General features: G+C 36.3%; 1 pseudogene; it reads left to right on the top strand.

Annotated features, from left to right (window-relative positions):
- Positions 1-35516: 35516 nt before the first annotated feature.
- On the top strand, positions 35517-99887 carry LOC115855681 (large ribosomal subunit protein eL18 pseudogene; annotated as a pseudogene).
- The last annotated feature ends 44292 nt before the right edge of the window (positions 99888-144179 follow it).

A 144179-nucleotide genomic window follows, 5' to 3' on the forward strand; every position in this document is an offset into this window, starting at 1 on the left:
AATACAACTAAATCAATAATTTCACTAATTGTATAAATGCTCAAGGTAAAAAACAAAACAAACAAACAAAGACAGAGTTTATCAGATTAGATTACCCTAATACTGAAACCAAACAAAGATATTATAAGGAAAGAAAACTACAGACCAATATCTTTTATAAGCAGAGACATAAAATCCTTAACAAAACAGCAAATTAAATCTAGCAACATATAAAATATCAAGGCCAAATTGGATTTATCACAGAAATGCAAGTTTGAATCAACATTAAAATATTAAACTAAACATTCACCAGGTCAATAGACTGAGAGAAAAAAATTATAGGATGACCTTAAAAAATACAGAAAAAGTATTTGACAAAAGTTAACATCTACGTTTGTTTAAAACTCTCAGCAAACTGAGAATAGAAGATTAAATGTTTTTCCCTTAGTTAACTTGGAACAAAGTGAAGCTATGCATTGTCATTATTCCTATTTATCATTGTATTGGAAATCCTAGCCAGTCCTACAGAAAAGAAAAGGAAATAAGTGGTATAGAGATTGAAAAGGAAGAAATAAACAATGTATGTAAAGATACATGTTTTTCTGCATAGAACATTTCAAAGTCCCTAGAGAAAAAAAAAAAGCTACTAGAATCAAGAAGTGAAATCAATTGTATCCTTAAACTAGCAATGAAAAAACTGAAATTAACATCATTATTACTGTCTGAAATAACACTATATGAAATGCTTAGAACTGTCTATCAAATTATTTGAAATATATGTATGCTGAAAAACATTGATGAGATAAATCAAAGAACTGAAATAAATGAAAAGATATACCATGTTCATGGATATGAAAAGTCAATATTGTTAACAGGCCTTTTGTCCCCAGATAGATCTAGAGAGTAAATATAATCCCAGTAGAAATTTCAGAAGTCTGTTTTGTTTGTGTTCTATTTTGTTTTCTTTAATAAACAAGATGATTCTAAAATTTATATAGAAAATAAATGACCTAACATGGAAAAACACTTTGGAAAACTCAGAATTAACTTGAAGGACTCATATTTCCTAATTTAAAGCATACTATATTTTTGGGGGGAGGGAAAAATTACTTTTATTTTTTAATTAACTTTTATTGGAGTATAGTTGATTTACAATGTTGTGTTACTTTCTGCTGTACAGCAAAGTGAATCAGTTATACATATACATATATCCACTCTTTTTTAGATTCTTTTCCCATATAGGTCATTACAGAGTATTCAGTAGGGTTCCCTGTGCATTACAGTAGGTTCTTATCTATTTATATATAGGAGTGTGCATATGTCAATCTCAATCTCCCAATTTATCCCTCCTTCAATTTCCCCCTTGGTAACCATAAGTTCGTTTTCTACATCTGTGACTCTATTTCTATTTTGTAAATAAGTTCATGTGTACCATTTTTTTAGATTCCACATATAAGTGATATCATGTGATATTTGTCTTTCTCTGCCTGACTTACTTCACTTAGTATAGCAATCTCTAGGTCCATCCATGTCACTGCAAATGACATTATTTCATTCCCTTTTATGGCTGAGTAATATCCCATTGTATGTACCACATCTTCTTTATCCATTAATCCATCAATGGACATTTAGGTTGCTTCCATGTTTTGGCTATTGTAAATAGTACTGCAATGAACACTGAGGTTCATGTATCTTTTTGAATTATGGTTTCCTCTGGATGTATGCCCAGGAGTGGGATTGCTAGATCATATGGTAGCTCTATTTTTAGTTTTTTAAGGAACCTCCATATTGTTCTCCATAGTGGTTTTAACATTCACATTCCCACCAACAAGAATGGGTTCCCTTTTCTCCACACCCTCTCCAGCATTTATTGTTTGTAGATTTTTTGGTGATGGCCATTCTGATTGGTGTGAGGTGATATTGCAATGTAGTTTTGATTTATATTTCTCTAATAGTGATGCTGAGCATCTTTCCATGTGCCTCTTGGCCATCTGTATGTCTTCTTTGGAGAAATGTCAATTTAGCTCTTTCACCCATTTTTTGATTGGCTTGTTTGTTTTTTTGATATTGAGCTGCACAAGATCTTTGTATATTTTGGAGATTAATCCTCTGTCCATTGCTTTGTTTGCAAATGTTTTCTCCCATTCTGTGGGTTGTCTTTTCATTTTGTTTATGGTTTCCTTTGTTGTGCAAAAGCTTTTAAGTTTAATTAGGTCTCATTTGTTTATTTTTGTTTTTATTTTCATTACTCTAGGATGTGGGTCAAAAAAGATCTTGCTGTGATTTATGTCAGAGTTTTCTGCCTATGTTTCCCTCTAAGGGTTTTATGGTATCTGGTCTTACATTTAGGCCTTTAATCCATTTTGAATTTACTTTTTGTGTACGGTGTTAGTGAATATTCTAATTTCATCCTTTTACATGTGCTGTCTAGTTTTTGCAGCACCACTTATTGAAGAGACTGTCTTTTCTTCATTGTATATTCTTTTCTCCTTTTTCATAGTTTAGATGAGCATAGATGCATGGGTTTATCGCCGGATTTTCTAGCCTGTTCCATTGATCTATATTTCTGGTTTTGTCCCAGTAACATACTGTTTTGATTACTGTAGCTTTGTAGTATAGTCTGAAGTCAGGGAGCCTGATTACTCCAGCTCCGTTTTTCTTTCTCAAGATTGTTTTGGCTATTTCTGGTCTTTTGTGTCTCCATACAAACTGGAAAATATTTTGTTCTAATTCTGTGAAAAATGCTGTTGGTAATTTGATAAGGATTGCATCAAATCTTTAGATTACTTGTGTAGTATAGTCATTTTGACAGTGTGATTCTTCCAATCCAAGAACATGAATAAATAAATAAATAAATAAGCATACTATAGAGCTAAAGAAATCAATAAGTGTAGTATTGACAAATGAACATCTATAAAAGTCAATAAAACAGGATAAGGAGTCAAGAAATAGAGGGACATATAAGAGAAAAATTGATTTCCAACAAAGATACAAAGATAATTCAGTGGAGGAAGTTAGTAATTTCAACAATAATGCATGAAATACTGATATCCATATGCTAAATAAACTAACCTTTACTTTCTATCTTGTAAAATATACAAAAATTAACTTGAAATGGATCACTGACCTAAATGTAAAGTTTAAAATTAACAAGCTTCTCCAAAAAAAATAAAAACACAGAAAAAAAACATTTATGATCTTAATGTTAGGCAAAATTTTCTTATGTATGATACCAAAATAAGACCTTTTATGGACTGAATGTTTATGTCCTCCCAAAGTTTATATGTTGAAATCCTATTCCCCAATGTGATAATATCAGGAAATTGGGCTTTTGGAAGGCAGAGCCCCCAAGAATGGAATAAGTACCATTATAAAAGAGGTAGACTTCACTTGTTCTGCCATGGGAGGACACAGTGAGAAGATGGCCATCTATGAACCAGGAAGTAGGCTCTCACCAGACATGGAATCTGCCAGCACTTTGATTTTAGACTTCTCATCCTCTAGAACTGTGAGAAATGAACACTGTTTAAGTTTTCAAGTCTATGGAGGCTAGAAGTCTAAGATCAAGGTTCCAGAGAATTCAGTTTCTGGTAAGAGTCCATTTCCTGGCTTGCAGATGGCTGCCTGCTATCTATGTCCTTATATGCCCTTTCCTCCATGCATATTTATTGTTGGGGTTGGGGGCTGGAGAGCAGTGGAGAAAAAGAGAAAGAGATTAATCTCTTCTTATAAGAACACTAATCCTAATGGACCAGGGCCCCACCCTTATGACCTCCTTTAACCTTAGTCCTTGCTTAAAGGCTTTATCTCCAAATACAACCATACTGAGGGTTAAGGCTTCAACACACAAATTTTAGGGGGAAACAAACATTCAGTTCATAACATCCCACCCTAGGTGTCCCCCAAATTCATGTTCTTCTTGAAAATATATTAATTCCATCATAACATCCCTAATGTCTTAACTCATTTCACCATCAACTCTTAAGATTAAAGTCCATAGTCTCATCTAAATCAGATATGGATGAAAAGAGAGGTACAATTTATCCTGAGTCAAAATTACATTCTAGTTGTAAACCTGTAAATTCAGTCAAGCTATGTGCTTCCAAAATACAGTGTGGTTAGACAGGCATAAGATAGACATTTAAATTCCAGAAGAAAGAAATCAGAAGAAGAAGGGGTAGTGGGTTCCAAGCAAGTTCAAACCTAGCAAGTCAAGTTCCATTGGATCTTAAGGCTTGAGAATAATCCTTTTTGGTTTGATGCTCTGCCCTCCAGGGGCACTGGAGTAACAGTGTCATCCCTACCACTCCCACTCCTTTGGTTCACTAGAGCATCCCCACCCCCATGGCTCTCTATGGTAAACCCACTCATGCAGCCCTCTGTGATAGCTTCCCAGTCAGCTGAAACAGAGGTGGGGCTCCACCTTCTGGAACCAAAGAGGAATCAACCTTACTTCCTGTATCTGTGGTGAGAGTGGCAGCCCTAATGATCTATGAATTAACTTTGGGGTCCTTATTCGCTTGTCTTGAAGGATAAAGTGTATTTGCAGCTGAATAAATACTCCCACTGACCTGTCCTGAAGAATCCAAAAAGTCTGACAGCTGACAGACTATTTTATTTCCTTTTTTCTTTTCCCTTTAGTTCAAACTGACAGTGTCTCTGTTGATATAATCCCATCTCCATTCCTGACCTTGGTTGAGATGGCTGATTAAATCTATGAGTCACACTCATGATTTCCTAATCAATGGCTATTCAGCCACATTCTTAGTCTTCTATTCAGAACATGCAATCTCATTTTTTTTTGTAATGTGGAGAGGCTGAGAATATCCCAAAATTTCAAGTTCTGGTTTGTTTGTTTTTTTAAACAATTCTTTCAAGTTATCTCTCTCTTCTCACATTTCATCACATTTTACAAAAGTATTAAGGAGAAACAAAGCTACTTCTTCAACACATTGCTTAGAAATCTCAGCTAAATATTCAATTTCACTGTATGCAATTTCTAACTTTCCAAAACACTAGAACACAATTCAGCCAAGTTCCTTGACACCTTATAACAAAGAATGCCTTTCCTCCAGTTTTCAATAATATGTTTCCATTTCTCTCTGAGACCTCACCAGAATAGCCTTTTAATATTTCTACCCATATTTCTACCAAAATTCTGTTGCTGATGATACAAGTATTCTCTAAGACGATAAAGGTTTTCTCTGTAGCTCACCTGTTTCCTTTTTAATCTCTCACAGAATCACCTTTAACATCCATATTTCTAACCACATTCCTTTCAAGGCAATCTTGACTATTTCTACCACCTTCAGACTTTTCCAATCTCTACCCATCACCCAGTTCCAAAGCAACTTCCATATTTTTAGATATTTGTCAAAGCAATACTCTTTCAGCAACTTTTTTCACAATCACCAATATCTGGAAAATATCCAAATGTTCTTGTTCTTCAACAGGTGGATGAATGAAAAAATTGTATCCAAGGATGGAATCAAGATAGTAGAGTAGGAAAATCCTGAGCTCACTATTCCCATGGACAAACCCAAAATACAACTGCATATAGAAAAAGGCTCTCTGAGAAAAATCCGAAGACTAGCAGAACAGCTTTTCCACAATTAAGAATATAAGTTAAAAAACAGGGCTTCCCTGGTGGCATAGTGGTTGAGAGTCCGCCTGCCAATGCAGGAGACTCAGGTTTGTGCCCCGGTGCAGGAGGATCCTGCGTGCTACGGAGCGGCTGGGCCCATGAGCCATGGCTGCTGGGCCTGCACGCCTGGAGCCTGTGCTCCGCGGCGGGAGAGGTCACAACAGTAAGAGGCCCGCATACCACAAAAAAACAAAGCAAAACAAAACAAAACACCTTTAGACAGGTAGGAGGGATAGAGATGCAGTCTATTCAGGACCCACACCCCTACCACAGTGACCTATAAGCAGTTTAGGATATCACAAACATAAGGTCTTCCCTAAGGAATAAGGGGTCAGAGCCACATGTTTGGCACCGTAGCCCTGGGGAACAGCTCCAGGAAGATGAGTCACCATACCATCTGGCTTTGAAAACCAGCAGAGCTTATGTGTGGGAGAGCTGGAGGGTTGAAGGAAACTGAGACTCCACACTTAAAGGGTTGAGGTACAAACACACTCTCTCCAAGTACCAGCACAGAAGCAGCAGTTTGAAAAGTACCTGGTGCTCTAGTCGTATTGCCAAGGGCACTCCAGCACACACATGGTCCATACCTACTTCAGCTCCAGCGGCCCCACCAAGACAGCCCCAACCCATCCAGGCAACATTTGACCCTTGCCCACTCCAGCTCTAGCAATCCCAACAAAGTGGCCTGGGCCAACCATGCATGTCCTGGGACTCCTCCACCAGCCTGCACTCACCCCAATACCAGCCAGCCTGAAAAGCTGCCAGGTACACACAGTCTACATAGGAGATGCCTCTACACAAGCCCAAGCCTTTAAGGCTGAGAGACTTGCCTATTTCATAGAAACAAACACAGAAGTCAAATAAAGTGAGGAGAGACGGGAATATGTTCCAAATGAAAGAACAAGATAATCGCCAGGGGTGAACAAAAAGTAATGTAAGGGAGATAGGTAATTTACTGGATGAGGTGTTCAAAGTAATGGGTCATAAAAATGCTTACCAAACTGAAGAGAAGAATGGAGGCACACAGTGAGAACTTCAACAAAGGGTTAAAAAATATAAAAATCAATCAGAGCTGAAGAATATGGTAGCTGAAATGAAAAATACACTAGATGGAATCAATAGCAGATTAGATGATACAGAAAAATGCATAAGAAATCTGAAAGAGAGAATAGTGGTATTCACCCAAACAGAAAAGCAAAAGGAAATTTTAAAAAATGAAGATAGTTTAAAGGACTTCTGAGACAACATCATACTAACATTCGCATTATAGGGATCCTAGAAATGACCAGAGAGATAAAGGGGCGGAAAATTTATTTGAAGAAATATGGCTGAAAACTATCCTAGCCTAGGCAAGGAAATAGATATTAAGGTCCCAGAATCAAAGAGAATCCCAATCAGAATGAACCCAAAGAGATCCACACCCAGACATGTCACAACTGAAATGGCAAAAGTGAAAGATAAAGAGTAAGTTTTAAGGCAGAGAAAGAAAAAAACTAGTCACATACAAGAGAACCCACATAAGGCTATCAGATGATTTTTCAGAAGAATCTTTGCAGGCCAGAAGAGAGTGGAATGATATATTTAAAGTGCTAAAAGGAAAAACTTATAATCAAGAATACTATACCCAGCAAGATTACCATTCAGAATTGAGGAAGTGTGAGAATTTCCAGAGGAGCAAAAACTAAAAAATTTGTTACCACAAAACCATCCTTACAAGAAATATTAAAATGTCTTCTTTAAGCAGAAAAAAAAAGGCCATAACTAGATATAAGAAAATATATGAAAGAAAAAAATCTCACTGGTAAAGACAAATATATAGAAAAGCAGTGGATCACCCATTTGAAAAGCCAGTATGAAGGTTAAGACAAAAGTCATAAAATCAACTTTAACTACAATAAGAACACAAAATTTAAAAATGTAAAATATGTCAAAAACATTAAACATGATGGAGGGGAGTAGATATACAGCATTTTTACAACGCATTGGAACTTGAGTGACTATCAGCTTAAAATAAACTGATATATATATAGGACAATATATATGAACCTCAAGGTAACCAAAAAACCTACAATAGATACACAAAAAATAAAGAGAAATGAACCCAAACATAACATTTAAAAAATATCAAACTACAAGGGAAGAAACCAAGAAGAAAGGAACAGAGAACCAAAAAACAACCAGAAGACAATTGACAAAATGACAATAAGTACATACCTATCAGTAATCACTTTAAATGTAAATGGTCTAAATGTCATAATCAAAAGACATAGGGGGCTTCCCTGGTGGTGCAGTGGTTGAGAGTCCGCCTGCCGATGCAGGGGACACGGGTTCATGCCCAGGTCCGGGGAGATCCCGCGTGCCACAGAGCGGCTGGGCCCATGGGCCATGGCCGCTGAGCCTGCGCATCCGGAGCCTGTGCTCTGCAATGGGAGAGGCCACAACAGTGAGAGGTCCGCGTACCGCAAAAAAAAAGAAAAAAAAAAAAGACATAGGGTGACTGCATGGATAAAAATACAAGACCCACCTATAGGTAACCTACAAGAGATTCACTTCAGCTCTAAAGACAGACAGACTGAAAGTGAAAGGATAGAAAAAGATATTCCATGAAAATGAAAGGAAAGCTGAGGTACTAATACTCATATCAGACAAAGTATATTTAAAAGTATATTTATATTTAAAGTATATAAATATATTTATTTATATTTATAATTTATTTATATTTAAAGTATATAAAAAACTCTATAAAAAACAACAAAGAAGGGCATTAAAAATGGCAAAGGGATCATCCAAGAAAAGGATATAACATTCATAAATATTTATATACCCAACATAGGAGCACCTAGATATATAAAGCAAATATTAGCAGACATAAAGGGAGAAACTGACATTAATACAATAATATCAGGGGACTTTAATATGCCACTTACATCAATGGATGGATCACCCAAACAGAAAATCAATAAGGAAACATTGCCCTCAAATAACACATTACAGCAGATTAAATTAATAGATATGTACAGAACATTCCTTCCAAAAACTACAAACACACATTCTTTTCAAGTGCACAAGGAACATTCTCTAGAATAGAGCACGTGCTAGGCCACAAAACAAATATAAATAAACAAGACTGAAATCATATCAAGCATTTTTGTGGGACCACCGTGATGTGAAACTAGAAATCTTTTACAGGAAGAAAACTGGAAAAACACAAATACATGGAAGTTAAACAACACGGGTCAATGAAGAAATTAAAGAGGAAATCAAAAAATACCTTGAAACAAATGAAATGGAAACACTACTTTCCAAAATCTATGGGACACAGCAAAAGCAGTTCTACACAGGAAGTTCATAGCGATACAGGCCAATTTCAAGAAACAAACAAACAAGAAAAAAACTCTCAAAGAATCTAACTTTACAACTAAAGTAACTAGAAAAATAGGAACAAAGTACAAAGTTAGGAGAAAGAAGGAAATCATAAAGATCAGAGTGGAAATAAATGAAATAGACACTCAAAAAGAAAAATAGAAAAGATCAATGAAACTAAGAGCTGGTTCTTTGAAACGATAAACAAAATTCATAAACCTTTATCCAGACTCATCAAGAAAAAAAGAAAGAGCTCAAAAAAAATAGAATCAGATATGAGAGAGAAGTTACAACCTAAACCACAGAAATATAAATAATCATAAGAGACTATTACAAAAAATTTTATGCCAACAAATTGGACAACCCAGATGAAGTGGATAAATTCATAAAAATATACAGTTTTCCAAGAGTGAATTAGGAAGAAACAGAAAACCTGAACAGACCAATTACTAGTAATGAATATGAATCAGTAATCAAAAAACCTCCCCCCCAAAAAAGTCCGGGACTATACAGATTCACAGGGGAATTCTACCAAACATTTAAAGAAGAGGTAATACCTATCCTTCTCAAAATATTCCAGAAAATTAAAGAGGAAGAAATGCTTCCACCTCATTCTATGAGGCCAGCATTACCCTAATATGAATATCAGACAGACCGTGAAAAAAGAAAGTTACAAGCCAATAATTTCTAATGAAGAGAGATGCAAAAATTCTCCATAAATTATTAACAAACTGAATTCAACAATACTTTAAAGGGATCATACACCATGACAAAGTGAGATTTATTCCAGGGATGCAAGAATTGTTCAGTATCTGCAAATCAATTGATGTGATACACCACATTAACAAAATGAAGGATAAAAATCACCATAAAGCTCCTAGAAGAAAATATAGGCAGTACACTCTTTGACATCAGTCTTAATAATATTTTTTTGGATTTGTCTCCTCAAGCCAGGGCAACAAAGGCAAAAATAAACAAATGGGACTACATCAAACTAAAAAGCCTGTGCACATCAAAGGAAATGATCGACAAAATAAACAGGTAACCTACTAAATGGGAGAATATATTTGTAAATGACATGTCCAATAAGAAGTTAATATCCAAAATATATAAAGAACTCATATAATTCATTGTCAAAAGAAATCCAATTAAAAAATGTGAAGACCTGATAGACATTTTTCCAAAGAAGACATGCCAATGCCCAACAGTCACATGAACAGATGCTCAACATCATTCATCATCAGAGAAATGTAAATCAAAATCACAGTGAGATATCTCCTTGCACCTGTCAGAATGGCTATTATGAAAAAGACAAAAGATAATGCGTGTTGGTGAATCCTTGTGCACTGCTGAAAGATTTACTGGGAATGTAAATTGATAGAGCCACTATGGAAAACAATATGGAGGTTCCTCAAAAAATTAAAAATAGAACTATCATACGATCCAGCAATTCCACTCCTGGGTTATTTACCTAAAGAAAAAGAAAAGACAAATTTGAAAAGATATATGCACTCCAATGTTCACTGCAGCATTATTTACAATAGCTGAGATATGGAAGCAACCTGTCTAATAGATGAATGGATAAAAGAACATGTGCTGTATATATGTATTTGTGATATACATGCATAAATATATATATATATGTACATATATTTGTGATACACACACAGGAATATTACTCAGCCATAAAAAATTAAATCTTGCCATTTGGGACAAGATGAATGGACCTAGAATACATTGTTCTAAGTAAAATAAGTCAGACTGAAAAATATAAATATGGTATGATTTTTTTTTTTTTTTTTTGCGGTATGCGGGCCTCTCACTGCTGTGGCCTCTCCCATTGCGGAGCACAGGCTCCGGACGCACAGGCTCAGTGGCCATGGCTCACGGGCCCAGCCGCTCCGCGGCATGTGGGATCTTCCCGGACCGGGGCACGAACCCGCGTCCCCTGCATCGGCAGGCGGACTCTCAACCACTGCACCACCAGGGAAACACAATATGGTATGATTTTAATTATACATGGAACTAAAAAAACAAATGAACAAACATAACAAAACAGAAGCAAACTCATAGATACAGAGAACAAATTACTGGTTGTCAGAGGGATTGGAGGTGGGGGGACTGGTGAAATAGATGAAGAGGATTAAGAGGTATAAACTTCCAGTTTTAAAATCAGTAAGTCACAGAGATGTAAAGTACAGCATAGAAATATAGTCAATAATATTGTAATACTTCCTATGGTGACAGAGGGCAACTAGACTTATAGTGATGATCATTTTGTAATATATATAAATGTGGAATCACTACGTTGTACCCCTGAAACTGATATAATATTGTAAGTCAACTACACTTCAATAAAAAATTATATCCATATGATTGAATACTACTCAATAATAAATAAGAACAAAATACTGAAACCTGCAACAACAGAGATGAATCTCAAATTATGCCAAATGACATAAGCTAGTCTCAAATAGCTAGATACAGTATGATTCCTTTTCAATGACATTCTGGGGACAGAAAACAGATTCCTCAATTGTCAGGTGCTTGAAGTAGGGAGATGAGTTTGACTACAAAGAGACAGATAGCAATGTTTTGGGTGAGGAAACTATTCAATATCTTGATTGCAGTGGTGATTATATCACTATAAACATTTTTCAAAATTCTGTGTATAAATAATACTAAAGGGGAAAGAAAAGAGGATGAAGAATAGGAAGAGGAAAGGGAAGAGGAGTAAGGGAGGAGGGCTACAGAAATGTGTGAGCCTGGTTCCAAGATTATTTCCAAGTGATCTAGGCCCCTGGTATTTTACCCTGTGCAGATCACTCCAATGAATTGGGGCTTACCATGTATGAACCAACAAAAATATAGTAGAGGATATTACTTAGTTGCAAGATTTTTGAGGCCAAGTCGTAAAAGACCTTGCTTTCTAGGAACAGTCATTCAGAGAGCCCTGAACTGCAATGTAAGAAGTTTAACTACCTTGAAACTACCATTGTGGACAAAATACACAGGGAAATATACTTTAGAAATTCAAACTAGGAAAGGAGAGAGGGCTGCCTGCTCAGCCACATCGTAGGTATTGTAGTCATCCTGGAAATTGTAGACCAGAGACCATTTGTCCTGCTGAAGCCTGAACAAATTGAAGATTTATGAAAAAAAGAAATGGTTGTTGTTTTAAGACACTAAGTTTTGGCATGATTTTTTATGAAATAATAGATAAATGGAAGAGAAAATTGTAAACTAAAATAATAATCATTAAAGGGGTGTAAGCAATCAGGATAAATGCTCATACCTCAGAAGCAAAGAAAATTTTATAGAACAGAATGATCAAGAAGATAATTCCTCCCATTTGGGGAAATTTTCCCCCACCTTTCTTTTTCTAAAACTCCTTGAAACATCTGTTAATGGGGATCACGAGATTAAAAAAAAAAATTGCTTAAATTTAACCTTAATGGAATCAAGCCTTCTTACATTCAAAGGGAGATCAACCAACAGTTTAGATATGGTATTCCTGAATTCTGATATATACATTATGATTCACAATACAAACACTCTTAAACATCATGCCAAATCCAGTCTTGAAGTCTATGAAATATAGTTAAGCATTTGTATTATAAACTGCGGGATAATCTGCAAATTGCCGATATATTTGCCATCATCCTATCTTGCCCAACGAAGTTAAACCCATTTCTTTGCTGGGCCCAACTGTCAGGATTTGGTTATGAAAATACGATAGTCATTGACCAGTTTTAAAAAAATGGCTTTTAAGGAAAATGTAAAAACCTCTTAGAGGGGGTCTGTATATCTTTAGTCTTACTTTTTTTTACATGGTACACATACAAAATTAATTCTATCTGCCAAATAATAGGAATTTTTCTAGATGATAAATAGCAACATACAGAGGAGCACAGATAAAATTTGAGGGACAATAGATGCCAGCATTGAGATTTCTGATAAAAGAGGCCAAGCTGACTTACTGTGGGCACTGCTAGGCCTAACTATTGGGGCCACACCAGAGTATGACCATATACAGCCAAATGACATTCCATAGTAGAATGTCAAGTCAAGATGGCCCCAGGTAGAACAATGAATCAGATATTAATATATTGAAAGTAACATCTTGACAATTTAGAAGACAAAATGACTTTAGTTCAAATAAAGACTGATTCTTCTCCACCTTAAATAAAAGATCACATTCTTCCCTAATTTTCCAATCCATTTTATCTTACCATCTTTCCCCTTTAGCCATCATTTTGTGATAGAATGCACTTTCTCAAATTTCTATATCTTCTTCAGCATAAAACCTTTCACAGTGAGTTAGAATAGAGATTCATAATAAATTTACTGCACTGACATTTACTAACCTCCTGGTAATTGCTGTCCCCTTAAGAAGACAAGAGTCTAACTCAGAATGTAAAAGAATAATTACAATAAGTTGTGGTAAATGCAACAGAAGGCTGTACAAGGCACAGATGTAGCATCAATGCATAACTGATTCTTCCAGGCTACAGCAGGCTTGCTGGACACATCAGATGGACATTTATTAGACATTTATATGAGTTTGCCAAGAGGACAAGTGGTGAGCAGAATGTTCCAAGCAGAGGGGAATAGCAGGTGCGAAGCCAGGAGGCTAAAAACTGCATGATGCTTGGTATTTGATAAATCCTAAGTATGATTAGGGGAGTAGCAGGAGATAAGAAAGGGACCAAATCAAAAAGGGCCTTGTATTTTGTAGCAAGGCAAGAGGGAGAGAGTGAAGTTCTTTAACTGGAAGAAAAATGTGATTAAATAAACATTTTTTAAAGATCACATTAGCAATAAAGTGAAGGATGGCTACAATGGAGGATATTTAAAAACAAAGAGACTATTTAGGTCACAATTTGTCTCATCATAAGATGAAAAAAAGCCTGAAAAGTGGCAATAAAAGTGGCAAAGGCATAGAGGGGAGAGGCTAGTTTTGAGAATATTTAGAAAGAGTACAGTTTGATAACTAATTAGATGTAGACATTGAGGTCAGCTAGGGTTCTGGAATAACTCTTAGATTTTTCCTAAGGTAGTGAATAACTAGTGAGTCATCATCCAATACGGGTATAGAGAAGGAACACATTTGGGTGGAAAGGCGAGTTGAACTTTTGAAATTCTGAGGTTAAAATGACCATAGAAAATACAGGTAGAAATGAAGATAGGCAAAGAATAGTTGGGACTCCCTCTAGCATTTGGGACTCCTACCTAATCAATGACATTTTCAGATTTCATTATCTATTAAGGCATATTTTCTATGAGCAGCTGCATGAAAATATCATAGGTTAAGAGCACAGACTCTGAGGCCAAACTGCCAGGATTCCTATACTTGCTCTGTTACTTTGGGGCTGCATGAACTCCAGCAATTGCTTAAGCTTTCTAGGCCTCAGTTTCTTAATCTGTAAAATGGAGATAATAATGATATTGTTTTCATAGGAATATTATGAGAATTCAATGAGATATTACCACTGCACTAGTGCACTATGTGCCTGGCACACAGTGAGGACACTGTGGTTGCTAAATAAGATAAATAAGGCAAAGAGAAACCATTCATTTCAATATCATATTATTTTGATCTGGTATAGAGACATACCATGACTAAATTTTATATTGATTGCATACCATAAAAGCAAAAAAGGGTTTTTTGTTTCTGCTTTTTTAAGTATTTTCTTAAGAGTTGATAAAGCATTGAATTATATGCTTCTGAAAAATAAGGAAGAGGGCTTAACATTTATTAATTTGTTTTTCTGTTGATTGCAGTGTGGTTTACAGGAGACACAAATCTCATTAAGGCGTTCTGATTTGAAATTTAGCATTTAAACAGCTTACTATTTTTCACAGAGGCCTTCAAATATGGAAAATAATTTTTCATAATTTAAACTTGGTCTAATTTAACATTGAGGCAGAGGAAAAGAATACCCTTGCTTTAGGCCAATAATTTTCTGATGGGAAGAATATAATTTTTAATTCAGTGGAAATGTACCAGGGTTTTTTCCAGAAAAAAGTGAATGTTTCACAGTCTTACTCTATTGTATAACCCAGAAGAATGGTTCATGAACTTTTCTTTCTGTCAAGATGCCTTTTCATCATCTTATTAAAGTTCAGTGATTCCTTTCAGCATCCCTCTGAACTCCCACACTGCTCACTCTTGCCACCTCATTAACTAACTTCTGCACCTTGCCCACCAGTCTGTGGTTTTTGCCTTTTGCTGTTCTGTCTCCCAATGCCTTCAGGAGTTAAACATCTTACTCCTCTACAGACACTGCATAAAGCTGGAAAATTATGAGAAAAATTCCCTTTTAGAACAACGTCACTGTAAATACTACAGTTATAAAGATGACTCTGAACATAGGTCAGAATTACAAAATTGGAACTGATTTTGTCTGAATTAACGGCACTTTGCGGGAAAAGAATCATGGAACTGGTGAACTTTTCACCTCAACTCATTTCTAGAATATTATCTGAGTTTAGCTAGGAGTGATTAGGTTAAAGGAATCATTCTCTTGGTACTGGAGGTAAGGAGAAGCAGAGATCAGCAAATAAGGAGGAAAATTAGTCTTTTGGATACAGTCTCAACTGTTTAGTAGTTTCACCTTTACATAAAATTCATTTTCTTAAATAACTTCATGTTTTCTTATGGAATAAGAAACTTGGCACTACACTCTTGACTAATTCTCAATGCAAGATAAAACAATGGATACAATGAACAAAATGTCAGTTCCAAAACCTTCCTATTTTAAAATAATACAGCAGTGACATCCTTGCTAGATACTGGCTACAAAGAAAGCCCCAATGTTAAAGCATAGACAGGGTGATTAAAACCTCCATTCTCATATCATAACTTTAAAATAGAATTGTTGCTTATATTAAGAAAGAAATTTGTTTCCATTATAAAAATTTAGCAGGCTGTTGGAGAAAAATTTTCTTGGCCCAGGTCTCTTTTAAAAAGCTATCCAAAGGAACATGAAATTATGCCATCATTTTATACATTTCCCCGTAGCAAGCAGAGCATTCAAAATCATTTCATTTGTTCAGACTTTGAGTACTCTAAAGTGACTTAGACCTTTACTGCAATCACAGCACCTGCAGAATTTATTCTGGGGCTCAGCACACACCTGTGAGCCTTCATCCAACCACATCAGAAAGACTGCTTAAAACCAGGGCAGAGGGATTATCAACTCCATCATGGGATTTGCTGCCGTATTTCCACTGCACACACGATTGAGAGATCCGCCCACGCATTCAGGTTCTTATCTTCTAGTCCCAATACATTCGTCACCTTTTCCTTCATAATTGCTTAAGTCCCGAACTCTGTCCTTACACACTGTTGCAGCTTCAGCTCTCCCTCTGTCCTAGACTGCCTGACAAGGACCTCAGCCTTCACACATAACATCATGGATTCTACCTGCGGATGTTTAGTTTGAAAATTTGGCAAGTACATTTATTTTTTTTTTAAATTATTTGCCCTCGGAAATATGCTTGATGATGCTAATTTAAAAAGTTCTTTTATATACGCTGTTTAACTTGAAAATCATAACCATCCAGTGTGATAGAATGTCAGCCTTTGTCACAGCCCTTGCATTTATCTTTCTCTTCCTGGCTTCCAGGGCTGAGTACACTTCTGGTCCCCACTTACAGATCAAGACTGAGTTTAGTTCCTGAGCCAACCAGCAGTGGTGGAAAGCAAAAGTCCATTTTAATGGAGGTTGTAATTAAGTTATGTATATTAGACTCAGTGATTCAGCCAAGATGTCTGGGTTTCCTGGTGTTCCAAGACTCGTTCGTACATTGATGGAGCTTTTAGTTGGAGAAAAACCCAACATACCCTTGTCCTTACAAAGCTGCAGCCAAGAGTTGGCCCTGTTCACAAGTGTGTGCACATGATGGGGTTCTCCTCTATAATTTCTTTCTGTTTACTTGGTGCTCTACTTTATGACCCCAGAGTCAGGGTCCTGCCTTACACCCCAGACGTTGATAGACCGCCTACCTCCTGTCAGATCGCCTCCCAAGAAGCCAGCTTCTTTTCACTGTGTGTCCCCTCATGTGGTCCCCGACTAGATCCCTGAAGAACATAGATTGACTTCTTGAAGCTAACGGATCCCTCCTGAATTCCTAGCTGTAGCTATGACTGAAATTCCTTGCCAACTTTATACCAGCCACCCCCACCAAGTGCACCTAGACTATTGCAATAATGATGATGATGATGTAATAATAATAAAAAATTCTTGAAGTTTTTATGTTTGCCAGCCACTATTTTAAGCTGTTTATATGTAGTAATTATTCAATCTTCAAAATAACTCTATGAGATAGAAAATGTTATTCTCTTCATTTTATAGATGAGGAAATTGAGGCACAGATGAGCTTAATCAAATAGTCGGGAAATTGTGAGCTAGATTTTAACCCCAAAGTTGTTTGGCTTCTAGAATCCATGCTCTTAACCATGATTCAGTAAATTCTGCATGGGCATGGACTTTGGATGTTGCAACTTGAATCGCCGGGTTTCCTTTGCAGGGGAGGTTACTATCATCTCAGCACCATCCTATGTCCAAGTCCCAGCTTTAGCACTCTCCTGCTTTGGTAGACTATTTTCAAATATGATCATAATAATATCTTCCATATTATATACCTTCTGCAACAAGACTTCACCACTCCTCTTATCCAGTGGTGGCGCTGACTTTTTCTCCCCTTGAATGTGGGCTGGCTTTGTGACTTGCTTTGCCTATAAAACATGGTGGAAGGGACCCTGTAGGACTTCCAACATTATCCTTTAGGAGCTTCGTAGCATCTATTCTTGCATTCTTAATATCCTCCCTATTGGAACACTGCTTGAGATCAGGAGGCAGTGAGAAAGCCCAATCTAGCTCCATGGAAAGGCCCTATGGAGGAAAACAGTCTCCCAGGCTAACAGCCCAGCTGAGCCCTGCCCCTAGTCAATCCCAGAGCTAGAGGCAACATGAATGATCTAGGTCAGATCAGCAATAAACTCACTCAGTCAACCCACACAATCATGAAAAATAAATTGTATTGTTAGAGGACAGTAAGTTTTGGGGTGATTTGTTATGCAGAAATAAATAACTGAAACATATTCCCAGTCTTGGGGTGCCTGGATTCCAACATATCTCATACCTGAGTTGCCTGAAATAGCACAGGTATGAATTTTAGAAAAGATGAAACTGAAGCTCAGAGGGATTTAGTGAACTGTTCTAGGTTATATTTGTGAGATACAAAGCCTAGACTTCAACCCTAGCCTTCTAGATTTTAAGTGCCATAGATTCTTAAACCCACTGACCTCCCTATAACAATATACCATCTTTATCACTCCATCCTTAAAAACAACAGGAAACCACATTCTAGTAGCCATGAAACATCTCTAACCAGCTTATGTTTAGGCCTTTGAATTTTACCTGATATGTTTCCCAGACATAGTGCCTCTTGGAATGCCCAGTGAGATGACTGATACCCCTAATCTTATAATACTTCTCTAAGAGCTAAAGTGAATGCTTTTTGATGAAAAACAGGAAAATGCTTCTCCCATGGACAACCACTGGTAAAGTAAGAGATTAATACAACATTTTTCACTTTTACATTCTCCTAAGTCCTCACTTTATTCAAAAGAACAAGTGAAACTATTTAGCACCAATTCATGAAAAGTTAAGACTTACTAATTGATTATTATTGCCTTTGTAGAAATCCTATTTTATCACTTGTTCACAGAACAATGTGTTCTATCCTATTTTATCACTTGTTCACAGAACAATGTCTTTGAGAGGCCAGAGAAAAATAAAAATTTCATCTTTTGCATAGAATTTTAAGTCAACTTCTGAGAAGAATTTTGTGTTCTGGCCATTCAAGAGTTGTTGGTTTGGAATAGTCAAAATCCTGTGAGGAATGGGTTCTAATTAATTAAACATCATAAGATAAATAACACTGGTGAAACTAGAAGACTTACTATGTAACCATGCAAATCTGAAAGGAATAATTAAATTTTATTGAGTGCTTTTGGTGGGAGTTTGGATTCTGTGCTACAAGATTACATTCTAAAATGTTTTGATTTTCTAAGAAAACAATTTGGAAGAAAGTAATATTAGATTGTCCTCATTATTTTTCTAAATTAACTTTCTTCTTGCTGTCACAATTAAAAAACTTTATTACAATCGACAGCAGTCACTTGTCTTATATATTCTTTTTTCATGTGATTCTTTTGTAAATGAGATTCATTAATATAAAGCTAAATGTGATATAGGTTTTCTAACTTTGCAGTAAGTTTCATATTTTTTTTAAATAATAAAAATTTAGTGTAGGCCAGGTCACACAATGACATTTTTTATTAAGAAAATGTTGGAATCATGCATATATCATTCTCTCCTCATGTTCCAACAAAAACAAATTTAGGAAAAATAGATGTACCCTATACTCCTAAGGCTTAAATAGATTAAGATTATTCTTCTGTCCAGGGTTATATTCTTGGAAGCAACACTATAAGGGAAGCATGAAGAATTCTCTGCTATAAAGAAACACCATATGTGTTATTTCCCTATTTGAACAATAATATATTGTCATGCTTCATTCTCCCTTATTGACTTATAATAGAAAAGGCATCTCAGCAAATGACTTTAAATATTATCAGAAATTTTTAAAATTGCATGCTCAACTACAAACATAGTGATGGAATTGCCATAAATGACTCATACATTTTAAGCCATGTAAATTAAAGCTAATAGAGATAAAAATGTACCTTTCACACAGACATCTCTGATGTAACTATGGATAAATTACTTTATCTATTTGTAGCTCAGTTCTCAAACTTAAGTTTTCTTCTCCAGGGTACTTGCTTATAAAGTACCGTACACTCATGCATACTTGCTATGTGCAATATTAATGATTCCTCTGTAGATGATAATGAAAGTAACAGGTGTTCTCCATGTATTCAGGCTAAAAATAAAAATTGTAATTGTGAAAGGGCTGTGTGCACTGTAGAGAGCTCTGAGAACGCTTTAATTATTTAATTTACTTAGGACAAAGTAATAGCAGCATCAGTCAGACATTCAAGCATTTATCAGTAATTTAAATGCAAAGACAGCTGTTGGTCAGTTCTGTGCATCTCATCACCCTTTCTGACTGAAGTACCACAGTTAAAAGTAGAGTCTAATTTTAACAAGTCAGGAAGCAGATGATTTTTCTTTCTGCACCTTCAGCTTTTCAGGACTACTTTGCCCTCCAACTTCCACTTTCTGATACCCATGCCATGTCCTGTTCCTACAGGATTGAACGTCTACTGGCTTTCCACCATGGGATTAACCGATATTGCCTAAGGTTTTCTAAGATAACTTGCAATTTAATAGCTGCACTTTTGAAAACTAAAAACTTTTCACACCAAAGGAGTGAATCTAGAATGGCAAGGACAAGGTGTTGGGACTTATATTAGTACAATGATTTCTACCTGCAACTCCATCAACTCCTAAAACATAGTTCAGCCCCCGTTCTGCTTTGAGGTCAGCTCTGACAAGGCTTCCGTAATGCCTCTTCCCAGTGATCACATTTCTCACAGGAGAAGGATTTCTCCTCTTTTATTACTAAGAGGAGAAGCAATTAAAAATTTGAGCAAGCTCACATACAACTTTTAAAAATAAATATGGATAAATTATACCAACATGCTAAGTAATGAAAAGCTGAGCAACTCTGTCAAAGTTCTATCACCCTGAAAAAGTATGCACTTAACTTGAAGTTTCTTTCCATCAGGTATGGCATTTCTTACCTGCCAGGTGGCAATTAATTTCCTATTAAACAAAACCTGTGTGGGCAGAAGGCAAAATGTGATGACTCTGGGCGAAAGTTAATGATTCAGAAGTCAAATAAGGCTTAACTTCAAAAAGGTCTTTGAGGTTCATATCAGATCATATCCAATATGAACAAGAGCAGATGGCACGTCAGCAGCAGACAGGGCACCAGCACTGTGGGATTATCTTGGCAACTCTGTAAGTATTCAGAAATGGGGATTAAAAACTTCCAGGTTGGCAGATACTTTCCCTGCTCTAACACTTTAAATGTCATACAACTTCATCCCGGCTAAACATAACAGATGATGTTTCAATTCCCCTTGGATTTTGCCTTGCATTATCATTGCAAGAAATGTGGAAACAATCAAGGTATCTTACCTTTCAATATCAGCTTGATCTAGAGCTGAAAGAAATATAAAAATGACTTGGAGCCAAAATATCCATAAAGAGAAATTTGACAGCCCTCTTTGGGCTTACCCTTTGGAAGTTACTCTTTGCATACTCTCTACATGCATCTCTCAGCCGTGAACATAAACCCTGGAATGTGTGCTTAGGAATGAGAAGGAACCTGTGCGGGTCAAATGAAAACCAGACAAAGAACAAAATGAAAACCAGACTATGAGCCTAACTGACAGAGGAACTCTGTCTTTCTAGTCTCTTTTCATTTTACTTTCATGGTCTCTTTGGAAAGTATCAGTGCATCTGCTGCTGCCAGAAGTTTGTTGCATGATAAAAGAAGATGGAAGTAGCCAAGGAGGAGGAAAGTATCTGGGAATAACTGCCGGACAGTCAAATGCAAATGTTGAGAATCAGGTGGAAACTAGTCACTCAGATTACTTTTTAAAATGTTTTGCAAACTAGACCCAAACCTTAATGTGAGAGGAGGAAAAGGAAAGGAAGCAATAAATAAATAAAGATAAATAGAATTAATTAACCAAAAAAGGAAAAATAAAACAAGGATCAATGTGACAACCCCTCGGTCATATTAAAAAGCCCACATAGCTCTGTTACTTTTCAAAACCTGAGCTGCTATTCTACTCCATTGCCCAAGTATAAAACCGCTAGTGTTGTGAGCAGCGACACATTAGATGTAGCCACTTAAAAGAGAGAACTTCACAGCATAGAGGGTCTCTCAGAAGACAGAGACATTCAAAAGGAAAGTTATTGTAGTGATTTTCCTTGAAATAAAACCTGGCATCATTATTTGATGTTCTCATTCATTTCTAGGCTGTGCTCAGCATTTCTGTGGCAAAGAAAAAAACAAAGAAAAAAGACCCATGTTCAGGAAAGAGGGTTGCTTTCAATAATGGAAGCTCGATATTGAGAGGGCAATCCCACCACTGTTTTGTGCATAGGAAACGAAGTATAAGGTTTGATACACTCCTTTAAAACTGCATTCAAAGGTTTCAACTTTGAGCTGCAGGTGGTGAAAGAATCCCCTGAAACAGAATGCTGAATGCACATGTAACTTTTGGGGAGAAAGAGTGTCCACTGCCTTATATCAGAATACAAAGGGATCTATGATCCCAACAAATGTAAGAGCTACTAAACCAGAAAATCTATGAAGTTCTCCCTAATTCTATGATTCTGAATTTTAAACTCTTTATGTCAAAATAAAATAAGTTGATATTTTCTGCAAAGTATGATTATAAATTATAATAGTACAAAAATGAATTTTTTTTTTAGTATTTATAGTAAGCTGGGCAGTTGGCTTTCTAAACACTATCTCATTTAATATGCAAAACAGGCCTATAAAGCAGACATTTTTATTGTCATTTACAATAGGAAATAGGGACTCAGGAAAGATAGATGATTTGCCAAAGATCAGACAACTGGGAAGTAGAAGAACCTGTCATAAAACCTACACAAGTCTGACTCCAAAGATGGTGCTTTCATGACTACACTTTATAACATTTCATAAAGATGTGATCATGTAGCCTCTTTCAAGAAACAAACAGAAATGAGAATTTTCCTTGAAGGTCCAGAGCCATACATGGGACGCAGAATAGGGAAAGGGAAAAAACTCATTTTGCCTGCCAGTGTTTTAATTCATGTATAGTAGGACGAAAATAAGTAACAAATGGTAAAAGAAAGAAAGAAGAAAACACAGAACAGTGTATGTGGATTTGGTGTATGGGCTAGACAGTCAGAGCCAAAACAAGATCATCATGTGTTTGGGGAACCAGCTCACAGATAACATCAACAGTGCATTCTCCAAGCCTCCCAGGATCCCATCTTTCCTCTAAAATGCAATGGAGGTACATGCTTATTCTACCTTAGGGACAACCCTGCTACTGATCTTTGGGAGACTGCAGAGTCAAAGGGGGTGACCTTTGCAGAACCAGCTTTACAGTGTGAGACCTGAGACAATGCTCAGAAGGATTCTGCAATTTTAACACTCTGTTGTGCCATCTTGAAAATTTTAATAATTTTTGGAAAAGGGGCTCTACATTTTTACTTTACAATGTGCACTGAAAATTCTGTAGCCAGTCTTGGGTCTCGGTTTGAAGTTCATGTATTACCTATTTTTTTTTCTTCATTTAAATTGAATTATTAAGTTTTATTTACATTACATATTCCAGCTTAGTGATGGGGGTAGCAATAGAGAGTAAGAAGGGGGACCCTTTGCTGTCCATACGGTACCATTCACTGTCCAGCCATCCATACGGCTTACTACAACCCATTTCATCCCTTTAATCCAATGCATGCTAAAGGTGAGAAAATGCCTTAATCTTCATCAAACTGATACTTCCATTGATTCACTTCAGTGAGGCTGATTCAAGCCATGAAAAAAGAAGATTCAACTAAGCTGTTTCCCTTCTGGTCCTGAAGACTGCCTGTCACACACAGAAACACAATCTGATGAGAGAGGCTTCATGCTTGATAGGTTATCTTCTGCAGGTGGCCAAGGCCTACTAATTGTATCTGAACATCCCAAAGCTGCTTAATCCACCTACTTGTGTTTCACAGTCCCTGAAGTGCTGAAATAAAACACTATATGCCCAATTAAACATCTATTTCCTGGATATTATTAATTTAGGGGGCATTGGAAACTTTATGCTAATTCAGTTTTTCTTAAACTTTCCAATACAAGAACCACTTCAGTAAACGAAACAGAGTCTGCATTTTCTTGCATACACCACCTAAATAGTCATGGAACATTTATTCTCACAACAATTGTAATTTAATTTAACTACAGATTAAAATACATTTAACCCATTTTCTCTGGGTTAAATTAAGGAAATCTATTTTTATTTGTATTTTTGTACATGCCATCTGACGATCTTAAGAATCTTAAGAGAAATTCATAGAACTCTCGTAGAGAACGACTAATTAAACATCTTTCATATATGATATCTGGATGGAAAGAATACATTTTGAATACCTTGAAAGTTGTGGAGAGTAATAAAACATTGATTGCTCTTCTAAGAGTAATTATTTTTATTTCCTTTCCCAGAAAAATGCATTTGTAAGAAATGTCAACTTAGACACTGAACAGCTTATTTAAAGTCATGTAATTATTTTGTATGTTGTAACATAAGCTCTGCATTGAACAATAAAAAGGATGAAGCTGGAGACCTTCAAGATGGCAGAGGAGTAAGACGTGGAGATCAACTTCCTCCCCACAAATACATCAGAAATACATCTACATGTGGAACAACTACAGAACACCTACTGAACGCTGCCAGAAGACCTCAGACCTCCCAAAAGAGCCGTGTGGCTGACAGGGTCTTGGTGCTCTGGCCGGGTGTCAAGCCTGTGCCTCTGAGGTAGGAGAGCCGAGTTCAGGACATTGGTCCACCAGAGACCTCCCAGCTCCACATAATATCAAATGGCAAAAGCTCTTCCAGAGATCTCCATCTCAATGCTAAGACCCAGCTCCACTCAACAACCAGCAATCTACAGTGCTGGACACCCTATGCCAAACAACTAGCAAGACAGGAGCACAACCTCACCCATTAGCAGAGAGGCTGGCTAAAATAATAATAAGGCCACAGAAATCCTAAAACACACCACCAGATGTGGTCCTGCCCACCAGAAAGATAAGATCCAGCCCCACCCACCAGAACACAGGCAACAGTCCCCTACACCAGGAAGCCTACAAAAGCCACTGAACCAACCTTAGCCACTGGGGTCAGACACCAAAAACAACAGGAACTAGAAATATGCATCATGTGAAAAGGATTCCCCAAACACAGTAAGTTAAGCAAAATGAGAGGACAGAGAAACACACAGAAGATGAAGGAGCAAGGTAAAAACCCACCAGACAATAAAAATGAAGAGGAAACAGGCAGTCTACCTGAAAAAGAATTCAGTAAAGCTCATCCAAAATCTTGGGAATAGAATGGAGAAAATACAAGAAGGATTTACCAAAGACCTAGAAGAACTAAAGAGCAAAAACAATGATGAACAATACAATAAATGCAATTAAAAATCCTCTAGAAGGAATCAACAGCAGAATAACTGAGGCAGAAGAATGGATAAGTGACCTGGAAGATAAAATTGTGGAAATAACTACTGTAGAGCAGAATAAAGAAAAAAGAATGAAAAAAATTGAGGACAGTCTCAGAGACCTCTGGGAAACATTAAATGCACCAACATTCAAATTACAGGGGTCCCAGAAGAAGAAGAGAAAAAGAAAGGGACTGAGAGAATATTTGAAGAAATTATAGTTGAAAACTTCCCTAAGATGGTAAACGAAATAGTCAATCAAGTCCAGGAAGGGCAGAGAGTCCCATACAGGATAAATCCAGGGAGAAATGCACCAAAACACATATTAATCAAACTATCAAAAATTAAATACAGGGCTTCCCTGGTGGCACAATGGTTGAGAGTCTGCCTGCTGATGCAGGGGACACGGGTTCGTGCCCCGGTCCGGGAAGATCCCACATGTTGCGGAACGGCTAGGCCCATGAGCCATTGCCACTGAGCCTGTGTGTTCAGAGCCTGTGCTCTGCAATGGGAGAGCTCACAACAGTGAGAGGCTCGCATACCACACACAAAAAAATAAAAATTAAATACAAAAAATATATTAAAAGCAGCAAGGGAAAAACAACAAATAACATACAAGGGAATCCCCATAAGGTTAACAGCTGGTCTTTCAACAGAAACTCTGCAAGCCAGAAGGGAGTAAGTAGCAAGACATATTTAAAGTGATGAAAGGGAAAAACCTACAACCAAGATTACTCTACCCAGCAAGGATCTCATTCAGATCCGACGGAGAAATTAAAACCTTCAAAGACAAGGAAAAGCTAAGAGAATTCAGCAATACCAAACCAGCTTGAAAACAAATGCTAAAGGAATGTCTCTAGGCAGGAAACACAAGAGAAGGAAAAGACCTACAATAACAAACCCAAAATAATTAAGAAAATGGTAATACGAACATATGTATAAAGAATTATCTTAAATGTAAATGGATTAAATGCTCCAACCAAAAGACATAGACTGGCTGAATGGATACAAAAACAAGACCCATATATATGCTGTCTACAAGAGACCCACTTCAAACCTAGGGACACATACAGACTGAAAGTGAGGGGATGGAAAAAGATATTTCATGCAAATGCAAATCAAAAGAAAGATGGAGTAGCAATTCTCTTATCAGACAGAATAAACTTTAAAATAAAGACTATTACAACAGATAAAGAAGGACACTACATAATGATCAAGGGTTCAATCCAAGAAGAAGACATAACAATTGGAAATATTTATGCACCCAACATAGGAGCACCTCAGTATATAAGGCAAATGCTAACAGCCATAAAAGGGGAAATTGACAGTAACACAAGCATAGTAGGGGACTTCAACACCCCGCTTTCACCAATGGACAGATCACCAAAATGAAAATAAATAAGGAAATATAAGCTTTAAATAATACATTAACCAGCATGGACTTAATTGATATTTATAGGACATTCCATCCAAAAACAACAGAATACTCTTTCTTCTCAAGTGTTCATGGAACATTCTCCAGGACAGATCATATCTTGGGTCACAAATCAAGCCTTGGAAAATTTAAGAAAGCTGAAATTGTACCAAGTATCTTTTCTGACCACAGTGCTATGAGACTTGATATCAATTACAGGAAAAATATCTGTAAAAAACACAAACACATGGAGGCTAAACAATATACTACTTAATAACCAAGAGATCAGTGAACAAATCAAAGAGGAAATCAAAAACTACCTAGAAACAAATGACAATGAAAACACGACGACCCAAACCCTACGGGATGCAGCAAAAGCAGGTCTAAAAGGGAAATTTATAGCAATACAGTCCTATCTCAAGAAACAAGAAACATCTCAAAGAAACAACCTAACCTTACACTGAAAGCAATTAGAGAAAGAAAAAAAAAAAAACCTTCAAAATTAGTAGAATGAAAGAAATCATAAATATCAGATCAGAAAGAAATGAAGGAAACGATAGCAAAGATCAGTAAAACTAAAAGCTTGTTCTTTGTGAACATAAAGAAAATTGATAAACCATTAGCCAGACTGTAATTAAGGAAACACTCCCATTTACCATTGCAACAAAAAGCATAAAATACCTAGGAATAAACCTACCTAAGGAGACAAAAGACCTGTATCCAGAAAGCTATGAGACACTGATGAAAGAAATTAAAGATGATACAAGCAGATGGAGAGATATACCATGTTCTTGGATTGGAAGAATCAACATGGTGAAAATGACTATACTACCCAAAGCAATCTAGAGATTAAATGCAATCCCTATCAAGCTACCACTGGAATTCTTCATAGAACTAGAACAAAATTTTTCACAATTTGTATGGAAACACAAAAGACCCCGAATAACCAAAGCAATCTTGAGAAAGAAAAATGGAGCTGGAAGAATCAGTCTCCAGGACTTCAGACTACACTACAAAGTTACAGTAATCAAGACAGTATGGTACTAGCACAAAAACAGAAATATAGATCAGTGGGACAGGATAGAAAGCCCAGAGATAAACCCATGCACATATGGTCACCTTAGTTTTGATAAAGGAGGCAAGAATATACATTGGAGAAAAGACAGCCTCTTCAATAAGTGGTTCTGGGAAAACTGGACAGCTACATGTAAAAGAATGAAATTAGATCACTCCCTAACACCATACACAAAAATAAACTCAAAATGGATTAAAGACCTAAATGTAAGGCCATACACTATAAACTCTTAGAGGAAAACATAGGCAGAACACTTTATGACATAAATCACAGCAAGATCCTTTTTGACCCACCTCTTAGAGAAATGGAAATAAAAACAGAAACTAACAAATGGGACTTAATGGAATTTGAAAGCTTTTGCATAGCAAAGAAACCATCAACAAGACAAAAAGACAACCCTCAGAATGGGAGAAAATATTTGCAAATGAAGCAACTGACAAAGGATTAATCTCCAAAATTCACAAGCAGCTCATGCAGCTCAATATAAAAAAAAAAACAACCCAATCCAAAAATGGGCAGAAGACCTAAATAGACATTACTCCAAAGAAGATACACAGATAGCCAACAAACACATGAAAGGATGCTCAACATCACTAATCATTAGAGAAATGCAAATCAAAATTACAATGAGGTATCACCTCACACTGGTCAGAATGGCCATCATCAAAAAACCTACAAACAATAAATGCTGGAGAAGGTGTGGAGAAAAGGGAACACTCTTGCACTGTTGGTGGGAATGTAAATTGATACAGCCACTATGGAGAACAGTATGGAGGTTCCTTAAAAAACTAAAAATAGAACTACCATATGACCCACCAATCCCACTACCGGGCATATACCCTCAGAAAACCATAACTCAAAAACAGTCATGTACCACAATGTTCATTGCAGGTCTATTTACAATAGCCCGGACATGCAACCTAAGTGTCCATCGACAGATGAATGGATAAAGAAGATGTGGCACATATATAAATGGAATATTACTCAGCCATAAAAAGAAACGAAATTGAGTTATTTGTAGTCAGGTGGATGGACCTAGAGACTGTCATACAGAGTGAAGTAAGTCAGAAAGAGAAAAATAAATACCGTATGCTAACACACATATATGGAATCTAAAAAAAAAAAATGTTTCTGATGAACCTAGGGGCAGGATGGGAATAAAGACACGGATGTAGAGAATGGACTTGAGGACACGAGGAGGGGGCAGGGTAAGCTGGGACGAAGTGAGTGAGTGGCATGGGCTTATATATACTACCAAAAGTAAAATAGATAGCTAGTGGGAAGCAGCCACATAGAACAGGGAGATCATCTCGGTGCTTTGTGTCCACTCAGAGGGGTGGGATAGGGAGGTTGGTAGGGAGACACAAGAGTGAGGAGATATGGGGGTATATGTGTACATATAGCTGATTCACTTTTTTATAAAGCAGAAACTATCACACCATTGTAAAGCAATTATACTCCAATAAAGATGTTAAAAAAAAAAGGATGAAGTTTCCTATTGTTTGAGAGTTGTGGTAAGGTCTCCTTGTGATGAAGATTCTGTCCCACAGGTTATGTACCATATCTAAAACATTATCACAAGGAACACAATTTTTATAGCTCAGAAGTCCCGGAATGACTTACCTGACTCCTCAACACAGATTCTCACAAGGCTGCAATCCAGTGAGACTGAGCTGCATTCTCATCTGAAGGCTCAACTAGGAAAAGATATGTTTCAAAGTTTGCTCAGTCTCTTCTTGCTTGCCTTTATCTGTGTACAAACACTGAATCTATTAGTGTCTACTAGGAGAGGTAACACATTAAGGAATATGTTGAATTAGTTTAAGCTTTTCAATAGCTAGGTAAGTGCAAAGCCCAGGAGTAGGGAGTGGCATAGGGATGAAACAAAGTTTATTGTTAGTTTGATATACTAGACTATTTTTCTAAGGGGAATGGACACAAGGAAAATGTTTAAGAGGGTCCCAGAGTATAAAGAGAATGGCATAATGCCCCTAAATGCTGACGAGAGATATATAGATATATTATCAAGGTGGGTGTTAAGGGAGGAGGTCAGGAGCAGAAAGGAGAAATACTTTGCCATTATTCCCTCTTCATAGTTTTTTAAAAAATTTTTTAGTGAGAGTCACTCCAGACTGAGATATTAACATAAATTCATCATAAGGAACACGTGTAACACCTGTCAAGATAGGTACGGTATATTTGCTGGTTGCTCTGGGTTGAGTCTAGGAGACAAGGCAGGGTCAGAAGATCTGTTACTACCTCAGAAGAACCTTTCTTTACTAGACATGTCAGTAGAACACAGTAATGGTTCCTATATAAGCAGAACATGTATGGACCAAGATCTTCATGTCTATAAACTCTTTTAGTCCTCAGAGAGCTGTGTGGATATTACCATCTGTGACAGACACACTCAAAGGTGACCCCCAATGAGTCATGTACTTGTATAATCCCCTTCCACTAAGTACAGCTGAAATCTATGACTGGCTTCTCACCAATAAAATGCAGCAAAAGTGATGGATGTCACTCTCTTGATTAGGTTACGTTAGATGTCACTTCTATAATTATGTTATATACGATTCTGTTTCAGTAGAATAGACCTAGAGTATCTCCTTGCTTACTCGATGAAGGAAACAACCATGTTGAGGGGGTCCCTGTGGTAAGAACTCATGGGCAGTCCCTAGGAACTACAGGACCTGAGGACAGTTAACAGCCAATAGTCAACAGAAATCCATGGTCTTCATTCAAACAACCTAAAGAAAATCAATTCTGCTACCAACCCCAGTCAGCCTCCAGATGAGAATGCAGCCCAGCCAGCACCTTAATTGCAGACTTGTATGACCCTGAACAAGGGATCCTGCTAAGTTGGGCCCAGACTCCTGATTTACAGAAATTGTGAGATGATAAACGAGTGCTTTTGTAAGTCACTAAGTTATGATTTTTTTAATGCATTAATAAAAAGATAATACAACATACTATTTTGTAATGGGACTTAAATATCAGATAAGTTATGAATCCTCATCCATCTAGAAATAGGGATCAAATCTACATCTGTCCAGTATCCAAGTCTGTGTTTCTTCAATTCTTATCTACACAAACATCGGCAGTAAACACTTGCACTTTTCCCTGAAACCCCGATTTCAGAGTTTCCTACAACTATCTTGCTTTGTCTCCAGCTTCTCAAATTTCAGTTGTACTTTACAAGACATTACCCTCCACCTCTACTCTCCATAACTGTCTGTTGAGCCCAGGCCTGGGATTAAGCTTTGGGTGCTTTTGGTTTGGCTAAAATCTGAAACTATTACAGATGGTTTTTTATGGCTTACCCTTTGTACTTAGAACAATCACAGAATATAAATTTGAAAGATTATTAACTCGTTTTGTTCTAAGATGCAAAATGTACCATAACTATTTATAAAGTTTTTGTCCTGGAAAGGAGCAATTTTCAAAGCTAGAGTTTCTTTCAAGTTTTGGACAGAATTAATGCCTTTTACTGTTACATTTTTTCACTTTTAAGGAAAGAACTGACTTTTTTTTACTTTTTATTTTATATTGGACTATAGTTGATTAACAATGTTGTGTTAGTTTCAGGTGTACAGTAAAGTGATTCAGTTATACATATACATGTGCCTATTATTTTTCAAATTATTTTCCCATTTAGGTTGTTACATAAGATTGAGCAGAGTTCCTTGTGCTATACAGTAGGTCCTTGTTGGTTATCCCTTTTAAATATAGCAGTGTGTACATGTCAATCATTAACTCCCAATCTATCCCTTCCCCCCACCCTTCCCCCTCAGTAACCATAAGTTCAAGGAACTGAATATTTGACAAAATATATTGTACATTGTTATTGACTTAATGTTTGGTTCTCCCCATAAGTCGTATGTTGAAGCCCCAATGCCCAGTGTGGCTGTATTTGTAGATGGTGCTTCTAGTAATTAAGGTTGAATGAGATCATGAATAGGGCTCTGATTTAATAGGATTAGTGTCCATATAAGAGACACCAGGGAATTCACTCACTCTCTCCTTGCATGTGCAAGAAGGAAAGGCCATGTGAGGACATAATGAGAAGGTGGCTGTCTGCAAGCCATAAAGAGAGTCTTCACAAGAAACTGAACCCTACTGCTATCTTGCTCTTGGACTCTCTAGCCTCTAGAACTGTGAGGAAATAAATTTACGTGTTTAAGACACCCAGTTTGTGGTATTTTGTTATGGCAGCCTGAGAAGACTAATACATATACCTTTCATGAAAATAAAAACACTTCAGAATTAGTGTACAAGAAATTATTTCTGCTTCAACATTAAGGCAGATACAGTCAAAACTTATCATGTCAAACTAACTGAAAATCTTCTGTAAAATAAAGTTCCCATTTATTCTGATTTAATAAATCTTGGGTGGGATCCAGGTATCTATATGTTAAGAAATATGAAGACCAAAGTATACTGGGTGATTCAATACTGGGTGACTCATTGCTGAGATGCTTGAATGATACATTAAGAAGTATTACTCTAAGTATTCTGAGAACACTAAGAATATCTAAGTATGTATCTCTAATGGACTGTGATAATAAAATAGGGAAATGCTCCATGTAATTCAAATGCATACTTATTTTTCAGGATGAAAAAAGATATTTATTTAGAGCTAATAACTTTCTGAATATATGTATATATAGGCATCTATGTTCAAATTTAATAACTGAAATTCTTTCTCATACAATAAAACAAAAATGTTGTTTAAATTAATTTTTCTATTCCATTTGCCATGTTTATTTTTATTCCCACATAAAATATACATGAGAATATTATTTTTCATGATTATTTTACAAAGTTAATATACATTTAGCATTACAGAAAAGAATCCCAGATCTAGGAAACTGAATAAGAAACAGATGTTGGGAAATTAGTGAGATATAAAATGCAGCCTACCTTCATTTCTATTATAAAGAGACCCACATCAGGACCCCTGTTGTGGCTATATGCTCTTAACAGAAGTTTCATTTGGATTTTTTTCCAGTAATGAAACCCAAGTCAAGAAGTTTGCAAGCTGCTGATACTCCTACAAAGACTATAGATTCTTTTAGGCAAGTGTTATTTTGAAAATACCTGTCCCATTCGAAAGATTGCTTCAGGGCACCAAATCAATAGAAATTTTTCAAGCCCTGCTGCCCCTATCACACCCCTTCTGGTGCCCAGCATGATATTCTGTAAGCAAATACATGAGCTATTTGCTAAAGAAGTGCTCATTTTAAAAACTTATTATTTACTAAATCTGGGGGTTTCTCAGAACATTACCTACACATGCCCTTCAAATCTTCAGCCTGTGGATTCTTATCTGAGATGACAACTATGGGTATATTAAGAAAGACCTACTTTACTAAGACTCCACTGAGTGGATCCTTGTTCTGAAAGAGGTAGCTACCTGATCAAAATGAAACCACAGGTCATAATTTTTATGCATTAATTTCCAGCTGGGGTTAAGAACCATACTATTCTGGTGTCTTGATTTTCTAAAAGAAATTTCTAGTTTAAGGCAATTAATGATATAATCAGTCAGGAGCCCAAGCAAGGTGAAAGAATACAGCAGACATACCAAACATTAAAGACTTATTTCCCCACATTCCGAAAAAAAATTGTTTTTAAAAATAGTTTTTAAAAATGCAGGCCTAGACAAAATAAAGTTGAGGATTAAAACAGCTAACATTCTCTTACTATTCTGTATACTTTTTTACAACATCAGGAACTAGTTTTTTCTTTTACCCTTTGTTTTTGATGTATTTTTCCTCCTCTCTTTTAATTGTGATTGGTACTTTTCTTAGATTGCAGACTTTTATGATTTAAATGTAGTTCTGGCTTTATTTCTTTCTTTTCTTTTTTTAATCAGTTTGAACTCCCCTTTTTTCCACTGGTCAAATCTCCTATACACAACCACCCCTACACATTTTACTACTGTCCTACTATGCTACATCAATACTCCAATGCCAATTCCATAGATCAGTTAACAAAAGTCACCTACTCACCTTCTGTAAAAATAATGTCCTCTCAAATTTGCATGCTGATTATTTTAAATATAATTTTTATTAACTTACTTGTGAATTTAGGAAATTTCTCCATGCAATAAGAACAACAATAAAGAAGAACAAATAAACTGGGCCCTAACGGTGAGAAACTGATTTAGATGTTCTCTCTATAGTCCATAATGTTGTGGTTAATGCTTCTAAATAACTATATATCATCTCTCTGGAGCTATAGCTCCACATCATTTTTCTCAAAAACTTGTTTGATGAAACAATACTTTCACAATATGCTAATTGGTATTAAGGAAAGAAAGAAACATGAGAAATACTGTTACAGTGAAACAAAATTTATCAGATTTATATATTTTAAAATTTATCTTGGAATAGGTAAGACATATAGAAATATGCAGTGCTTCAATGTTCAGTGCTTCAAAATTATGTGTCATGCCTATACAAGGACTATGCTATTATTCTGTTCCTTTGCACGTTTTAGGTATATGTGCTGAGTAAGCACAACTGATATACTTTTTGTAAGGCATTGTAGATCACTGAATACACTAATATATTTTCTAATTTCCAGTGGGAGGAAGAGAATGCAGCCAAATATATTTGACCACAATTCCCCCTCATTCTCCCATGTGTTGCCCTTACCCCCTAACCCCTAGAAAGCTTTCTTAGAAAAAAACTCTTTTGTACACAGCTAAGAAAATCTACTCTAGACTGAACATTCAGAGTGTGATATGCCAAAGAAAACACCATAAGCACAAGGCAGCACAGTGGAACTTCGGAGTCAAACAGAATTGGTTTTGAATTCATTTCTCAATTATACAACTTACTTGCTGAATTACCTGAGGATGTTTTTTAAATCTCTCAAAGAGATTTAACTTCCAAATCTATGAAATGGAGGAGACAATGAAATGCATCTCGTTGAGTTGACACAATTTTCATAAGGTAACTTGTGTAAAAAAAGTCCTTGTATATAATCATGGCATTCATAGAACACCTACTAAATGCTGTAGTCAGCTTAGAGCATATTAGTAAGTACAACAGTAAGTCAGAAAATTAGATTACAGGTTATTGGTTGTGAAATTTTGCTGGATTTCAGCAAATGCTCACTTCTTTATAGTAAATTTATGATCATTTTTAATCAAGGTTTTTTTTTTTTTCTGAGTTTCAAGCTCCTTTAAAACAGAGGTCACATTTCATTCATCTTTTCATGTACTTGAAAACTAGCAGCTAATCAATTCTGGTAAAATTAATTGAAAAATGTAATATTACCATGTCAAAATGTCATCAAATTTTCAGAAATGAACAATTGTCACAAATGATCACTAACTATAAGTCCCTGAAAGTGTCACCATTTACAAATCAACAAGCATGGATTTCACATGATCGATGATGTTTGTGTATTCAGTGTCTACAAACCATACCTAAGTGAACTACCGACAGGAGGGTAAAATGATGCCCAGGAAGACAGTGAAAAATAGAATTTAAGTGCTTATAGAGAGAAATTTGAATACTACAGTCTATTTTTCAACTCTGAGGTCTAGGCATTCTCAGAGCCTTCAGATTAAGGTTCAAAGATTTCAGTACACTGGGACCTAAGATTACATGGTGATAACATGAATTCCATACGAAGAGATAGAGCTGGCAACAGAACATGTAATTTGTGCAGTCGTTCAAGGGTCCTGCATTTGGTTCAATGTTCTGCTCTTACTGTCTTGAAATTCATAACTTTAACCTTAAACTTGTGTTGTAAGTCAAGTCCAATGGGACCATGGAGCATGCACATGAGCAGAGGAGATACACTAAGTGTAAACACAGGCTCAGGGCAGAGAGTCTGGTGGGCAGCATGCACACCAAGCAGGTGATCTGGCCACATGGTGCTCATGCCTGGGCCAGTCCGTGGCACTACAGAGCTCCAAGGGAGCCACTTGGACTGGGTCCTGGATCCAGATTGGTGGCAACAATAGCAGCAATGGCGGCTGAAGCAGCAACGGTGGCAGCAGTGATGGAACACCAGCTTTTCCATGCACTCCCACAGCCCGTCCCTGCCACATCTGCACAAATCACAAATATTAACTCTCTAGCCTAGGTCCTGAGACAAGAACTGCCAGTGCTCATGCTGTAAACTTTGTCAGTAAATTGTAACAATTTACAACTCTACACACGAACATTGCAATAAAGCATATCAGAAAACTATTAGAATTCTTCAAAGGGTTTAGACTCAGGCTGTGAAAACTGCTATAACATTGCAAAGCAAATATCCATAGGCATAGAAATTGTATTTAAAGATTGTCACATTTGATGAAAAAGAACACTATTTTCATGTGAAGCTTCAAATGAACCAATTATTTACAAGGAAGATAATTCTAAATTAATTTTTCTTGTAATTGAAGACACAGTAATAGAAAGCATAAACAGGCATTTTGAATTATAAACAAAGCATGAAGTTGCTTTTGTTTTTTTGGGTAACTTCCACAAGTTACAGGAAATGTCAAAGATACATTAAACAGCCATTTTACAAATTGCAGTTAAAATTAGACTTACATGAAATCGATTCTCATGAAGAGTTAAATATTTTTAGGAAAATTATTTTTCAGGAATCATCAGCTCTAGATATAGTAAAGTTTTTATTTTAAAATAATTATTTGAAAGTTATTCCAGCTCTAGTAACAGTTGTATCAGCAAAAAGATTCTTCTAAAAAATAAAAATTATCAAAAATTACTTGATGACTATTTATAACTGATATTACTTTCATTTATATAGATTAAAAATGAAGTTGCTAAAAGTACAAATTTGATGACCTAATAAAGTTTAGAAAAGCAGGTCAGAAAAATTAAGCTACAACATTAATAAAATATTATCAATATTTATCACATATAATAAAGTCTCATTATATATATCTCATTATCATAAGCTGTAAGACAACTTATTTTTTCTGTAATTTTTAAGTTTGTTATTACTTATGTATCTCTACTACATTTTAGCTATTACATTTTATAAGCAATAAAAATTTTTTTAAAACAAAAAAGGTTTATATTTTAGCATTCTACTGAACTTTTCCTTTTCTGCTTTTTGAATAAGGGTCTCTGAATTTCATTTTGTATGGGGCCTACAAATTGTGTATTCAGCCCTGTATACAGATATTTTAATTCATTTCCACCTATTCTTGCTATCTCATTTATTTCACTAACTTCTAAATTCTCCTCATCAAAAATTGTGGAGTTTTTAACCTGGCATGGTTACCCCTAAGATAAAATAATGATGGATATTATAAACTAACTTTAAGCAAGGCACATGATATTTTCAAAATCTTAATTTCTTCACCTATAAAGTTGGTTGGTGAATTATACATTGTAACCTTTAGTGTTCCACAAAATACAGGTACCTTGAATGGTAAAATATATTTTGTATCTTTGAAAATACCCTCAGTATATTGTTTTGGAAAGTTGTTATGCACATCAGCACATCTACACCTCTGTGGAGTCCTGTAGAAACTTTAATCCAGGATCTGCACAAGTATCTGTCCATGGCCCTTTTTCATATAACACTGTCAACTCTCTATGGGCTGGTGTTTCCTGAACATTCTCTGAGAAACATGTATAAACACAAGGGTTCCTTCAGTTTTAAATTTAGCTTTAAAAAAAAAGTCAAGGGCTTCCCTGGTGGCGCAGTGGTTGAGAGTCCGCCTGCCGATGCAGGGGACGCGGGTTCATGCCCCAGTCTGGGAAGATCCCACATGCCGCGGAGCGGCTGGGCCTGTGAGCCATGGCCGCTGAGCCTGCACATCCGGAGCCTGTGCTCCGCAACAGGAGAGGCCACAACAGTGAGAGGCCCGCGTACCACAAAAAAAAAAAAAAAAAAAAAAAAGTCAAAATGCTTCAGAATATAGGCTAATTTTTATATTGTTCAGGTAGGATGGGTGTTTGTTTTTGGTAATTTCTAATAAATCAAACTTGAAAGACATTTATGCATATATGAATTTCCAACCACTAAACTATACCAAAAATAATTTTTTTCCTGTCATGAACACTTCAACTTTCAGGGAAGAAACACAAGAAAGAAAACCTTACCAGTCACTGAGTTATTTTTCTTTATAGGATATATACTAAAAACGTAACCTTTTAACCAAAGGTTACAATACATAAATTGTCCATCTACTATAAATAAGGAGCATGTAAATATGTATAAGAATAACTGTATCTTTTTAAAAATTTATAAACATTTTGAGAACTTACATAATTTTTAAAATGATCAGTAAATCATATTTACAGTTCTCTCTGATTATGCACAAGGGTTATTCTTTCATAAATAGTTTTTCTAAAATAATCAATCCTCCAGTACTGATGTGGAAAAGGTAGGGTTAATGTAGCTTAGGAGTGCTAAGGGTGAAGTCATGTTTTAGCTTGGCTAGATAACTTTGCTGCCAAGTTATATGGGGAAATTTATTTTAAGGTAATTTATTTATATATAATGTGAAGATTAAAATAGTTCCTATCTCTTAAAATTGCTTTGAAAATTAAGCTGAAACATAAAAACACAAATGAGATCAAAATGAAAAGAATAAAAGCAGGAAGAAATTGAGATAAAACAAGGAATAGATAAAAACCTAATGTAGTATAAAAACCTAGCAGATTAAAAATCTTTTAACTATGGACAAAGAGGTAAAAGAAAATATAATATCCATGAAACATATATGGAATGCTATGTTTTAAAAATATATGTAATGTACATATTTTATTCTTTTATTGTATATACAAATACAATACATACATGTACAATGAAAGAATAAAATATCTTGTAAGAATTTCAATAATGAAAGCAGAAATAAAAAGAAAATGAATAAAAGAGTTTTAAGATAAACCTGACAACACCACTGAAAAAGTAAAAGAAAAGAGGAAAAAAAAATAGAAAGGATAATTAAAATCAAGAACAATCTGGGAGGTGCAACATATAAATAAGTTGATTTTCAGAAAAAGCAAGTAGAGACAATGGAGTAAAGAAGTAAAGAAAGACATAATTCAAGAAAATTCCCCAGAATTCTCAAGAAGGAGATAATCTTTTAGTTTTAAAGTGCATGTTAGAACAATAAATGAAAAGAGACTCACACCAAGTCACGTTATCAAAATGTTTCAGAAATGGTGGTTGAGTGAAGAACCAAAAACTTTGAAGTAGAAAAGCATATAATCTATACAGGATATGGAATAAATTGCAGCAATATAGCATGAGAGAAGAAAGAAGCATTTTTGTCTATCCAAGTTTTCAAAAAATGTACTTCTACTGCCTGCAGCTACTAGATTCACCCATCTGGAAGTTATAAGATGATTCAAGGAACAAAAAAGTGAAACAAACAAACAAAGTCATCTTGAAAACAGAGGGCCCAAAGAAAGAAGGAGGGGAATAGAATTCCCAGGATGGTGGTGAAATGAAGTCCTCAGAAAATATCTGTTCATCTATCCTAGAGGATAGAAAGTCCAGATCTAGGCAGACAGAAGTCTTCAGGAGGAATCTCTTTAACAGAATATATATGGAACTGATAGAATCCTCATGATATTGGACTATTAAGTTGTGTTTCAGGTTTTTTTCTGGGGAATTTGGGATAAATTAGTAATAGGCATAAAAGAACAACAAGAAACGATGAAAAAAGAGGGGATTACTATCCCCCTAAAAATGATGCACAATAACATAATGTAATTGTTGAAAATTCCATGGATAAGAAAGGAACAATATTCTTATAGTTATAAATGTAAACACTGAATGTTAATTTAACAAAAATTGTGATATGTTTTGGGAGTATGGGGTAAGGGGACAGCAGGAAGTGGTCAGGAGGGTGATACAAGCAAAGTAAAATCTCAGTGTCAATTTAAAGTCAAAATATAATATCAAAGTTTGAAAAAGCAAGATATATATGTACGTGTGTGTGTGTATATATATACACATACATACATACTACAGAACAAAAATGATTTAAAATGGTACCCTCTGAAAAGTAGAATTTGAGAGTTGGAAGAGATAGGGTAAAGGAGTCCTGTTTATCTTTATAGGACTAGTAGGACTATCTGACTTTGTTTAAACTGTGGACATATATTATCTGGATAAAATTAAATTAGAAAAAAGACCCAGCAGTGTCATGCAAAACCTTTAGTACAACTGTGCCCAACTGAGGTTACTTTTTTTTTTTTTAATCTATTTTGAAGATCCCTCTGTAAGAAAATCTTAAACCTAGGGGATTTTTTTCATGCCATTCATAATATGAGACACATTTCTTTTAATCCAGCAGTATTTAATCAAGGAATACAGATCATTTAACTAACACAAAAGAGCATTTTATACACTGCAGAGTCAATAAAATGAATATTATAATATCTTCTCTTTTACATTACCTATATGAATGTTTTTTTAAATTCATTGTGTACATAAATTACCAGGGGATCTTGTTAAAATGCAGATTCTGATTCTGAAGGTCTGAGGTAGAGCCTAAGTTCCTGTACTATAAACAAATGCTCAGATGATATTGATTCTGATGGTCCCAGGACTATACTTAAACTACCAATACCACTGTATACCATTTTGCCTCTCCACACTGAAAATAAAAGTTGAATGTGTTTACTCCATTTCCAAAGGACTTAATAATCAAATTTTAGAAATTTTAGGTTAAACATTAACTTCAGGATTTTCAAAGATGCTAATGGAGATTATGAGTCTCCAAGTTAGGGATAGAGGAGAAGACAGTTTCTATATTTTTTTGGCCACTGTTAAAGAAAAAATTATTCATGACACTAGTTAAAGAATACTAAGGCAGACTTATTCACTGGTACTACTACAGCAGGATTTTACAGTTGGGGAGAGAGATTGAGCTCAATTCCAAATACAATAATAAGAAGTAGGGATTTAGAGCCAAGGAGCAGGGTAAAGGGTCAGTGGGTGGAAAACTTAGTAAGAGGTAGGGTAATTTTCTGCTAAACAACTTAATAGGATTCTTGCTGAAGTCAGGCCAGGGCCACTATACACCGAGGGTGGAGGATTTTCCCTAAACTGGCTCATCAGGATTCTCCAAAAATCTAGAAAAACTGGGCCAGCGACAGAGCTCAAGGTTGAGGCCTAGTCAGAAAGAGGACTCAGAGGAATCTGACTAGAATTAGGTCAAGGAGAGAGTCTTTGTCATAATATAATCCGTTTTTTGTAAAAAATTTCTTGGTTTTTTGGCCGCACCGTGCAGCTTGCGGGATCTTAGTTCCTCGACCAGGGATTGAACCTGGGCACTAGGCAGTAAAAGCATGGAGTGCTAACCACTGGACCACCAGGGAATTCCCATAACCCATTTTTTTTTAAACAATGATGTATTAGCTTTTGATATTACTTATATTCCCAAGAAACTTAAAGAGTGTTAAATATCTTTGTACTTTATTTTACTTGAAGAATATACAGAATAAAAGTAAAAATCTTTCAGATACAATATCTTAGATGAAGAAACAAAAGCATAAAAAATTAACTCTTTCTATAATTTAAGCCTTCAATTAACAAATACTAATTGAATACTTCCTGTTTTTCAAGTGAGTTATACCTAAATATTACACAAAAGAAATTAAACCCAGTCTTAGTAACAAGAATCGTAAACTGTTTTGGAAAAATCTTGGAAACTTGACAGGCCATGATTTTCAGTTTCAGTTTTCACTATAGCAGGAAATATGAAAAGATTTCCTCCCTTCCACAAGCTCTGCCTTTCAGGAAACTATTGTCTCAGGTGGCCTGCTTACAAGCTCTTTGACCCTAAATTGAGCCACTTGTTCCTGTACATACTTATGCATCTGAATCACTTGGAAGAGATTTAATAAAGTATAAATTGCTGGGCCCCAATTTACTTCAGAATCACTAGCTACTACTTACTTTTAGCATGCATACTGGTTACCACTGAAGTAGCCAGCATGGGAGTACTCCTTGGGCCAGCATTTGATTAGCAGTAATTAAACTTACTGAATAGCTAGAGGTATAGTGTCACAGTGCCTGAAACTCACCCTGAAATGGTTTAAAAGTGTGGGTATGTGGAGAGAGTGTGTGAGAGAGACATAGAACACTAGATAGAGAGAAAAATTTAACAATCGGTGACTCTATGTGAAGGATATATATACTTTCCATACAACTATTTTTGAAGTTTTAAAATCCTTTAAAACAAAATGTTGAGAAAAATTCACAACTTCCCTCTCCACCACCACCAGCATCACCAGCAGCCCCCACTACTCTCCATCCCCTTTATCCTACTCTATTTCTTTCTTCCACAGCATTTATCATCTTCTAATAAACTATTTTACTAAGTAATTTACTTATTCATGATTTTTTTGCCTGTTGTCTGTCTTACCCCACTAAGAAATAGACTCCATGAGGGCAAAGATTTTCTTCTCTTTTGTTTACTGATATTTTCCCAAAGCCTTGATCAGAGCCTGGCACATGGTAGCCACTGAGCACAAATTTTCTCATCTCCAATATTAAAAAATATATATTATTGCAAAGGTATAACATGCCTATCAGTATTTACCTTCAAGATTTTTATGTATTGTCATAACTCCTTTACAAGTTACTTAATATTTTAATCAATTTTAGATTAACTCATTTTTATTTGCTTGGCCTCATTATAAGCAAAAATATACGTGAGATTGTGATTTTTATGTTCTAGCTATACTTCTAATAAATATTAAAATTTAAAATATTAAAATAGTAACTACCAGAATAGTTTCTAAAATTACCTCACATTTTACCAGTGGTGCTGGAAACGCAGAGCTTTGTGAGAGCACTGAACACAGTGACTAGTTCATGATAAACTCTCAATAAACATTTAAATCTAACTGAAATCCTTTTTAATAAATACCTTTTCATTACAAATAAATATATAACAGGACAATCACCAGAAAGATTAAAAATGTGCAAAACTCAATGTGAAAAATGGAACAAAGAAAACTTGCTCAATCAAAGAGAGAGAAGGAAAAAAGGAGAAATAATAGAAAATAGAAAATCATTAAAATACAGTAAGCATAAAACAAATGTATTCATCATAATAAAAATATGAGTGAAATATATTTTATATTAAAAGACTCTCAAATTAAGTGTTTGTTTTACTTCTTTTTAAAAAAATCATCAGTATACTGTTCATAGGGGAAAAATATGACACAGAACGGTTTAAAATAAAGAGGTGGTACAAAAGATTTAACAGATCAATGCCAGCCAGGAGAAATTAAGTGCAACACAGCTAATATCAGATGAAGTGGAACAAAAACAGAAAATCTTAAATAGGATAAGAAGTCAAGCAAAATTAAAAATAAAAACTGTCATGGCCCAATATTCATCAAACAATATAACTTGCAGTAATATATACAAGACTGGTAAAACAAATTAAAAATTGACACACAACGTGAGATTTTAATACACATCTCTGAAAATCCAGAGCTCAATGAAACAAACAGGATAAAAATAACTAATACTATAGACAATTTGGGTAACACCATTAAATGTATTTGCACACAGATAACTTTTACAGTCCTATGGAACAGCCAAAATCTCAATAAATTCCACATGGCAGAAAATAATTATGTCACTTTTATTTAACACAATGCAATATCATTAGAATTCTATTTACAAGTAATATTTAGTCAAAAAATCAACTTTCAAATCAGAAATTTATAACATTTCTAGACAACTCTGGAAAAAAAAGTAATTAGTAGAAATGACAGATTATATATAAGTGAAGATCAATTAGTTTTACATAAAAATCCTACAGGATATAGACAAAGAGCTATTCGGAAAAATAATAAAGCTATATATAAACTACACACACATCCATATACCAAGAGGGGGCAGTTTGAATGTAAATTAATAATGCCTTTAAAATTCATTAATCCAGAAAGAAAAAGGTATTTTTAAAAAATGGTTTTGCATCCTTGGCTCTTCTGAAAGGTTTAGCCATAGATATCTTCTCCAAACCTTCCTCTAACCCACCTTTCAGGCTTGCTCCTTTCAAATCCCAAGCCTTCTAGAATATTATTATCCACCACTCATGAATAAGGTGGTTCCTGTGTCCCAGATGAGTGATCACTGAGAAGCCACCAGTAATGAGTGAAGCTTACGCACAGGCTCAGCGGCCATGGCTCACGGGCCCAGCCGCTCCGCGGCATGTGGGATCTCCCTGGACCGGGGCACGAACCCATGTCCCCTGCATCGGCAGGCGGACTCCCAAACACTGTGCCACAAGGGAAGCCCCCAGTTTCCCCTATGAACCTTTTAATAACCAAATCAACAAGGTGAATAAGCCAATTCTTTCCCCTAGCCACACCAGTACGTGCTCAGTTAACTAATGGTGAAAGTAGCCCTGTGGCAGAAAATAAGCCTATGCAAAAACTTAACACAGAGAATCTCCCTCCATAAAGATGACTTGGCTATCACCTCTCCAGAGAACCAAATAGTTCAGCATTAGCAACCAACCTCAAGGTTCTATCTCAGTACCAATTATTAGGCTTTTGGAAGCAGATAGAGTTGATCCGACAGGGTGGCATATTGAACACCTTGAATCTAGGAAAAAGAACGAACTAAACTCATTGAAGTACACAATATTCCGAAATGTCATGGCTGAGGATTTATTCCAGGAATTCAAGAGTGTTTTATTATTAATCTATTAACAATTCATTACATACATAGGTCAAAGGACCCACATACTTCATTTTCCCAATATATGCCCCAAATTTATCAAACAAATTCATCAGATATTTCCACTAAATGTAATAGGTGAAAATATAATCAGAGGAAACTATCTAAAATAAAATATAATTTCCCCAAAATTTCTGTTAGGATTTAAAAAATGGGACAAGAGTCCACAATATCTCCACTCATTTAAAGTATTTCTGTAAATGCTAGCGCCCATGTAATTAAAAATAGTAAAATAAAATAGGATGAGTAAATACTATGTGGGTCATTTAAACAAAAAGAAAATATACATGGAAAACAGGAAAATTAACTGAAAAAATTAGAACAATTCGAGAGGTTAGTATGGAAGCAAGTGAAAAAATTAACATAGAAAAATGTCACAGCTGAACAGATAAATTCAAGAGCAAAGAATAATATTCAAGTTATAAGAATAAATATTTCTAAAATGGTATCAGTCTGTTTGAAATGCACAAAGACATGACAAGGGAATCCTTCATAAACATATACAAACACATAAACATATAGATTCCTGGACAGGAATCAAAGGAGGAGCTTCAGCATAAGCTCCAAGAAAGAGCACTGATTATACTTAACTGTAGAACTTCAACAAAAAGATGAATAAGGGCGATCGAATAGGACATACACTGACTATGTTTTTTTAAACATATAAAAATGTCATTACTAACAAGGAACTGGAAGAAGAAAGGGAAGAAAAAGTGACAAATAAACTAAACTTTCTGACTTCCTGCTAAGTCATAGCCGAGAAAGTAAGGAAAGTTTTTGAAGTTGATAAATTAACTGGCAAGAGTTTAAAAGGAATCACTTTTACCGGAACTGTTTCAAAATTCACTGCAAAATGCACCTCCCATATCCATAAATGAGTTTTGTTAACAGGGTAGTACATTCCTGATATTGACCATTCTGGGTACTAGAGTTGTCAATGTGATTCACAGACTCTTATTGCTGTTGCTGGCAATACCAGAGAGAAAATGTATCTGCAGACTTTATGGAGACAACCGAAAATTCATTATGGATGCACTTTTAATAATTATAATCAAACTCTAAGTCATAAAGTTTTTGTTATTATTATCATTAATTTCTAATTCCTCCTGCGTAGAATTAGTGAAAACCCACTAGAAGATTTGGAGAACTCCCCATGTCTAAGACAGCCTGACTTTCTTAGTCATCTGTGATCTACTGTTTCTCTTGAAAATGCTCCATGAAATTCTTCCTGGAATTATTTAAAGCTTGTATCAAGACTCTCATTACCAATCACAGAAACTTCTGGATCCTTATTCTTGTCAGTAGCATAAAGTTTGTTGTCTTGGAAGGCTCCCTAATAAATGCCGGCCACCTCTTACCAATGACCTTGAGGATGACCTCTCTGTGGGTCAAACTGAAGCCCTGCTAAATCCTTGCAACTGAGTGCATGCTGTTTTCTGGCCTCTGCCTCTTTTCAAAGATCTGTCCTCACCAGCCTGAAGCAATGTGAGGGTATGTGTGTCTACACTGATCATTTTTTTGTTGGGAAGAATAACAAATTTTCCCATTGGGCAGGAATATAGGCATCGGGAGACAGAGTGATGAACATTTATCCCTCTCCTTAACTTACCCTGCAGTGTAAGAGATTAAGAACTTGCTTTTTTAACTATTTTATGTCCTCTTCTGTGTGAGCTTGAGGCTAACTGGTGACATTCACCCAATGTTATATAATTTTAATATAGCTAGGTAACATTAATTCCTTGAGAAAAGAAAGGTTGTTCTCTTTATTGCTTCCTATTATAGCATCACAAACCACTCATTGCTTTTAATAGAAGAAGTATATATCAGAGGAAGAAAAGGAAATTAATTCACACCATCACAGACATTATTAAATCAGTGATTTTCCAATTTTCAAGTGTGTAAGAATCATCTAGGGATCTTGTTAAAATTCAAATTATAATTCAGTGTGTCTGGAGTAGGGTCTAAGATTCTGCATTTCTAACAATTTCCCCAGTGATGCTAACGGTTTCTATCTTTGGCCCATACATTGATTTACAAGGATTGAGTAGCCTTTCAAAAACCTTTCTGCTGACCCACCACCAGTCCCTCCCATCAGGAAACTTGCACAAGCCTGACCTAAGAAAACATTGGTAAGATTTATGTCAGAGAATGTTTTTTCTATGTTCTCTTCTAGGAGTTTTATGGTGTCATGTCTTATATTTAAGTCTCTAAGCCATTTTGAGTTTATTTTTGTGTATGGTGTGAGGAAGTCTTCTAACTTCATTGATTTATATGCGGCTGTCCAACTTTCTCAACACCACTTGCTGAAGAGACTGTCTTTTCTCCATTGTATATTCTTGCTTCCTCTGTCGCAGATTAGTTGATATAGGTGTGTTGGTTTATTTCTGGGCTCTCTAATCTGTTCCACTGATCCATATGTCTGTTGTTTTGCTGGTACCATGCTATTTTTATTTTTTATTTTTTTGCGGTACGCGGGCCTCTCACTGTTGTGGCCTCTCCCGTTGCGAAGCACAGGCTCCAGACGCGCAGGCTCAGTGGCCATGGCTCACGGGCCCAGCCGCTCTGCGGCATGTAGGATCTTCCCGGACCGGGACACGAACCCGTGTCCCCTGCATCGGCAGGCGGGCTCTCAACCACTGCGCCACCAGGGAAGCTCTACCATGCTATTTTGATGGCTGTAGCTTTTTAGTCTGAAATCTGGGAGGGCTATGCCTCCAGTATGCAAAGCACTTTAAATAAATTATTTAATACTTAAAACCTCCCTTTGAGACAAGTATTAGTAGTAGCAGTCCCATCAGTAGTCCTCATCCCTCAGATGAGAATACTGAGTCTCAGAGAAATTATATGTTTTCCAAGGTTATACAGCTAGTAAGTGGTAAAGCCAGGATTCTAACCTAGGTCAGTATGATTCTAAATGATGAACTTTTAAAATATGTTGTACCATTTCCAAAAGTCATTCTGTATTGATTCTCAAAGTTTGTTCCCCATAATAAAAAACATCAGCATTATCTGGGAACTTGTTAAAATGCAAACTCTTGGGCCTGTCTCTGACTTTTTGGAACAGAAAATCTAGGAACAGTCTCCAGCAATCTGTGTTTTAACATCCTCCAGGTAATTCTGATGCATATTATAAAATGACAACCAGTGGTATTAAGGGGTTTCGCACCCAATTTCACTATGGTGGCAGTGGGAGAGAGAGAGTTTCCCCATACCACCAAACAATTCTCCGACAATCCAATTTAATTCTGATACTATTTACCTGGAGATAGAATCAGATTCCACAGGCTAAGCGCTCAGCCCCACAAGACTGCCCCCTCCCCTTCAGATGTCAATCGCAAGTCCAGCTTTGTTACCTGTGCTTCTGATGACTGGCTATAAATCTGAAGTTCTCAGGACTCTTTTCTTTGGTTCAATTAGTTTGCTAAACCAGTTCATAGAACTCAGGAAACCCGTTTACCAACTAGATTACTAATTTATTACAAAGGATATAAATCAACAGATAGATGAAGAGATACAGAGAGCAAGGTATGGGGAAAGGATGTGGAGATTCCACGCCCTCTAGAAGCCACTCTCCCCCAATCTCCATGTGTTCACTTACTTACTTGGAAGCTCTCCACACCCATCCTTTTGGGTTTTTATGGAGGCTTCATTATATAGGCATGGTTGATTTAATCATTGGCAATTGGATATTGAACTCAGTCTCCAGCCCCTTTTCCCTTTGGCGGGGAAGAAGTGGTTGGGGGAGGTAGGGGTGAAAGTTCCAACCCTCCAATCACAGGATTGGTTCCCCTGGCAACTAGCTCTCTTTTTTAGGTGAGTATTCCAAAAGTCACCTAGTTAACATAACAAAAGACACTTGTTGCTCTCCTCACTTAGGAAATGCCAAGTGTTTTAGGAGCTCTCTGCCAGAAATTGGGATGAAAACCAAATATATATTTATTATAAATCACAATACAATAGCACATATTAACATTAAGATCAGATTTAGTAATTTGATTTTCCTTAAATGTGGCATGATTAGAGATATATATTTGGACAAAGCAGAAAAATGCCTAAATGGAATGATATTAAAGATTCTGGGGAGCTGTACCTACACAAAAGAATTTCTTCTGGCTCAAGGTTAAACTTCTTTTAAAAAGAAAAATTTATTTCATACAATTAAAATTAAGGCACAAATTTTACATTCTTACATTGCCTAGAACCCACATTCCATGCTGCTACTTATAATTGATATTTTTTGTACTTTTTGTTTCTTACTTTTTAAGAACTGAAGTCTCCTAAAGTGTCATTTAATTAGATACACTTATTGTAACATTAACTGTCAATGAAAGTGTGCCTTCTGTCAAGAACCATGAAGGGTCTGAGAATATACCCTACTTTTAGACTAACAAATTAGTCTGCAACTCTGTGAGACGAGTTACAAGACAAAGGACCTTACTACTCACAGCAATAACAATAGCCAGAGAATTAGCTTTTTCTTTTGCAGGTTCCTCAAGCCCCAGTTCCCACAGGGTGATGCAGAGAGCCAGGTGATACTTGCACACACAGTGAATTGCATTACCTGAGAGGAGCACTGAGCTTAGAGAAAATGTGAACCTTTCATTATGGGCAGTAAACATGCTTGCTCTTCACTCCAGAAGGAGCCACTATTTCTACCTTTCAAAGGTGTAAGCCAATCTGCCTTTTTTTTTTCTCTCTGGAGGGAGACATTTCTCTACCTTCTAAAATTATTTGTTATACAAGCATCCTTGAAAAGAGAGGCTGGATAAAATGCTTTCAGTGTCTCTGCTTACAAGACATGCAGAAACACCAGAGACCAATAGAGAATTGTCTCCACACACCTTCATTCCATAAATGTTTGGCAGGAATGTCCCTCTCCATGAAAATGCCAACAGGACATAGCTAATAGTTGCACAACAATAAAATATTAGATTTGTTTGTAATGCAATTGCTTATTAAACTTTTAGAAGATGACAGATGCTATGCACTTTAAAGTCTTTTGTAACTTGAAAGAAAACACATCTTGATTAGGAAATTTTCTAGATTGTATGAAACAAGTTCTGCTTCATATAATTTAAAGATATCATGTATACATACATGTCATTTAATATTAAATTAAGATTGAGATTTTTTAAATCCACCACTAAAATCTCAGAATTCAGCTCTTCTCACAGTGTGATGTTGCTTAGCAGCAAGGCCTAGCAGCACATTGCTTCTAGAGAGGAGCCAAAGTATCAAATTGGAGTGTCCCAACAAGAGGCATTAAGAAAAATAGCAATTATTTGCAGTGCAAGATATTAATGTCTGATACAGTTAAGAGCAACACTTATTTCCCACCTTGGAATCAATTCTCTGACTTAAATGTTCACAACTTCTGCCTGAATCAGGGGGGAAAAAAAGGGTAAAAGCTGGCTTCGGAAGTAAACCGGGTGAATTAGTATGGCTCCATTTATATTTCTTCCTTTGTAAACAAGATCTCTTTAATTCAGGCCTATAACCTATGAATAACTACCCTGGATGTGTTTTAGATTTTGATATCAGGTGATAACTATTGTTTCTGCCTTTCGTTTCCTGTTCTAATTTAATTAACATGCTCTCTCAGTTGCTTTCTAAAGAGACATTTATTTACTAATAAGATTAATTGTAATATCCTATCACTCTTCAAATACCTCTCAGAACAAAGAGTAAATAAATTGAAATGGTAGAAGGACAGTGAGAAAGGGAGGTGGGAGAGAAGGAATCAGAAAATAAAGAGAAAATAATTTAAAACAATTTAAAATACATAACTATTTCTTCAATGATTAAGATGAACATTGAAAGAGACATATTAAAAGAAAAGAATTTTTTTCAAGTTAAAAACATTTGTTTGGGATTTTGGCAACACTTTATCGTAGAAACAATAGTTTAAACAACAAAATTTATCTACTGCACAGTAGTGCTTAAAGCTTGCTAACAGAAACTTCAAATAACCTTGTGGCTTCTTAGTCTTCCTGAGAACAAATTCTTATTTTCCTTAATATTACATTAGTACACCAAGCTTTCCTTTCTCCAGGTCCATGTCAAAACTCATCCTTCAGAATTACCTCTCTGATAAATTCTTTTGCTTTTCTTCATCACTTTCTAATGTTGTCTTTGGTGTATATGTCCATGTATGTGTGCAGAGTAAAACATAAATTATTTTATAGATTCTTAAGTACCCTTAATTATAGAACTGGATTACTGTATCAGTGTGTAAGGACAAAAACTCTTCTGATTATTTCCTGTTGTAAAGCCCAAGAAAGTGAGAGGTGTGTATTCACATGCCACCTGCAGATAGTACTCAATACGTATCGCTACTTATTGCACCAGCATGACAGTAATTTTAAGTAAAAATCAAGGTAAGATTGTTGCTCAAGGAACCACATGAAGGAGATTCAGTAAATACTACGAATGTTGTTGAATCATGTATTGTGTAACAAACCACCACAGAATGTGGCTTAAAACAATAACTATTTTATTGGGTCATAATTCTGTTGGGCTAGGTGCTCACCTGGGCAGGTCTTCTGCTGGTCTATTCTACCGTCACTCAAATGGATGAAGTCATCTGGTGGCACAATGAGGGCTGGAAGACATAAGATAGCCTCAGTCACATTTCTGATGGTTGCTGTTAGCTGGTTGGTCTTGAACACGTCTACTGTGATGGCTTATCTCTACTCCACGTGGCCTTTCATCTTACAGTAGGCTAGACACACATGATGGTAGAAACATTCCAAGAGAGAAAGGGTGGAAACTGCAAGGTCTGTTTGGAACCAGACTCAGACATTGCACAATGTCACTTTTGCCATATTCAAAGCAAGTCATAGATGAGCCCAGATTCCAGGGGTGGGGAAAGAGATTCACCTTTCAATAGGAAAAGTGCTTAAGTCACATTGCAAGGGGGCATGCACAGAAAGGTAAGGAGAATTGTTGCAGAAATCATTACAGGTAATCTACCACAGGACTGATTAAAAGTTTATCCTAATATTTATAACATGCTTAAAAATTAGAAACAGACTAATCACACACACACACGCAGAGACACACAATGCGCTTCCAAATTTAGGGAACTAACTATGAGAGTCTCCATTTCTTTTTTATTTCATGCTCTAAGAGAAAGCACAGGCCAATATTATGGAGACATTTTGAATCCATCTTTAACCTCTGACATACATACTTGGTGACATGACACCAAGTGATATGCATAGGATGGATCACCAAATATTTTCAAAGATCAAGTTTTAAATGGAGAATCCAGAATTTTGACTAAATATACATAAGTACACATCTTTGCATTGATGCATGGTCCTCTCTGATGTGAAAAGATTTTTACTTTTTCAAAATCTATGTCTAAGGCAGTTCAATAAATTTGTTCTCTCACCACCAACACAACCCTGCCCTCAGAGTTCCCTGCCCCTATTTCTTTTTTTTTTTTTTTTTTTTTTTGCAGTACGCAGGCCTCTCACTGTTGTGGCCTCTCCTGTTGCGGAGCACAGGCTCCGGACACGCAGGCTCAGCAACCATGGCTCACGGGCCTAGACGCTCTGCGGCATGTGGGATCTTCCCCGACCGGGGCACAAACCCGTGTCCCCTGCATCGGCAGGCGGACTCTCAACCACGGTGCCACCAGAGAAGCCCCCTGCCCCTATTTCTTAAAGTAAATCCCTGAAGACAATGCTTTGATCATAAAATATGATTATACACATTTGTGGAATGAAGTCTTGACCACTGTCCTAACCTACCTATACCACTCAGAGGAACTTACACCATTTACCCAGTCAACCGCTGATGAGTAAAGCCATCAGACAAGACAATTCACCTATTTTTAGTGGATGTACAACACAGACTTCTTCATAAAAACAACAGAAATTAGAAACTCAAGATTTCAGTTCAGGAAGCATCCTGTCAAGGTATCTATTACTATATTTTTACTATATATTTTTTTTGTTTGTGATGACCTCTTAAGAGTCTGAAGTTAAAATGCATATTCTTAAGAACGTTCACTCTGGACAATGCTAGAAATAGTTAAAGCAGAAAATCTAAAACATTTTATTATGAGAGCTCTTCCTTTATTTCTCTATTACTGTAGTAATTTTAAATTGAATGTTGCTTTTTTACTTTCACAATCTGGCATCTCTTTTTTCCTAAATCCAGGAATAAGCATCTTTTTATAAAATGTCTACTAAAATGAGAAGAATCCAAGTTCCAAATTCTGTATTCATTTCCTAAATATTCCTTCTCAAGATAGGAAACACAGAACTTAGAGCTCACCTGGTCTCAGCACAAGATTGAATTTGAAAGTCAAATTTTTAGTGATGACCTTAAAAGGAGGCACATATGAAGGCAAATAGGCCTTGACACCTCCACCCAAATGTAATAACTCCAGTCAAGTGGTAATATTATCTATTAAATATTAGCCTGTTCTTTAATGCCATGCAGGACACAAGAGAGATCAGTCCTTGACCCAGGGCATATGCTTCTAATTATGCAAGTGAATCCATTTGAGTACAAATTTGAGTACAAATTTCTTCCCTATTATGTTGTATTGCAATATTTTCCTCTGTTGATATGTTTGGTAAAATAAACATTTTTTTCCAGGATCTACAGGTTGAAAACATAATATGAAGAAACTAAGAGGTTTTTGTTATTAAAATTTTTTACAGGGGTTTTCCACAACTAAAAATATTGACTTGGAAAAATAAAGTCAGAGGTTTTACATCCATTAATAAAATAAAAGATTGACAAAATTTGAAGGCTTTACTGAAATTCTAGAGTCAATGTAAAAGAATAGAAAATAAGATGTGGAATTATCATGGATTCTAAATGGAAGAATTCACTTTGTTTCGTGGAATTCTCCTACTTTCTCTTTTTGTCAAGACTTCAACCCTACTTCCTTTTAGAAGAGGAACCTAGGCAGGTTTCCACATTTTTTGTTCTGCCGGTAAAGTGTTACCCCTGCTACATACCCAAGAATGAGATGGAGCCAGCAGGTCTCTTAGAGACCAAGAACTTTTTAAAGTCCTTTGTGGTAAATGTTCTGGTAACAGAGGAAGAGCAGTCATATGACAGGAGGTATGAAGACTAGAAAGTAAACTCTTCTGTCCTTTCATGATCTAAAATAATTCACTAAATTAGCCCTAGATATCTTCTAATACCAAGAGGGAAATACCGTCCAAAGGTTGAGGTAGAGGTTGACGTGACAGAGTTATCTGAAGTAGTATGTGCTACTTGCTAACGTCTCATTATATAGAAAAGTCTCCCACATTTTGCACATAATTTGATTTTAAACCACTGGAATACAATTTTTTTTTATTTCAATTTTGAATGGTTTCTCCCGTAGACCCCTGTGAAGGGTAATCTATATGCTAACACTGATGTTTGTTTTGGATCTATATTATCTGGTAAGGTAACCAAGGAGAAGATCCATTCAGGCAATAATTTATAAAAAATGCTGGGCCACACAAGGGGGACTAGAAAAGTCTAGAGAGTCCATCAGTTTCTGTATCTCTCCCTAACAATGATAAACTCTTTTTCTCTTACAGTAAAATAAATATGGCAAAATAATCAGTTTCTTATAATTGCCTCATTATGGTATTATCGACAGGCAATTTACCAAGCAGCAGTTATATCAATAGGTATGTTAAAGCTACATACTATTTTTGGGGTCTTTTAATCATCTAATGCCTACTACTCATTTTTATCTTTGATTTTTTTTCAGTTTGAATATGATATGCTTAGGTGTAGTTTTTTTGTTTTCTTATTTTTTGAGGTGGGGGTTGCATTTCTGCTTCTTGGTGTTCTCTGTGCTTCTTGGATCTGTGGTTTGGTATCTGATGTTTATCTGGGAAAATTCTCAGTCATTATTGTTTCAAGTATTTTTTTCTTTTCCTTCCTTTCTTACTTCTCCTTCTGATATTCCCATTACACATATATTACACTTTTTGTAGTTGTCCCACAGTTCTTGGATATTCTCTTCTATTTTCCTCAGTCTGTTTTCTGGTTCCTTTTTAGTTTTGGAGGTTTCTAATGCGATATTTTCAAGCACAGAGATTCTTCCCTCAGCTGTGTCCAGCTTACTAATAATAAGCCCATCAAAGGCATTCTTCATTTCTGTCACAGTGTTCTTGACCTCTACCATTTCATTTTGGTTCTTTTTTCAGAATTTTCATCTCTCTGCTTACATTGCTCACCTACATGCTGTGTACTTCATCTATTAGATCCCTTAGCATATTAATCATAGTTGTTTTAAATTGCTGGTCTGATAATGTTCACATCTGCCATATTAGCATCTGGTTCCAATACTTGCTTTGTCTCTTAAAACTGTCTTTTTTGCCTTTAAGTATGCCTTGTAATATTTTCTTTATAGCTGGATGTGATGCACTAGATAAAAGGAACTGTGGCGGTGAGGTGTGGGGGAGGGGAAACACTCTACAGACCTATGATTAGGTCTCAGTTCTGTAGTGGGTATATGCCTCTGGACTGTGGACTTCACAAGTGCTTTTTAGTTTTTATTTTTAATTCCCCCCCTCTTGGTGGGACAGGATTACTCAACTGGACTGGAATTGAGCTGTTCTTTTTCCCAGGTCAGTTGGGGCCTGATAAAATCCCAGCGAGTTAGGCTTTGGTTAAATGGTTTCTCCTGAGGGCAGACCTTGTTAAGAGGAACAAAGTGCTCAGGCATGGTTCCTTTTCCCCTCCCCTTGCCAGAAGCATGAGGGTATATATATATATACTCACTTTGAGAACCTGGGTCCTGATAGAACTCCTGGAGATAAGAGTCATGAAAATGGCAGGGGCCATGGGATTTGACTGGGTCTCCTGAACTTTTTTTTTCTTTTGTATTTTGGTGGCATGCAGGATGGTTCCCCAACCAGGGATTGAACCCAGGCCTCTGCAGTGAAATTGCTAAATCCTAACCACTAGGCCACCAGAAACTCCCCCACTGAACTTTTTAATTCTCAGAGTTGTCCACACCGAGCCTCCAGCAATTCATCAATTACAGTTCAGGTTTTCCTCTCCCTGTACTGGTTCCCACTAATGTTTCTACTTGTGGGTTTCTGCTCCAGTAAGTACTGATTTACTATATTTGCCTGCCAGCCTCTCCAATTTTGAAGGCAGTGATTTGTCCTGTGACCTCATTTCCCTTACAGATCTAAGAAGAGTTGTTGATTTTCCAATTTGTTCAGATTTTAACTTGTTAGGACAGAGTGGCAACTTCCAGGCTTCTTACATACCAGAATAGCCTACTACTCTCTATTAAGCAATTCATATATTTTATCTCATAAAACTCTCACAACAATCTGTTAAGAAGTATCATTAGTCCCATATTAAAGATAAGGAGTCGAAGCTTTCAACAGTTAATTATCTTGACCAAGATATCCCAGGTAGTTCCTGACAGAGCTATCATCAAACCCAGGAATGTCTAATACCCAAGCTGCTACACCATATCTCTGCACCCTGTTCTATCCTGCATTATCTTCTGATTTCTTTCTGAAAGTAGTCCATGACTCAAGCTTTAGAGTCAGAAAACCTTAATATAATGTAGAGCAATATACAACTTTAGGACTCATTTAAGTTACTTACTCATTTAAGTTACTTAAGCCCCAATTTTCTTATATATAAAATGAGAAAAATAATCATCATGGAGAGGCATTATAAAGATTAGAGGGAACATGCAGAGATAGAGATAGCAGTATATCCATTAGATGATTCATATATTTATTTATCTATATATCTATATTCATATGTATGTGTATTAGGCACTTAACACATCTGTTAGCCAGTATACCTTAAACACTGCCTACTTACCCTAAATCCATATTGTTTCAAACCAGAAGAGTCACCTCTGTCCTTCAAGCTTTTCATCAACGCGAAGTAGTTCTGCTATCATCCACTTCAGTAAGTCCCTATCTTACTGAGTTCCATAGCTTTAAGTGAAAAAAGTACCTTCTAGACTGAATGCTAACTAGAAGACCATCCTTTATTTAATAAAAATACAGTTGCTGACTGTCTTTAAAAACCAGAACAGTATCTCACTGCCCAACCCATAGCTGTAGAGAATCATTTTATTATTAATAATAATACTATGCTTAGGTAACTGCTGCCACTTACTGTTGACAAATAGAATACTCCACACTGAGCGAATATTATTTTGCATAATTTATCCAGGTTACTTCTTGACTGATGGAGATGTTGCTATATAATCATTTCATGCTCACGTATGCTTGAGTTGTAGTAGAAAATTAAAGATGAGGAATAAAAGTAGATAGTGAACATTTTAACTCTCATTAAAGAATCTTGGATCTGGAGTTTTAAGCAAGGGACTTCTGCATCTACCCACTGGTAAATGAGATTCTCCATAGGGCCCTCCTTTTCCAAAATACCAGATCCCAAGTACATTAGAATAAGCACATGTGGATTTTGGTTCCTGAAAAGACACCTAATTGGGAAACATGAAACTGTTCTCGGACAACCACACACGAGAGCTGTTTACAACTGGTCTTCACGATTGCATCCTGCAATTGGCATTGGGCTTATTTGTTTTCTTTTTGGCTCACTGATATTCGAAAAAGGGACTTGGGTTTTATTTTCCTTACCACCCTGCCACCAGGTCTGGGATTACACTTCACAAGTCTGAAGTGACAAACTTGATTATGTGTCATCATGATGTGTCTCTTGCCGTTTTGGAGGCTGCGTATTTCAAACATTGTCAGAGCTTTTATTAAAGGCATTTGCCAAATCGTAATCTTCTTTTCACAGCACCGTGTGATTGTTGGACTTAGGTCCCTAATATAGCTTTGTTAATTCAAGCTGAACTGTGCTGTTCATACTTGATTACCAAAAAATAACCTATAAATCCTTAAACAGGAAGAGAATTAAAGTCACATTTTTGAATGATAGGATAGCCCCTGGCTTAAACAGAAATAAATCTCCTGAAAGGGTGATACATTAAATAATTAGCTCTTCCCAAGTAGTTTGAATTTGTGAATCAGATTCAACAGAGCCATTGATGGGGGAAAGGAGGGAAAAGGAAGAAAAAGTTACAGAGTATGCCAAGGAAAGATAAAAATAAGGAGTTAAAATGTTGGACCTCTGAATACAGTGGACTGGCAATGTCAAAATAAAGGGAAGCACTAATACAACATCCACAAGAATAATTCTAAATATTTCAAAATTTTGCCTAAGGTTAACGCTGAAAGACAAGAATGTATCTCAGAAAAGCTGTCAACAGTATAGGAGAATTTCTACCTAATGGAAGCAAGTAAAAGGAGGTGTGCTGAGCTGCATTTGAGGTATATTTTCTTCCTCTAGTGTTTGTGAATGTATCAAACACATGCTAAATTTTTTCTAACTTCTTTCTAAATATGTCTAAATACCGCCTGTTTAGGAGTCTTAAAGATTTCAGTCTTTAATTCATGCACGAGCTATCTTGCTCTTATTAAGTTAGTACCTTCAGAAAACTAGAAAAAAAATGGAAAAAGAAAGTGTTCATCCACACCTTAAAGGTGAAGAGGTTGAAATAATTGAAATAATTAAGTTCAACTTTTGACAGTGTTGTAGTATTTGTGGCTGTACATCCTGTTGCTTTCAAATCCAAATACTGGAAGAGTATAGAAGCGAGGTATATTTTAAGATCAGAGGATTGTTAGGGGATCCTTTGGCTCCTCTGTGTTTACACTAACCTCAAATTACATATCTGTACATTCTGTCACATTAATTTAAATCTTCACTCAATTTACTTTGTTAAAAGGAATAGACAACTTGTTCTCAAGGTAAACCAGTGATGAAGAAAACAGAAAAAATCAGAGACCTACTGATTCTCTAGACTGATTCCTTACTGCTTTGGAGACAAACTTCAAATTATAAAAAATTATTTTGAGCCATGTTAGAAATCATAATCACTCTCACGTTTGGTAATCTGAAGCAGTTTTAATTTTTTAAACCAATGGCATTGCTAGAAATTACCTGACCCCTAAATTTTAAAATGTGTTGATTTATTCAAAAATTATCTATTTGTGACTACAATGTATCTGGAACTCTTTTAAGTTCTGGGTGTACAGCAATAAAGAAGAAAGTCTACATGCAAGGAATTTTCTAGTGGGGTGAGGCGTGTGTGTGTGCATGTGTATAGGAGTTACAGAACATGTACCATAAATAAACAAATAGGAAAAACACTAATTTGTGAAAAGTACTGAGAGAATGATTGAATCACCAGTTAAGATTTGACAGACAGGAAACTTGGGTGATATTTAAACCAAGATCTAAACGACAAATGGAGCCAATGAAGCACAGATTAAGAGGAAGAGTTGGCACATGGGTTTTTGGGTGGGAATGAGGAAGGAATATCCAGTTTAGCTCGATTGTAGTGGAAGAGAGAAAAAGTTGTACAAGAAATATCATGAGTTGGCCAGAGGGTAAGTCATATAGGATTTTCTAGCTAAGATAAGAAATTTGGATTCATCCTCATTGTGATGGAAGTCATGAAGGGTTTTAAGGGTTAATATGACTTTAAATTATATATTTTTAAAATATTTATTTATTTATTTCGTTGCACTGGGTCTTAGTTGCAGCAGGCAGGCTCCTTAGTTGTGGCCTGTAAACTGTTAGTTGCAGCATGCATGTGGGATCTAGTTCCCTGACCAGGGATCGAACCCAGGCCCCCTGCATTGGGAGCATGGAATCCTAACCACTGTGTCACCCATTTAAAACAGCCCATTGGTTTCTGTGTGAATTGTTAGTTTAAGGATAAGGAAAAGTGTATTGTTGCTTCTTCAAAGTGGTCATTCTCTTTTGTTCATTTTCAAAATATGAGTGCCAGTTTGGGGACAAACACTGTACTCCTTGCTAGAGATACAATGTGAGCTAATATGGGTCCTTATTCTCATGGGTCTTACTGACTGAGAAGGGACATAGTTATTAATTAAATAATCACACTAAGGATATATAAATACCATCTGCAAAAGTGCTCTGAAGAAACGGAATAGGGTTATATCTGAGCATGCAACAAAGGATACAAATCTGACTGGGAAGTCATAGAAACCTTTCCATGAGCTGTGATCAAAAGAATGAGTAGAAGTAAATTGATTTTTACCTTAAGTAAGATGAAGATTTTAAGCAAGATGATGTGATTCAGTGTGAGTTTTAAAGTGATCATTCACTCTGACTTCTGTTGAAGAATAGATTGGAGGGAGAACAAAATGAATGTAGAGGGACATGTTAAGGAGGATCTCCTGAGAGATAATCATAGCTAAGAACAGAGTGAAGGTAACAAGGAAGAGAAAAACAGATTCCACAGACACTGAGATGACAAGACAATTGGTCTTGGTGACAGATTAGATAGGAGGAGTGAGGGATACAAAAGGGAATGGCCTGAGCTAGTGAATAAATGATGATGCCATTTACTGTGAGAAGGAATAGTGAAAGAGGACAAGGTTTGAAGAGAAAGACCACGAATCTGGTCATGTACATCGTAAATTTGTGATATCTTCAAACTATCCAAGTGATATGTCAAGTCAGTAGTTGGATATACTGATATACCAGAGAAGAGTTCTGGGCTACAGAAATAAATTTGGGCATCCCCACGATAACTAGAACTGTGGATTTGTTGAAATTTCCTGGTGAGACACTATTAAAAAGGACTCTTTCTGACCTTTAAGAAACTCCAGAATTTGATAACCCAGTAGAAAAGGAACTGCTTGCAAAGGAAATCTGAAAGGCATGGCCACAATGGTAACACTTGAAGAAACTCCAATAATGTCAAATGATTATGAAGAGCTATGAAGAGTCTGAGAGTTTTCTCTATGTGCAAGCTAAGAAGCTAGTCTGTTTCTGCTTTATGAATGCTGGCAGAAGACATTTATTATTCACAGCAAAAATAGTAGCATGATGCCCTTGCTGGTTCCCCATGTGTCCTAAGTCCCATGGAGTGATGTGAAGTACCCACAATGGATACCTGCACATGTAGTGGGTTGCATTATAGGAGAGGAACACTGAGCATGGAAGATTAACCATTTTTATATAAGGTGGAAGCAAGCATGCTCTTTATCTGGAAGAAAGTGTTACCTTATTCCTCAGGGTTGCTTGCTGGAAACACAATCCTGAGAAATGGCCCAAGTAAAGAATAGTCAGAAACTTGGTTGCTTAGCACAGCCAGGAAGAACATACAGGCACGTCTAAGGTCTGTTGGAAATTGCAACTTCCAACAATGGCCCTGAAAAGACAAACAAATAGCAGGCAGAAAAAAAATTCTCAAATGGATTTAGCAAAATGGAGATCATCTTCAACCTTATTAGGAGCTATTTCATCAGTATGGTGTAATGTAAAAACATATTGTGGGGTGAATGTGGGGTATGGAAATGAAGATCACAAACAGAATAGTTTTTTTAAAGAGGTTCAAATATAAGAAGAGAAAAATAAAAATTGTAGCTAGAGGTGGTATATTAAAATGTGGAAAGAAGTTGTTTTTTTTTTTTTTAATAGGTCTGGTCTTGAGTATGTTTAAATACTGACAGAAATAAACAAATGAAATGTTCTACAAATATGAGAATATAAGATACCATTAAGTTTACATTAATCCTGTTTAGGACATTGTTATGGGTTTAATTGTGTCCTCCCCTAAAATATATTGAAATCCTAGCCATCAGTATTTCTGAATGTGACCTTATTTGGACATAAGGTTTTTGTAGATGATCAAGTTAAGATGAGATCATTAGGGTGGGCCTAATCCAATACGACTGCATCTTTTTGAAAAGGGGAACTTTGGGCAACATTCATAGAGGGAAGCTGGTGTGAACACATAGGGAGAATATCATCTTCAAGCCAAAGAACCCCTGAGGTTACCAGAAGTTAGGAGAGAGGCATGGAACAAATTCTCCTCACAGCCTGCAGAAGGAACTAATTCCACCTACAGCTTGATTTCAGACTTCTAGCCTCCAGAACTGTGAAAATAAATATCTGTTGGTTAAGCTACCCAGTTTTCAGTACTTTGTTACAGCAGTCCTAGGAAACTAATACAAGCATCATTTTCAGAAAGACTGAATTATGATGATAAGAAACGAAAAGCAAAAATTAAAACCTTATGAACATTTTATTTCACTGAATTTCAACAGAAAAATGGTCATAGCATATGTCTTTTTTCAGGACCATATCATGTTAAGAGCACTACTAAAATGTTCATTCTTGGAAAAATCTCAAAAAAAGGAAGTAAAAGAAGAGGGAACAAAAACTCTTGCGAAAATTTTCCCTTAAAAAAATGAGAATTAAATGAGAATTAAATGTAAGTTAGCTTATTTATTGGATATTCAATTATCAAATTCTTTGTATTTGTTAATATAATTTTTTAAAAGACAATGGGGAATACAATTTCTTTTAAGTATACATTAAAAATAACTGTGATCATTGAGGAAGTGGTTTTCTGAAATGGTCTAAGCCCATCTATAGGAACAGGAAGCTTAAGCAACGACTCCTCCAGACAAAAATAAAATCACTTAACCGCTATGGTTTTATGTTTCCTTGTCTGTACATAAAGAATTATATTAGATCACCCCCCAGAATGATTATGGGAATTACTTCAAAACATATGTTTTTAGTATAAGTGCCTTTTCTTGCACAGATTAAACACATAACTAAGGCTGAAACCATTCCTGATTATCTACTAGTAACCTTTGTTCTTGTATGCAATTCACTTGTTATCTATGTTTTTTTCTTATTCCAGTTTCCCTTAGAATGCCTTTCTGGGGTTTGCTTTGGACTCCATCTGGGGCTTTCTTTAATTCTTTCAGAGAGAATGCTCATCCATTCACATGGGTCCAGCTACACCTAGTTAAAGGAAGCACACATCTGCACCTACAGCTGGACAAGGGCTCTCCAGTGCGCCAACTATGGTCGATCTTCCACAAGTTTAATATAAATCAGTTTCTACAGCCCCAGCTCTAAAAAGATTTTTTTCCTATTTTATAATTATTTCTTTGAAGAAGGTAAAATATCTCATATTTCCTCTAGCTAAACAGTCTTTGAGACATTTCCATTGCCTCCAGATGTCACATGGGTTTCTCTTTACAGCAGAACTGAAATGTAAGTTAATGTCTCTCACCACATGATCAGAGAAATACTCCAACAAAATCAAATGTAAAGATAATGTTCATGGACAACCCAGAGGGACACATATCCATTTGAGCAAACGGAGGAAAAAAATTGGTCCAAGTTGTTGAAGTCATTTCAGATTATTGCCAGCTCCTCAGCATGTACACTTCTGTGATGAAAACAAAACCAAATACCCATAGGAAATTTACAATTAGCTATCTTGTTTCCCTAGCTCTTTAAAAAAACATTCCAGGGTGGGCAAGGAAAGCTACACCCTCATTGTTCAGGTCAGTGCTTATCAAATCAAAAGTGGTTCAATCATCTGAAAAAAATCTTCATACAAAAAGCAAATAGCAGACATACCAGCCTATCCTTGCACACTGGCTATGTGCGCAGCATAACTTCAAAACAGCCTCTGGTCATAATAGTGCCGGAAATACGTTGTGGTGTTTTCAAGACAAATAAAACATGAAAAGTCCGTTTATTTATAAAAATAAACCCATCTTAACTTTTCATTTATACAAGTATGCTTTTGTACAATGGCTTGCTCTTCAAATAAATATAGCTTACATTTAAGAACGCTGTAATATCAAGGTCTAAGTTCCTAAGAGTTAGTTTTATCTTTATTATTATTATCATTATTATTATTTAAAAGCTATTTGGTTTATTAGGCACTAGAGATGTAATTACACACATACACACACTTCAGTATAATTTTAAAGGCCATATTAAATTGTTTTAATTACATGCATTTGGGTGTAACTAAAATCCTAGAAATTAATCTAGTATTTTTCTCCATATAACAGTAGGTAGGCTTTGGGGGAAGAGAGAGAGGAGAGTGATATACTATATAAAAATAATTTAAATATTTTGGGAACAAGTTCTTTCAATTCAGTACCCTAGAGTTCACATTTAATGTTCTTTCTTAAATTTAATTCTCTGTATATTAAATTCAGATAATAAAGTACTATGTCCATTATCAGTTATTTTCCAGTAGCTCAGCACATTCTCAAGAGAAAAACATACTATTAAAATTATACAGGATATTTGTTACATTTATTAAAAGAAATAGTTAATTTTTTTTAAATGCATGGATTTTATTATTTAATTGTAGTTACTTGTACTTGAACATACAATTCTAAGTATACTGAAAGAATATAATATAATTCTGTCTTAAATATTTCAAAATATAACTGAGGAATATCCCAGGGCTTCTTTGGTATAATTAAGAATATTATATCATCCTGGCTATTACTTTTTTTTCTGAATTGTGATCTCACATTGTTCTTATTGACAAATAGATTGAAAATAAGGAATGGGGGCCATTAAAATCAATATGTATTTTCTTAAGCTTCCCATATGAAAAGGAATCAGAGATGACTGCCCTTATACAGCATCATGAACACATTTCCTTTGGAATGATTCAACAATTATCTGAAAATGTAAAACCATTTAAGAGGATAAAGGGGCTGTGACAGATTTGAATGTTATCCAAATAACAGGGAAATTAAAACTGTGGAAAAGGAAGAAGAACTCTAAGAAGACATCATAGAAGAAAATCATTGGGCCAATGTGCAAAGCTTGGGAAATGTCACCTGAGTCATGCATATGTCAGAATATGTATGAAATTTTTGATATTTCAGATAAATTTTCAGGGACCAGGCTTCCATGAGAAGTCACAGTACAATAAGCCTATGAGGAAGATTAAGGAAAATTGTCACTTTTACCTTTTTAAAAAAGTGCAGATGTATCATTGATTCTATTATAGATTTTTACATATAAATGCTACTTTGGGTTTTTTGGACAATGTCTAGTAACCATACAAGAACTGAACTTACTAAAATTATAGTATTGCTCTTTTTAACATGCCAGAAGTGTGGATTCCAGCTCTACAGTTCTCCTTCAATATAATTATATTCATAGACATCACGTACATTCCAGCCACACTGCTAGGACTCAAAATACACTTAAAATGTCTTCCAAGCCTCTAACATAATCTTCTGAATACTTTGAGTAGTGATAAACTTCCTTTTGGAGGTATGCGTTATCTTTTGAGACAATGATGTAAACACAGTTTGTAGTTTAAAACTATATACACAAAATAATTTAAAAATATTAATTAGTAGTTCCTCACCATTTCGTCTTCATTTCCTCTCTCATCTTTGCCTTTCCCCATTCAAATACCTAACCAGATGTTCAAAGCTGACTACACTAAAGTGCTTTTAAAAAATAGTTTTGCCTGCAATATACCTCTGGGGGTGGGGCTCACACACTGGTATTTTTCAAAAGTTCCCAGAGATGATGCTTTTGTGCAGTCTATGTTGAGAAAAACTGATTTGGGTGATTTTATACTTATTATCTCAAGAAGGCGATATGGCAGAACTGAAAAAAAAAATCTTGAGTCTCTTTCTAATCTTTGTATTTCCGTAGTCTACATCCTTAAGGAAAAGTTGGAAGGTTTAAAAAAGGCAACTCCTCCCCTTGCACTGGGAAATGATAAGAGAGATGAAAGGGTTCCTGGAAGAGAAGGTTAAGAAAAAAGAGGACAAGGCACAGCCAAAGGACAATGTAAGGAGTACTGACCCAGCATTAGGGGACTGTACAGTCACTTAAGTCAGACTAGATAAAGGGTCACAGCTCCACATAAGTGAACCCCTTAATCACTCACACCAGGGCTTACATTAGCTGTTTTGTCCTATCACATCCATTGGCAACTTCCTATCTGTAGTACCTCACACTTTTCCTGGATAAAGCCTGTCTAGACCTTGAGAGTTTGGGTCTGCCCTTTCTCTTTCAAACTAAACCTGCAACTTCTACTTGTAAACCCTAGAGAATGAATGTGATAGTCTTTTCCTTCAGAATAACTTATGTCAAATTTTCAGAAGGAGGAGACAGGAAAAAAAAGAAAATTTCAATTTGAGAACATATTGGCTTCCTCTGTTTATTTCCTCTGTCTTTAAAATGTATGGGCAATGAAATGTTTTCTAATTATTTAGTGCTTATATTACAATAGGTTTACCTCATTTTATAGATAAGAAATATAGAGAGAATAATCAGGAATCATCCTTAGTCACAGAATAAAACAAGCCCTGAACCTATACTTTAGCCTATGAAATCTCTCTCATTTGGGAACTGAATTTTATGCCATCTGGCTCCAAAACTAGAGTTTGCAATGTCAGGCAGTACTTGGAGGAAACAGCTGCCTACAGATCACACTGAAACCCTCATAAAAATATATAGTACTATCATTTTTTTCTTTTAAAACATGTTTTATGGGATTCCCCATAGTATCTTTTGCTAGTCTTGCTGTAAAAATAATGTTTATGGTGATTGAATATACTTTCAGTAAATAGCTTCCGTGGCTATCAAATGACTGTTTTTCTTCTGCATTTAATCACCTAGGAGGAAAAAAATGATGGCAAACAGATTTCACTGCCTTAAACAATATTTGTTAAAGAAAGACTTTTGCCCTGGAGCATCTTACTCAGAAAGTAATTTCCTGCTTTGAAGCCATTGCCTTATTATTTAGGATTTTCTTTCTTCAGCATGAATCAGCTCTTTTTTTTTTGTCCTTGTCTGGCCACTATCTACATAGTCCTAAAATGACATCACAGGCTTTAAACATCACAGTGAGCGAATAACATTCCCAATTTGTCTGAGGCTCACCAGACTCAGATATTCCTGTGCTAATGATGCTGTATCTTATTTTGTATTCTTAAGAGTCCAGTGACCTTTGAGTAAACTGTAGATTCACATGGATCTATGTGGAGCAACTTAATTGTGCGGCTTTCAAAATAAGATCCATCCTGAGCAGTCTTAGAAATGTGTCACCCAGAATTAAAACGTGACCTTCCTCTGAAATTAATTTATTAAGTGAATTAACACTAAAAGTTAAATAATCCATTTTTCAGTCATTTTAATATATAAGATTTCATGTAGATTTCAGATCTTCTCACAAGGTCTGGTAATAATATTAACGATGACAGTAATAAAACTACAACAAGTATTTTGTGATTTTATACAAAGTAGATTAGATATCAACACTGAATGGCAAAAACTGAGTTATACCAAAATATTTCCAAGGGGGAACCAAACATTAGCTAAATAAAATATAAAATAAATTATAGTTTTCTGAGAACTAACCCAGCCTCGTAAAGAATGCTGCTAATATGCAATGGTATTTAAATGAAAAAAAGAATATCACTAGTAAATCCAATCCTTACAATGCTAATATTTTGATTATTTTGGATATTACCATCATTCTTCTGTACCAACTGCTCTGTAAATACATTCTCAGGATGAGTTAAAATTCTGCCTTTAAAAAAAGCAAGAAAATTATTTTTATAGTAATTTTTGTGTAACAGCTGGTTGAGGAGAAACTTCGTCATGATTTTAGAGACTGGATGATTCTGATCTTGGCTTCTCCTATCTGCTACCCAGCTACAAAAACTACATCCTTATCTTTGACTAATTTCTTTCTCACCAAAAAATATGGGTTCACTCTTACTCTTTATGAGTTTGTTCAAATTAAGAGTAAAATTCTACCAATTGCTTCAACTTGAGAACATCTATTACTTTTTCTTTTAACATCTTTATTGGAGTATAATTGTTTACAATGGTGTGTTAGTTTCTGCTGTATAACAAAGTGAATCAGCTATATGTATACATATATCTCCATATCCCCTCCCTCTTGCGTCTCCCTCCCACCCTCCCTATCCCACCCCTCTAGGTGGTTACAAAGCACCAACTTGATCTCCCTGTGCTATGCAGCTGCTTCCCACTAGCTTTGAGAACATTTATTACTTTTAAGAACACTTGTAACAATGCAATAATATGTAAGGCAGAGTTGGATCCATGGCTATTATGGCCTCTGAAGAATGCAAAGATTTTACCCAACATCTCACATTTTTGCCATTGCTGCACCATTTCAGTCTGAACATTTTGCCTTCAGGATATAGCAAAGAGCTGGTTCTCTGTAGTGGTGACCCTAGCAGCTCTTGCCAGTCATATGGCTTCTGCACAACAACTAGGCTGTACTAAATAGAGTCTCCTGTCACATATTCACTGGTGTGGTATATTTGCTCCTCTAATCTGTAGCAAGCAAAGAAAGGTGTCAAGGTCACCTCTGCAAGGGAGTAAGGAAAGTCAAGGATTTGCTAATTAAAATATTGATTGGGTCACAAACAGACCTGGAAAGTAAGGAGTTAGAATTAACAGGAAACAGAGTTTAAGGGAAAATAGATCCTTGTTCTTTATATTTTCTGATAAAGATAAAGAAGGTGGTCTGAGAACCAGGTCCATTTCCCAAGTTCCAAAAGCATAATCTTTAATGACACAAAGGGCACAATATTTGTATCTTTGTAGTCTTCTTTCTTTTTTTTTTTTTAACATTTATATCATAGCATTTTACAATAAGTGCCCAGCATATATGGGCACGTGTGTATGTGTATGTATGTCTGCATTTAAAATAGATAGGCTTGATAAACCCACGCATCTATGGCCACCTAATTTATGACAAAGGAGGCAAAAATATACAATGGAGAAAAGAAAGTCTCTTCAATAAGCGGTGCTGGGAAAACTGGACAGCTACATGTAAAAGAATGAAATTAGAACACTCTCTAACACCATACACAAAAATAAACTCAGAATGGATTAAAAACCTAAGGTAATACCAGATACTATAAAACTGTTAGAGTAGAGTAGAGTAGATAGGTAATACCAGATACTATAAAACTGTTAGAGTAGAACATAGGCAGAACACACTTTGACATAAATCACAGCAACATCTTTCTTGACTCACCTCCTAGAGTAATGAAAATTAAAACAAAAATAAGCAAATGGGACCTAATTAAACTTAAAAACTTTTGTATAGCAAAGGAAATCATAAATAAGATGAAAAGACAACCCTCAGAATGGGAGAAAACATTCACAAATGAAGCAACTGACAAAGGATTAACCTGCAAAATATACAAACAGCTCATATAACTCAATATCAAAAAAACAAACAACCCAATCAAAAAATGGGTGGAAGACCTAAATAGATATTTCTCCAAAGAAGACATACAGATAGCCAAGAGGCACATGGAAAGATGCTCAACATCACTAATTATCCAATCAAAACTGCAATAAGGTATCACATCACACTGGTCAGAATGGCCATCATCAAAAAATCTACAAACAGTAAATGCTGGAGAGGGTGTGGAGAAAAGGGAATCCTCATACACTGTTGGTGGGAATGTAAATTGATAGATCCACTATGGAACACAGCATGGAGGTTCCTTAAAAAACTAAAAATAGAACTACCATATGACCCAACAATTCCACTACTGGGCATGTACCCAGAGAAAACCATGATTCAAAGAAACACATGCATCCCAATGTTCATAGCGGCACTATTTACAATAGCCAGGACATGGAAGCAACCTAAATGTCCATCGACAGACAAATGGATAAAGAAGATGTGGTACATATATACAATGGACTATTACTCAGCCATAGAAAGGAATGAAATTGGGTGATTTGTAGCGATGTGGAGGGACACAGAGAGTGTTATACAGAGTGAAGTAAGTCAGAAAGAGAAAAGCAAATATCATATAATAATACACATATGTGGAATCTAGAAAAATGGTATAGATGATCTTATTTGCAAGGCAGAAATAGAGACATAGATGTAGAGAACAAATGTATGGATACAAAGGGGGAGAGGGGTGGGGTGGGAGGAATTGGAAGACTGGCATTGACACATATATACTATTGATACTATGTATAAAATAGACAACTGATGGGAACGTACTGTATAGCACAGGAAACTCTACCTAATGCACTGTGGTAACCTATATGGGAGGGAAGTCCAAAAGGGAGGGGATATCTGTGTGTGTATGGCTGATTCATTTTGTTGTGCAGTGGAGGCTAACACAACATTGTAAAGCAACCATACGCCAATAAAAATTAATTAAAATAAATAAATAAAATAGATATGCTTGACAGATTATTATACTGACCAAGTATTAACCACTTTAAAAACTTTATTTATTAGTCAAGTTACTGACAAACATTTTGATACAAAATAAAAGTAAGACTTTAGGATCCTGCTGTGTTTATACAACACAGTCAACATTATCTTATTTAGTTCCAAAATAATCATTTGTGAGGGCAAAACAATGCCAATTATCAATCTGTTCCCAAGTCAATGTTTCAGTGTCCAAAGTATACTCTGGGGGAGAGTGAGTATTTTCAGAAGAATGTGTTTTCAAGCTGTACTTAATGATGACTGTGTTATGGTTTTTTACACTTCAAGATTAAACAATATCTACTAAAAATAGAGGTGTGAATAAAGCTAGCTGTTGAAAGAACACACAGCTCATGTCGAAAGCAGTCAGCGCTGATACACTGACACTTAACATCACCAATACGGATAATGACAAGCATGCTATGAAACACACAAATGAGCTATGTTTTCCATTTCCACCCCAACATCTAACTTCTCATATAGAATTCTATCCTCTAAGGTTATCAAATAATGATATCCAACCAGTAAAGAATTCATACTAAGGTTAATGCTCGTAAAGCTCAAAATATTTTTCTGTAGTTTAAAAACAGAAAATGTAAACTACTAAAAACAAACTTCAGTTTTGTAATACTTCTGTATATATTAACAGTTAAGGACGACTGGCCCCCAATAAGCATGTCTTTTTCTTTAATATTTTATGTTTGCCAAGATCACAGACAATGGTGTATACAAATTATCATCAGCCAGTGTTGCTAGAGGGCCCACTGGCTGTGTGTTTAGATGGTTTTGAGGTGAATACAGAATGGAGTTTAATAAATTTCTACAGGAAAGGGCAATTTAAATTAAGGATTACGTAATGAAGTATCTTATAGCTCACTTTAATCGTCTCAGAGATGTTATTAAAAGTTATGTATATTTGTAAAGCACTTTCTAGCTTTCTATTGTTGTATTTTATCCTCATAAAATTCTGTAAGGTAGGCAAGGCAGAAAGTGTTATCCCTAATGCACAGGTGAGCAGACTGAGGTTAGAGAGGTCTGATGATTTGCTTCAGGTCTCCAGATTTTTCAGTGTTGTAGTCAGCATTTGAATCCAGGTCATAATAACATAACAGCATGAACTTGCAAAAATCATAACAGGGTAACAGTTATTATCCTTGCCCTGCCTATCATCCCAAGACTACTGGGGATTGCAAATATACATTCTATTAGGTACAATCATTAATAGACTGATCCAGATTTCCTGCCCCAAGAAAATATCTCAGTGTATAAATAAGAGCCTATCATGAGTCAGAAATTCTACCAGGTGCTCTCAAAACACGGATGGTTTAATAAACAATTATAATACAAAAAAGTACATGGGAACCATAAAAAGACAAGGAGAATTATTGAAATAATTTTGCTGTGAGCTTGCATGACTTATTCGCCCCCTTCCCAAACTTATATTTCTACTTTCAAAAACCCACTGGACACTTGAACACCTCACAAAGAGAAACTGCTATGCAGCAAAAATTTGTCTGGAACATCCAGAACAAGCTTCATCAGCCAAAGGAAACAGCCTCTTCTTCCCGGCAAAACTAGAAGTGTCCAATTGCTGGTGTTCTCCAAGATGTAAAAGAAGAATGAGAACAGAGAATAAGAAAGGTTGTGAGGGAGAAGAAAATTATAAAAACTTATAACTAAGTGTCCTCTAGCATCCCCCAGTATTGGCCTCATAATCAAGGCAAAATTGTTTCTATTTTATCTGGGTCAAATCACCTATTTCTGCCTCCATGTCTTTCTCTCTCACCATTATCTCTGATTAAATGTCTTCATGGTCATCTTTAGGGATGAAAATGTGCAACAGATATGCCACCGATCCTTCACCCCACACCTATAGCAGACACAATGGAACTCATTCCTCTTTCTGCATTCTTACCTAGGCTGATAAAATAGCACAAGAAGTGCTGGAAATTTTCCATCTTTATATACACCATCTTGAGAATAAAAGGAAAAATTTGGTTGTTTTTTCCAATCCCCTTGTTTACTCGTTCCCATAGCAGAGGAATAACTTAGTGAGACTGAGGTACAGGGCACTACTCATGCATGGTCAATCATACTGACTCTTGCTATCCCTCCGGAATTCACCTGCCTATAAAGAGAGTATGCTCCTTTCCTATTCTTGCCCTCTAGGTCCACATGAAAGTAGAACATATTCTTTGCCCACTTTTGCTCTCTTTTTATTTCTTTTTTTAATTAATTTATTTTTTTAATTGAAGTATATTTGATTTACAATGTCATGTTAGTTTCAGGTGTACAGCACAGTGATTCAGTTATATGTATATAAAGATATATATATATATATCTTTTTCCGATTCTTTTTACTTATAGGTTATTATTAAATATTGAATATATTTCCCCATGCTATACAGTAGTTCCCTGTTGGTTATCTATTTTATATATAGTAGTGTGTATATGTTATTTATTTATCCCACATCAACTGGTTGTGAAGCATCCTGAGGTTTTCCAAGCAACTGGTTAGAAAAGGATCTGTTCTGTTCACTCACATATCTCCATAGGCAAATCCCAATGCTTAATTTTTTTTTTTTTTTTTTTTTTTTGCGGTACGCGGGCCTCTCACTGTTGTGGCCTCTCCCGTTGCGGAGCACAGGCTCTGGACACGCAAGCTCAGCGGCCATGGCTCACGGGCCCAGCCGCTCCACGGCACAGTGGGATCTTCCCGGACCGGGGCACGAACCCGTGTCCCCTGCATCAGCAGGCGGACTCTCAACCACTGCGCCACCAGGGAAGCCCCCCAAGGCTTAATTTTTAAGAGGAAAGTCATAGGAAATCGAATTTTGGCCTTGAATAAGAGATATACTCTGCAAACCAATTTTCTGATCAATAAAGGTGATATTTTGATACATTGAATTGGTCTCATAATCTTTAACATTGATCTGGGGAGCCATTACCTATTAATTGGAATTCTCACTTAACTAGAAATCACATTCTTTTCCTTTGAAAACCAGCTTATTTCTAAATTTTTAATGAAACTTCCCTCCCGATTACTTCAACTTATTTTAACCTCCCACTACTAAATTCCAGTGTCCTTCACTGACTTTACCACTTATTTAGTACTTAGCACATCCTACCTCATTATGTGAGCTATATTTTCAAATATATCTTCTCATTCGGTAAATGAATCATAAGCCCAACCAAGGGAAGCCCTGCTTCTCATGCTCTTTACACCTCTGGAGTCTGACATTCAATGTTCAATTAATACTCCCTGACATTAATGATGAGATTCTAAGGAAATTACCATGACAGACAATGGTAATAAATGATTTGTATATTAAATTGCCCTTGATTCATTTTATACATATCAGCCTGAACTTCCAACCTTCTAGACAGATTAAGTAAAGCAACATAAGGAACACCTCTTTAGAGAAGTCTCCATTGTAAGGATGGTTAGAAGTTTATTCTGTCTAAAATAGAAGAGGCAAATATAACTTGCTTAAATATTCAGAGGCCACACATTGGTTCCTTTGAAATTAAGGAATTAGAATTTGACTTTCATTCTGGCATCTCTGGAAAATGCTAAGGAATATGTTTTCCTGAGTGTGTGGAGATTAAAATGGAGAAAATATTGTTAAATATCGCTATATAGTTCTAAAATCTCTAGATAATATTTTTCCATGTTTGGGAAAATTATAAAGGAATAAAAGTAAAATTTGGTATGAGCTACACTAAGTATACCTGAATGAACCCTTTTCTCTCAGTGACCTTCTCAAGCAAAATGTCTTTTCAACTCTGGTGGTCACTGACTTTGCCAACCCAATTCACCAATTCTCCCACCAATTCATTATATGTATAACCTTGAGCAAGTCACTCTACCTCAAGTTCATTCCTGTTCTCTAGCTGTAACATGAAAATATTAATGCTTCCCATTTTCTGGATTTCATGGAAATGATATGGAGCTCAGGTGACTTTCAGAAATACTTTGTGTTCTTCAAAAGAAAGATGTTTAAATAGTCACAAATCTTTGCTTTCAACTAAAAGATTTAGAGAATAACACTACCAACGAGATACTAATATGTGAGCTAATTGATCAGTGGATTTAACATGTTTTAGAAATTTTAAAATTTAGTAAATATAAGTTTATCATTGTTATAACTTATTCCTCAGTGGTTGTCTTTGTAAATAGACCTATTGAATTCATTTGAACACCTTTATAAGTTTTCTGTGGAAGAAAGAATTTACTCTGTAATTTGCATTAGAATAGGATAGAAATTTGTGTAATAAAAGCAAAGTGGAGAGCATTTTTACATGTTGACAGAACATGTTTCTGCATCTAGAATCTAGATAATATTTAATATGTAAAGTTAGCAGCAAACATAAGTAAAGATAGTTATCTACCATGTGTCACCCTTGGTATAATTAACTTGTGTATTTACCATCCTCCTAGTGACATAAATTCTTCTTGTGCAAACATTCAATAAATACTGCCCAAGGTTAACTCTAAAGCTCACAAGCCAGCAGAATAAACTCACAGTATCTTAATCCTAAAATAAGCTAAATTTTAATGTGGTATCAGAAGGAAACAATACCAACAGCAACAACAATAAAAACACTGTAAAGCACTGCTGAAAAATTTCAGAAACTTTTCCCTAGGTCCATATAACCTAAATACTTTGGGGACATGAGCATATGTACCCACAAAAACATATAAGCAGAATGGAGAAAAACTCTACCCTTTAAAATTACATTAGAAAGGTCAGAGTAGAGAACCTAGAATCAAATCAAGGAAATTTTATAGAGAGATACAAATAATTTTTTCACTTATTGATTTATGAACTGCTTACATTTGAGACTAGCATTCACTTCCCTCTGAGGTGTTACCTTGTGCCCCTTTGTCTTCTTTTCACTAGCTATTAAATTAATCCCTCACCGTTAATCTTCCTAACTAGACTTCATCCTTCTGAACACGAACAAAAGGATGCTAATTTCATTCAAAATGTCGATAGTTAAAATGTTTTCAACCTGTCCCCTGTCCTTCTTCCTTTTCTTCCCCCACTTTCAATGCAATTATCATTTATAGCTTTAATTTACTTCCATGGAGGACCAACTATGCGTCAAATACTCAGAGAGCTTCACACTTACTTGCATACTGCAATCACATATGCAATTATATATGTACACAATCACATACATGTGAACCACATATGCATAGATATACATACATGTATACATAACCATATGCACACCTTCACATACACAATTACATACAGTCCACAATCACATAAGCAAGCACTTATACATAATCACACACACAATTATGCACATCAAATTACACAATCATATAATAACATTCATATACAACTACACACATGTATACAATTTAATCCTCTTAAAATATGAGTTTGGGTTCTATTATTATCATCCTCATTTTTCAGATGAGGAAGTGAGATACAGAGAGTTGTGCTACATTACACAGCTTGCAAGTGATGCCTGTATTTGAAACATAAGCAATTTGACTCAGAGTCCACATTATTAACCAAAATTCTTTATGGTTTTGTACCAACAAAATGTCTGTAGCTCTTAATTCTAATAACTGATTTCCCTGTCACTACTTTGTGTTTAGTCTGTAATTATTCATTTCCTAACCACATTGTTAGTCCCAAATCATGACCTCTCAGATGGCTGTACCAGTTTTTATATAACTCCTTTTATAAAACACATTTCCCTGCATTGGTAAATATTTAATAAAGTATATTTTGACCATTATTATAAATTTAGGTAAGTGAATCATCATCTCTGAATGTTAAATATTTTCAAAATAATATTTTACTAAATTTGAAATATTTAATGATACCTATGTGTATCCATGTATTGTTTCTTCCATAATATTCCAACTTCACCTATTTTCTTTACTCATGTGTAGTATTCTCCACCCTTTTTTAGTTCTCTCTTTTCTATATTCTCTCCCATTCATTTTATTTAAGCACAGGAACATGGGAAACAAATAACATTGTCTCACCAGGATCATGTCCACCCTGAATCTTTGGACTCTGTGTCTGGACAGTATTAGAAAAGCACTATTAGAAAAACCAGCCAAAGCAGTCACTGGAATATATGATCCATTTATTAAAGTTTTAATTTACTAAATTGATTCTAGTAATTTTGGCTTCTTTTATTTTTTTTTTACAACACTTGAAGATTTTTAATTGTTTCATCTATTGACACAGGTTTTCTTTTGAACAATAAATACCCCCCCCAAAAATCTAGGGATATAATACATTTATCAAGTCATTTTGCAAAAGGAAAACAAAGACAAAAAGAAAATACAAAACTTTTTTAGAACATTTTACCTCTTTAACAATATGGTAAAAGTAGTTCTTAAAAAGATCATGTTTATCAATTAATTTCCTTGTCTAAATCTTACTTATTTATAAATTTACCAATTATTAGAACATTACATAGGCAATGCTTTAAAATTTTGATTTCTAGCAATAACAATCTTAATTATATCAATAAAAAAGCTCTCTGCCTTTCCATTTGGGAAGGAAAATGTATATTTCATGAGAGCAAGAAGCTGTCAGATAACCAATTTGTAAACTTAGAGAACTATGAAAAAAGGATAAATTCATGCTCAGTTTAAACTATCCCTCAGAAATTTATAATCCTGTAAAAATAGACAATAAGCTCAAGTAATATTATTCAGTTCCCTCTCCAGCCCTCCTCCTTGTCAAGCCCCATTTTATAGACCAAGAAATCAATGTGCAGAATATTGTATACCACTTATTAATTTAAAAAAATAGTGCATCTATCCCAAATTTCCATGTCTTTATAGACTAAATTTCTTCCATGTTTCTTACAAAGCAAATTTTGCCTTAAAATAATTCTCAAGACTCCCTTTCTCAAAAAAAGGGTCCCTATATAGCTTATTGCAAAAAAGATACATATATACACATATGTATAATCAATATTATATTCAAACTACAAAATCTGTATGGAAGTCCATATACTCAGAAATATCAGCAATGATCTTAATACAAATTTTAATATAAATTACTAATTCATGACATTAAATTACCAACAATAGGGGCTTCCCTGGTGGTGCAGTGGTTGAGAGTCCACCTGCCGATGCAGGGGACACGGGTTCGTGCCCCGGTCTGGGAAGATCCCACATGCCACGGAGCGGCTGGGCCCATGAGCCATGGCCGCTGAGGCTGCACGTCCGGAGCCTGTGCTCCACAATGGGAGAGGCCACAGAAGTGGGAGGCCCACGTACCACAAAAAAAAAAAAAAAATTACCAACAATAAATGCACCTTACCAAGGACACACTACAATTTTAACTGCTGCATTTATTGATAGACATTTTCTTTTAAAGAATAAATGCACAAAACTCCAGGATTTTAATATATTTTCAAATTATTTTACAAAAAAGTAATAGAAAAAAAATCAAAAATCTTCAGACATTTACCTCTTTAGCTAAGTAGCAGTGTGTTTCATGTAAAAATGTCAGCAATGGGTTGTTTAATGAAAATAAAGATCTTGTTTAGGATCTTCTTGTGTCATGGAAACCACTCAGGTTTCTAAGCTTGATGGAAATTCTGATCTATTCATGTGCAAATGATATTCTCTACCACCTACTCTTATCTGGTATTTTGGGTGTTTTCTCCCAGTCACTCCATCTGACAACTGTTTAGGAAATATTTTCTTCACAAGCATATGTCTAGTTTAGGAAATGTCATTTCCTCTGTAGTTGAGGTCATGAACTTTCATAAAGGAAAAACCATTCTCAGGTCACTTAAGTGTGAGTGCGTAAATGTTAACACTACTGAGCATCAAAACAGTGGTTAATTCAGTGATATAATAACTAAACTGGTATTTTGATACTATTTTTAAAATATTGAATATTGTCTGAAGTTTATGTTTATTGCCCAGATGGGTTTAGCAGAGAATTAAAGAGGTATACATTAATTATTTATTTCCAAGACTTATTTTAAAAATTTAAACGTATAATTTTTGTTAATCAAATTAATACTATTCTAATGGGTTAAAAACATTGAAATTACTGAAGAGGAAAGGTAATAGAATAAAATCATCCATCTTCCCCCACTAAGAAGGTTTGTACTACCCTGTAAGCAGATTTCCTTTGTAATATGCACATGACATGATAAACCTTCTAAAGTAGAAGCAACAATGCAAAAGCTAGGAGATTGAGTAAAAGAGCAAAACAACAACAACAAAAATCTATGCAACTACAGCAAGTTTCCATATATATATCTATTATATATATATAAAATTTGGGTACTTGGAACACAACATCAACAAAATACCTCATTTAATCATTAATTTCAACTGTCAACTGTCTTCTTCATCAAATTTTTGAAGAACTTTCTGAAGAAAAAGTGGTAAGAAATAGAGAAACTTTTGTAAGTCAAGCAAAGGGAAATTAAAGAAAATGACTTTGATGAAGCCAGAATAGTCCACAAACTAAGTAAGCAACCTCTAAATGTTAAAAAAGAGACAATATTTATCTTCTAGTAATGAATATGACTTATTTAAGTTTAAAGAACTCCCTGATATTTAAATCTTACATCCAGTTTTCTCTTAATGGCAATAATTTCTAAAATGTTCATTGCACAGTAGCTAATGGTAAAATCTAGAATAAAATTTCATTATACTGAAATTTCTAAGTGCTACAATTTTGAGGTTACATGAATATATTTCAAATATAGTTCATTGTTGACCTTTCAAGAAGAGGCTCTTACTTTACATTCATTTCTCAATCCCTTCAACTGTTTTAAACCAGAAAGACATTCAATTATTAATTGCACTACAGCTGCATGGCCCTGCAGTAAGCAATAGGACAGGAGATCAGTGAGTAGGTAATATATATATCTCGGTCCTGGTCCAAAGTGACTGGCACTTTGTACATGCTCAGTAAATTTAGTTCTCTTCCTTTCATTCATAAAATAGATTTGCTCTCTGTTGACAAGGCCTGTCTTTCTTGTCTGCTGCTTTTTTCTCTCCACCTAGCCCAATGCTTGGCACAAAGTAAGAAATCAAAATACATAAGTAAACAAATCAATGAAATAAGAGGGTCATCTATGGATTTAGCTTTAGAAAGCTTCGTTATGTAGTCTTTTTCATGGATCTTCAAAATCATGATAATTAGCATTTTGTCACTTAACAAACTGGTAGTTATTTTGAACAGAAAAGTATTTTTAATTTATTGCCATGATACAAATTGACTGTCTAGGTATTCCCAGAATACCACCACACATATCTCAGGGTGCAGATGTTACCCTGAGTTGGAAGATATCTGACAGGCTTTTAATAGAGTTAATGAAAGATTATTACTTGCTAACCTTTAAATAATGCCAAAATAATCCCAATTTTAAAAATCTATCTTTGTTATTTAATAAGAAATGATTATTTAAGGGACATATATTTACCAACCCAAAATGAATATAGGACCTTCAATGATAAAATACAACTTTTATGATATTTTGAAGGCCATGCTTCACTCTGACTGTTGTTTACATGGAGACATTGACAGGGTATCTCCAAAATTCATGATGGGAACCTAAAGTCTACTGTTATAAATTTGAAGAATTACAGCAATTTATTCACAGGCATCTTTAACACCACTGCATTCACCTAATAATTTCACAACAGATAAAAAACAACCTGTTAACACCATATTTCAATGAGTTTTTACTGAAAAACTCCCCTTCCTGCCACAAGCGTCAGTAGATTCTATACGATGATTTGACTCTAAGCCAAACCAGTGTTATCAAGGAATGGAGGTAATGCGTACTTTGGGAAAATCCAACTGCCATAACAGAGTGATCGCCTAAATCTCAGTAGCAGTCATGCCCTATCCTTCTTCGAAAACTTCAGTGACTTCCTTCATCTAACAAATAAGGCGAAGCTTATAGTATATGTTAGGATAGAGTTCAGGAGCATATATTCAGAGACCAAACTACCATGGATTAACCAAACAGACATTTTATTTTTCTAATATACCATGAAGTCTAGAAGTAAGTAAAGGGAAGGTAGAGTGTCTCCAAAATGACAGAACAGATTAAAGGTTCTTTCCATTTACTCACGTGAAACTTTTGTCCTCATAATTCTTGTACCATGATTGCAAGATTGCTACTGTGCCCTCATCACTGCATCCTTAAGCCATGTAGGAAAGAGTGGAAGGGAGCCTTCCTGCTTCCCATCAATCTTTCCTAGTTCACTCATTTCCCCACTGTCCAACAAGGCCTAGTTCATACTTTCTCCTCTACTTAAGCCTCCGTATCTCCATAGCACATCTTCACGTTCAGCTCATGACCTTCCTGCATATTTCCCTGAGAAACCTGAAGCAAGCAATAGAAAATTTCCATAAGCTTCCATCACCACATCTTCTTATCTACCAGCTCCAAGACTAGATATTTTTCCAAAACTTTCTCTTGTATACAGGATCTCCGTTTATTTCATCCACCAGAGAATAGTGCTCTCTGTCACTTATTATTTCCAGTAAGCAAATAAACATGCTTATTTCTCATTTCTCCATCTTAGTTTCAAAACAATCTCAGGTTTACAGCCCCCTTGACTTTTATAGCACAGTTCCTTGAAGAAATGACTTATGCATCACAACTGTTTCCAATACTTCTCTTCTCATTTTCTCTTGCCCTCAATTAAACCAGATCTTAACTTCCACTACTCTACTCAAATGTCTTGCTAAGCTCACCAACAATCTCCACATTGCCAAATTCAATGGCCATTTTCCATTCTCTTCTAGCTTGTACTGTAGCATGCACTTGAAATAATCTCTCTATCCACTCTGAGACTTTCTTGACATACAGAACACCCCACTCTCTTGGTTTTCTTCCTACTTCACTGGCTGCTCCTTCTACATCTCCTTTGCTAATGCCCCTCCCCACTCAAACTCTTTGCAAGGGAATGCCCCAGGACTCAGCTCTTCCCTTCACACTCTCTGTATACATTCAGTCCTTTGATGACCTTTTGTAGACTCAATGCTTTAACACTGCCTTTATGCTGACAGGATCCAAATAAGTATCTCTCAACAAGATTTCTCCCCTGCCTAAATCCAAGTGTCACTTTGACAGCTCTATGCAAATGTTAATAGGCCTTTCAAATTTTGTAAGTCCCAAACCAAATCCCTGATGTCTACACCTTAGAAAAATAAATAACAAAAACAGAACAACAATAACAACAGCAACAAAAACTCTGTTTCTCCCAAATCTTTCCCATCTGGGTTTCTCAATTAATAGTCATAACATCCTACTATTAGTTTAGGATAAACTCTCGCAATTTTCTTCAACTCCTAGGTTATTCTCACACTCATATGCTCTCAGCAAACTCCCTATCTTCAAAATACAAAGTACACAGACTCTGACCACTTCTCTTCGTCTTCCCTACTACCATCCTGGTCTGAGCCACTAATATGTCTCATTGATGATTCTAATAACCTCGTAACTTTCCTCTCTGCCTTTAACCTTGATCTCTTACAGTCTACTATCAACACAAGAGCCAGAGAGATCCTGTTAAAAGCCAAGTCAGAGACTGCCATTTCTCTGCTCAAAGTTTCCAACGGCTTCCAATCTCACGCAGAGTGAAGTGCCTACAGAATTCTAGAGTATCTACCCTCTGAATTCCTCTCTGACCTTCTTTCCTACTATTCTTTATTTTCCTTGAACCCCCTAGGCACATTGCTGACTCAGGGTATCAGTACTTCCTGTTCCTCTGCCTTGAATTTTCTCTCCCCAGAAATCAACAAGGAGTGCTTCCTCACCTCTAAATTTTTGCTTCAATAATGGGGCTCTCTATGACCATCCTATTTGAAAATAAAACACTTTTCTTGTTTTTTTCCCCATAGTATTTGTGTAGCATACTATATTTTACATTTCGGAGGGGGTTGTGTTGAATGTCCTCCCTTTCCCCCATTAGAATTAAGCTCATCCAGATTAGAGATTGTCTGTTTTATTTGTTTATTTTTTTAATTACTGTATTTCCAGTGCCTAGAACAGTGCCTGGCTTAGAGCAGATACCAATAAATAACTGTTCAAATAAATAAAACACATGAAAAATTGTGTAATCTGACCTTGCCCAGAAGCCTTGGAAATGTACATTTTCTTGTGTATATCATTGTTGTGAAAAAACTAGGGTTCCATTTGTAAGGAAAACAGGTTGCAATGAATATTGTGTATGTAGCCAACAGTTTTTCACACAAAGTCTTCTAAGATATGACCCAAGCCAATATTTTTTCGTCTCCTCTACTCGCACTTACACAACAGGACTATTTAGATGCATCAGCCCTTCTTCAAGCACAAGTGATTTTATTTTTCTGAACTTTTGCTCAAGTTCTTTTCTTTCCTGAAATTCACTCTCTATATGTCGATTTAGAGAAATCTTTGAACTTGCATGACATTCTCTACTTCCGCTTCTGAAGTACTCATATTCAAATCTGAAGGCACAGTTCAAGTTCACTTGTCCTCTTCTGGAAAGCCTGTCCATTCTCTATTTGGGCGTTGATGAAACTCCCTTTTGCACGCTTCTATTACCGCATCCACAGTGCTATATCTGTTATTTCTGACTTCTTAACTGACAAATTAGTAAGTTCCATATATACAGGAACTTCTCTCTTATTAATTTCTTAATTTATATTATACTAAAATTTATTCTATATGTGCCCTCATTTTTTTCCCTAAATAAGTGAATGAATGTGAATTTTGAAAGAGTAAATTTTTAAAAAAATATTTCACTTAGGGTAATTCTATCTCTAACACAGAGTTTGAATATAGATTTTTCTTTTCAGGGTGATTTAAGGCTTTAAAGTCAGAGACAATTTTTTTTTTTTCACCTTTGTACCATGTCAAAATTTTAACTTTTCTCTTCTTGGGTCCTCTGCATGTTTTCCTTGTTCTTCCCCCTTGGTTTTCATTATCACACTCACCTCCACTTCTGCACTGCTTAAATCTTCGACTCATAGGCAAGAACTTGAAAAGAATCTGATTTGCTAGACTAAGATAGACTGGACTATGTAGAGTTTTAAAAAGAACCCTGAGTTAATTGGGGATGAAACTCATTGTCCCAATACCATTCAACTAGTACAGTGCCTGGTACATAGTAATAGCTAGTAAGTATTTGTTGCATGAATGACACAATGAATGATTAAATGAAATTAATATAAAACAAGAAACACAGCTAAGTACCTCGGGAAATACAGGATATGGTAACAGTGGCATTTCAAGACAACAGTCACTGAATGGTGTTAGGGCAAATGAGGAAGAATGTTAAAAAGAAATATTGAAGCCAATCTCATAATTTATTTCAAATTTCATTTAACCCATACATGGATTTAAAAATTAAGGTAAACAACAAAATCTTGAAATTAGGAGGAAAAATATAGGTGGATTTATCTTGTTTTGATACTTTCTAGAAGAGGAGAAAGAATAAACAAAAAATTAAATATTTTTATTAGACGGTGGTAAGTACTACAAAGAAAAATGAAAGAAGGAAAGGAAATTGGAATTACTGGATTATCCTTGGAAGAATAGTAAAAAAAAATGTTTAACAATGGCTATCTATCTATATGGTATGGGTGGTTTCTCTTTTATACCTTTATACATTACCAATTTTTATAATGCATTATTCATACAAGAAATTGTTTCATTTCCTTTTTTATAAGGAAAAATACAGATATAGAATATAAAAGCAAATAAAATTTTAAAATTTCAGGGTCACAATTTTCTCGGATTGATGTTATCCTAAAACAAGATAATTTTCTGAGAATGGGAGGAGTTTCACTGACCTGAAGAAAGTTAAGGAAAGAAATCAAGGCAACAGATTAGTGTGAAAGAGTGGCAGAAGAAGCAGATCTTCCCAAACCATCGATTTTGTCATGTTATTTTCTAACTGAAATTACTAGCTTCAGTATTTTTAGTTTCTATTCATTACAATAGTTCCACACTATGATGGTGCTAAGTAGCAGCTTTTAATCTTACAAATATTTCAGCTTCATTTTGCTATCTCTTACTTGAACCTAGAAACAAGCACCACCTTTGAAGCTGAACATCCAATGTAGTGATTTGCTTATAAATGTTTAGTAACTGGTTCTGTGTCGGTGCTTACTGGAAGAGGGAGAGCCCTAATTTGTACCACTTTCCTATTTCTACAGTGTAAATACTCTCATCATAGTTGATTTCCCAAAGGTGGGAAGAGATAGGCTCCCAGCAACCTGTTCAAACCAGTTCTAACGAACATTAAGCCAAGTCTTCCGTCATCCATCCACTTCACACGTTTAACTTCCTCTTCTGCTATTCCACGTAGGAACTCTCTGCTGAAGCTAAATCAGAACATCTATAACATGCTGACCTTGTTCCCTGTGTCCATGCTGCTCCCCTCACTGGGATCACAGGACAACCAGCTCTCTATCTAGATACTCCCCACAGTTCCATATGTTACCGATAGTTCTACACTGTATTCAGATTCACATGATAAAGTTTTCTTTACTCCCCTATTTCTCAGTGATGTTTCCTTCTTCAGAACTCCTCCAATTCATATTTCTTAAGCACTTTTGAGTTAGGCACTAAGATCAGAGTCCACATATAGCACACCAAACATCTACAGACCATGCCCTTATAAAGCATACTTTTGAGACATTAACCAAGTCCTCACAGCAATGAATATGAGAAACTGACACATTGAGTGCTAAGAGAACACTACATAACAGATGATTTGATTTCTTCAGAGGGATCTTATGTTCTGCCACTGTGTGATATGTATCTTATTTCTGAAAGTGTATTGTGTTCCTCACGTTCAAGGTATATGTCTATTACATCTGGCCAGAGCAGTAATTTGGGTTGAAGCAGAGAAGACAGGGTAGAACTGCCCATGGAGCTGACAGCCAGGAAGCAGTTAATCAAGATTGAAGAACACTGACAGCAGCTCACCTAAGATCAGATTAAGAAGGCTCTCCACCTCTCGTATAACCAGCTTTCCAAATTCAAAAGTCTAAGGTAGGGCTTCCCTAGTGGCGCAGTGGTTAAGAATCCACCTGCCAATGCAGGAGACATGGGTTCGCCCTGGTCTGGGAAGATTCCACATGCCGCAGAGCAACTAAACCCGTGCGCCACAACTACTGAGCCTGCATGCCATAACTACTGAAACCCACGCACCTAGAGCTGGTGCTGTGCAACAAGAGGAGGCACCACAATGAGAAGCCTGAGCACCACAATGAAGAGTAGCCTGCGCTCGCCGCAACTAGAGAAAAGCCCATGCATAGCAACGAAGACCCAATGCAGCCAAAAAGTAATTAATTAATTAATTTTTTAAAAAAAAGTCTTAAGTGATGACTTTCATTTCTTCACAAAATCAGCATCCTCGAAAAACTGGATATTAACAAACTTACATCATTCCATTAATGATAATAAATCAAAAGGATTAGGGGCAATAGTCGGGTTTTAAACAATCAATAGGTGACTTCATATTTGTAGGCATCCTTCTCACAAAGATCTATTGATTGGCTAAGGCAAGCCTTCCAACCTCCCCAGCACTCACAGTCTTACTTTTAATATCTTGTATGGCTTTGTTTAGAAGAACATAAAGGTTGAAGTATTTGGAGAAAAACACAAATGGATCTAATTATACATTATAGGTAGAAAAGTCCTGATAGCTTACAAAAGAGAGAAAAAGAAATCAGTTTGAAACTATTAAGCTTCCCTTCTTCCTCCATTTCCACAGAAACACATGATATTAAAGTTTAGCTGATAGGTAATATTTTCCACCTATGTTGGATAGAAATATGAATATTATAGATGAAATAACAGCACAAATCACTAAGACTTATTCTTAAAGACCAATCATATTAGATTAAACATAATCTAAGAATTACGTTCTTTATGGATGTCCTTTTAAATGGATGTTAGGAGAATGTGAGATGGTAAGGAACATAAACAGCTCAATATAAGACATTCAGGTAATTCTGACAAACTCACCACTTTACCCTTGATCACTTCAAAACAACTACTTTGAGAACCACTGGTATACAGCCATAAATGTTCAAACCAAGCCTTGGACACATTTGCCAGTATCATTCTTCTTCCATGTTAGTATCAGAAAAACTGTTCAAACTACCACAACTATAAAAAATAATTGTATCCAGCACTAAATTAGCTTTATTTTATAATTTCTCTTCCCTGAAAGAAAAGTTATCTCCACTATAAAAAAATGTACTTCCAGTATAAAGTATATAAAATTTTAATATCTTTGTAATGAAACAAATCCTTCTAGCTTCTTTAATTTCCTTAATCTCAAAGAACTAAATTAAACCTGAAGACCATCATTATTTTAATACCAAATCAAACTTTTATTTATAAAAACAAATGCTTAACATAAGTAGCACTCTCAGATGACAATACTCTTTTGACACATGATAAATCTTTTAGAGTGCCCCCTTTCTTTGCTTTTATTTGTACACAGAACAAATTATTAGATTCCTGATACCAACATTTCAGCAGCAACCGTATTTTCCTTAATGACCTAATGCTTGGCTATGAAAACTTTAAACTTCTGACTTCTTTCAACATTTTCAGTGATAAACTAAAGTTAGAATAAGAAGTCCAAGTGGGCTTAACACAAAGTCTCTTGTCCCCTTGAGGAAATACCAAAAACTGTACATCCAACACAGCATAAATTCTGCTGTCAAGTCTGAGATGGTTTGACTTTCAAGAGTTTATCTTATTTACTTATTTTTCTTTTAGTTTATACCAGTGGTTCTCAAATTTTAGCATACACCAAAATTATGTGTAGAGCTTATTAAGACACAGACAGCTGGGCCTCAACCCGAGTTTCTGATTGGGTACACCTTGATGTAGGACCCAGGCACTGGCTTTCTAATAAGTTTCCAGGTGATGGTGCTTCAGGTCAAGGACCACAGTTTGAAAGCCACGGACTTAGATAATCACAGAATTCTACTTTAGGGTAACCTTTGCCTTCAGCTAGCTGCAGTTGATCAAATGATTCTTAGGAAAAGTTCACAGCAATAATCAAAATTCCAATTTGAGAAGAAACTTTCATCCATTTTTCAGTCTTCTTTCAACAGTACTGCTGGGAGGATATTAAAAATATTCAGCCCAGTCACGAACACAAACACATCAAGGAACTTAATACTTGAATAAACGAGGAATCAGTGTGTGCACAATATATTGGTTAAAGGTTAACAGCCAGAGGACAGCTATTACCACCTTTCTGCAATAAAGAAATACAAGTACTAATAGCTTAAGGGACCTACCCAAGTCATTTAAAAAATTTCAAGTGGTGTTTAGAAGAGGACCTGATCAGCATTCCTAACTGCTTATTTGTTATAATCACAGGGTAATGCTGCCTGCTCTTGGATGACAACAAAATCTTCCTATTTCTTCATGTTGATACTTAAAAGACACTGTTTTAGAAAAATTGTATTTTTAAATTACAATGTAAAAGAGAAATTAATTAACAGAAAATAAAAATATTTATAAATGTTGGTCATGCACATTATAAACAGATAATAAATGAAATTGTTGAGATAAAGCACTTGCTTGCGTGGGACCTACAAATACACGAGGACTTAAAATAAACAAAAGAATGAGAACAAATTCATCTTTACAGGGTGTTAGCTAAGGAACTGCCCAAGACTACAAAGGCCTCACACCTCACTCCCAACCATGTCTCCAAGGAGCTTTTATGAAAGTCAGACCACCTCTCTGGACATAAGAATCCTCGTCTGTAAAAAGAAGAGTATTGGACTAGATGAGCGCTAAATTCATTCAAGCTCTAAAGTTTATAGTTCACATAGCAGTTTAGCAAAAACTTATTTGTTTTGCTTTTTATTTTTCTCTTTTAATTGAAGATTGCAATTAGTCTCAGATGCAAAGCAAATTTTTAAAAATGTTTTACTCTGACCACATACCTTAAAAACAGAGATTCACTGCTGCAGTGAAATGACTGGTCCCAAATTGAATCTTGCATAAAACCAAGAAACACGTACATCTGTTAAAGTTATTGCAAACTATATGAATGATAAAGAATAAATGTATAATAATTTTTAAAACGCTGCATGAGTTGTTTATTGCTGTTTGTTAACATTAATGGGCAAGTTTACTTTTTTGCCTAGTAAACCATCAAATGCTATTTTAAAATATGGCCTTGCTTTTCCTCTCTCTCTGTCTCTCTCCCACACACATGTGCTCTTTGTTTTCCTCCATTACATCAACTTCAAAATAATTATGCAAAAATAGTTAAACCGAAATTACAGTCAAGGTCTGATTGCAACTCCAGAAAAAAAACTCCAATTGCTAAATTTAGACATCTGGGTAAACTTCAATAAAAGATGCTCACCAGGAGTCAAATAGCTCAAGTGTTTATTAAGGATGTAATATCACCATTATATAAATATAGAGCATTGTCTCAAAACAATAATTTCAAATATGTTTCATGAAAACCATCAAATTGTCCCATCATCTAAATAGACACGTGAACATTTCATTTAACTTTTACTTTCAAAGTAGCTTATCTATTTGTGCACTCTAAGGCCAGAAATAATCACTAATCTTCTCACATAAAAAGACTTTTCAAATCTAAAAATTAGTCACAGACCTTTTTATTATGAGATATTAAAATATGCAAAATAGATGACTTCAAAATAGTCACCAGCCTCCATTGTTTTGTACCATGTCGATGCCTGTTGGCCAACACGATTACACTACTGGAAATAATAAACCCAGCTAGAGAATTCAGCCTACCATTATTACTAGGGAAAAAATAAAACCATCTTACCCATAGTACTTCTTTTTTTAAAAAATAAATTTATTTATTTATTTATTTATTTTTGGCTGTGTTGGGTCTTCGTTGCTGCACATGGGCTTTCTCTAGTTGCGGCGAGCGGTGCTCGGGCTTCTAATTGCAGTGGCTTCTCTTGTTGTGGCGCACCAGCTCTAGGCACGCAGGCTTCAGTAGTTGTGGCATGTGGGCTCAGTAGCTGTGGCCCACAGGCTCTAGAGCGCAGGCTCAGTAGTTGTGGCGCATGGGCTTAGTGGCTCTGCGGCATGTAGGATCTTCCCGGACCAGGGCTCGAACCCATGTGCCCTGTGTTGGCAGGCGGATTCTTAACCACTGCGCCACCAGAGAAGTCCCTACCCATAGTACTTTTTTTTTTTTTTTTTTGCCGTACGCGGGCCTCTCAGCGTTGTGGCCTCTCCCGTTGAGGAGCACAGGCTCCGGACACGCAGGCTCAGCGGCCATGGCTCACGGGCCTAGCCGCTCCACGGCATGTGGGATCTTTCCGGACCAGGGCACGAACCCGTGTTCCCTGCATTGGCAGGTGGACTCTCAACCACCGCACCACCAGGGAAGCCCCCATAGTACTTTTAAATCATGTTTTTTTTAAAAAAAAAAAAAAAGTAGTGAGAAAAAAAAAATACAATCATAAAAGAAATGACCTCTGGAGGGACCAGTAGAAGCAAAGGGCCAAGTCCTTAGTCTCATATTCATGTAGAATTTGTATGCCATGACTTTTAGAGGTCAACAGAAGGTCTGAACAAGCAAGGAATAAGTATGTGTGAGGTGAATTGAGTTTAAGAACTGAGAATCATCAAGATGGACACAGAAATATAAGGCAGAAGTGAAAGGGAAAGCAGAAAAGGTGATATCTTCCAAAACATTCGTGATGTCCTAGATATTAAATTTATATCACCAATTTAAGTATTAATGTAAATAAAATGATGATAGTGGACACAAAGTGAATGATTATAATTATGATTTCATAGGAAGCTATTACTTGAAATAAGAGATATTAAAACCTCTATTTGATAAAGATATTGCTTGTTCACTTTTCGTAGCTCTTCAGTTTATTTTAAAATAATTAAATGGAATTACAAGAGCCACTTACTGATCTCCTTCAGTTTGCCTATTCACTAATGAATTTTACATAAGAATAAAACCTTTTTACCAGACAAATCTTCTATCTAAAATATATCAATTATTAGAAATTCTATTTTTTTTAAAGGTATGAGTTATTCCAAGTTTTCTGAAATGTTCTGATACTCAATCCCCACCCCCACATCCAGTGATTAGAGGCAAGATATCTACATGAAATACAGGATAGCACAACCACTTATGAAGATGACGAAATTATAATGCCCCTATCTCTATGCCCAGAAGTTTTAAAATATATGTTTGATTAAAATGCAACAGAAATTTGTTTGAAATAAACTTAATGGATTTAAATATGTCCTAATCTCTCTTGCAAATGGGGGAGAGTGGTGAATTAACATTAAAAAAATAAATGGTCTAGATTATCACAAACTGTGTTATCAAAGAAATATACCCATGAAGATATGCCAAAGATAGGCATCTATTAAACTTCTAATGGTTATCAGAATTCATAAACCAATTCAGCCAAGATTTATTAAAATCCCATATGCTAACTATTCAAGGTATTTCACAATCTTACCCCACTAGACTATGGCCTTATTTCCTGTCACCCATCATTCTAGGAAGTGGAATAGAAGGTTTCTGACAAATTAAAATCTAAAACAAGTTTGGGATTCTTGTATAAAAATAATATTCCCATAAGTGAAAAAGTAAAACCGTAAGTGTGTGTTTTGGAAATTGAGCTTTTAGAGGTAACTATACAAAGCTTATTCTAGAAGATAGCAGGTTTAGTAACTATGTCGGAGTTAAATTAACTTTAAAGTTTAAACATGTTCACATGATCCTGTTTCCTATGAAAATTTAGACACAAGTACAAAGAGTGTACAGAGAAAACCAGCTTCTGATTTCAACCAATTCTGCTTGGTGATAATAACCACAATGATGAGGGCTTAGGTTTAGCCAAAGTTATAATTCTGATTTCAAATTTGCTACTTGCCTGAACATCTCTGGAGAGGAAGAACTACGTCTGTCTAAATCATCACTCCATCTGTAGCTACAAGCACAGTGCTCAATAAATATTTTCTAAGTTAATTCACTTATTTCAATTCAATTCACACTCACGGAACATTGACTCTGTGATAGAAAATGGTGATACAAAAACAGACAAAACATGGATCTCAGCATTCTTAAAGTTGTTTTGACCTCAGTTTCCATAACTCAATAAAATAATAATGTACTGAATCATTTCTTTTTGTTTTTTTAATTTAATTTTATTTATTTTTTATACAGCACGTTCTTATTAGTTATCTATTTTATACATATTAGTGTATATATGTCAATCCCAATTTCCCAATTCATCCCACCACCCCACCTCACCCCCACTTTCCCCCCTTGGTGTCCATACATTTGTTCTCTGCATCTGTGTCTCTGTTTCTGCCTTGCAAACCGGTTCATCTGTACCATTTTTCTAGATTCCACATATATGCGTTAATATACGATACTTGTTTTTCTCTTTCTGACTTACTTCACTCTGTATGACAGTCTAGGTCCAGCCACGTCTCTACAAATGACCCAATTTCATTCCTTTTTATGGCTGAGTAATATTCCATTGTATATATGTAGCACATCTTCTTTATCCATTCGTCTGTCGATGGGCATTTAGGTTGCTTCCATGATATTGCATCATTTCTAATGTTCTTTCCCACCCTCAAATTCTATGATTCTACTACCTGAAGTATTAATTATTTATCTTTAAAATTATGCCAAGCCACATTATTATCAATTTTAATTTATCCCTGTTAATGGTAAGGAGCAGTGGTAGTACAGGGTAGTGGTCTAAAAGCATGGAAATAGAGATCAGACAGTCTTGAGTTTAATCAGGAGAAACCACACAATAATTTGAAATGGGAAAATTTAATATAGTGAATTATTAGCTATAATGAGGGATTGGAATAAGGAGGTATTCGCTAGTAAACAGTAAAGAGAACTCTAAAAATTATAGGAATAGCAGATATAAGAAGCAGTCACTACCCTTAGAACTGAGAGAGAACACCCTAAAGAATGCCTGCCCCTGCCAAGACTAAGAAATAGACATTAAAGGAGAGGGCACAGCCATGACTGGCTGAATGGCGGAGACTTTGCTGTGGTGCCTAGCTGGCAGAACTTGCTGGAAGTATGTGCTCTAATGTGGTTGTGAAAGCTGTTCACAGGGAGGTGCCTGTCACTGCAAAACCACCCACGTGGAAGCTGCTGATCACTAGATGCTGCTGGGATGCACTGCAGAAGCTGGGACTAATGAAGCAGTTGCCCTCTTCAGGGGCTGCAGAAGCCAAGCAATGAAGAAGGCATCCATGCTATCGGAGGCTGCTGATCAAGCACTCCAAAACCAGAAAACAAAGCCCTTCCTCTGCATTATTTCTCCATCCCTCTGTACTGACAAAGCTTAACATCGTGCCAGTTGTCAAAGGGCCAAGGTCCCTTTTCACAGAGCAGGCAAAAGGTGTTCATTTGGAGCCCATAGGCAATAAATAGATAAGGAGTACAGTCCACTCCTTTGTCTCTCAACTTCCACATGGTCCCTGCTGCTCACATTTTAACTCCCATACAGCAAAACACCTGTATATCACTACATAACAATGTATAGTATGCTTCTTAAAAGAGATTTTATTCCTTCCCCTAAATGAGAAACAGTCCAAAAAGTCACTGTATCCATCACTGGCTATATTAATTTCTCCTCAAATTCAGTAAGAGGCCCACTGAATATTCTGTCACCTAAAGACTAAATTATAAATTTAACTACCAATAGCATGTATGTGACACAAAGAGAAGAAGGCAAGATATGAAGAAAATTGTATGCGCGCACACACACACACACACACACACACACACACACATATGTATATATGGTATATCTCTGAAAGGTAGAATATGTCCAAAATGGGATAGAGTGAGATTTTTTTTTTCATCATACACTTCTGTAGTATTGCAACTTGTTACTACAAGTATGCATGATTTTGTCCTAGTCCTATGTCTGCAAATTTCTAGATTTATTACCCAGAGCACTTAACCTATCTGGAGTTCTTTTCTTATCTGCAAAATAAGGGAATTAGAATAGATGCTCTAAATTTCTTCCAACTCTAGCATATATGATTCTATTTTTACAACTTAAGAGCCCTGTCCAAGTATACTCCACATATGCTGAATAGATGTATCTTTAAGTTATATAAAAAACACAATCTTTGGACTAGAAAAATATCAGCTCAGATGCCACCATTTACTAGATACGTAACTTTGAGTGAGTTGCTTAACTTTTGGACCTAAATTTCCTCATTTGTAAAATAGAAAAAAAAAATAAGACCTCATGTGCGTTAACATACAATAGTTCAACTAATTGTAGTTATGCTCTTTAATCAAATAAAAGTTTACCTTGATTCTAAGATATATCTTCACTATGTTATGAAGAAGGAAGGAATGGAGGTAGGAAGGAAGGAAGAAGAGTCTATAATTAAATCATGGTATGCCATTATTGTAGATGCTTTCCAATAACAGAGATGTTAAAATGTGGGTGGGGGGAGATGGTGAAGTACTTTTTAAATCTGTGAAATAAGACATTACTGGTATTGTTATTCACTGAACATACACCACTGTGGTTGAAAAGGCAACTCAGCGATCATTTTTCATCTCCAATTCCAGTAATTAAAAAATATTAAATCAATATTACACAATGTGGAAAGTAAAAAGCAAGTACTATGTGCCCTTTATGAAAGGGCAGAATGCATGCATTTTATAATGGGTTGATTATTGACTGTCTACTATGTGACAGACAGGATGTTAGATGCTTGAGATAAAACAGTGAGGTAAAAGAGAATCCCTGTTCATATTGGAACAGACAGCCTAGAAGGGAAGAGAAGCACTGATAGAATTTAGTGAAGATAAAGAGTAAAGGAAGTATTTGATAAAACAAAATGGAGAAAAATACTATGTTATTTTTTTCTTAAAATAGAATATTAAACCCTAAAAAATGTGAACACTTTTCAGTACCCATTCTGGAAATTTTTGTATGTATAAAATGAAAACATAGTATCTTAGGTTGAATGAATATGAAGCAAATGATTCAGTGACCGGGGCAAGGTGACACGAGGATTAGAATAAGAGGCATTATAAGAAAAGAAGTAGAAAGTTAAAATATCCATTTCCCAAGCCTTATTGTCTTCAAGAATCTAGGGTTTTGATTCCTGATGTACACAAACAAAAATGTTGGAAAGAAAATAGACTTGCTTGTCCAAAAACAAAAGGGGGTGGAAGGTGAAGCCATAGAACATGTTTCCAATCTGGAAACAAAAATGACATGCTTTAATGTTTTACTGTCATCTCAGTCAGGAACAAGCAGGCATTCTCTAACTAGCTGACAGTGCTTATGGTAATACTGGACTAGCAACAGAGTGAGAAGGCATTTAGTAATCTTTTATTTACTTAAATGCATACCTGAATATATTTGTTTTTTCTTCTACCTGTATGACTCGTTTTGTTTTATTTTAAAGCTATCATAGGATAGATAGGCATTTTACTTAGTGTTTTTCATAACAAAGCAAGTCATTGAAAAATTTAAATGACAAATATATATATATATTTTTGAGGTTTCTGGGGATTTGTTTTCTGTAGTTTTCTAGTATTTCTTTCAGTTCACACTTTAGGGAAACAGTTTATGTGCCAGAGAAGTAGATATCTATCCCTTTAGAAAGTTCTACAGTTTAACCCATCACTATGGCTGCAAGATGTATTTCTATCAAACCAGACTGACTTCATTCTATTTACCACAGTGTATTCTGTTTGTAATCTTTGTTTGTATTCTGTTTGCACCACAGAGAAAGGAAAGTTGAAATGACAAATACATTAAAGAGACTTCCATAGGTAATTTTGTGAACTCTTTTCCCTCCAGAGAACTTCACAAGAATAGGGATGTCAGTATAAAATTGTATAAACGTCTACAGGAAGGAATTCTTCATTACAAGTAATCCATTTGGTATTTCTACATTTGGCAAATGCCCTTACTTGTGTTACATGGACATTAGAAACAGAATATGCAATATACTCTGTCTACTGGTCTCATTTAGATTAACTTCTTAAGGAAGCACTCTGTTAGGTATGAAGTTCTGGATTTCACTGGTGACTTTGTACCAACATATATCATTTAGCAATAATTTTCCCATAGCTTATTTTGAAAGAAAAAAAAGAGTCAGGTTTTATATGGTATACAATAGAATTAAATAAATACAAACCTCCAGTAATTTTACATCAGAGGATAATTTCACTACCCTGTTATTTTTCTTCTGTTTTTCTTTCTGTGTATCTCTATGCCTGATAAATCCTTATTTCCTAATCTTTCCACATTCTTGTTTTCCTTCTATCTTCAATGTTTAATACATGCTAAACACTTACAATTTGTTTTTAGGTAGAAAGGAAAATATGGGGATAGAATGCCTTATGTGCTTATGTGTATAACTAATAAAACACTAGTTACATAAATATTATTAAACACATATTTATAATCTTTTTTTTCTTTTTTTTTTTTTTGCAGTACGTGGGCCTCTCACTGCTGTGGCCTCTCCCATTGTGGAGCACAGGCTCCGGACGCGCAGGCTCAGCGGCCATGGCTCACGGGCCCAGCCACTCCGCGGCACGTGGGATCTTCCCGGACCGGGGCACGAACCCTTGTCCCCCGCATCGGCAGGCCGACTCTCAACCACTGCACCACCAGGGAAGCCCTAACACATATTTATAATCTTAAAATAAATTATATTAGAAAGGAAATAAAATTTCTAAGAGAAAAAAGAGGTATTTTTGAACATAGATATGGTGGTAGAGTAGCTTCAGGAGCACAGATTCAGTAAATGTACTCAGCCAAGTTACAGAGTACAGAACTAGACTTTGGAATGTAAGCAACACAATTTATAACCTTTTGATTATATTGGTCTTGCCCATGGAAAGTGAGTTAAAGGTGAAGTATATAAGATAAAATAATATCAGCACATTTTTAATACTGAGTACAGTAAGAGAGGGAAAGCAGAAAAATATACAATCCTAGAATAAACCAGTTCTAGTAAGTGCCAATCTATGAAGAGCAGATATATGAAAAAGCCCAGGGAGAGTTAATAAAATTCAGAATTTCCATTCCACTATAGGCTTTATTATCCAAACTGTCCATGGAAGGATTGTTTAGCACCTGATTTTTGCTTCTGAAAGAAATGTACCTAGAATCTTCTGGTTAAGCATTGTGAATGTAATACATGCATTTATTTCTATTCCATCTAAAACACTCAAAATGCAGGGAGACAGCAGCACCTGCCTCCTTAGAGCAGTAGGCAGGGCGTCAATCTCACAAAATAGGATAGACTCACAACGCCAAAGAAAAATAGAACAACATAGAGATGTTAACTAAATTTTAGAAACCAGAAGCCAAAAAGGCAGTTATTACTGATTTAGGATACCTGAACGGAAGATGCTTCCATGTGAGGAGAAGGAGGGATTAACAACAAGACTCTAGCGGTTTCACACTGCAGGAGCCTGAGGAACTGGAGGTCTCAGTTACTTCAGTGAAGACTCAAGGCAGAGCAGAAAGCTGGATAAGTAGCTGAGTCTTTAATAAGAGCTGCTATATCCTCTTCTCTCATCCCTAACAGTCCAGTAATTCTCTCTCTCCTACCTGTGCTAAAGATGAAGGGTTTATCCTCTGGAAAGTTGAATAATAGAGCATCTCATCTAAGAATATAAGGCACAGGTGAGGGGAAGAGGTAATTAAGGTACTAAAAATGAAATTTAAGTGATAACTCGATTACTAAACATTGAGTTCACCAGCCTCTTCTCCCTCCTGCTGCCTAGACTACTAACACCCAGGTTTAAATATCCAGGCAGGAAATGAAAGGAAAATAACAGATCAAAAGAAAAAAATCCCAACAATCTGACAATAGGGGATCCCCTGAAACATAATGAAAAAACTGAGTCCTCCCATGGGTAAAACTCACCAATAAAGCAGCCTCACCTGAGAAAACAGAGCTCCTTACTCTTAATGTAAATGGGAGGTCAAGGACCAGCAACCAATTATGGAAAGTCCCTAATACAAATAAAGATGAAAACATACAGGAAAAAAAGCAACCAAGGCAATTTAAGAGGCAAAATTTAATATTTTTAAATATTTTATTGTCCTTAAAGACATAAGTGAACTATTATACCTAAGAATCCAAATCAGAATGCTACCAAAAAAAGACTATTTCAGACCAATGGCAATTTTTGCAGATCTAGAACAAAAAATCTTAAAATCTGTACAGAAACACAAAAAAAAACCCCAAATAGCCAAACAACCTTGAGAAAGAAGAATGCAGCTGGAGGAATTAGACTTCCTGACTTCAGACTACACTATAAAGCTACAGTACAGTATGGTACTGGCACAAAGACAGACCTATAGATCAATGGAACAGTAATAGAAAGCCCAGAAATAAACCTACACTCCTATGGTCAGTTAAACTACAACAAAGGAGGCAAGAATATACAATGGAGAAAAGACAGTCTCTTTGATAAGTGGTGCTGGTAAAACTGGACAGCTACATGTAAAAGAATGAAATTAGAACATTTTCTAACACCATACACAAAAATAAACTCAAAATGGATTAAAGACCTAAATGTAAGACCAGATACTATAAAACTCCAAGAGGAAAACATAGACAGAACAGTCTTTGACATAAATTGAAGCAATTTTTTTGGATATGTCTCCTAAAGCAAAGGAAATACAAGCAAAAATAAACAAATGGGACCTTATTAAACTTAAAAGCTTTTGCACAGCAAAGTAAACCGTCAACAAAATGAAAAACACCTACTGAATGGGAGAATATATTTGCAAATGATACAACCAATAAGGGATTAATATCCAACATATATAAACAGCTCATACAACTCAACATCAAAAAAAATCAGATTAAAAATGGGCAGAAGAACTAAAAAGACATTTTTCCAAAGAGGACATGTAGATGGCCAATAGGCATGTGAAAAGATGCTCAACATCGTTAACCATCAGGGAAATGAAAATCAAAACCACAATGAGATATCACCTCCCACCTATCAGAACGGCTGTCATCAAAAGGAACACAAATAACAAATGTTGACAAGGATGTGGAGAAAAGGGAACCCTCATACACTGTTGGTGGGGATATAAATTGGTGCAGCCACTGTGGAAAACAGTATGGAGGTTTCACAAAAAACTAAAAATAGAACTACCATGTGACCCAGGAACTTCACTCCTGGGTATTTATCAAAAAAAAACAAACAAAAACACTAATTCAAAAAGATACATACACCCCAATGTTGATAGCAGCATTAGTTACAATTGTTAATGTATGAAAACAACCTAAGTGTCCATCAACAGATGAATGGATAAAGAAGGTGTTATATATATATATATATATATATATATATATATATACGGAAAAAATGTATATAAAAAAAATACACACACACACACACACACACACACACACACACTAGAATACTATTGAGCCATAAAAAAGAATGAAAATTTGCCATTTGCAACAACAGATGGACTTGGAGGGTGTTATGCTAAGTGAAATAAGTCAGACAGAGAAAGACAAATACTATATTATATCACTTATATGTGGAACCTAAAAACTACAATAAACTAGTGAATTTAACAAAAAAGCAGACTCATAGATTTAGAGAACAAACTAGTGGTTACCAGTGGGGAGAGGGAAGTGGGGAGGAGCAAGATAGCGGTAGTGGAGTAAGAGATACAAACTATTACATATAAAATAAGCTACAAGGATATACTGTATGACATGGAGAATATAGCCAATATTTTATAATAACTATAATGGAGCACAATCTTTAAAAATTGTGAATCACTATATTGTACACTTGTAATATATAATATTGTATAGCAACTATACTTCAATAAAAAATAATAAAATTAAAATATATGAATATAATATAATAGCAAAAAAGTAAAAATAAGAGAAAGATTGGAAAATAAAGTTGAGAATATCTCCCAGAAAATTAAAAAAGCAAATACAAATAGGGCAGAAAATATAAGAAACAAAGAAACAAGATTGATTCAGGAAGCCCAACATTTATATAATAGAAATTCCAAATAAGGCAGAGAAAATGGGAGGGAAAAAATTATCAAAGAAATAAAACAAGAAAAATTCCCCAAATTCAACTGATAGACATGGATCTCCACAGTGAAAAAAGTGTACAGTACACAACAGAAATATATAAACAAAACAAAACAAAATAAACTCACATCAAAATCCATCAATCCATCGCTGCAAATGTCACCTGAAGAATGAAGGAGGATCCTGAAAATTTACAGAGAGAAAGAGATTAAATTAACATGCTAAGGACCCTGTAAAATAGTACCATCAGCCTTCTCAACAGCAATGATGAAACCATAAAACAAGGTAAACATGCTTTTAAAATTATGAAGCATGATTTGCTACATAAAACTTTAAGTCCAAACTATATCGACTGTGAGAATAGAAAAACATTTTCCAATATACATGCTCTCAAACAATTACTCCCTCCACAGAATCACTTGAAACTGCTGGAGAATGTTCTCCAGCAAAACAAGGGAGTAAATAAGAAAGGAAGACGCAATATGTCTTTGAGCTCTCTATCAATCAGAGTTCCTAGTTTCAAACAACTAAAGAGAATTCTAGGTGATTATGTAGATGCAGAGCATATCTGGAAGATATGGGTCATTTGTAGAATCATTGGAAGGGCTAGAAAAACAAGCCATGCCACTGCACTGTCCCCAAAGAAATGTGACTTTTTACATCTCTCAAGGAGTGGTGGGGATGGGGGTGGGGCAGGGGCCGGTAGGAACCATCATGGGTCGCCACAAGCACTGAAAGGTTCAGCGCAAGAAACCCAAGATCCAGGACATCTACTGAAGGCTGTTGGTCAAACTGTACAGATTTCCGGCCAGAGCACCAACACCACCTTCAACCAAGTTGTGCTGAAGAGATCGTTCAAGAATCATACCAACTGGCCCGCCCACTGTCCCTTTCCCTGATGATCCGTAAAATGAAGCATCCTGGCCTGGAAGCCAAAACAGCTGTGGTTGTAGGGACTAGAGCCGACGACAACGTGCATGTCCAGGAAGTGCCCAAACTGAAGGTATGCGATGCGCATGAGCATCCGCATGTAGAACCGCGTCCTCAAGGCCGCGGGGCAAGATCGTCACCTTCAACCAGCAGACCCTGGACTCCCCCAAGGGCTGTAACACCGTCCTGCTCTCCAGTCCTCGCAAAGGCGGAGAAGTGTATGGGCATTTCCGCCCGGGGAACAGCACAGCCACACTAATCCCTTCGTGGGACCAGAGAGGTTCGAGCATGCCAACAGCCAACGGGCCAGACACAGCTACAAAAACTAACCCAAGATCCTGCCTTGTTATTAAAGATTTTGGATGTAAGTAATTAAGAAAGTAAAATGAAACGAAGTGAAATGAAATGATTTTAAAAAGGGATTATTGAGGCCTTTCTATTTTGTACACAAAACCACTGGGCATCATGCCTGTGGACACCTCGGAGATCGCAACATAGATACACATGGCTCCAGCCATTTGGTGGGCAGTGAGGTGAGAAAAACAATGGTTTGGGTGAATCACGTGATTACAGAGCTAGGGTTCCAGATGGTCATGATTGGCCTCCATAACAGCTCTAAGGAAGTAGTGAGAACAGGGATGGGAGAGGGCAGTTAACTACCAGAGGCCCCTCCAAGTATTGGCTGAGGGCCTTAAGCTGCCTCTGCCTATATGAAGAACTTCACCTTACAAACAGTGTTACTTCTGTGACCACCAGAGGAGAGCACTCCCTGTCCCTTCCTTTATCCATCATGAGCCAAGTTAAAGTCAGCCGTGGACATATTTGACTGAGACATCCTAGCTCGCATGTTTGTGTCCTGGATGAAACAGTATCAGGGAAAATGAGAATCTAGCATTTTCAGCTACTATACCATAAGTCACTCTTTACTTCCCTACAGTGTCCATAAGAGTGAGGATTTTCCCAATCACAAAAAGGTTTCAGATGCTGGGTATACAAAAAAAACAACAAATGTTTGGTTTTGTTTTTGTATTTTTTTTCTTTTTTTATATACTATCCATGAAATAGTGGCTCCAGCACTAGCAAGAGGTGAAGGGCATTTCCTAAAGGACAACATGGAGTGTGAGGATGGTGGTTATTCATTGAGCCTAGAGAACAACCAGACAGGCAGAAGCTGAACACTTAAGAATTAAAGTTCTGGGAGGGATTTCCTAAAATTAAATTAAAAGTATTCCAAGGCTTCCCTGGTGGCGCAGTGGTTGAGAGTCCGCCTGCCGATGCAGGGGACACTGGTTCGTGCCCTGGTCTGGGAAGATCCCACATGCCGTGGAGCGACTAGGCCCGTGAGCCATGGCCGCTGAGCCTGCGCGTCCGGAGCCTGTGCTCCGCAACGGGAGAAGCCACAACGGTGAGAGGCCTGCGTACTGCAAAAAAAAAAAAAAAAAAAAGTATTCCAAGAAATTGACAACTTTGACTTAGTGGAAAAATGGGACTGAGAAGTGTTAAAGAGCATGGAAAATTTAGCCAGAGATTATAAGAAAACTAAATAACAGCAATAATAATAAAGGGCAATTAACTCCACAAATGAAAACAAGTTGTGCAAGAATTTTAATAATAGAGCTCAATTTTGCTCTGAATTAAACAATATACATAAAGCCATAATAACTAAAATCTCTGAACCAAGATTCAATTTAAATGCTAAAAACTGGGTTTGTTAGATGGGAAGAGGAGATATACATATCCGTGAGAGGAACATCAGGGTGTGAGAGGAGTTTAACAGAGCTAAATCTTCAGTTTCCATAGTAGAACTCAATACACAATATCCAAAATTTAGGAAGATATTCAAAATGAGTTATTTTGGAACCTAGCTAGATACCAAAGAAAATGACTAAAAACCTTAAAGGTGGCATCGGCTGGGGAATGGAGAACTGTTGTTGGAAGGGATGGACAGGAGACTGCAGTTTACATCTTATTACATTTTGATTTTTAAACCATTTCCAAGAATTACTTTGAGATAAAGGCACACTTAATCTGTAAATTTAAAATCTGTAACTAGGAAGAATTAAGTACTAATTGATGGTGGCATTAAAGTTGCATTATTAGAAAAAGTGTATGTCAAAATATAGCAAAAACTATAAAAATTTTTATATGTTATGACTCAGTAATTCCAATCATGACAATTTATCATGAAGAAACAATTCAATAAAGCAAAATGCTATTTATTGTAGCATTAGATTTGTGTATCAAAAAAAATTAAAACTGTAATGGATTGATGACAAGCAAGTATGTTAAAATCCACAAGTTCAAAACTATATTTAAAAATATATTAATCGCTTTAGATGATGACAGATAACTAATTCATTATTTAGAAAGTAGTAAATAAAGGGAAACAACCAAGCATTTAACATGTCTCTCCCACATAAAACAAATGCACAAGTTAACAAAATACTTGACTGATAACCTCAAAAGAGAGACAACCAGATATTATGTGACTGCTGATGAAAGATACACCACCACATATAAGGTGTTTTTGCCAGAAGTAACAAGCCTGAATCAGATCAAGCCATACAAATAATCTGTTTTTTAACAGTTAAACTGTAGGAATAAAAATTAGTAGGAAGGGTAACCTATAGGTTAAAAGATACTAAGGAGATACATCAAAATAAATACAGCGTTTTGACCTTATTTGTATACTGATCTAAACAAACCCATTGTAAACAAGCTATTATATAACTGGGAAAATTTGCACATGGACTTGATATCTGATAATATTAATGGGTTACTTCTAATTTTTTTAGATATGATAATATTGTAGCTATGTTTAAAAGGGAATCCTTACCTTTTAGCAATATATATGATATATTTACAGCATATTCTTGGAATATATTTATAATATTCTTGGAATATTTTCAATGTAAAAAAAATTGAAATGAAATGTAGGATTTGTCTTTCATTTATAATATTAAAAATTAATTGTACAATCCAAGGAGAATTTCAGATATTTTACCAAATATCATCCAATTAACGGTTCAGACTAAATGAAATTTTATCTCTCTCATTCTTTCCTCTCTTATTCACTTTTCTCTCTCTCTTTTTTATACTTATTCTCTATGTTCATATTTTATCTTCTACTCTTTTTTCATATTATTTACCTTATTGCTCCCCATTTCTTTCTCAAATAAATTTACTAATAAAGGACCTTTATTGTGGAAGTACATTATGGATGTCCAAGGTGAGTATCAAACTTCAGAAAATTGGACCTGTTAACAAATTTCAACTGTAACAGTAAGTCTGCAGTATAGTTTTTTCCATAGTTATCTACCGGTATATGTATAAAGACTTAATCACAACAGTAACACCAGAGTTCTCACATGGTCCAACTGTTAAATAACTCAGCATAATAAATTTAGCTGTTTTCACATGAACCACTGATGCACGAAAATAATTTCCTGCTAATCAGTAATAATGACTATATACCCAGTGAGTCACCGTTACACTTTAAGAAGAAGACTGTGCTAATGTGTGAATAATTATTGACCTGATTAAGTGTCCAATCTTGCTCTTCGAAAAAAAAAAAGTGCACATCATTTAACAATTCAGCTGTATATTGTCTGTGAGATAAAAGCAAGAGGTAATTTGGATAACTAATGCACCAGCTAAATTCTGTTAGGCAGTTCCTAAAGTAGATGATTTTCATCTCCCTTAAACATTCAGGAACCTACATTTTTCTCTGCTTTGTGTCCTTAATGTGCTGCCAACTATTTTCTAAATTTTTTTCCCTAGAGGCAAGGGGAAAAAAGAATTAGAGAAAATGAAGTAAATGATAGGGTTTTATCTGTCTCTCAGCTAAGAGGGCTTGGAGTTCAGAGAAAAAGCTATTACTAGTTAGTGCCACAGAACATTCCTCTGCAAGGCCACTTTTCAATGCTATTAGAAAGGTAAGCCTTTTTGAGAAAAGAGAAATGCACAGGATTCTAGATATTTAGCAAAGACCAAGTTGGAGTGTGATAAAGGGCTAGGAGCTATTAGCTGTCGTGTTATAGTTGTCTCTGATCAAATTGTTACTTCTGTTTGTTTCCCTAAGATTATCTCCCATTAAGTACAAAGGGAGAGCAGTTTTGCTCTCCAGAAATGTCTTGACATTGTAAATCAGATCAGAGGTATAAAGAGGGAAAGAGGATTGCAATCTGTAAAGGATACAATGCTTCTTCATTTGTGAATGAGTGTGTGAGATCTGAATGCTATGTTATTAACCGCTGAATAAATATACTGTGTTAGAAGAACTGTGAAAAATTACAATTAGAAATAGTTTGGATTCTGCAGCAAATCTGTTGGGGAAGCATCATAACAAGTTTCACTAGTGTACACAACTATTTAAATTTTTCAGTTCTACTGGGAGGAGAGAAATTCATCTAGCAAAGCAATGTCCTTTCCTTCAAAGGAGCCATTTGTTTATTACCCATTATGAAACTGTCTGTTTATCACCCAAACTACACTGGAGCTAAATAACATAGGAAGCATTCCCACAACTAACATTTAACCAAAACAACTTTAATGATCCTGACGAGCAATACAGGGACCTTCCAAGAATAACTGAAAAATAACTGCAACTCTGAGAAGGGCAGAATATTTTCACTGAATGCCACATTTGGACATAATCAAAGATGGAAAATAATAGAAAAGCTAAAGCTATCTTTTGGGGAGGGAATGTTGTTTGTGTAGCAGTTATGCCCACTTCAAACCATTCACTTTCATTTTAAGGGGAAGTGTGAAGCTACCTCAGAGGCACTTTGAATCAACAGAGTAATACTGAGTTTTGGTTTCATAAGGCAAGTATTTTTAAAAGTTGTTTGCGCCTCAATATTAACTCCAGGCTTTAATGATTTAACCTTTCAACTTCTTCCTTACGGAATGGTATTCTCTCACTTCATGCCATGAGAATACTGAGTTCCCCTTTGTACTGTATTAATGAGTCACTGAGAAGATTCTGCTCACTTCAGACTGTAAATAATACTTCTATGTTATAACACCAAATAATAATTATTCTTCATTCTGATGACTCTTGGTCATTAATAAAATGAGTATATAATGATCATTATGCTCTGTTTAGAGAGGCAATCATTATATAATACACTTTAGAATAACTTCCACCCCAAATGTTTAAAATATAAAGCTGCAATGAATAAGAATAATTTGGGTTATCAAGAAAATTTACTGGCTTGAAATCATTTGTATTCCATTATATTGTATAAATTACTGCTGAATCAGCATAATAACGCTTATCATAATGTCCATTCCAATATAGGTTTTTCTATCTCTAAAGAGACTCCATATGGTATTTCTTCTTCTGAAATAGACTCATCCATATTTGACTGGTTTGAATCAGGCAAAAGGGATTCTGAATGGTGCAAACATAATGTTAGATGAAGATACTATAATGTTTCTGCTCCCAGAGGTGAAGTTTGTGTTTCTCCAGGATTGATTCAATACTGCAGAATGGGAGTTACTCATGAGCTGTGAGGATTTCACCAGTCTTCCCCTGTCTCCCCTTCTCTGAACCCCTCTCTTCAAGGTTGCATGTCAAGAGAACGGAAGTACGTATCCTGCTCTCCTGCCCAGTTGAGTCTCTGGATTCAGACAGTTCATAAAATGCATATTTTTTAATCTCATCTCTGAAATAAAACTATATCTCCCTTAATGGCATTGCATTAATGTTTTCATTGCTCCCCTTCAGCTGGAATCACTAACTTGATGAAGTTTGTCCTCATGGTGCTACACAGAAAGAGGAGGTTACTTCCTACCTCCCCTTCTAAAGAGCAGAGTAACTATGGGACTCCAGTACAGTTACACATTCTCAGGGGATAGCAACATTTAGTGCATGGCCTAGAGCAGGAAAGTAGGGAACATATGTTAATTTAAAAAAAATAAAAAACCTTCCAGTGTACTTTTATTTAGAATGGGGTATTTGCTTGTAATGATAGGTCAAGATCTTTAAAAAATTAATACCGTTTGTTTCACCTACTTTGAAAAAAGTTTTATCAAATTTAAAATTAGAGAAATAGTGAAACTAAAAATATGTTTTAAAAAAACTGACCCGAAAAACTGACTTGGGTAAATGAGAAGTGGAGAAATAAAAATATCGTGCCATCAAACCTAAGCTCAGTACAAGTCCTGTGGCAGTTTGAAACTTCCTGTCTACCAAGAGAAAGGATGGAAAATATAGTTCTCATCACCAAAATTTGGTATGCTTATCTGACGAGAGACTACATTTCCCTATACAGGAGAACTGAAAGGAACCAGTAGTTGAATAATTCATTCTCTGGATAAACACAGGGTTTTTCTGAGAATCCAGAACAGGGGCAGAGAGAAGCACAGGAGTGTGGGTTTCTCAGATATACTAAGACAGACCTCTTACGGTCTTTGCTGTAATCCAAATGACCACATTTCTTTAATATGAGCTATTGCCAAATATCTCTTTAGCTTCTGCTGTTGTCTCCTGGGCTGTGTGTATATATTTCTCCATGGAAAGCAAATTTAGCACAATTAGAGATTCAAATTAATGAGAATAATTTCACTGATCTAATATCTAAAATTTTCCCTTCTTCTATTACACACTGTTGTCCTTTGGTCATTCTTATTGACACTTTGATTTTATAAGAAGTAAAAAAATGTTAGTTTTTATAACTTTATTGAAACTCTCCTCAAAGATTTAGTGGGCAAGAAGAAACACAGGCCTAATTGAGCTTTACTATACACTGTAGATTTCTGTTTTCCATTCTCTGCATGGTCTCTTACAAGCCAATTCAATTCAGCAAATATTTATTGAGCACCAACACATGATGGGTTCAGACAGTGCTAGGAGTTACAGGGGTTGAAAAAGATATATATGGAAGAGTTTCTTCCCTAGAGAACTTTTAAATCCTTATTAGAGGAGGAACACATAAAGACTTTCTTTTTTTAAGTGGGAAACTTTTAACATTAAATGATTAAGAGCACAAGCAAAAAATACAAAAGATAAGATTAGAAGAGAATAATTCAGAGAAGACGAAGGACTTGGACCGGACCTTGAAATAAAATTGGTGAATTCAGGCCAGGGAAGTAACGTCAGCCAAGACATGGAGAAAAGAAAGAATAAATATCAGACTTTTATTGGAGATTGAGAACTGTATGCTGGGAGAACTGGAGAGCTGACAGCAGGAGATAAACATGGATAGTTAGGAGGGCAAAGAAGGAAGTACACAAGTTTCCCTAGATTAGTAAGAGTACATAATTTATATATTAAATGTCATCACGTAAATTCTTACACTGTAAACTAAGACATTGTTTTGTTTCCACATCTATGCAGAAATTGCATAGATTTCTGCAGAAATTGCAGAGGTAAATTTTATTTCCTCTCTTCACTAACCGGCAGAGTGAGTCAGAAACACTGGCAAGCTCTGAGGGCAAGACATATTTTACTTTTGCTTGGAAACATTAGCAGCTATTAAAATAATTCTCTTCATTTCATCTGTTATACAATAGACAGGAAACGCATGGGAGAAAAACACATATACCAGGATCCATTAGTCCTTTCACAGCTGAGGAGAAATGAAACCTTGCTTTGTCAAAGTAATTGGGTTATTATATGAGACTAACTTCACTCCAGACCCCTTTTCTCTCTGTGGAGAATATGTAAGCAGTCAGCGTTTTGTATTCCCACCTCACTACAGCCCTTTTAAGAATATTTATTTTATACCTCATTAGATAAAATATATATTTTGCAGCTTAAACTTATAAGTTCATTATTCATTCAATTATTATATGAGTGCCCACTGTATGTCAGGTATTCTTATAAAGTGCAAGAAACACAATGATAAACATGGAGACTAAGGTCCCAGACGTTGCGGAACATATACACTTCAGTAAAGGAAGACAGCAACAAGAAGGAAAAGGTGGACATGATGAGTTCACTCTGTGGTCAGTGCTATAATGGAAATAAACAGGGTCATACGACAGAGGATGATGGGGAGAGAATAAGACCTTCCCTTGAATAGGGCAGTCATGTAGATGATTCCTGAAAAGGTACCCTTGAGTTTAGCTGGAAGAATGTAAGCAAGAACTAGATAGAAAAGTCAGAGGAAGAGCATTCTAGGCAAACAGAACTGTAAATGCAAAAAGTCCTAAAGTCTCTGCAAAGAACCATGTGTTTAGGGAATAGAAAGGATATGACGGATAATAGCTTGGCTGCAGGAAAAGGGAGAATGGGTGGCATGAGCTTGGAAGTTGGGAAGGAACCCCACTGAAGAGTTTGGTTAGATGGGGAATTGGGAAGAAAAGAGTGGATCAGGCAAGTGGTTGAGAACTATAGGGGGAAAAGGAAAATGGTTCTTTCACAAGGTTAAAAAATCTTCTAAAATCTTCTTTTCTTGTCAGACACCATTCTCTTTAGTTTACCAGTTTCTTAAGTAGGGAATTTTATTTATTTACTTACTTACTTATTTATTTATTTATTTATTTATTTATTTATTTTTGTGGTACGCGGGCCTCTCACTGCTGCGGCCTCTCCCGTCGCGGAGCACAGGCTCCGGACGCGCAGGCTCAGTGGCCATGGCTCACGGGCCCAGCCGCTCCACGGCATGTGGGATCCTCCCGGACCAGGGCACGAACCCGCGTCCCCTGCATCGGCAGGCGGACTCCCAACCACTGCGCCACCAGGGAAGCCCGAGAATTTTATTTTTAATTAGCTATTTTAAGCTGTAAAAAGTCAAAGACAAAGTGAATTGCAGTTTTATTTTCCCTTCATCTTGGACTTTTTCCAAGAATGTGTATACAAAGGAAGCTAGATAGAAAACTTCCAAACTGTCAACTAAATTAAGACAAGTGTTTATTAATCACTCACTGTCTGCTTTACTATTTACAGGCACTGTAAAATTACAAAAGAAGGCAGAAGGCATGGTTCCTACCCTCAGGGAACTTATAACCTATTTGAGAAGACCTGTATAAATGCAAAAACTAGAGAGCAATGCTACCACAAATCTCTAAATCAGCAGAAGGAATTGGAGCACAAGTTGTATGTTTTTTTTTTTTTTAAGTTGTGGAATGATATAGGAACAACTGTGGGGTGGATTCCTCCAAAAATGTTGTGTGAAGTAGTTGAGGCAAAGCCCAGTTATAAAAGAAGGGAGCTAGATTTCTAAACAAGGGATAACATTCACAAGGTTGGGGTTGGGTATCGGGTTTTTTAGAAGAAAGGACACTGCAGCTGAGTGTTTACCTGGAGCTGAGGAAAAAGATTAAGAATAATTAGACAAGGAAAGATGATATAATAGCAGGTCTATACAACCAGACTAAAAAATTTGTATCCAATAGTTGGCAGAAAACTACTAGACTTTTAATCAGTCAGTATAAAAGTAGGATTTTTTTTTGGATAGCACACAACAAAACAGCAAACACATGTAATTCTTCTCACATGAGAAATACTTTAAAGAAGTGTCCTTAAAATCCTTATAGAAACTCTCTGAGATAGATCATTAACTTCAGGTGAAAGGTTAAGAAACTGGGGCACATAGGGTTACTTAACTTGATCATCGTCACCATATAATCTCTCATAAAAACAGATTAATAAAACCCACAGGATGTCTCTTGCTGCCCAAACTTTTAACATCATCAAATATTAGATGTGCCTATTCTATGAGCAAATGTGATACAACGAAAAGGGACTAGAGATGAACACCAGGCAGAAGGGTTTGGTACCTGTGAGTTAGAAGCCTACAACTCAGTGCTAACAGTGAGATTGGGGAGGAATAAGTCTAAAAGTTCTTATAAAGGATGATTATCCAGGCTTTGGAAAATATGCATGTAATGAGTGAAAGAAGGAATAACGTCAAAATAGTTGACTTAGGAAATGGGGAGGATAATAGTGTAGTTGGCACAAATGTAGAACTTGGAGAGAAGGGTTAATTAGTGGTGAAAAATGATAGTTGTCTGGACACAGAGTTTAAGAAGATGTAAGAACTTTGCCGGGAAGGTATTCATAGGCAGCTGTAAAGCAGATAGAGAATTAATTTAGAACTTCATGCCAAGTAGACCTTAAGTCAGAGTAACTTTTCTATCCCTGTCTTTGCTTTAAATTTGACTGCAAACATTGAGATCCAGAAGAGATTCTGGTTGAACTTCAGATGAATAACTCTAGCAGCTGTGTCTAAGACGAGTCATTCTCGGAGGTGATGGGGTCAAGCTCCACAGCTAGCTTGACATTTTGTTCAAACTGAGCTGTCCATCTGCTCTTCTGGACTGATAATGTTGCTGCTCACACACACAAAAAGATATCTTGGTCACCTATGACTAGATTTGGGAAGCAGACCTGCAAGAAATGATGGATGGCTTTACTTTAGCCGAGTGTGGAGTAGGAGTAGGGGAGGGCAAAGGTGGGAGAGTGAGGAAAGTTTACCGGAGACTGAGAAAAAGGCCAGATTTCCCTTAATTAATCTTTCGGTCCTTTACTATTTCACCTTCTTGTCTTGTGGCTTAAGCCCACCGAGACCGTCCATCTCACGCTGATTTTAATTCTGATATACCACTGTAATGATGCATAAGGTAACCACATGCTAAATTTTGTTATTCTCTCTCAGAAGACCCATGGCAGTAGTTGCCAATTGGTACTAATATGGTCTACCCCCAAATCACAGGAATGGTCATTCATTTTTCAAGGTAGCTAATTTGCTTATAATCCTCTTCTCACCATCTTTATTCTCCTTCACACAGGGAGAAAAAAATGGGGTATTACAGAAACTTAGTTGGACACTAGCCCTGAAAATAAATCATTTTAAACCTCCTTGATCCGGCAAGATTTCCATAGAAAAGATACTACAAAAGATATTACAAGATTACAAGATTTCCATAGAAAAGATATTACAAGATTTCCATAGAAAAGATATTACAAGATTTCCATAGAAAAGATATTACAAAAGTCAGAGGAAAGTATCCTTCCCTCTCAAGCCACAGAGGCCATATTTTCCACAGTTCATGAAGAAAACCAAGTAGAATAAATCTTGAACACCCATTCTACTTTCATTTAGCAATCATCAATTTACAAACAATCATGTGAATAAAGGTTCACGGTACAAACCTAGAAAGATTTCATTTAATTGATGTAGCCTGCAGTAACGCAGATACTTTGGGGCCTACACTGAATTTGTTAACTGATTTTTTTTCAAGATATGCATTATATGAGAGAAAAAGCGAATCTTGCCCTACCTGGGATATAGGTAACAATTTACTTGTTTGCCTAATAATAATATATCCGTTTGTATAATGCAAATGAAATCTATAAAACTGTGGACTTGTAGGTTGTTTTTTAAACCCTATTGCAAGAAGGAAAATAACTTGCATTAACTACTATCCGCAATTCTCAAATCACTTCATTTTTAAATTTATTTGTGTGTTTATTTGTTTGCTTATTTGTTTGTTTTCAGTCATCCAATAGAAGAATGTTTGAAAACCTGCGGTTTCACAAAGCCTTATTTGATTTTCTATTGGCTCCACAGATAACCAGCCATCAAGATAAAATGTACAAAAACATCAAGCTATTATTTTATACCTGAAAAGACTACTAACTATTCAGTTCTGTGAAACATATTCAAAAGACAAGTGTTTCCTTTTGTACTGACTTGCAATACATTTGGCATTTCCTTTCTGAAAGAGCTTTCAGGTTTTTCAAAATGGTTGTAATTTGAAGTCACAAACGGTTTATTTATGTCTTTAGAAAAGGTTCACAAAGACCCAGTCATATGACTGTGCTATTCATAAAGGCAGAACATAGTATTTCTAAAATATAATATTCTCGAGTGTCAGTCTTTGACAAATTCATGCACTTAGCACCTGGTTTAAGCTAAATAATACTATAAAAACAATACCAGAGTCCTTTCCACTTTAAGGAGGCTGAAAGAAACTTGGTCTTCAGGATGCCTGATAGCTGTACAGTCACCCAGTCAGTATTAAGGATGCTGAGCCACTTTATTATCGTGTCCTTATCTTCTAAGTCCATGTGAAAATAACACATTCAGGTCAGCTGAGTCTCTAAGTCTCGTACAGAAAATTTACTTTCCTGCAATAGAGTGCGTGCATGTGTGTATGTGGAGAGTGTATTAATAATACCCTCTGAGCAATTTCCAGACAATTTTTGTTGTTGTTTTGCTGTCAAATGATGCTAACAGATCCACTCAGATATATTAACTTTCTTAACTAGATTGCTTCACTTGTTGGGAACAGCATAAAAAAAGCTTACTGCAATAAACTTCCCATCAAATATATAAATGATTATTATTTTATCATTTTGTTCTCATATTAACGAGCATTAAAACATGGTCAGGTTTATTTTTTTCTTTCTTTTCACAGAAATATTCATTATCCTGCCTTCTAGTATATACTGGTGCATAAAAGGGTAAAAAGTCTTGTGGTTTTATCCCAGGTCATATATGGATATAAAAACTGGCTGGTGATTTGTGGTGTTGTTTTAAGGATAATATTGAGAAGACTTGAATAAAGTTAGATGTGTTATAAAATGTTTTTTTTTCTTTTTTAATCTTTTAAAATTCAGGTGAAACTGGCCCTGTCCCCAACTCCAGGGATAAATCTTGATTGGACTAAGCCAATCATGAAACCCCCATTCCCCTTTCAATAGCTGGTTTAAGTAAGGGCATTTGACACAATTCTGGCCAATAAAACATGAAGGAAAGTCTGCTGGGGACTTCTGAGGAAAGTTTCTTTACTGATATAAATGAGGACATATATGTTGACCTTGTAATATCTGTATCTAAGGCCTGGAATCACAGCAGTCATCATGTAATCATAAAAGAGACCAGGTGAGGAAAAGCCAAATACAGTCCCCAGCCCTTCCCAAAGGGTCCTCCTACTTTTTATTCAGTAAATATAACTGGATAAAGAAGAATACCCAATTTCCTATGGAAGATTGTTGGATTTTCAAAGATCCAAAGCTCCATCATGACCCATCTGTTAGGGTGAGGGTATATAGGGTTATGTAATAAAAGGAGCCCTGACCCAAGACTATTTTACACAGACTTATAATTGCTTTCTAGTTTCTGACTGGGAAGTCAGAATGGGTATGCCATTAGTTGATGAAACTTACACTGGAATCCAGGATAACTGAGTGCTCCCAAATTGTACAAAGTCATAAATTGGCATAAGCCAAAAAGAAATACATCCTAAAACAGAAATAGTACATCTAGGACTGAGCTTAAGCAGGTCTAAAGAGCTTAAGTTAGTTGCACAAATAAGTGGTCCAGATCTCCATGTCGCCTACTAATTTTACCTCTCTGTCTCTTCCTTAGCTCATACCTATAGCTTCATAGAGAGTTCCCTATGATCACGTCTCAGAGGAAGAAAAAACACAAGCTTCGTTCGTGGACTGAGTCTTCTGGACATACAAGTCCAAGCTGAATGATGACTGCTACTGTACTGTAGCCCCAGTGAGGAGTAACCCTGAAAGACAAATCAAGGCACAGAGCTTCCGTCTGTGTACCTGATCAGCTATTTTTGTAAAAGTAAAACTGTCCCATGGTAAGGACTTGCATAGATTCATGGGCAGTGCCTCATTACTTGACTGGTTGGTCTGGGATCTGAAGGAGAAAGATGGGAATATTGGATATAAGTGGATTAGGGGAAATGGCACATGGAGGGATTACACATCAAATACCATTCCTAAGTGGCTGGCCAGAAAGAGTGATGAAGTGGACTCTTAGAGTTGCAGGTGATATATTAGCTTAGAAATAACACCCTGCAAGGATAGAGAAATATCCTTCAGGATGCATAACCCAATGGTCACCGTATGGTACAGTACCCCGTTAGATAGAATGCATGGGTTCATGAACCAAGATGCGGAATTAGGAGTGACATCACTCATCTTACTCATATTTAGCCTCAACAACCAATTTGGAATTGATGCTTTCCATCCTCTCAAATTTGGTTTTTTTAAAGCTAGAAGCCCTGGTTTCTAGAGGAATAATCTTCCACCAGAGCATACAGTAGGAATCCAGCTTAAAAAAAGCCATGTCTGCTACCAGGCTTAGGACACTTATTCTAGTAGATCAGCAGTCAAAGAAAGAAGTTATCATACCAGAAGCAAGTGACTCTGGTCATAACTAGGAGATAATATTGCTATATAATGAGGTCTGGGAGGAATGTGTTGGCATTAGGGTGTCTACACTAAGTCGAACAGCTTTGTGAGCTGGGAATAGAAAGTAACTACCTGAGCAAGTGGGAGCAGAATTGCTTCCCCAGAATGGACCACACTGGTACAGGCAATGAAGATCACAGTGGCAATCAAAATATATAGAAAACTAGAAGTCTTTTCCCAAATTTTTTGGACTAGGTAAATCTCTCAGAGCTCATGAATAATCCTGGAAAAGGAACAGTACCCACCAACAGACATGACTGAGATTTTATTTCCTATAAAAACTGAAAAAATGGGGAATCTAGTCAGATTATTTTTAATTTAGAAAAGCATCAAGATATAAGATATTTATTCTTTCTACATATTATCATGTTACAGAGTATATTCCTACCAGGTATCTGTCTAAATATGATATATAGTGTTATTTTCCCTGGTACTAATGGTATTAGACTACTAGATCTACTAGAGTCTCACTTGCTAAAATGCATGTAAAATATTAAAATACTTTTACTTCTTTAGATTTCTTTAAGTGATTTGTATTCATACACATTATACACATTTAATATAAAGTGATACGTTATTTCATTTTTCAATCGGGTATTCAAAATTCAATGATTTAGAATTTTGTTAGTATTTTCCTTTAATAATTTCTAACATGTTGAAACTAATTTTGGTTTTTGTGTTTTCACATTTTCAACTATAGTAGATGCTTAGAAAGAATTGGACCTCTGTTTGAAAGCTAGCTTGCTTATGATTTTTCCAGCTATGTGACCTTGGGCAAGTTACTTAAACTCTTTAACCCTCAGTTTTCTTTCTTTTTCTTTTCCTTTTTTTTTTTTGCTGCTCCACGCATCATGCAGGATCTTAGCTCCATGTCCCCTGCAGTGGAAGTGTGGAGTCCCAACCACTGGACCGCCAGTGAAGTTCTAACCCTCAGTTTTCTTTACTAATACTAAGTCCTATCTTATAGGGATTATAAATATTAGATGAAATAGCTTATGCAAAACACCTAGCAGGTGGTAGCACTAGGTTGATTTTATTCTGTTAAAAGAGAAAAGAATTACCAAACACTATCAGTTGAATACTTAAAAGTCTTTGACTAACTGTTCCCAGAATTACATCATATAGAACGCGTACATATTTTATAGTGTTTCTCTGTTCTTTGTCAAGCACAAGCAACTATTGTGAGGCTGCCCAGGTTCCACCCTCATAGGTATAGCATGCAGTCATTCATTGCTGCCTTAGAAAGAATGCAGGTTCCATCTGCTCCCCCTTGAGTTCCTAGCTGTAGAAAATATCTCTGGGGTCTGTGTGAGAAGTGCCTGCTCTCCCTGCTTGTTTCCCATTACCCTCCTCCCCCCACACACCCCTGTATCAGTTAGGAATAGGCTAAGCTGTGGATAACAGAAACCCAAAATGACAGTGGTTAAGTAAAAGTACAAGCTCTCTCATGCAAAAGTCAGAAGTGGGCTGTCCAGGAGTGATAAAGGCGCATCTGCTACACTGAATCTTTCTATCATGTTGTCCCATCGTCCATAGCCACCATCACCATTGCCATAGTCTGAGATGGCTGCACGGGCTTCAGCCTTCAGGGCCACATTCCAAGTGTCAGGAAGAAAGAAGAGACAAGATAAATGAGGCAATACACAGACCTACTGTGAAGGAAAGAGGCCCAAATATGGGGTATGACACTCTAGCTTAGACAAAATTTCTTTGCATGTCCACACCTGGTTTGCAAATAAGGCTAGGAAGTAGTTATTTTGGAGGGCAGAAATATCTAGAACTAAAAGTGGAACTCTTGCTGTGGAAGAAGGAAAAAAGAGATATTGGGGAGAATTAATAGTATCTGATATGACCCAAGACCTAGTCTGAAAAGTATCTAAGTATTCCTCAAGGCTTTGACTTAATGGAACATAAAAATCAGAAAGGTATGTAGACGATTTCTACCTCCTGCCCTTCTTCCTATCTCCTCTGAGGCACTAAACAGGAACAAAGCCTCCTCCACTAATAGATATAGAAGAAAATTCAGGAAGAAATGAAGCTTAAGTTAGCGTCTTATGGAATTATATATGTCAAGTAGCTGACTTAATAAGTACCCAATAATAAGTATTCATTATAAATTATTATACTGATTAGTCTAGGGTATTATACAAAGGGACAGAATATTTTTTGGAATCCATATAATGATATCGCATTACCCTCCTCAGATTCTCCTTGGTATACTGTTACTATTATTCTATATTTAACTTTAGAGGGGAGAAAATAAATGGATGAATATATAACTGAACTTAAAATTCCCTTTTACAGGCATATCTACATATCACCTATGGAACATCAGAACATAACATTATTTTTTGTTCATTGTATTTAGATATCAATACAATCCACACATGTATTAATGTTAATGACAACATGATGCAGTAAAAAGAATCCTAGATTAGGAATCATAAATTAGTGACTAAAAGAAAATAGTCATATTGCTTTTAGTTATTAGTTTTCTGACCTTGGCCAAGTAATTTTTTAAAATTTCCTCTATTTTATAGTAAAAGTAATATGTGGTAAGAAAATTTACAGAAATGTATATTGTTTGTTTGTTTGTTTTGTTTTTTTCGGTACACAGGCCTCTCTCTGTTGTGGCCTCTCCCGTTGCGGAGCATAGGCTCTGGACGCACAGGCTCAGCAGCCATGGATCACGGGTCCAGCCGCTCCGCAGCATGTGGGATCTTCCCAGACCGGAGCACGAACCCATGTCCCCTGCATCGACAGGCGGACTTTCAACCACTGTGCCACCAGGGAAGCCCAAAATGTATATGTTTTTTAAACTTAATAATCTTTCCTCACCTACGCCATTCTCACTGTTCAGAGGCAAATGATATTAATATCTTCATGCATATCTGTCCATGCTTTTCTTCATAGTTATACAAATATGTACTAATATATAAACAACATTGGCAGAAATTGTGTTATTTCTACTTAAAATAAAAGAAAGAATTGATTGTATTTGCTTATCTCACAAATACACTTTAGTCAACCTTCCAGAAATATATACAGTAGATTCTCATTATTCACGGTAGTTACATTCTATAATGTCGCTCTGAATGTTGCTTTAGCTAATACTGAATCATTGTCCTAGGTGCAATACAAGTTAGGTTACTGAAAGCCTCTAATCTCAAAATTTTCATCAACCAATCAATATATAACCCTTCTTTATGTGTGTTTCTGTTTAAAGACCACTTATTTAATATACATATATTAGTGACTCATTAGCACTGAACTCACAGACAACAGCACTATAACTCATGCCTGAAAGAAGCCTATCTAACACAGGTACTTTCTCCATAAGGTACATTTCAAACTTCTTGCACCTGGGAACACTACACAGCACTTCTACACTACACTTGGGGGCCATTTAAAGATCGAAACCAATATACAGCACAAATACACGACTGTCAAAAACATGGCTCTAAATAGAGCACAAAAAAGACACTTGTTTACAGTATGAGCTTAAACAATAAGGCAGAACTATCCTCTTATTCAGTATCCACTAGAAACATGTGCTTTGGGCAATTCAAATTTTTTACTGCTCTTCACATGCATGTGTCCACAAATGACTATGAAAGTGCTGTGAGTATTGATTTGAGTGTTCTAAATACATTTTAACAAGGAGGAGAATTCACAAATACTGAGTTGATTATATATAGTCGATCCTCATTATTCACGGATTTTACATTTTATATACACACAGGCGGAGCTAACTAACTCACATTTTAACAAGAGTTTAATATTCCATAGTATGAATACACCACATTCAAGTGTAGTTGAATACATATTTGCACTATGTCGATACTCCCTTTTAAACATTCAGGTTATTCCAATTATTTTACCACTATAATCAATACTGCAATAAATATTCATGTACATTTATCCTCAAAATATTCATATTTATAGATTCATGGAAAGTGGCATTGCTTGATAAAAGATTTGATGTATTATTTTATTTGAATAGATAGTTCTTTAAAAAGACCTTTCCAAAAAGGCTGTAGCAATTGAGTCTCCAACTGAAAATATAAAAGCATCAATTCAGAGAAAAGTTACTAACTCTAATTTTTCATGTTTCATCTGTAAAAATAAAAGGACATCAATTTTGTGGAATTGTAATAAATATAGAAAATAATATATGTAAAAATATCATATATGTTTAAGACCTGCCTGTTTACTCACTTGAAATTGCACCACGAGTATTCCATTAAAATGATTAACCAGTACTTGACCATTTTTTAATAGGCCATCAGATTATTTACATTTATTAGTATATCCTTCTGGATCTTTTCTATAAGAGGAGATTACTAACTTTTCCTTTATATATTTTAAATTTTATTTTATAAAAGAATAAAGTTTCCCTAGAAACAACTCTAATAGTAAAATAATGATCAAACACATATTTGAACATATCACAATATATTTACATTCCTCTATTATTAGACATTTAATTTTTTCCCAAAGATTATTTTCAGTTAAACTATTGCTGTATAATTTTTATACAATAACCTGAATTCATTTAAAGAGTACCATTCAGTGAATTTTGAAAGTTATATACACTTATAAAACCATTACCACAATCAAAATACAGAACATTTCCTTTTCTTAAAAGCATTTTCTCATTTTCAGTCAACTCCTTCCTTCACCCAGTACTCCAGAATAACAATGATCTGCTTATTGTCACTATAAATCAGTTTATATTTTCCAGAATTTTGTATAAATGAAATTATATAGTACATATATTTATCTGTCTGGGTCTTTACTGAGCATAATATTTTTGAGATTTATACATGTTTGTGTATCGGTAGCCTGGTACTTTTTTATTGCTGATAGTATTCCATTGCTTCAATATAGTACTATCATTTGAGTGTTTTTCATTTGGGGGCTACTTTGAATAAGGCTGCTGCAGACATTGATATACAAGTCTTTGTGTGGTCATATCATATGCTTTCACTATGGAACTGCAGGATGGTATGATATGCATATGTTTAACTTTATAAGGAAACTATAAAATAGTTTTCCAAAGTGCTTGTGCCATTTCCCATTCCCACAAGAAGTATATGAGAGTTCCAGTTCGTCTATATCTTCACCAACCTTACTATTGTTAGGGTTTTTAGTTACAGCTCTGTTAATATGTATATAATAGTATTTCATTATGGCTTTAATTTGTATTTTCCAAATGACTAAAGATGATAAGCATATTTTCATGTGCTTTTTGGCCATTTCTGTATCTTCTTTTGTGAAATGTTCATTTAAATAACTTGCCTACTTTTTATTAGGTTGCTTTCTTAGGTTTGAGCTTTGAGAATTCTTTACATATTCTTTACACAAGTTCTTTGCCAGATAAATATAACAGGAATATTTTCTCTCCTTCTGTGGCTAGTCTTTTCACTTTCATAATTATGTCTTTTGAAATCCAATTTTCTTTTATCTTTTATAAAAAAAAACTTTCGATTCAAAATTTCAATTTTCTTCAATTTACTGAGGCTTGATTTGTGACCCAAGATATGATCTATTGTAGAAAATGTTCCATGAGCACTTGAGAAGAAAGTGTATTCTGTTGTTTTTGGATGCAATGTCCTATAAATATCAAGTCCATCTTGTTTAATGTGTCATTTAAACCTCGTGTTTCCTTGTTTATTTTCACTTTGGATGATCTGTCCATTGATGAAAGTGGGGTGTTCAGGCCCCTACTATGATTGTGTTACTGTTGATTTCCCCTTTTATGACTATTAGCATTTGTCTTATGTATTGAGGTACTCTTATATTGGGAGCATGAATATTTACAAGTGTTATATCTTCTTCTTGGACTGATCCCTTGATCATTATGTAGTGTCCTTCTTGTCTCTTGTAATGGTCCTTACTTTAAAGTCTATTTTGTCTGATATCAGTATTGCTACTCCAGCTTTCTTTTGATTTCCATTTGCATAGAATATCTTTTGCCATCCCCTCACTTTCAGTCTGTATGTGTCCCTAGGTCTGAAGTGGGTCTCTTGTAGACAGCATATACACAGGTCTTGTTTTTGTATCCATTCAGCCAGTCTGTGTCCTTTGGTTGGAGCATTTAGTTCATTTACATTCAAGGTAATTATCAATATGTATGTTTCTATTACCATTTTCTTAATTGTCTTGAGTTCGTTTTTGTAGGTCTTTTCCTTCTCTTGTGTTTCCCACCTAGAGAAGTTCCTTTAGCATTTGTTGTAAAGCTGGTTTGGTGGTGCTGAATTCTCTTAGCTTTTGCTTGTCTGTAAAGGTTTTAATTTCTCCGTCGAATCTGAATGAGATCCTTGCTGGGTGGAGTAATCTTAGTTGAAGATTTTTCCCTTTCATCTCTTTAAATATGTCCTACCAGTCCCTTCTGGCTTGCAGAGGTTCTGCTGAAAAATCAGCTGTTAACCTTATGGGGATTCCCTGGTATGTTATTTGTTGCTTTTCCCTTGCTGCTTTTAATATTTTTTCTTTGTATTTAATTTTTGATAGTTTGATTAATATGTGTCTTGGAGTGTTTCTCCTTTTATTTATCCTGTATGGGACTCTCTGTGCTTCCTGGACTTGAATGGCTATTTCCTTTCCCATGTTAGGGAAGTTTTCAAGTATAATCTCTTCAAATATTTTCTCAGACCCTTTCTTTTTCTGTTCTTCTTCTGGGTCCCTTATAGTTAGAACATTTGTGTGTTTACTGTTGTCCCAGAGTCTCTGAGACTGTCCTCAATTCTTTTCATTCTTTTTTCTTTATTCTGCTCTGTGGCAGTTATTTACACTATTTTATCTTCCAGGTCACTTATCCGTTCTTCTGCCTCAGTTATTCTGCTACTGATTCCTTCTAGACTATTTTTAATTTCAGTTACTGCGTTGTTCATCATTGTTTGTTTGCTCTTTAGTTCTTCTAGGTCCTTGTTAAATGTTTCTTGTATTTTCTCCATTCTGTTTCCTAGATTTTAGATCATCTTTGCTATCATTACTCTGAATTCTTTTTCAGGTAGACTATTTCCTCTTCATTTGTTTGGTCTGGTGGATTTTTACCTTGCTCTTTCATCTACTGCATATTTCTCTGTCTTTTCATTTTGCTTATCTTACTGTGTTTGTGTTCTCCTTTTCACAGGCTGCAGGTTCATAGTTCCCATTGTTTTTGGTGTTTGCCCCCAGTGGGTGAGGTTGGTTCAGTGGCTTATGTAGGCTTCTTGGTGGAGGGGACTGGTGCCTGTGTCCTAGTGGGTGGGGCTGGATCTTGTCCTTCTGTTGGGGAGGGCCATGTCCAGTGGTGCGTTTTGGGGTGTCTGTGAACTTAGTATGATTTTAGGCAGCCTATCTGGTAATGGTGTGGTTTTGTTCCTGTCTTGCTAGTTGTTTGGCATGGGGCATTCAGCACTGGAGCTTGCTGGCCGTTGGGTGGAGCTGGGTCTTGGTGTTGAGATGGAAATCTTCTGGGAGAGCTCTTCTGATTGATATTACGTGGGGCCAGGAGGTCTCTGGTGGTCCAATGTCCTTGATTCAGCTCACCCACCTCAGAGGCTCAGGCTTGACACTCAGCCGGAGCACCAAGACCCTGCCAGCACATGCTCAGAGGTAAAATAAGAAAATAGAGAAAAACAGAAAAAAAACCAAAGATAGAACCCCAAACCAAATGGTAAAAGCAAAACTAAACAGAAAAAAATCACAGAAAGAAACATACACACACACTTATAAAAAGAAAATAAACAACAATAAAATGAACAGTCAGAACCCTAGGACCAATGGTAAAAGCAAACCTAAACAGACAAAACCACACAAAGAAGCATACACATACACACTCACAAAAAGAGAAAAAGGAATAAAAATTTTTTTAATTAAAAAGTAAATAATAAAATAAATAATTTAAAATGTTTTTAATTTTAAAAAAGGAAGAGAGCAACCAAACCAATACAAATCCACCAATGATAACAAGCACTAAAAACTAAACTAAGATAAACATAAAAACCAGAAACAAAACAGATGCAGAAATCAAACCGCAAGTCTACAGTTGCTCCCAAAGTCCACCACCTCAATTTTGGGAACATTTGTTGTGCATTCAGGTATTCCACAGACGTAGGGTTCATCAAGTTGACTGTGGGGATTTAATCCACTTTCCTGAGGCTGCACGGAGAAATTTCCCTTTCTCTTCTTTGTTCACACAGCTCCCAGGGTTCACCATTGGTTTTGGCCCTGCCTCTGCATGTAGGCCACCCTCAGGCATCTGTTCCCTGCCCAGACAGGAGGGAGTTAAAGCAGCAGCTGATTACTGCTCTCTTGCTCACTCAGGCCGGGGAGAGGGAGGAGTACAGTAGTCATAACTGGAATGCAGGTCAAGCCTGTGGAGGCAGAGGCCGGCATGACATCGCAACAGTGTGAGGCACACCGCGTGTTCTCCCAGGGAAATTGTCCCTGGATCATGGGACCCTGGCAGTGGGGGGGCTGCAGAGGCTCCAGGGGGTGGGGGGGTGGGGTAGTGACCTGTGCTTGCACACAGGATTCTTGGTGGCAGCAGTGGCAGTGTTAGTAGTTCATGCCCATCTCTGGGGTCTGGCTGATAGTCATGGTTCATGCCTGTCTCAGGCGCTTGCTTAGGCAGTGCTCTGCCTTCTGTGGGTACACAGAGCAGGAATCCTCTCTCCTCATGCACCCCAAAACAATGGTCTCTTGCCTCTTCGGCAGGTCCACACTTTTTCCCTGACTCCCTCCCAGCTAGCTGTGGTGCACTAGCCCCCTTCAGGCTGTGTTCACGCAGCCAACCCCAGTCCTCTCCCTGGGATCTGACCTCCGAAGCCAGAGCCTCAGCTCCCAGACCCCGCCTGCCCCGGCGGGTGAGCAGACAAGCCTCTCGGGCTGGTGAGTGCCGGTCGGCCCCGATCCTCTCTGCGGGAATCTCTCCACTTTGCCTTCTGCACCCCTGTTGCTGTGCTCTCCTCTGTGGCTCCAAAGCTTCCCCCCTCTGCCACCCGCAGTCTCTGCCCACGAAGGGGCTTCCTAGTGTGTGGAAACCTTTCCTCCTTCACAGCTCCCTCCCACTGGTACAGGTCCCATCCCTATTCTTTTGTCTCTGTTTTTTCTTTTTTCTTTTGCCATACCCAGGTACGTGGGGAGTTTCTTGCCTTTTGGGAAGTCTGAGGTCTTCTGCCAGCGTTCAGTAGGTGTTCTGTAGGAGTTATTCCACATGTAGATGTATTTTTGATGTATTTGTGGGGAGGAAGGTGATCTCCATGTCTTATTCCTCTGCTATCTTGAAGATCTCCTCTGTATGAGTTCTTTATTGTGGGTATTATCCCTTTATCAGATTTATGTTTTGCAAATATTTTCTTTCATTCCAAAAATGCCAGGATATTGGGTGTAAGTTCCACTTCTTTCCTTCCTCTTTAAGGAGAAGAGGCTGGGTTATACGCTTTTCCGTACCCTGGAGAGCTGTGCTGTCTGCTCAGAGCCACCCAGGCCTTTTTCCTAGGGCAATACACTAAAATGCCATTATACTGGGAGCTAGCTTCATTTCTCTCCCTGCCTCCTGAAAGAGGCATCTCAGGACTGTGCATCTTCTCTTAACCCCACAGAATCGTGCTGGTTGCTGAAAGTTCATCACTCTCTTTCCCTAGGGGAGTGCATTGAAATTGTGGGGAGCTGGGTGTGAGCTGCATCTCTCTTCCTTCTTCCTGAAGGAGAAGTCTCAGAATGGCACTCCTATTCTAAGTCCTGCAAAGCTGTGCTGTCTGCTGAGTTCCACCCACTCCTCTTCTCTGGGGGAGTGAACTGGAATGTGGGAGGCTGCATGGAAGTTCCACTCTCTCTCTCCTTCCTAATGGAGAAGTCTCAAGATTGCACACCTTCTCTGAATCCTGCAGCACCATGCTGGCTGCTGAGAACCACTCACCATTTTTCACTAAGGCACTGGGCTGGAATGCCAGCAGGCTGGGTGCCAGTTCCACTTTTCTCCTAGTCTCTTGAAAGAGAAATCTCATAATTGTGCACCTTCTCTCAATCCCACAGGGCCTTGCAGGCTACCAGGGAGCCGCCCACCCCTTTTCTTTGTTCTCAGCTGCCTTCAGGCATTCTAACTGCTGGTTGCCTCAGCAGCAGTCTGTATGAGAGGTCATACAGAAGTAGATTTCTTGGGCAGCATCCCAAAAGGCAGGGGATATCAAATGCATGCCTAACTCACTCTTCTCCCCAAGGGAGAAATCTCGGGCCAAGTGGATCTCTCTTGGCACTGAACTCTGCGTACTCGGGGGAGGGACTGACATGGGTAAAGTGAAACTGCTCTCCTTACCTGTTTCAAAGTGGTTTTTCTGGTTTTTTGTGCAGTCTAGGGTGTTGCAAATTCTTAACTGGTCTCTGGAGTTCTCAGAAAAGTATTTTGGCTCAAATAGCATTGTTTTATGTGTGTTTATAAGGGGGGACAATGCCTGGGACATCTTATTCTGCCATCTTACTGATGTCACTGTTCAATATCTTTTAATATACAGGCACACCATGGAGATATTGCAGGTTTGGTTCCAGACCACCACAATAAAGCAAATACCACAATAAAAGTGAGTCATATGAATATTTTGGTTTCCCAGTACAGGTGAAAGTTACTTTTGTACTATACTGTAGTCTATTAAGTATGCAATAGCATTATGTCTAAAAAAAAACCGATGTACATACTTTAATTAAAAAATACCTTATTGCTAAAAAATGCTAGCCATCACCTGAGCCTTCAGTGAGTCCTAATCTTTTTGCTAATGGAAGGTCTTGCCTCAGTGTTGATGGCTGCTGACTGATCAGTGTGGTGTTTGCTGAAGGTTAGGGTAGCTATGGTAATTTCTTAAAATAAAACAACAATGAAGTTCACCAAATCAATTCACTTCCATTCACAAAAGATCTCTCTGTACCATGAAATGCTTTTTGATAGCATTTACCTGAGAGTATTTAGAACATTACAGCATCTAGCATTTTAGAACTTCTTTCAAAATTGGAGTCAATCCTCTCAAACCCTGCTGCTGCTTTATCGACTGAGTTTATGTAATATTCGAAGTCCTTTAGTGTCATTTCAACAATCTTCACAGCATCTTCACCAGGAGTAGATTCCATCTCAAGAAACCACTTTCGATACTCATGCACAAAAAGCAACTCCTCATTCATTAAAGTTTATCATGAGATTGCAGCAGTTCTGTCACATCTTCAGGCTCCATTTCTAATTCTAGGTCTCTTGCTATTTCCACCACAACTGTAATTATTTCCTCTACTGAAGTTTTGAACCCCTCAAAGTCATCCATGAGGGTAGGAATCAACTTCTTCCAAACTCCTGATATTTTGACCTCTTCCATGAATTACAAATGTTCTTAATGACATCTAGAATGGTGAAGCCTTTCCAGAAGATGTTCAATTTACTTTACCTACATCCATCAGAGGAATCACTACCTGTGGCAGCTATAGGCTTACAAAATGTATTTCTTAAATAATAAGACTTGAAAGTTGACATCCATGGGAAGCAGAATGGATGTGTTAATAGGAATGAAAGCAACATTAATCTCCCTGCACATCTCCATCAGAGCTCGTGGGCGACCAGACGCATTGTCAATGAGCAGTAATATTTTGAAATGAATCTTTTTTCCTGAGTAGTAGTTCTCAACAATGGGCTCAAAATATTCAGTAAGCCACATTGTAAGCAGATATGCCATCATCCAGGCTTTGTTTTTCCATTTATAAAGCACAGGAAGAGTTGATTTTGGATAATCCTTTTTTTTGTAATTAATTTATTTTTAAAATTTAATTATATTTATTTTTTTATACAGCAGGTTCTTATTATGTCATCAATTTTATACACATCAGTGTATACATGTCAATCCCAATCTCCAAATTCAGCACATCACCACCCCCACCCCCACCGCTTTCCCCCCTTGGTGTCCATACGTTTGTTCTCTACATCTGTGTCTCTATTTCTGCCCTGCAAACCGGATCATCTGTACCATTTTCTAGGTTCCACATATATGTGTTAATATACTACACTTGTTGCTCTCTTTCTGACTTATTTCACTCTGTATGACAGTCTCTAGATGCATCCACGTCTCTACAAATAACCCAATTTCATTCCTTTTTATGCTGAGTAATATCCCATTGTATATATGTACCACATCTTATTTATCCATTCGTCTGTTGATGGGCATTTATGTTGCTTCCATGATTTGGCTATTGTAAAGAGTGCTGCAATGAACATTGGGGTGCATGTGTCTTTTTGAATTATGGTTTTCTCAGGGTATATGCCCAGTAGTGGGATTGCTGGGTCATACAGTAATTCAATTTTTAGTTTTTTAAGGAACCTCCATACTGTTCTCCATAGTGGCTGTATCAATTTACATTCCCACCAACAGTGCAAGAGGGTACCCTTTTCTCCACACCCTCTCCAGCATTTGTTGTATGTAGATTTTCTAATGATACCCATTCTGACCAGTGTGAGGTGATACCTCATTGTAGTTTTGATTTGCATTTCTCTAATAATTAGTGATGTTGAGCAGCTTTTCATATGCTTCTTGGCCCTTGGTATGTCTTCTTTGGAGAAATGTCTATTTAGGTCTTCTGTCCATTTTTGGATTGGGTTGTTTGCTTTTTTAATATTGAGCTGCATGAGCTGTTTATATATTTTGGAGATTAATCCTTTGTCCGTTGATTTATTTGCAAATATTTTCTCCCATTCTGAGGGTTGTCTTTGTGTGTGCCCTCCAAGATCGGAGTCTCTTTTTCCCCCAGTCCTGTAGAAGTCCTGCAATCAAATCCCAGTAGCTTTCAAAGTCTGATTCTCGAGGAATTCCTCCTCCCATTGCCAGACCCCCAGGTTGGGAAGCCTGATGTGGGACTCAGAACCTTCACTCACGTAGGTGGACTTCTGTGGTATAACTGTTCTCCAGTTTTTGAGTCCCCCACCCAGCAGTTATGGGATTTGATTTTATTGTAATTGTGCCCCTCCTACCATCTCATTGTGGTTTCTTCTTTGTCTTTGGATGTGGGGTATCATTTTTGATGATTTCCAGTGTCTTCCTGTCGATGATTGTTCAGCAGTTAGTTGTGATTCTGGTGTTCTCGAAAGAGGAAGTGAGAGCACGTCCTTCTACTCTGCTGTCTTGAACCAATCTCCCCTGATTGTGCATAATTCTTAAAGGCCCTAAGATTTCCAGAATGGTGCACAGCCCATATCAAGAGAGTCAGGCTGTCCTTTTAAGTTTTGAAGCCAGGCTTTGATTTCTCCTCTCTAGCTATGAAAGTCCTAGATGGAATCTTCTTCCCATATAAGGCTATTTCACCCACACTGAAAAGCTGTTGTTTAATGTAGCCACCTTCATTAAGTAGGTTAACTAGATCTCCTGGATAACTTGCTGCAGTTTCTACATCAGCACATGCTGTTTCACAGCGTACTTTGTTGTATGGAGATGGCTTGTTTCCTTAAACCTCATGAACCAACCTCTGCTAGCTTCAAACTTTTCTTCTGCAGCTTCCTCAGCTCTCTCAGCCTTCATAGACTTGAAGAGAGTTAGAGTCTTGTTCTGGATTAGGCTTTGCCTTAAGTGAATGTTGTGGCTGCTTTGATCTATTCAGAACAATATAACTTTCTCCATATCTTCAATAAGGTTGTTTTGCTTTCTTATCATTCATGTGTTCACAGGCGTAGCACTATTAATTTCCTTCAAGAACTTTTCCTTTGCATTCACACCTTGGCTAACTGTTTGGCACAAAAGGCCTGGTTTTCAGCCTATCACAGCTTTCGACATGCCTTTCTCACTAAGCTTGATCATTTCTGTTTTGATTTAAAGTGAGAAACTTGCAACTCTTCCTTTCACTTGAACTCTTAGAGGCCATTGTATTAGGATTATTAATAGGCCTAATTTCAATATTTCTGTGTCTCAGGGAACAGGGAAGCCCAATTTTAAAATTGCTGTGTCTTCCCAATAGGGAAGGGAATAGGGAAGCCAAGAGAGGGAGAGAGATGGGAACGGCTGGTCAGTAGAGCAGTCTGAACACACATAATATTTTATTGTTTGCCATCCTCTTTACACATGGTTCATGGTGCTCCAAAATAATTACAATAGGAACATCAAAGGTCACTGATCACAGATCACCATAACAAATACAATGATGAGAAAGTTTGAAATATTTTGAGAATTATCAAAATGTGCCACAGAGACACGAAGTTAGCAAATGCTGTTGGAAAAATGGCTCTGATAGCCTTGCTTAACATAGGGTTGCTGCAAACATTCAATTTGTAAACAAAAACAAAACAAACAAATAAAAAACAATATCTGCAAAGCACAAGAAAATGAGGCATGCCTGTATTAAAAATTGATGCACACAAAAAGCATATGTTTGGAAGAATACTTACAAACACAAATATACAAATTAAACAAACTAGAACAACTGCCTAGGGGAAGAGATATAAGAGAAAATGTAAAATAATACATGGTAATGACCCTATAAACACGAATTTCTTATCCAACCTTAAGGTAGTTGGATATTGAAGAAAATGAGCAGCCTATAAAAGGCTAGTAGTGGACTTCCCTGGTGGCGCAGTGGTTGAGAGTCCGCCTGCCGATGCAGGGGACACGGGTTCATGCCCTGGTCTGGGAAGATCCCGCATGCCGTGGAGCGGCTGGGCCCGTGAGCCATGGCCGCTGAGCCTGCGTGTCCGGAGCCTGTGCTCCGCAACGGGAGAGGCCACAACAGTGAGAGGCCCACTTACCACAAAAAAAAAAAAAAAGAAAGAAAGAAAAATAAAGGCTAGTAGCGATTTCCTCAGAGGACATAAAGATTTAATAAGGAAAAATGTTTGTAGATATAGGTAAACCTGTTTGTATACAGGGAAAATTTCACAGGGCACTGTGAGAAAGTTTGGGAGGATACAGAGAGATAGAAAGTTAAGAGAAAGGCTTCTCTAGGCATTTGAGATATACATGTAGGAATCAGCTAGATGCCTGCAAGAATTCTTATTTTGGGTGATGCCCAAGGATAAAAAGAAGTTAAGCATGATGAATTTGGCCTTAACAGTATCCTGCAGATAGGAAGCAATCCACATTTATAGAATTCAACTCTAGGCTGGAATAAAAGGACAGTTGGCTCTAATGTAGGGTCAGATTTTTTTCCCTTTGTCTATGGGGAGGAGTGCAGCAAGGATCAGCTAGGGAGCAGGGTTTAACAGCATATTATGGGAGTTGTTTGTAGCATTCTATCCTTCAGAAGGTAGAATACTGCAACAGTAGGATGTAATCCTCATGTTGGCATTCCTTATCAAGTTGGAGCCCAAAGAGAACAGCATGATCAACACAGCAACCCAAAATACAAGCCCCATGGGAAAAGGCACCACATCTACTATGCTCATCAACCTGTCCACAGAACCTAAGACATCAATTAATGAAATAATTATCTACTGAATGAATGAATTAGATAATAGTGAAAACCTAGAAACAGAAAGCCAAAACACGGAGATTAGTCAAATACAGTATGGTATATCTTTACAATGGAATTTGAAATAAATGAAAATTATAATTTGAAAGGATACTATTAATATGGAAAATATGTGTAGTATATAATTAAATACTAAGAGATTACAAATATTGTTTAATCTTATTTTGGTAAATAAATATGAATAGAAAAAAGTTGAGAAGAATGTACCTTAAAATATCAACTATAGTTATTTCTGGATGTTATAAGTGATGTTTGCACTAATATAAGTTTCTGAATATTTCAAAAGTTAACATGAATTATGGTAAAATTTTTAAAGTACAAAATGTACGTGGATTTTAAGAATTGATACCTGCAATTTGAATGAATTAGTTTTTAAAAAATCGTCTATACTAAGGATTTATATTTAGCTTTAATTATACCAATTTAGTAGGTATAAAATGGTTTAAGAGTTTTCTAATTTGCATTTCTTTACCATATGTTTATATAGTTAGCAGCTGCAAGCTCCTTGAGGGCAGTGATAATATTTTTATAAGTATCCTGAGAACCTAGGAGCTCAATAAATATCTGTTGAACTAAGTAACTATTTTTAAATATCCTCTAATTATTTGCTCTGTTGTTGAAAATTTTCTTAAAATGCTAAATGAAGATTTTATTTAAAATGTTTTCACGTTCTCTGAAACTGCTTCTGCATTTGTTCTTTTAATTTAGCTGCAATCTTTCCTTTGTACAGAAGCTAAAAATTATAGTGTAATCTGTGGCTCTTTTCCATTTTGATATTTCCTATCACCTCTGCTAACAAAGTGACCACTCCAAAGCTCTAGTCACTAGTCATTTTTTTCTTATTTTCTGTAACATGAATTTTTACATTTAAATTTCTAATATATTTGAAGTTTATTCATTTTGTTTTATTTCCACAAAAAGTAAACCTTGTTTCTATTTTTATCATTTTACTCTGGACTTTAATATACGTGAGTTAATAACTCTCAATTCTCTTTTTCAGAAAAATCTTTGCTATTCTGACCTATTAAATTCTCTCAGGTGCATTCTTAGAAATTTTTTTTGTTCAACTTATAAGAATATCATGTTGATGCTTTAACTGAGACTATATCAAAGCTGTAAGGGAAGTTGGGAACATGTGACATTTTGGAATATTATTGTCTTCATATTCAGAAATACAGTTTGCTTCTTCCTTTATTTCAGTATTCTCTCAATAAACGTTGGTAGTTTATGCATCCTTTTGGGCTCTTGAAGTTATTCCTAACTATTTAATGTTTGCTTTATTGTGAACTATATTCCTTTCCTTTTACTGTTCCCACATATTTCTACTTATTTCCTTTTTTCCTATTTTCTTTTGGCATGATGTTTATTCTTTTCCTAAACACTTTAGGTAGAGAGTTAGTTCATTGTTTTTCCCTTTTCCTCCATTAAAAAAGAGGTATTTTAAGTGATAAATTTTCTCCTAAGTGCTATTTTGGCAACATTCCATACTTTTTTATATATTGTATGTATATTTTCATTGCATTTTCTTGCTATTACATTCTGGATTCCTTCCCTGACCTAGGCACTTTTAAAAACCACTTTTTTTGAAGTTTTTATGCATTTGGCACATTTTAATTCCATTCTCATTATTTGTTTCTATTTTTCATGTATTGTAGCCTAAAATGTAATCTGTAGGAGATCAGCTTTTAAAAATTTCTTGCATACATTTTTTTTTTTGTTCCAGCAAGTGATCCTTTTGAAAACAATCCTAGTACACTTGAAAAGGAAGAGCATTTTCATATTCTGCCTCTATGTTCTCTCCAAATAATGGTTAATTCTATTCTACTTATCATGTTATTCAGGCAGAATTTTTTAAATTATTTGCTTTTCTTTTATCAGTCTAATTAGGAGAATCTTATTATGGCAGTTTCGCTTATTTTTCTATCTCTGAGAACTATTACTGACTAACTTGACAGTCCTCTACTGGCTTGTCAGTGGCCTCGAACAAGATAATCATATGATTTATCATCCAAACTGGGAAAATTTTAATAGTGAGAAAAGATGCTGCTAATAATTATGCTGGATCAATAAGCTTGAACAAAAACTATCTGAGCAAATCTGAGATAAATTCACCCTACCTGAAGGTAACCTGACAGGAGAGCTCTATCCATTACGGGTGTTCTACACACATTCATGAAACATCATCAATTGAATTAGCCTGAATGTATATCTGTGACTTGAAATTTGAAGGAATCTAACAACATTCTCTATCTGTAAGACTTACCATATAAGAGAGGCCCAGCGGATGTCAGCTACATGCATTCATAATATTCATAAAATAAAGTTATCAACAGGCAGCCCACTAGAGTCAGACTGCCACATCGTTTACTAGACTTGCAACAGTTAGGCTTACATTCACTTTCTTCCTCCTTTGATAAAATGAAGATAACAGTGATGCCTGCCCCATAAGGTTGTTCTGAGTATTACACGAGATAATGCTAAGTAAAGCACTTAGACCAGTGCCAGGTATGGCATAAGTGCACAGAGCACTAGCTATTACCTGAGTGCAAGCAAGAGAGCAGCAAAGGAAACAGTAGCACTAAGAAAAAAAATTAAGATTGACATAAACACAGAAAAACAATCCTCAAACTGTGCCTGCCTTCCTTCACTCCATTAAACCTTAGTCCTCAGCAGGATTCTGATTATTCTGCCAACCCATAGGACATGTTTAAGTTCAGAGAGAAGCCTTCCTTTCTGAAGTGTCCCACTTCCCTGTCCCCCATTTCCCAGGCTACAGAGATCCTGTGGCCTGCTCTACTCCAAACTGCCAGCCAGATGTTTTGCCCCTTGAGATTTATCACTTACCACAGAAAGGAAAGCAATATCCTGCTGACTGTAGAGTTGTAACATTTTATCCAAATGATATAGAAAGGGTTGCTGCATGTAGCATGCATTAGTTTCCTTCTTTTTTAGCAACAAGCCAAGTGGAAAAATGTATGAGAAAATATGCTGGAAAATAATTCAAAAGGAAAAAAAATATCTGGTGAATGTACAGAGTTTGGGAGCAAGGAATGCAAAAATGAAGAGGACATTTAGGTTAATGTTAATATCAATTTGCAGTATTCTACTTATATATTTTTTGCAAGTATTATGTTGTTAATGCTACACCTTAGATATTACACATTAAAGCATGTTATAAAGATAACCTGTTTTCCTTAAATTCTCTAGACTGAACTACACAAAGATACAGCCCCTGCAGGGTTTGGTTCCCAAGCCGGAGCTCAGGCCTGAGCTCCTGTGGTGGAGGCAACGTCAAAACCTTCTGCAGCAAAAGCTACGAGAATTCAGCACCACCAAACCAGCTTTACAACAAATACTAAAGGAACTTCTCTAAGCGGGAAACACAAGAGAAGAAAAAGACCCACAAAAACAAACCCAAATCAATTAAGAATATGGTAATAGTAACATACATATAGATAATCACCTTGAATGTAAATGGACTAAATGCTCCAACTAAAGGACACAGACTGGCTGAATGGATACAAAAACAAGACCTTTATATATGCTGTCTACAAAAAGCCCACTTCAGACATAGGACACATACAGACTGAAAGTGAGGGGATGGAAAAAGGTATGGCATGCAAATGCAAATCAAAAGAAAGCTGGAGTAGCAATATTCATATCAGATATGAGTCTTAAAATAAAGTCTTAAAACAGCCTTAAAATAAAGATTGTTACAAGAGATAAAGAAGGACACTGCATAATGATCAAGGGATCAACCCAAGAAGAAAACATAACAATTCTAAATACTAATGCACCCAACATAAGAGCACCTCAATACATAAGGCAAATGCTAACAGCCATAAAAGAAGAAATCAACAGTAACACAATAATAGGGGGGGAAATTTAACACCCCATTTACACCAATAGATCAGCCAGACAGAAAATAAATAAGGAAAGACAAGCTTTAAATGACACAATAGACCAGATAGATTTAATTGATATTTTTAGGACATTCCACCCCAAAACAGAAGAATACACTTTCTTCTCAAGTGCACATGGCACACACGTTCTCCAGAATAGATCACATCTTGGGTCAGAAGTGAAGCCTTGAAAATTTTTTAAGAATTGAAATTGTATCGAGCATCTTTTCTGACCACAATGATAGGAAATTAGAAATCAATTACAGGAAAAAAAAACCCATAAAAATCACAAATACATGGAGGCTAAACACTGCACTGTTAAATAAACAAGAGATCACTGAAGAAATCAAAGAAGAAATTTAGAAACACCTAGGTAGAAATGAAAATGAAAACACGACAATCCAAAACCTATGGGATGCAGCAAAAGCAGTTCTAAGAGGGAGGTTTATGGCAATTCAAGCTCACTTCAAGAAACAAAAAGAAACTCAAATAAATAACCTAACCTTACACCTAAAGCAGCTAGATAGAGAAGAACAAAGAAAACCCCAAGTTAGTAGAAGGAAAGAAATCATAAAAATGAGAGCAGAAATAAATGATATAGAAACGAAGAAAACAATAGAAAAGATCAATAAAACTAGAAGTCGGTTCTTTGAGCAGATAAATAAAATTGATAAACCTTTAGCCAGACTCACCAAGAAAAAAAGGGAGAAGACTCAAATCAACAGAATTAGAAATGAGAAGTTACCACTGACACCACAGAAATATGAAAGATCATAAGAGCTTAATACAAGCAACTATATGCCAATAAAATGGACAATGTGAAAGAAATGGACAAATTCTTGGAAAGGTACAATTTTCCAAGACTGAACCAGGAAGAATTAGAAAATATAGACAGACCAATCACAGGTAATGAAATTGAGACTGTGATTAAAAATCTTCCAACAGGGCTTCCCTGGTGGCGCAGTGGTTGAGAGTCCACCTGCTGATGCAGGGGACATGGGTTCGTGCCCCAGTCCGGGAGGATCCCGCATGCTGCAGAGCTGCTGGGCCCGTGAGCCAGGGCCGCTGGGCCTGCACGTCCAGAGCCTGTGCTCTGCAGCAGGAGAGGTCACAACAGTGAGAGGCCCACGTACCACAAAAAAAAAAAAAAAAAAAAAATCTTCCAACAAACAAAAACCCAGGACCAGATGGCTTCACAGGCAAATTCTATCAAACATTTAGAGAAGAGCTAACACCTATCCTTCTCAAACTCTTCCAAAATATAGCAGAGGGAGGAACACTCCCAAACTCATTCTATGAGGCCACCATCACCCTGATACCAAAACCAGACACAAAAAAAGAAAACTACAGGCCAATATCACTAATGAACATAGACGTAAACATCATCAACAAAATACTAGCAAACAGAATCCAACAACACCTTAAAAAGATCATACACCATGATTGAGTGGGATTTATCCCAGGGATGCAAGGATTTTTCAATATAGGCAAAATAATCAATGTGATACACATACTAACAAATTAAAGAATAAAAACCATATGATCATCTCAATAGATGCAGAAAAAGCTTTTGACAAAATTCAACACCCATTTATGATAAAAACTCCAAAAAGTGGGCATAAAGGGAACCTACCTCAACACAATAAAGCCATATATGACAAATCTACAGCAAACATCATTCTCAATGGTGAAAAACTGAAAACATTTCCTCTAAGATCAGGAACAAGACAAGGATGTCCATTCTTGCCACTCTTATTCAACACAGTATTGGAAGTCCTAGCCACAGCAATCAGAGAAGAAAAAGAAATAAAAGGAATACAAATTGAAAAAGAAGAAGTAAAACTGTCACTGTTTGCTGATGACATGATACTATACATAGAAAATCCTAAAGATGCCACCAGAAAACTACTAGAACTAATCAATGAATGTGGTAAGGTTGCAGGATGCAAAATTAATGCCCAGAAATCTCTTGAATTCCTATACACTAACAACAAAAGAACAGAAAGAGAAATTAAGGAAAAAATCCCATTTACCATCGCAACAAAAAGAATAAAATATCTAGGAATAAACCTACCTAAGGAGACAAAAGACCTCTACTAAGAAAACTATAAAACACTGATGAAAGAAATCAAAGATGACATGAACAGATGGAGAGATATACCATGCTCCTGAATTGGAAGAATCAATATTGTGAAAATGACTATAGTACCCAAAGAAATCTACAGATTCAGGGCAATCCCGATCAAACTACTGATGGCATTTTTCACAGAACTAGAAAATTTTACAATTTGCATGAAAACACAGAAGACCCCAAAGAGCCAAAGCAATCCTAAGAAAGAAAAATGGAGCTGGAGGAATCAGGGTCCCTGACTTGAGACTATACTACAAATCTACAGTAATCAAGACAGTATGGTACTGGCACAAAAACAGAAATATAGATCAATGGATCAGAATAGAAAGCCCAGAGATAAACCCACACACATATGGCCACCTTATCTATGACAAAGGAGGCAAGAATATACAATGGATTAAAGACAGCCTCTTCAATAAGTGGTGCTAGGAAAAATGGACAGATACGTGTAAAAGAATGAAATTAGAACACTCCCTAACACCATATACAAAAATAAACTCAAAATGTATTAAAGACCTAAATGTGAGGCCAGACACTATAAAACTCTTAGAGGAAAACATAGGAAGAACACTCTTTGACATAAATCATAGCAAGATCCTTTTTGATCCACCTCCTAGAGTAAGGGAAATAAAAACAAAAATAAGTAAATGGGACCTAATGAAACCTAAAAGCTTTTGCACAGCAAAAGGAAACCATAAGCAGGATGAAAAGACAACCCTGAGAATGGGAGAAAATATTTGCAAATGAATCAATGGACAAAGAATTAATCTCCAAAATATACAAGTAGCTCATGCAGCTCAATATCAAAAAAACAAACAATCCAATCCAAAAATGGGCAGAAGACCTAAATAGACAATTCTCCAAAGAAGACATATAGATGGGCAACAAATACATTCAAAGATGTTCAACATCACTAATCATTAGAGAAATGCAAATCAAAACCAAAATGAGGTATCATCTCATACCGGTCAGAAGCGCCATCATCAAAAAAACTAGAAACAATAAATTCTGGAGAGGGTGTGGAGAAAAGGGAACCTTCCTGTATTGTTGGTGGGAATGTAAATTGATATAGCCACTATGGAGAACAGTACGGAGGTTCCTTAAAATACTAAAAATAGAACTACCATATGACGCAGCAATCCCACTACTGGGCATATACCCTGAGAAAACCATAATTCTAAAAGAGACATGTATGACAATGTTCACTGCAGCACTATTTACAATAGCCAGGACATGGAAGCAACCTAAATTTACATCGACAGATGAATGGATAAAGAAGATGTGGCACATATATACAATGGAATATTACTTAGCCATAAAAAGGAATGAAATTGAGTTATTGTAGTGAGGTGGATGGACCTAGAATCTGTCATACAGAGTGAAGTAATGTAGGAAAACAAATGCATATATATGGAATCTAAAAAAAAACGGTACTGATGAACCTAGTGGCAGGGAAGGAATGAAGATGCAGATGCAGAGAATGGACTTGAGGACACAGCGGGGAAGTGGAAGCGGGGATGAAGTGAGAGAGTAGTATTGTCATATATAAACTACGAAATGTAAAATGGATGGCCTGTGGGAAGCTGCTGCATAGCACAAGGAGATCAATTTGATGCTTTGTGATGACCTAGAGAGATGGGATAGGGAGGGTTGGGGGAAGGCTCAAGCGGGAGTGGAAAGAGGATACATGTATACATATGGCTGGTTCAGTTTGTTGTACAGCAGAAGCTGGCACAGCATTGTGAAGCAATTATACTCCAATAAAGATGTGGAAAAAAAAAAAACTTAGCTTGGAATTAATAAACAATGCCCTCTTGAGCTGCGATTTTAAAAAAAAAACCTACGTACATCAGCTCCCTTATTTTCTGACTAACTTGGGTCAGCATCTACCATTTAACCAAAAATACAAAGAACCCACCTTGTAACAAGAACTGTGCTAAGCATCTTGTTTAAAGAATAATTAAGTTATGGTCTTGCATTTCTGCTTTGCCTTTGCATTGTTAGAGCTTAATTGTTTGGTTCAGGACAACTACTTCAGATATCTGGTTTTTGTAGTAGTTACAGTAGTGCTAGCTTCTAGAGTCAATGATCGCCACATCCTCGGAGGCTTAATTCAGTAGAAGTTTATTTCTCACATAATGTTCAAAATGAATATTCTTGATCAGTGGGTGGCTCCCTCCAGTTACGTGTTCATATACCATATTTCCTTTCATCTTGAGATCTGTCATGTTCAACATGGGCTTTACAAAGTCACCGTTGAGTTTGTCCCCATCCTATACAGCCTGAAGTGGAGAAGGAGGTGGAGGATTATGCATGGGAGTCTTTTGTGTCCCACCTAGATGTGATTCACATAACTTCTATTTGCATAACTTTGTCTAGAACTCAGTCTCACGTCCACACCTACTTGCAAAGAATGCTTGCAAATATGGCTAGCTGTGTGCCCAGGAGAAGAGAAAATGAGTTTGATAAATATACAATCGGAAATATTTGTCAACTCCTTATATTGCAACTGCAGAACAGAGGCAGTACTTCCCACATTCCCCTAGACATCTGAGATACAACACACCAGCTGGGCCCATAGAGCTAGGCCTGCCCCTTAAGCTCATCTATCCCTGGGCTAAAATAAGGCAACTTTCCTTCAGTGTTTCTCATAAAAATTATGCTGTATAATAGACCATAAAATGACTCCAAAAGTTCCCCATCTCCAGCTATGTATGCCCTGTGTAATTCCTTCCCTTTGAGTGTGTACTGGACCTAGTGACTAACTTCTATAAAAAGAAAATGGCAGAGTGATGGAATGTCACTTTCAGGAGTAAGTTATAAAAAGACTGATTTCCCCGGGCCCTCACTTGCTCTCATGCTCTGAGGGAAGTCAACTGCCATGTTGTGCCCTGCCCTATGAAAAGACCCACGGATCAAGGAACCAAGGGAGGTCTCTGGCCAACTGCTGGGAAGATCTAAGGTTTTCATCCAACAAGCAGTGAGGAATTGATTTTGCCAACAACCCTGTGAGTCATCTTGGAAGCAAATGAGTTGAGCTTTCAGGTGAGACCACAGTCTCAGCCACCACCTTTACTGAAATCTCCTGAAAAGTCTTGAGCCAGAAGCCCCCAGATTCCTTATCCCCAGAAACTGTGATATATGTATTGTTTTAAGTCATTAAGTTTGGGGGTAATTTGTTTTACAATAATAAACTTGTGACATTGCCAGCTTGGCCTTCCATCATCCCTTTATCCCCCCTTGCAAAATATCCATACTCACATGCCTGCAGGATTATGTCTCTACATACACATATATTTTTATTGAATTTATACATGTACGCTAACATATATAATCCCATAAAATCCAAATTTATGCAACTTAATTTTATTTTTAATAACACTAATTTGTTCACTTTTTAAATTGGATGTGTCTTTTGTAAAACGCAAGAAAAATTTGTGGTTATCTTTTGTCTAATTGGCTGTAAAATGTGATCATGCTATGACATATTAACTTTTAAGCATGAAATGCCTATATGAGGAGTATATTGCCCAATTTAGGTTTAAATGAAAAGAAGATATAGACAATAGATAGCCAAATCCTTGAGGGCAATAATCCTAATGTATTCATCACTGTATTGCCCACAACATCTAGCACAGACCATCACATTGGAGCAAAAAATAAAAGTTAGGTTGATTTAATGTGGATCTTCTCCCAGAATCTAACAAATGCCTGATGTGAAAAGAAGAAAATTCCTAGGGCCTTGTCTTTTCCTCTGCAAAATATAGAATTCAGTGTTTATTCTTCTAGCTCCTTAAGGATACTGTGAGAAATAATGTAATAAAATGCTGAGAATAAAACTTTAGAGCAATATCTTCAGGACCTTTTTTTAAAATTTAACATTTCTGGAGAGTTTGCAAATAGAAAATGCCTAAGAGGCAGCTTTATACTGTTGAAATAACACAGGTTTTGAGATTAGAATATCTTGTATCCCAGTTCTGGCATTTATCTATGAACTCCAAGTTCAATTTTTTTGAACTGATTTCCCCATCTGTAAAATGGGGATCATAATATAACAAAATAGCTCATAGTGATGTTGTGAGGCTCCAATGAATTTATGTACACGTGATAGCTTTCTAAACTGTAAAACACTATACAAATGTCAGTTATAACAGTTATCATTAAACACAAGTATACCTGCATAGGCTAATATGTGAGCTCATGTTTATACATCATTTCGTTTTTCCAATTAACAGTAATTATGTATCTGTGGGTCAGATACTGTCCTAAGGGCTTTACATGTATTGATTTTAGAGTTAAGGAAAATGAGGATCAGAGATGTTAAATAACTACTGAAAGCTACACAGCTTCTAATTATTGGTGGAGCCTGGATTTGAACACTGGAAATAAGCTCTAGAGTCTGCTCTTAATGACTGTACAGTATTACATTCCCCCCAAATTTCGTTACAATTGCAAGGATGTGTTCACACACATGTACAAACAATCCATAATATACATATATTTTTAAACTAAAGTCCATACTTTATTCAGCTTATCTGAGTTTTTCATAGTGTCCTTCCTCTCTTCCAGGACACAACATACATTTAGTAGTCATGTCTCCTTACGTTCTCTTGGTTGTGACAGTTTCTCAGACTTTCCATATTTTTTATGATCCTGACAGTTTTGAAGATTACTAGCCCAGTGTTTTGGAAAATATCCCTCAATTGGGATTTTTCTGATGTTTTCTTATAGTTAGACAGGAAAAATGTGTTTTGGGGAGGAAGATCATAGAGGTAAATTGCCATTCTCACCACATCATATCAAGGGTCCAAACTATCAATAGGATTTATCACTGTTGAAATTAACCTTGATTATCTGACTTGAAAGAGTATTTGTCAGGTTTCTCTACTGTAAAGTCACCATTTTTTCCCAACTTGCCAAATTTACTGCACTCTGGAAGGAAGTCACTATGCATAGCCCACACTTAAGGAGTAGCGAGATATTGTCTATCTCCTCAAGAGCAGAGCATGTACATAAATTATTTGGAATTCTTTTGTATGGAATATTTGTCTATTCTTCCCAATTTATTTATGTATTCAATCATTTATTTAGTCTGTATGGGACTTGTGGATATTTATTTTATACTTTGGGTTATAATCCAATACTCATTTATTTTGTTGCTAAAATGGTTTCATTTTGGCCATTGGAAGCTATTTCACTTGGCTTCTGTGTCCCTTTGACACACAGCCATCATTGTGAGATTTGTTTTATTTTTGTTTGTTTTCTTTTGAACACTTTCTTACTTCTGGCACAATGTTTTTAAATTTCTATTAAAGTAATGATATCTCCCATTAAGTCATTATTTTAAATGTATTTATTTATTTATCTATTTTTGTCTGCGTTGGGTCTTCGTTGCTGTACGTGGGCTTTCTCTAGTTGCAGTGAGCAGGGGCTTCTCATTGTGGTGGCTTCTCTTGCTGCGAAGCATGGGCTCTAGGTGCACAGGCTTCAGTAGTTGGGGCATGCGGTCTCAGTAGTTGTAGCTAACAGGCTCTAGAACGCAGGCTCAATAGTTGCGGCGCACAGGCTTAGTTGCTCCACAGCATGTGGGATCTTCCCGGAGCAGAGCTCAAACCAGTGTCTCCTGCGTTAGCAGGCAGATTCTTAACCACTGTGCCACCAGGGAAGTCCCAAGTCATTATTTTAAATACTTGCATATCCCGGAAAGGAGGTAGGAAGTGTATGCTGCCTACAGTTCCCTCCAACCTTTTCTGCAAGTTTCTCTCAGGACTTGCACAAGTATAGTTTCTCTTACACTTCCCTTCCTTAGGGCAACTGTTTGGGGTCATAAACTCCTTTGAAAATCTGATTTAAAAAAAAAAAAACAACACCAAAGCCCTGTGATCTCCAGAAAATATATACAAGAACTCGTCCATTAAATTTGCAGAAAATCTCCTAGGTTCACAAACGACCTGAAGCTTAGCATGTACTCTGTGTTAGGGCTGGCCCCTCAGAGGAAACCTGTAAGCAAGCACCTATCCTGGAGAAACATTTACCAACTCCAGAAGTAGAAGAAATATAATCAGTCCTTACTTAAAATCTTAGAATTTTAAGCCTAAGAACCCTGAGAGATCGTGCTAGTACATTCCTATAGATAAGAAAGGGAGCTTGCATAAATAAATTGACCTGCCCCACTCTGTTTCCATATAGCCAGCCTTGGCCTCACTTCCAATTCCAAGTTCATTGCTAATTCCATTGCATTATAGGACAAGTTGATCTTACTTATGTTATGTAGGGTAACACAGCTTTTAATCTCTTTGCTTTTCCCAAGCTGCTGAATGAAAAACCCCTTTTGAAGAATGTTATTATTTACCAACACCTTTCTCCCAAATCACTTCAAGCAGGAAACTATGGAAGGAAATAAACCACCGTCCTTAAAAAGGCAGAGAGCCCTATTCTGAGAGTCTTCTAATCTCTCTGATGTTTACATTTTCTTTCTCTCTTAGTCTCGCTCTCCTCCAACAATATATATAGTTTCCTTTCTCGAGGAAGTTCAAAGAGTTGCAACAGCTCAAAAGGAAATGAAGGTTTGAGCACACCTTCTCTTGGGAAGCATTTAAATGAATAAGCTTCATATTCCTTTTCAAATTCATGCGTCGCCCCCTTTCCACTGTGAAGAAAAACTCCAGCCTGGGATTTGAAGATTCATGTTGCTATGCCTGGGGCTAGAATTAGAAAAATCATGTTGGCTGTCCTAGGATTGGGAGAAAAGGGGTACATAATGGATTTATCATCAAACTCTCCCTTGAAGTGTCCTGCCATCACAGATCTAAAAATCTCCCTAAAAGAACATAATTAACCAGAAATACTATTATGAAGAAAAAGATCTTCAAAAGGTAGTCTCGGGCTTCCCTGGTAGCGCAGTGGTTGAGGGTCCGCCTGCCGATGCAGGGGACGCGGGTTCGTTCCCCGAACCGGGAGGATCCCAATGCCATGGAGCGGCTGGGCCCGTGAGCCATGGCCGCTGAGCCTGCGTGTCCGGAGCCTGTGCTCCTCAACAGGAGAGGCCACAGCAGTGAGAGCCCCGTGTACCGCTAGCTAGCTAAATAAATAAATAAATAAATAAAGTCTCAACCAAAATGTACTGTAGGGAAGCTCCCACGTGCACTCTTCAGCTAACAGATAAGGACTATAAATGGCCATGTACTTGAATGCACAGAGCAATTTGGACCTACGCTAATAGACTTTTCTATAAGGTTGACCTGTATACAGCAGTAAAGAAACAGAATGATAACATGAATGCATTGCGCTGTCAGAGTCAGGAATTTTATCAGGAATAAGAATCTGGAATTTTCCAGCTATTACTAAATGCAACTCTGTATTATCTGGACACAAATCAGGGCCATCTTTTAACCACCACTCTCATTTCTACCCTCCAGTTAAACTTGGGCTTCCAATGATCCAGTGTTACCCATGGACACTGAAGGAGGTAGCATTTGCTACCTCCCCAACTGACAATGAAATAGCAAGTACAAGAACCCAGCAGATTTAACACAACTGATCTCCAGTTTTGTCACTTCAGTTTAAACTGAAACACATAAGGAAAAGAGGCTGCCTTAGTGGAATAGAAACAAAGTTACAGCTAACATTAAATAAGTCTTAGAAGTGTTATTTGTTCCTTTGATGAGATTAAATGATGAAAAATTCAGTAGTTTCACTCCGAGGTATAACATTTTTTATCTAATGAGGATCACTGCAAGAAATCACCTCAACCCAGAAAACAGATTATTTAGCCCCCCAAAACAGATTCGCTTAAGTTAAAATTAGAGAAGATGGCTGTCAAGACATTTTTCAAATAAATATATGCAGGTTAGCCTGCCTTTCCAGATTTGTATTAACAAATACTAAATGGAACTATGATGAAAAGGAGAGATAACGTTCTGCAGGTTTTGGCCATGCAGTCCAAAAATAACTAAAATGTTTGAGGTTCTGACACCTTCCAGCCAACAGGTAAAGTTCAAGGTCTTCATAAGAAGCTGAAGTATTGACCTGTTAAAACCATGTTCCTTGGGAGGGAGACGCAAGAGGGAAGGGATATGGGGACATATGTATATGTATAGCTGATTCACTTTGTTATACAGCAGAAACTAACACACCATTGTACAGCAATTATACTCTAATAAAGATGTTTAAAAAAAAAGGGAAAAGGAAAAAAAAACTAGAATAATTCTAATCCATGCACTTTATCCACCTTTCCTGGTTATTATAAACATTTAATCCTAATATTACAGATGGCAAACAAATAACAATGGTAGATGTAGTAGTCATAATGATAAAAAAAAAAAAAAATGTTCCTCACAGTGTGCTCTTAAGGATCTTTTTAAAAAGTAACGGCTTGGGCTTCCCTGGTGGCGCAGCGGTTGAGAGTCCGCCTGCCGATGCAGGGGACGCGGGTTCGTGCTCTGGTCTGGGAAGATCCCACATGCCGCGGAGCGGCTGGGCCTGTGAACCATGGCCACTGGGCCTGCGCGTCCGGAGCCTGTGCTCCACAACCATGGCCGCTGGGCCTGCGCGTCCGGAGCCTCTGCTCCACAACAGGAGAGGCCACAACAGTGAGAGGCCCGTGTACCGCAAAAAAAAAAAAAAAGTAGCGGCTTTAGAATGACGTGGGGGAGGGGGGAATGACTAATGCAGATTCCTGAATCTACTGCAGATCAACTGAATCTGAATCTGCGGGGCTGTGGTCTCCCCAAGTGATTCTCCTACACCCTCAATGTGGGAAGCCCCTGCCTTAAAAACAAGGGAAAATGCCATTTAACTGATAGTGTGCATTCTTAGACAAAATTGGTTTTGAATTTATGATATGGCCTAGTTCAATTTGATCAGCCACAACACATCATAACTTTTTAAAACAAAAAGATTTTTGTTAAGACAAGAAACCACTGGGACAGTTGAGGAGTTTTATATCTGG

The sequence above is a fragment of the Globicephala melas genome, chromosome 4, assembly GCF_963455315.2.
Source record: "Globicephala melas chromosome 4, mGloMel1.2, whole genome shotgun sequence".
NCBI classification, from domain to species: domain Eukaryota; kingdom Metazoa; phylum Chordata; class Mammalia; order Artiodactyla; family Delphinidae; genus Globicephala; species Globicephala melas.